Source organism: Papio anubis, chromosome 1 (genome assembly GCF_008728515.1).
Source record: "Papio anubis isolate 15944 chromosome 1, Panubis1.0, whole genome shotgun sequence".
Lineage (NCBI taxonomy): Eukaryota > Metazoa > Chordata > Mammalia > Primates > Cercopithecidae > Papio > Papio anubis.
Window position 1 is genome coordinate 113,607,274 of NC_044976.1, and position 144,179 is coordinate 113,751,452.

At 42.1% G+C, this 144,179-nt stretch overlaps 1 protein-coding gene and 1 long non-coding RNA gene across 3 annotated transcripts; one reads left to right on the forward strand and one right to left on the reverse strand.

Moving 5' to 3' along the window:
- Positions 1 to 7,186: 7,186 nt before the first annotated feature.
- On the reverse strand, positions 7,187 to 59,198 carry NGF (nerve growth factor). 2 transcript variants are annotated; one of them, XM_017946100.3, is made up of 3 exons: positions 59,124 to 59,198; positions 14,901 to 15,024; positions 7,187 to 8,076 (listed from the first exon to the last, which is right to left on the reverse strand). In XM_017946100.3, the coding sequence occupies exon 3, from the start codon at positions 8,062 to 8,064 to the stop codon at positions 7,339 to 7,341; it is 726 nt and encodes a 241-aa protein (XP_017801589.1). In that variant the 5' UTR covers positions 8,065 to 8,076; positions 14,901 to 15,024; positions 59,124 to 59,198; the 3' UTR covers positions 7,187 to 7,338. The 2 variants fall into 2 exon arrangements, with proteins under 2 accessions (XP_017801589.1, XP_021778234.1); XM_021922542.2 differs by lacking the exon at positions 59,124 to 59,198 and having other exon boundaries at positions 14,901 to 25,356.
- Positions 59,199 to 107,543: 48,345 nt separating this feature from the next.
- Positions 107,544 to 122,556, forward strand: LOC108584449. Its single transcript, XR_001899532.3, has 2 exons — positions 107,544 to 109,739; positions 122,120 to 122,556. It is a non-coding gene; the product is annotated as an uncharacterized LOC108584449 (long non-coding RNA).
- The last annotated feature ends 21,623 nt before the right edge of the window (positions 122,557 to 144,179 follow it).

The window sequence follows — 144,179 nt, forward strand, 5'->3', positions numbered from 1 at the left end:
AGGAAAAACTCTGCCTCAGGTCTCCATTGCGGTGCTTTGCTTGCCACCATGTCTTTTTTCTACGAATGGGACCAAGGCTGGTGCTGTGTGGCAGGTGCCTTGCTCTTTCTGCCTCTCTGTCAAATATACCTTCAAGGCCTGACACACACCCTCTCCTTCCTACCCGTGTCTCCACCTCCAGCTTCCTTTTGGGATAGGTTCCTACCTTCTTAGGACTTGGTTGTCATCCACACCACGTTTTCCCCAGCATGATGTTAGTCAGGTGGGCCTCTTTCTGACTTCTCCTTACCAAAGGCAGAGGTTGGATTCCCATTGGTGGAGCTCAAGCCAGGACTGCTCTGTCTAAGGCCAGTTGGCCTGAGAACCAAAGAAATGAGCCTTGTCAGAGTTCCTAAGCAAGAACAGGTCAAGACCACTGGGGAGCCATGTGTGGTGTAGGACCTCGCTGTGCGGTCCCCAGAGCAGCGCTGTGTATGTCACCTGGGGGTTTGTTAGACATGCAGGATCTTAGTCCCCCATCCATCACCTACTGAATCAGACCTGATTCACGTGAACCTGAAAGTTTGAGAAACACTTCCATAGAGAACTCAAGGCAGGATTAGGGTTAGGGGTGCACAGCCAGCTGAGAGTTTGGAACTCAGTAGGTTTGAGACAGGAGTGGGAGCAAGTCATCAATAAGTAGGTGGAGGCCAAGATATGTGTGGGGGTGGGCCGGGTGATTGCTGCCTACACCAGAGGGAGTTGGGGGCTACCTGTATGTGCTGTGGATATGTGGTCTCTGGGTATATCCAGACTGAAAGTTGAAAGTAACACCCAATCCTCTATTCAATCTCCAACTGTGATGTAAGGGCCCGGAGGACAGGGGCCCCATCTTACTCCTCTGTCTACTCTGGGCTTAGCATGGCACCTTGCACATCACAGATGTGCAGTCAGTGTCTACCGAACTGAATAAGGTCCCTTTGGCCTTACCTGTCCATCACACAGCTTGGGGTGATTATAGTGGAGTCACCATTGATTCTATACTTCCTGCCGAGTCTCCTGGTGACATAATGACATTTTGATATTTTCTTCAGGAAAAAAGCACACTGCTGGATTACATAGGGTCCAGCATCACAACCCTTGAGAGTCCAAGCAATACTCTAAAAGACCCAGGCCTCTGCCTCAGTGACAACTCATCAACGTGCCATTTCTGCAAAAAGGAAAATGGACCTGCTGTTTCTTGCTGTTATTTTCTGAAAAGTCAGTGCCCAGATGCCAAGCCTAGAACCTTGCTGTGCACTCAGGAAACCATTATTGCCAGCCTCTACAGACCCTCAGGAATGAGCTCTGCTTGCAACAGCCTTCTCCTGGCAAGAGTTAATACTAAGGTGCAGCTGAAGGAATGTGAAGACTGGAAAGCCAGCTTGGGGGATTGCTATTGCAATCAGAAGACAGCCCAAGTCAGAGTTCCAAAGCCCTTTGAAGGTATGCCAGCTAAGACACATGTTTCCAATTATCATATGCAATCTCGAGACAGTGTGCAAGTTGCACTTTCATTATGTCAAAGTGAAAGGAACGGTGGGGGTGAGATAAAGGGGGAGAGGCTGCTAAGCTGGAGACTGCACTTAGCTGTGGCACCAAACGTTAGCCAAGGCGCCTGGCTGGCCTCTCCAACCCAAGTCTCCCCCTGGAGCCAGGGGTGCACGGTACCTACTCTGAGAGCCTTTTTTTTCTTCTTGCTTTGGGGATCGAGGAAACCCAACTGATACGGCTGGAGGAGGCCCCATCTTCAGGAAGATATTTGACCAGCTCTTTGGTGTTTGGTCTTAACAGAGACAAGATTTTGTGAAAACCATATGGGGACTTTAACTGCGTTTTCCTACAGGATGTCACAGGATTATTCTCTGAATTTTTCTAAGGTCTGGAATTGCAGGAGAAGCTAACTCCTTTGCCAATTGTAGCTCAGAACGAAGTGAAAGAATAGACAGAGACTCTCACTTCTATTAGCGATCTCTCTCCCATTGAGGCTGGGCAGCCTCTTGGTTGGATTTTACCCTGTTCTTAATTCTGGAGTAAGTCTCAGCATAGGACAATAATTTCACTCAACTTATTTTCCATGTGCAGTTTGAAGTTGTTTCCTCCAGGAAGTCTTTCCTGGCTTACTCTTTCCATTGGGCTACTTCTTATTACAGTAGTCATCATTTAGAATGCTTATTGGATGGATTTGTATGTTACACTGTGTTTTTAAGTCAGTGTGTGGGTGCATGTGAGTGTAGAACGAGCACTTCCTGGCTGCTTCTCAGCTTCCAGGGATTATTCACACATACACACACACATATGCATACACTCTATCCTTGTGTGTGTACGTTTGTATATTGTGTCTATATTTGTTCATATATGTGTATATAGCTGTGTGTACTGTGTATTTACATATGTTTCAATATACAGTGATTTATGTACCAAACATTGAATCAAATGCCTTACAATACAATGAAGTAGGTTCTCTTATTATTACCTACATTTTACATATAAGGAAACTGCAGTGCAGAGAGAGAAGTAATTTGTCCAGTGTCACTCAGCCAAGCCATGGGTGAGGCCAAGCTTTATCCCTGATGGTCTGATCTTGCTCTTGACACCAGCCTCTGAAAACTACCCAGATGCCTCACATGCCTCAGGGAGGACCCTGTTTTCAACTGAGACCATTAACGCATGTATGGCTGACACAAGGTAGGTGCAGGGGATAGGAGGAGACAGGGTGGGGATGCTGGGGATAGAGAAAAAGATGGAAACTAAGTTCTGTCTTCCCTTCCTTAAGACATTGATTGCCTGCCACATGCAAGAGTGGGTCCAGGTGCTGAAGAAACACAGATGTGCTGCATCCTTGACTTTAAGGAGCAGCCCTGGGTTGGAGGGATTCTCTGCAGGCTGCTGTGGTAGAGGGAAGATTTGCACAACTTACTCTTGGCCCTGGGCCCCCTGAGCCATCTTCACACACCCAGGTGAACTTTGGGAAGGTCAGAGCTTTTCAGTTGCAAACCCAAGTGAATTAGAGCAAAACAGATCCCACGTGCTTGACACGTGGAAACTTTCAAAGCCAATGGTTTATAAACTTGCCAAGGGCTGGGGGAGTAAACACATCCCAGAGAACAGTGGAGCACTTCTCTGGCATTGATACACATAAGCAGAAAGCACAGCCTTCCCCGCCGCTTGCCTTAAGATAGTCTTCAGTCTTAGAACCCAGAGGCTTGCTCAGAGCTAATCCACATAAAGTGCTTAGTGTGGTGCCTGGCACATACCAAGCTCCTAATAAATGCTAAGGTCACTATTAGCATTGCTTGTCACAGAATAAACCTAGGATACATCTATAAAACTGTCCATAAGCTTCCTTGCCTTGTGGAAAGTTGTTCCACTCTATTCTAACATGCTTTTAGGGGTTCTCAGCTAATCTACTTTTCAAAACGAAAATTTATTATACACTTCGTAAGTGTTAGCTAGTTTTGTATATTTATATATATTATTTCATTAAATTATCTCTCAGCCCTCTGAGAAAAGCACTATTATCATCCATATTTCACAGGTGAAGAAATCATCAGAGTTTCCATATGTCAATTGTCAGAGATGTTAAGCAACTTGCTTAAGGTTACACAGCCTTAGCAGAAATACTTGTTTGAATCCAAAGCCTACCACTATGCTGGGATCACTAGAATCCAGGTGGCCTACCTGAACTCGGATTCAGGCATCTGAAGCTGAATAGCTGCTGTTCTTGCTTTTACCCTCCTGGTAAAAGCAGGCTATGCCTTATCTATCTATCTATCTATCTATCTATCTATCTATCTATCTATCTATCTATAATGGCCTGGCTATGCCACATCTATATTCCATGATGTCCACTGACCAGAGGGTTTCCCTTCTCCAGTCCATACATGTGCCAATAAACAAATTATTCAGTGAGCACCAACATGGCTGCTTCTCTCCTATAATCAACACAGGAATTGTTAAGTTTGGAATAAATTACTTTGCCTAACACTTGTATAGGACTTGACTGTTTGCTTTCAAATACTTGGTTTTGCTTCTTGCTCACAACTCTGGGATATAGGAATGATTATTTTCATTTCACAGCTGCAAGAACTGAGCTCAAAGAGGAACTGTTGCTTGCCAAAGTTTCACAGATAGAAATGGGGGAGCTGGGGCCAGAACCCAGCTCTGCTGACACCAAGCCCAGAGTTTGTACCATGACACTGGCCTGCTCCCTCGGCACTGGGTTTGGCTGGTGACCTCGACTCTGAGCACCCGTTGCCTCCCACTATTCCGTTCAGGCCTGTGCAAGAAAGACTTCCAGGCCCCTGGGTTCTCCATAGCCCACACTTCCACTCGGTTCCGCTTCTCTTGCCCAGCTGTCTCTCCTCCAAGGAGCAGACAGGAGACCCGGGTGCCCTTTTGTCCTCTACTCTAGCTCTGGGCGGATCCTCCTCCCATGATGTGAATGATGCTGAGGAGAAAGTGGTAAGGCTTTTAGGAGGAACACTGCTGTTTCACGGAAATGAAAATAGCTGCTGCGTTGTTGCTGAAACTCTGTCCCCATGGTGGGCTTTCTATTAGCAGGGAAGGGGGTCAGGCTGGGGAGGCTGGCGCTCTGGATGGGGGAGGGCGTCAGAGGGACAACTGAGTGTACCCCAGAGCCAGGCACCCCGCGGTCTCCCAGGCCGGGGCTTGAGCCTTGCTAGCAGGGCGGACAGCCAGGGCGGGTGCTAGTTTTCTTGAGCATGGTGGAGGATGCCTTCCACCAAAGGAAGCTGCCGAGGGGAGACGGATCTGCTCTCACCTTTTGGGCTTTTGGGGAACCCAGGCAGAAAAATCTCAGTGAGGCACGGGAAAGAAACTTTTGCAAAATGTGCCGCTGCCGCTCCTCAGCAGAGGATAGTGGGCGGTTTGAAGCTGTTTTCTCCAAGTGTTCAAGTGGCTGGGGCCCTGGCGACCCGGGTCAGCCTCTCTGGGACAGCACGGGTGGGTCTGAAAGCCAGAGCTCCCCCGCGTGTGGGAGCAGAGCCCAAGCTGCGGAAACCACCGGGCGCTGGGTTGTTTTTGGAAGGCTCCGACACTGATCAGCCAAACTGATATCCCTTATATTGTGTGAAAACATTGGCTCCCAGGCTGGAACTCCAGCGTTTCCGCCTAGAGCAGATTTTGCCTTTGGGTAGGTGGTGGTGTTCCTGGGGTGAGGGGCCCTCCTCTTACCGGACACCCAGGAGAGCAACCTACATGAAAGTGAGGGCCTCAGCCTCCGGGCTCCCTCAGAGGGTCCTCCCTCTTGGCGGCCCAGGGGAGCCAAAGACATTTTTTAGATGTCCCAATGTCTTACAGTGCAGCGGGCAGCACTCCAGGACCCTCTTTGTTGGTGTAGCTGCTCACAAGCCCACCTTCCTGATGGGGAGCTTCCTGAAGGCCTCCCTCTCCATTCCTCTCTCCCCACATCCCAGGTCCAAAGTCCAGTTCTAAGACAAAGAAAGGCACCCAGAAATTGTTTGTAGGGGCACCTAGGATAGGTGAGGCCACTGGCATTGGACCCCAGTAAAAAGTCACAGACATAGATCACTGGGAGGGCTCCCTCCCGAGCCCTGTATCTCACCGAGAATCTCAGCACAGAATGTTCTAGCTGGTGTTTCTTGAACATAAATCTTTATTCCAACTGCAGTAGCTTTGACAGAAAAAAGCAGGGCACATTTCATCATGCTTCGACCCTAATCAAATGGTTCTCATGCCAAAGCTCCCTACAGTTCTAATTTGCCCTATTTGGATGGGGTTGGGGGTGGGGCAGGACAGCGAGAGTTACAGAGGGAATGAATAAGACCATTTGCTCTTTTCTCGGATGGACAATTTGGGCCTGTTCTCTTGAAAACCAGTGTAGGCATTTCATCCTCGGGGGGAGACAGGACGGCTAGGAGGGGAAAATGTCTGTCTTACTACAACTGCTCTGTCTGGGGCAAAATTGAGGCTTCAGGGAAAATACAAAATGAAAGTTGCAGGGGAAGGGGGTTGTGTGAGGCTAGGTGGAACGAACCCTGGAGTCCCTCTGTGACCTTCACTCCTGTCTAAGATGCTCTGGATGGAATCAGTGTTGATGAACACATTCACAAAGCCCCACGAGAACCACCCAGGTTGCTAACTTTCCTGGAGGCTGGAGAGTGCTGGTAAAGATGAGAGATCACACCTTCCTCCTCCTGCTGCTCTGTCCTCCCCTCCCCTTCCTCACACCCCTCTCTGGCCTTCTCTTTGTCCTGCTTGTTTCATTTCCCCTGTTGGGGAGAAGCAGAAAGCCGTTGTTCCCTGCCGGCCCACCTGTCCTCCACATCTCCTGGTTTATATGGTTCTCACTCCATTTACTTAGTCTTTCTGCCCCACCCACTTCTCTGCAGGTCTCACGGCCCCAGTCACCTTTGGTCACTTATGGAAATCATCCAATTAAGAATAAAAAAGTTTTCAGAAGTTCTTTCCCATCTCTGGCTTCCTTGGCTGTGGGCCAATGTTGGGGCCCCTGGAAGTTGCTACTGTGGCTGTTAGTAGGTTGTAAGAGTGTCAGAGGCACTAATGTTTTCTTGGGGTAATGAAGTCTTTCTGCAGGAGGCTGCTGAGGGATAAACCGAGGAGTGGCCATGAGTACTAAGGCCAGCTGAACATGAAACCAGATCTACTTTGACAGGCCTCATGAGATTACTCTGTTACAACTCTTCCAGACAGCACATCTTCCCCTACAAATGAGCAGCGCACAGATCTTTGGTGCAAGCCTCGTCCTATCTATCGAGTGCCCCCAGAACTGAGACTGTGCCTCTGAGGCCAGGGCAGCCCCGTGCCCAGTGGTGATCTGCCTCCTGATGAGGCTCCACTAACTTCCCCAAGGGAGGAGACCAGAGCCCATGCTTCCAGGCGGTGGGCAGGTAATCCAATGATTAGGTAGCTTTGGCTCTGGAATGTAGAACAAAATTGCAATCCAGCAGGCTTCCTTTGCTAATCATGCCTGACTTATTCTAATATCTGAAACCAGTTAGCCTTTCCTGAAGTTGCAGCACTGGCTAGGGGTGGGGTAAGGGTTACAGGTGGGCCTTAGAAGGAGCCAGGGAGTACTTTGGACAATTCGGACAATTCCCCCTGCATCTTCCTGAGACTTGCAGATGATTTTACTGAGAAAAATAACCAGTGTCAGCACACAGGATGCTTCCAAAAATTTAATAAATAATGATTCTTTAAAACTGTATAAACTATAAATTACCATGCAGTCCTTATAATTTAAAATAATTTACAGGTTGAGGTAGGGAGGGGCCCAGGAGAGTGTGGAAGGGGCAGGGGAGGGAGTGTGTCGGCAGGTCAGGCTCTTCTCACAGCCTTCCTGCTGAGCACACACACACAGGCCGTGTCGATCCGGATAAATCGCCAGGCAGCCTGCTTGCCATCCATGGTCAGCGCCTTGACAAAGGTGTGAGTCGTGGTACAATATGAGTTCCAATGCTTTGAGTCAATGCCCCGGCACCCGCTGTCAACGGGATTTGGGTCCCGGCACTTGGTCTCAAAAAAGTACTGTTTGAATACACTGTTGTTAATGTTCACCTCTCCCAACACCATCACCTCCTTGCCCTTGATGTCTGTGGCGGTGGTCTTATCCCCAACCCACACGCTGACACTGTCACACACCGAGAACTCGCCCCTGTGGAAGATAGGGTGGGACGATGACCGCTTGCTCCTGTGAGTCCTGTTGAAGGGGGCAGCACCACCGACCTCAAAGTCCAGATCCTGAGTGTCTGCAGCTTCAGGTGGGGGCTGAGTGCTAAACAGCACACGGGGTGAACGGAGTCGCCGCTTTTTAAACAGCCTGGGGTCCACAGTAATGTTGCGGGTCTGCCCTGCCACTCGTGCAGCTATCGCCACTGCCGGGGTGCTGCGGACTCTGCGAAGGGCCGTGTCAAGGGAATGCTGAAGTTTAGTCCAGTGGGCTTGGGGGATGGTGTGTCCTGCAGGGACATTGCTCTCTGAGTGTGGTTCTGCCTGTATGCCGATCAGAAAAGCTGTGATCAGAGTGTAGAACAACATGGACATTACGCTATGCACCTGGAATGAAAAAGAAATGAGGGTGACTCCATGGAGTACTAAATGCAGTCAAAAGGCAGTTTCTGGGTCCCTCGGAGTTGACCTCCCACGGGGATCACAAAGAGATTTCATTCAAACTGGGGCATTTCTGAGAGGGAAAGGGTGTGCTAGCAATGGTTACACCGGGACAACAGGCATAAGCCAGGCTGACTCAGGCAGTATGGATGTGTGGTCTCCCCATCCAGGCTTCTCCAGGAAGGGACAGAGCCCCTGGAATTTTGCCCAGTAGTTCAGTATGAGCTTGGAAATATCAAACAGAATCCTTTGAGTTCTCTGACGCTTAAGGAGGCTGAGGGAGGTGGTAAGTGTCCATGTGTGTACCAGGGAGGCCGGTGGGGAGAGTTTGACACCTCTCCCTGGCACTTGTGCCTTTATGTGATGGTGCTGTCCTGCTCAGCAGTTCTGAATCCTCTGGGAAGGCACTGGGGAGATCTGCTGGGGACATGTCTTGAAGCCTCAGCACTGGGTACCCCCTTTCAGACAGTGCACTGGCTCAGCTCTAAGATCTGGTGACTCGGAGCCCTTGTTATGAATTCACAAAGCATCATGTTTGGCAAAAACCTTGTGGCTCTGGGACCAACTTAGTCCAGGCACCTCTTCAGACACTACCCCACATATATAACTGTGGACCACATAATAGTTCCTCTTTGTGTAATGTTTTTAAAATGTTGTCACTTCTATCTTCTCATGAGTCTGTGAGTTCGATTAGGATTTATCATATTTATTTCACATATAAGGAAACTGATTCACAGAAAATGAACTAACACTAAAGCATTGAAGTCATAAATGAAAACTGAACCAGAAATAGAATCCAAAGTTGACCCCTTACTAAGCCAGTCTGTCCTTCCATCCACCCTTCCTTCTTTTCTCCCTGCCTTTCTCTTTCACTCTTAAACATGTCTTTTCTTTTTATTATTTGTTCTTATGTGACTATAGATCAAATGGTATGGATCTATCTGTCCCCAAGAGGACTCTATACTGCACTGCAGTTACCCCACAAATAATCCCCCCACTTGGTCAAGTAGTTGTAGAATTAGTTCTCCTAGAGGGCCTCTCACTGGCCTCTGTGGCTCTCCTGTGCATACTTGTAGATGTGTAGCAAACATCAGCTCCTCTGTAAAGCTTCCACAGATCTTCTTGGTTGGATTAGAAATATCTCCTGTAAGAGTGTTCTGCAAACTTCCAATTCTATCCTTTCTCCCATCTCTCCTTCCCACTCTCATGGATCATTCTACTTCCTTTCCACACAGATACCACCTAGTCCTCGAAGCCTTTTCAGACCACTCTAACCAAAAATGATATCTTTCCATTCTGCACTTCAGAATAGCATAATTGTATGTGCATATGTGTGTGTGCATGTATGTGTGTGTGTGTGGTGTGTTCTCTTCTACTAAATCAGTGCAATGACAAGAATTCTGCATTGGGTCTGGGGGTTAGAAAACCTTGTTTGGATTCCTACTCCACTACTTGTTAGCAGAAGAAACCCATTTAATTTCCCAGAGCCTTAGTGTTCTCATTGATCGGAGGTGGGCAAGAAACACTATTTCCCAGAGTCATTGTTAGGATGAAGTAGGTTCTCACAAAATTTGTGTAAATTATGAGTTATTTCCGTCTGCTTGTGTCAAGGACTTTGTCTTTTGTGTTTTCTACTGCTGGGTTTACCTCTCTCAGACCTCCTTCAAAGCCATTTTTATTGTCTCACCGTGACTGTGAGGTACTGGAGGGTGGAGCTGTGTCTCATCCACTTGTGTATCTGGGCACTCCATCCCTTGTATTCCACAACAGTTTGTGCATAACCCTATCACCTCTCCTAGGGTTGTGGGTAATCATTGACTTGTCTGTCTCCCTGAGAGTGCTTTGGAAGCTGCACATTTTGCACTTCAATATTTCCAGGGCCAGTTGCCGTGTCTGGCATGTAGTAGGTACTCAAAAATTAAGGAGAATGAATGAAAGAATGAATGGGAGTGGCAAGAGAAGCTCACCATCTGCCTTCTTTCCATCACAGTGCGTGGTTTCTTTTGGCCTTTGTGCATATGGCTACACACTGCTTTTTTAATCTGTTTTAAGGCAACGCATTCTTCTCCTCCATACTGTGCTTTTATTCAGCTGGAAATAGACAGCTCTTTGGTGAGATACCAAGAAGGAAATCACCAAATTCTTTTCTCTTTGGTTTCTTTGAAGAATGCTTCTGTTTGCTCCAATTCTCCAGCTGACCATGCAAAGCAGGCAATGGCATATCTGGGGTTTTGACCATTACCAGATCTGTTGGCTAATGGTCTTGCAGATAAATGTCTGGACAACTCTTAGAGGACTGAATATTCAGTTGGCAGCAAATCTAAACCCTTTACTTTTGCTCCTTTTCATGTTTCATTTCTTTGTTCTTCTCAGTACATAATATCTCTTATTAGATAGATTAAAGGAGAAGAAAGAAAACTGAAATTCATCCCCTTATATCCAAATCAGTAACACTTGTTAGAATTTTGAGGGGAAAATGAAAATAACTAAATAAAAAGGTTTTGATGGACATAAGGGACATACTTCTCCCTATTCCCCATTACCCGAAGTTCCCACTTCATTCATGGTCTCCCCTTTGGTGGGCTCATCCTCTTCTAAGGAGCCCATTGAAATTTCTGTGCAATCGACTCCCATACCTGGATCTCTAATCAACTAGTCTTTTGAAGCTAGTTCTGCCTTCCAGCTTCTTGAAGGCAATTCTCCATAGATACTGGCATTGTAAATGCAAGACATCTAAAACGAAAATCTCCATACTCATAATCCTAATTAGGACCATCTTCTCCCCATCTTCCTTCTCTGCATACAACAGCAACAGACCCATTTTGGATCATTTGATTATTAGTTTCACAGCTACCATCTCTTTTGATCCTCTCTCCTCATCTCCCTAAACATGCTTCTTCACAGTTTCCTTTTTCTGTTACTGGAACCATCATTCATTCATCCATTAGCTCTATACCTCTGCTTATCCCTCTGCTTTTTCATCCCTGACCTCCATCCAGCCTTTTTGGTTTTGTTTTGGTAGCATTCTCTCGAAACTGTATTTTCCCTTCCATTCTCATCTCTGGGCCCCTAGTTCAGGTCATGGGAACAGTTTCCCACCTGACGTCCTGTACCCTCATCTCTCTTCTTCCAATGCCTTCTATCCCTGGCTGCCCCATTTAGCTTCTTAAAATCTGCTCTGATTCATATCACCCTGCTCAAAGGAACTGGTGCCAAGTCCCTTGTCTATAAGTCAGTAGGGACCGCTCTGCCTGGCAATGGGATTCTGCCTCCTTCTACTCCCCTCACATAGTTTGCATTCCGGGCGCACAAAACTCCTGGGGGCAGTTCCTGCTTGGGCTTCCCCACCACTGCCCTTTTTCAGACTCTTCCCTTCCAGGTATGCTCCCCTACCCTCCCAGGGCCTTTTCTGCTCTCCACCTCTGCTGGTGGAATCCTCCTGTTGTCCTTCAACAACTTCAATGCTGCCTCCCCTGGGGAGCTTTTTCTAATTCCAAGACAAACTACCTTCTCTATCTCTCTCTCTCTCTGTCTCTTTTTTGTTTTGTTTTGTTTTGTTTTTGAGGTGGAGTCTCACTCTGTTGCCCAGGCTGAAGTGCACTGGTTCGATCTCGGCTAGCTGCAGCCTCCGCCTCCCAGGTTCAAACAAGTCTCCTGCCTCAGCCTCCTGAGTAGCTGGGACTACAGGCACACGCCACCACACCTGGCTAATTTTTGTATTTTTTTGTAGAGGTGGGGTTTCACCATGTTGGCCAGGATGGTCTTGATCTCTGACCTCGTGATCTGCCTCCCTCGGCCTCCCAAAGGGTCGGGATTACTGGCGTGAGCCACCACGCCTGGCTCCTTCTCTATCTCTTAAAGCCTTCCCTTTATATTCTCTTAGGGCAGTTGTATTCTCTTATCCTCCCTTCTAGAGGACAAACTCCCTGTAGGCAGCAAAGTGTCCTACTCATCTTTGTTGCCTCCAGGTGACCTAGAACTCCCAGGTAACTCCACCTCTAAGAACCTGTGAGTACCTAGACAAGTCTCCTGCCTCCAGTGTTCCTTAATTCTCCATCTGTGTGATGATGTTTAAGGTATCTTCCAACTAGTATATTCTTTCATTTTAGGCACTTACGAAGTTTTCTACTCTGCCTTGCATCTGCTGGTTTGACTGAACTGACTTCACAAAGTTCCTAAACTCTAACACTACCTTTCCACTCACAGTCAAGATACCAAATGGTATCACATTTAATCACAATGGAGATTTGTATCACAGGCAGATTGTTTCATTAAGACTTGAATATGTCTCAAATATATCTCTCATTTAGATTTTAGGTTTAAAGTTTTAAAAATATATATATTTAATTCACTCATGAGAGTGTGTTCCTATAAACTTTTAAGTTTTTAAACAAAAACTCTCTTTTAAAAAATGATCAGTAGATAAAAGAAAAATTGAGTGCATTCTCTATTCTAGTGATATAATGCACCGTTTAGAAAAGAACATTCTTTTTATTTTTGATGTGAACCAGAGGAGAAGTTTTATTTATTTATTTTTTTAAAACACCCTTTGAAGCCTTTCTCCTGAACAGATGACAGCCTTCTGTGTGGCTTTACTAAGCAGAACTCTGCAAGCTGAATGATCAGATGGGGAGGATGCAATTAGGGGCTCACATGAACGAACATGTTCTATTTAATGTGAGAATGCTCTTTAATTGTCTTCCTCCTACCTAGAATGGAAGATCCATGACTAAGAGTGGGGTGGCCCATCGGGATGCCTTTACAACCAGCCACTGATGGGGTGCCCCCCTGTCTTGCCCTCTTCTGAACCAGCGGTACATTCTGTGGATTTCCAGTGGTTCACACACTCCAGTAATAGGATACATTTCTTGCACTAGGTGAATGATCTTCAAAGATTCTGGCCTCACCTGAATAGGTGATGGAGCTGCTGGACAGAGCTAAGCAACTGGCCCAAATATTTGTGGTTAGGAGGGCTGACAGCACTGGGAGGCTTGGCAACCGTGCCTGGGGAGATGTGTTGTAGAAGGGAGTGAGAGAATTCCTGCCTTGGAGAGAGCCATGCCAAGAGCTGCCAGCGATTCTTGGGCTAGAGATGGTATACGTGAACCCGGGTCACTAACAGTTGGCGAGAGATGAAATTCTTGTGGCCAAGGAAATCCAGCCTCCTCCTCCTCCATCTCATTCGCCACATTCTGAGAGTGGGTCAAGGGTCGTTTCTTGTTTTACGCTTGACCTTCACTCTAAATGTTAACTGGCTGCTGTCTTCAGTTGTAAAGGCTCGAATGCCCTTGGGGGTCGGAGTGAGAGGAATTCTGTGACTTCTCATTTCCCCAGCAAGGTACTTCAGAGGTGTCCTGGGCTGGGCTGAACAGAGAGAGGCATCGACAGAGTAAAATCCAGAGCCTCCGTTAGTATCTCCCAGACAGGATTTATTGGGAGGAGGCATGGCTTGGAAGGTACATCAGAGATTCAAGTCCAGAGGCTCTCAAACTTCAGGGCATCAGAATCACCTGGAGAGTTTGTTACACTACAGACTGCTGTGCCCCATCTCCAGAACGCTCGATTCTGTAGCTCTGGTAGGAGGACACCAAGAATCTACATTTCTAATAAGTTTCCAGATGATGCTGATGCAGTTGGTCTGGGGACCACATTTTGAGAGCCACAAGTCTAGCCTAATTCTTTAACTTTGTAGAAGACGAAAATGAGCCTTGGAGAGGCTAAGTGACTTGGGCTTTTGCAGCCAGTGAGTGGCAGAGCCAGTCTGTGGACACCTGACTTGAGCTCAGCCTTGCTATCTTTTAGAGGAGAGAGGCCTGAAGCCGTATGCACACTGTAACTGATAGGTGCTGGGGTGAGTTTACTCATCCCCCAACATCGAAATGAAAATTCCATTCAACAGATTTTAAGTTTTACCTTCCTGATGCCACAAATGCAGATATTAGGGAATATTTAGATATTGAATTGTTTCATATCTGCTTTGTTGGATTTCTGGGCACCATATAGACTTTATCCAAAAGCTCTTAAAATGCCCATGATAGAAATATGCAACCAGAAAGCACTAGCAGGTACCGGCACCTGTGGGGTCATTGGGTTCTTGGAGGGCAGGTGTGCTGGATACATGAATGGGAACCAAATCAACTGATCTGAATTCTTAGAGACATACCTTGACATGAATGAGCTGAGATAGTAATAATTATTATTTATTGGGTATAATTTTCTAATTAACCATTACACAAACCTGGGAGGTTGGCCATATCATTCCTATTTTAACAATGAGAAGCCAGAGATGTAGTAAGATTAAGTAATTGCATCACAGGTACACGCCAAACAGAAATGGAACTCAGAGCCAGACCTCCTGTGTACAGATCTGGAACTCTTCCACACCCCTCCACTCCACTAGCCAAGGGCACAAAAAGTGGCTGTGAACCTTCCATTTCACACGCTCCCTGCTCAGTCGGACCAGAGAGTTGTGTGGAGGGTCTGATTGACACTGGCTATTCGAGGTCCTGTGTTTGGTGACTCTAGACCCTTGATGCAGCTCAGACTCCTGATATGTCCCTAGGGGCCATGGGGCCAACCTGAGGGCACAAAAGATTTCCTCTCCTGGGCTAGGCAGGCTGCATTTGCTGCATCACTGAGAGCTTCTCCAGGCCCTTGCTGCTCAGCAGTTCAATCTGACTTGCCCTCTCAGGTTCTGTCACTTGGGACCCATGCTTCTGGCAGCTGCAGAGGCAGGACCTTGGCAAGGCCAAGGCCCCTTAGGCACTTACCTCAGTGTGGCCAGGATAGAAAGCTGCTCCCTTGGTAAAACTGTTATTGGGTCCGGACGCTGAGCTGAGCTTGGGTCCAGCATGCCATCCAGCCCCTTGGACTGCACGACCACTGACCAAAACTCTGTGGAGGGGGAGAGCTGGCATTAGACTGGTACCTCACCACATTCCCTGTGCCCTACACAGTGGGGAGGCATGTGCCAATAGGACAAATTCCATTTCCTTGAGTTCTGGGATTTTACCAGCATCAAGGCCCAGGAAGGAGCTAGAATTTGGCTACCAAAATTTACCGGGGCCTGGCCTCTCATGGTCCTGTAGTGGCACTTGCCTCTCACTTTTGCGCCATACCTTTTCGTTTCAGCCTGGACACCATCCATGGCTGATCTTGCACCTAGTGCAGGTGTTTCTAGACACATGCCACAGTCTTGCCCCAGCAGATCCCTAATCTGGAATCAAAATGGAAATTGTTCAGTACCTGACACGTGCAGACGTAGTAGATCCAACTCTGAACCAGCCTAAAATACATTATACAGATGCAAAATCTCTGACAATCCAGGGCAAGTTGGTGCTTTGATAAAAATGCAGATGAGTAATGGTGACGAATAAGACAGACTGACCATTTGAGAGAGAGCATGGAGCTCTCACAGAAGAAGACAGGAATCTCAGAGTACCACATGAAAAGCAGGTTTTAGAATTGGAAGCTATGGAGCTGATACAATTTTAAAAAATCAATTTTAGGCTGTAGTTTCTAGAAACAATGTAAGCTTTCTATTCTCCTCTCACCTCTATTACCTAATCTATGTAGGCACTTCATTCATTCACAATATTTTCTGGGCACCGACTCTGTGCCAAGCACTGTTTTTGGTGTCGAGCAGCAGTAAATAAGACAAACAAGGCCTCTGCTCTCAGGGGGCTTACAGTCTTGTGTAAATAAGCAAGATATCTCCAGATTCGTTATATGCCATGAAGGCAATTACAGGGTCTGATGATAGAGGGAAACTGCAGGAGGTATCGAGGGGCCACTGTAGACGGGACCTTCAGCGAGGAGTCCTCTGAGGAGACGGCCTTCAGGCTGAGACCTGGAGGACGAGAAGGAATGAGGGAGAGAACATTCCAGGCAGCAGGAACAAGTGCAAAGGCCCTGAGATAGAAACAAGACAAAGGTTCTGAGCATGAAGGAATGAGACCTAGAAAATGAGCTGGAGAGCCAGAAAGAGCCAGGTCTACAGAGACACAGCACGGAGTTATGGTTTTATCCTCAGGACATTAGGAAGGGAGTGGAGGGCTTTGAACAGGAGGGTGATATTTATGGGTAAATGAATGAATGTCTATGACAGAATTTGTTGTAGGGTGGAGAAGCCCTCCCAATAAAGTTCTAGAATGACATCTTAACCTTGCTGTCCATATTCTCTTTTCAACTCCAAAAAATTCCCCTCCCTGTGGTATCTTTGTCCAGTGTGGATCCCTACCACATATCTTCATCCAACTCCGTCTCAGCTTGTGCTATGAAAGCAAATGTCAGAGAAGCCACCATGGCTCCCCAAACTCCAACCACGAAGAGGAGCTGGAGAACAGGGGAGGTAGCAAGGGCCTCTGAAGTGGTCTTCAAGCCACTAGAAATCATGAAATTAAGCCCTGGGATGTCTCCATTCTTCTTCCTTTCCCATCCTGCTCAAAATAGTCTTCTTGTCCCAGAAAGAACCAGAAAAATCTTTCAATACTCAATTGGGGTTGAAGGCTAGTGATGAAAATGCGTACTCAGACACTCTTTAAAAGGTTACATTCTGTGACGAAGAACATTTTCATGCTCTCCCAGAGTTGGACCTAGCATGGGAGAGGCAGAATGGCATGTCCCCAGGGTAAGAGGTGGACATTATCTGGTCCCATTAGTCATGGGAAGACGGTTTCATCTAGTCCATAAACCCTTCATCTGGGTGTTTGGCTAAACCTGAAAGGTTGCAGGCTGGAACCCATACACCTGCATTCTGATTCAGTTCACTCTGAGCTTTCTCCTCTATAGAAGGAGATTCAGTTCATCTCTGAGCTTTCTCCTCTATAGGATGAGAAGCTGGCACAGATGAGAGCTAAGGTCCCCTTTGGCTGTGATCATCTGAGATTCCATGACTTTGAATGTTTTCCAGGCTGCATTGCTACTAGATGCTTAAGTAGTGCTTTCTCTCACCCCAAAATTGGGATTCATTTATTTCATTGATTAAACACTTAAACTTGCAGGTCCTGTGCTGGCCACTGTGTTAGGTGTCAGGTGCTAGGGATGCAAAGAAGAATAAGACATAATACTTAACTTCCTAGAGCAAGTAATCTAGAGATAGGAAAAGGCACGCATATAAACAAACATTTAAAGTACAGTGCGGTAAGTATGATGTATATGTGACATGATATGGAAACACAGTGGAAGGAGAAATTGGTTTTATCTGGCCAGACTGGTTAGAGACATATTCATAGAGGAGATAACATCTGAGCAGGGTTCTTAAGGATGAATAAGAGCTCATTAGGGAAGAAGGGAAGGAAAGGTCCCAGAGTTCAAGAACTGGGCGGAGGTCCACCATGGCATTGCAAGAGTAGGGGAGAGGAGAGGAGTATAGAATGGGCCTTACACATCAGAAGGTGCTAAGAGACTTGTAGTACCCTTCTGGGGCCTGCCTACTGAAATTCTTCCTATAGGACACAAAAAGCCTCCGCTTTTAATCAGTAGAGCAACCAGAGAAGGAATAGTGACTTTCTCTGGAAATATTCTGGATATTCTACTACAAGCTAGGATGGCCTCCAATCTGGATGACTAGAAGAAGAGGGACATTTGGTTTAAATAAAAAATTCCACAATTCCTAGGAAGATCTGCATTCTTAGGGTGTCTACTGTAAGCCAACCACAATAGATTCCCTGGCCCTGTATCTGCAATTTCTGGACCAAGTCACCTTGGTGCATGCCAGGGTCAGGGTCTCCTGCCAATCTCATCTGGATATCTGATTGCTATATTTGAAATTGTGTCCAGCATTTCCTATGCCTTTGGCCTTGTCTTATTCTGTGTTGATATAAGCAGTTTATTACTGCAGAGAGAAATTCTCTGTCCACAATAATGAAACTCTAAAAGATTTTTGTAGATATTGTTGTCATTGTTTTTAGTCTCATGCTAATGAAGGTTGAGGCTCTAAAATTAAATCCAATTTAAATATTACAAATTTCTAATGCAAGGCATTGGGACAAACAACCCAAATACATATCTATTTTTAAAACCCTGTCTGTTTTCATAGAGTAATCACTTAAACAGAAATCAGCTCTCACACTTTTGATAAATGCATGGAAATAAATCTCAGCTCATTTCAGGATCATATTCTGTTCCTTCTTACAGGGCACAAAGGAATCCTAATAAAGTCTGGTGTACCTCTTCTAGAGCTTGTCCTGTCCTGGGTTTTATGCTTTGAAGCAGTGGTTCTCAAAGTGTGGTTCCATAGTAGTATTGTAGTAATATCTTAGAACACGTTAGAAATGCGAATTCTTGGGTTTTACCACAAACCTACTGAATCAGAAACTCTGGGAATGAAACACAGAAATCTGTGGTTTAACCAACCCTGCAGGTGATTCTGATAGTCACATAAGTTTAAGAACCATTGCTTTAGGGCTTCCACCTTGTTCCTCCTCATGGGGTAAAGGATCCAGTGCAAAGATGAAGCACCAACCCAGAGCCAGTCCACTCTGTAGACCACCCGCTTGAATGTAACTTTCCATATAACAGTCAAAGGTATGTTGTGGGCTTCTTCCCTCTTCTGGACCATACTCCTAGGACTTATCTCAGAACCCAATGTCCAACCAACCCTGAGCCTGGTAGAGCTAGGGGAGAGAGGGCTCTTCTTAAGACCCCTGAGGTTAATCGATAATATTTTGGTCAATTTCAGTCATGAAACTTAGATTAATGGCAAACTGTCCAAAATCCAATCAATATATAGTTTAAGGAAACTGTGCCTCTGCTGATCGTTTGTCAGGGACTAATGGGCCTTAGCCGCAGCTATTGAAACCCGTTAACTCTGTCAATCTCCATCCCCTTAATCCTTCCACACTCAGATTTTGTGGGACATTCTATCTATCTCACTGGCTCCCCGTTTCTACTGTCCCTGAATCCTCTATAGCAGTGGTTCTCAACTTTGTCTGTAGTTTGGAATCTCCTGGGCAGCTTTTTGCACTCCTGCTGCCTGTGTCTCACCTTCAGAGATTCTGGTTTCATTGACCTGGAGTGCTGCCTGGGCCTCGGGAATTTGTAAAGCTCCCTAAGTGATCCCAATATAAAGCCAGGGCTGGGAACCCCTGCTGCATAGGATGAATGGGAAGTTTGGAATTGTCTTTGATAAGCTAGTAATTGTGAGACATTATCAAGAAATTAATATATCTCAGAAAACATAAAGTTCAGGTGTGGTCACATTATAAGCCACAAGAAGGTCTGAGAATATAGTTGACAAACTCTCCGGGGAATGTTGTCCCCGTCTCTCCTGCCTGACCGATGCCCAATTGTCTAGATGTAACTGACATTTGTGAATTGGAAGCTTTTTTATTTGTTTTACTCCTTTCATGCCACTTAAAATCTTCTCTAGTGATGCCTATTATTGACCATTATTAAGGCCATTACCAAGCACATCAAATCATGTCAAAATGGCCAAAGTTGATTTTTTTCCCCCAAAAGAGCTCTCAGTCAGCAAACTTCATGGTTGTATTCCATACTAGAAAAGATTTCAGATTCCTTTTCCCATTGTGGACAGACTCCAAGTAAGGACTAACAGAGAGAGGGGAGGATTAAGGGGAATAGTTACAGCCTATAGCAATCGCACCAACAATCATTCTTATACCCTCAACAACATGTCCTTCATCTAAGACATTCCTAGTGAGTATCCCTACTCACCGAGCTCTCCTGGGCAGAAACTAGGAGAAAGGGGGCTGCAGTCGCCCTGACATCTTTAATGTAGTGCAAGCTGCTCTTGGGACTAGCCATTGCTTTGGAGCACATGGGAGGAGTGGTCCCAGAGGTCTTTTTGGCCAGGTGTCCCCAAATCTTTGGTATTCAAAATTTTAGCACATGGTCCTTGGACTTAATAATAGTCCAACCCACTATTTGGTAATAGCCAAATTGATCACTGCATCAAAGATGCCAGGGCAGCTTCAGCCCCCTTGCTGCTAGTTTCCACCAAGGAGAGCTCTGTGCGTAGGGAAACTCACTAGGAATGTCTTACATTAAGGACATGTTGTTGAGGAAATAAGAATAATTGTTGATGTGACTGCTGTGATCTTCCTGGCTGTAGCCATTCCCCTCAATTCTCCCCTCCCTCTGTTAGTCCTTACCCTGAGTCTGTCCACAATGGGAAAAGGAATTTGAAATCTTTTCTAGTATGAAATATAATATGAGGTTTGCTGAGAAGGAGCTCTTTTTTGAGGGAAAAATTAACTTTGGCCATTTTAAGATGATTTGATGTGTTTTAACTATCCAGTGGTTTTGGCACATCCAATAGGAAATTAATACCAAGGACTTAGGAAGACATTAAGGTTCGGTGAAATTGCTGTTCTTTTTGATGAAAAGTTTCAATGCTGACAATTCTAAAGTGCCCTGGCACATTTTCCTGAAAGAAAAATGGTCCTATGGCTCTTTGGGAAATTTGTGGGTAAATTACAAAACCCTTTCTAGCACTTCCCCGGAGAGTGAGACAGCTGTAGGTAGGAAGAAGTTGTGGTTGGCTGACCTCAGCTTCAGAATCAAAGGGCACTTGCTATGAATGAGAGTGGCCTTCTATTGTGTGTGGCGAAACACAATCCGCATGTTTACCTGACTGGAGGAATTCATGAGCTGTGTAACATCCCACACCCCAGGGAGGTTTTTGAAGTGTGGGTAATTACAACAACATTATTGTGGTAGAAGATAAGACATCTAAACACACAGCAGCCTTCCGTTACAGAGTTGAGGGCAGAATATTTTTGCAAGAATGTATGGCTAAATAATAGTCCTTGTAGTATAGCCCATCAGCTTAGTAATACTAGTAATATATCTATAATCTATATTTGAGTGCCAAAAACAATCCAATAATTTTTCAAACTTTTCTGAGATCCTAAGAAAACATCTCCTTTGTTCCAACTGGCTAATCCTTAAACCACACACAAAAAACTTCATTTCAGTGATGCTTTTGTCCTTTCCCTGGTCCGTTGTTCCCATACTTGGGACTAATAGCAGACAGTGGTACTGGGAGCAACGACTCTCAGGTTGGTTGCAGTCAAGGTTCGCATATAATCATAACAGCACCTATGGAGTCTCCAGGCTACTGCAGACCTTGAATGACCACCTAGGATTGAACACACGAAGGAAAGCAAAACGGTGCCAGTGAATGTTAACTCAGATCCAAGCCCTTTATTCTACTTGCTTTATAGGATTAAATGTCCTCGGCTCTTCTTGAGCTAGCCTTTTCCTCTCAGTGTGTGGTATGTTTTCTAAGCAATAGGTCAAGAAATGTTACAACACAGAAGTCTATAATGAGATTCAGATGTAACTTCAGAAATTAAGACAAGGTAAAGATTCATAGCCCTGAAAAAGACCAGGAACTATACTGGCTTAACTGACACATGGGATTCCGGTGCTTTAAAAAAGGCAGGCAGTCCGTCCTTCAATTAAGGAGGGATAAGGGATGAGTCATGGCACTTGAATGTAAGGATTCAAGTAAAATGCCACCCTTACTCATTAAAGTGTCCATTAGATGAGGCCATTTCTGTTTGAGCAGCTGGACTTCAGTTTCACTGCAAAAATCGCTGCACCTCAACCAACCTGCATCCAAGAAAACATGGATCACAAGCAGTCAGCACCAAACACATCCCAAGGGAAACTGAGTCCGAGGACACATCAGATACCGTCCCACTCCACACCACTCTGGAGTGACAGCTGCCATCGTGTCTTGAGCTCCCTTGCTCTTCTGCACTGACATTTCCTGGCTTGTCTGCTGACTTCACATCCAGAAAATCTGACTCAAGGCATGAAAGAGATAACTCAGCCCAGCTTTGCCCAGGCATGCAGTACATGCAAATCCTAGGTAACCTGAGGCGAAGATAAGAGCTGGAAATGAAGAATTTACTTCCATGTGTGTGTTTGTCAGGGGGCTTTAGCTACTTCCTGTGCATGGCTTTAACTATCTTAGTCCCATATGGGCTCCTATTATACAGTAACACATATGACTTATGGGGAATGCTGGAATACCATCAGGGTGGTTACCTCTAATGAAGGGCTATTTGACAGGGATTTTTGAGCTTAGGTTAAGGAGTTTCATCTAGCTCTTTCATTATCTCGGGAGGAAAGGTCAGGAGAGATGAAAACCTGCTGTCCTTTCTAAAGTCACTTGCTTCTCATATAATTATATTTCAGAATATTCCCAGTCTTCTAGTGCTTCTTCTTTTAAGATTTATTTGATAATGACAACATGAACAAAATAAAAACTCTGCATTGGGGAAATTTACTCCGGAGCTAACGAGAGACCCACAGAGAGCATCTGTCTCTAGAGACCCTGAACATTGTGGGTAATTAGAAATTCCAGAGATGAGAGCAGACAGTTTTCCTTCTCAATCACCACACTTCTCAATCTTCAGCAAGAGACTTAACCTCTCTGCCCCTCAACATCTTCTCTCAAAAATCAGAACAATTATACCCTCCATATTGGGTTATTGAGAGGGTTAAATTGAATAAGCATTTAGCCCAGTGCCTGACACCTAGTTGGTGCTACATAAATATCAGCTACTCTTATTAATATCATTAAAGACATTTGGCCAGAATCAGGCAGCTAGTTAGTGGCAGATCTGGGTGCAGAAGAGAAAGTGATGCCTCCTGTTCATCCCATGCCCCCATCTGGCCCTCTCTGGCAGGAAGAAATCACCACTTTGTGTCCCAGTTGTGATTGGAATGGCTGGCCATGCACATGCTCAGTGGAACCGAGCAATTGTAGACTGCTCAGCCTGCAGCTGCCGGGCGATTATCTGCAATCATTTGCCAACAAAGATGCTGAGTAACAAACTGAAACATTTGTTTTTGAAATGATCCATTTTCTTCAGCCATGTCGCAGTCAGAGGGAGGAAGCTGCTCCAGCTATGGCTGTGTTCATCGGAGCGCTGCGATGTTTAGCTGTCACTAAAACTTGCCAGGCACTGTAAAGTTAATAGCATCTTTTCTTAAGTAATTGCTGCCTTGCAGGAAAAGTGAATCACAAGGAGAATACAACATGGAAGATATCCTCATGATCACATTTATACTTGGTTATCCAGGGATTTGGGACAAGTTTAGGCATCTGCTGGATTAACTTCTTGAGGTCTTAAGTGTATTTCTATCTGTGGGGCTGTCCCAGTGTAGGCACTTAATGAATGTTTATTGAACGGAATTGAAGACTCTTCCCACAGCTGCGCCAGTTTATTCAACCCAAGTAAATCATTATTTCATGTTATACTGGGAAATAACAAGTGGTCCCAATTCACCTTCTTGGATAACTGGGCGAGCCTCCCTTTTACTTTGGCTATTTAGTGTTTTATTTAAGAAGGAGAGTGCCACATTGGTGGCCTGACAGGTGGGCCTCAGAGGAACTAAGAATCTAAGACCCTCGTTCCACCTTCTTTATGAGCCCTAAAAGTGTACACAGGTGTTGTGCAAAACAAACACCCTCCTTACTTCCAGCTTGTTCATTTTTCTTGTCTAGAATTTCCTTGGAGAAGGCTATGCTCCAACCCAGCCGCTGGTTATGTTGTGCAATCCACTGGGATGGCAATCACCTCATTGTTTAGTTACAACCCATGAAAAGATGAAAAAAAGAAAGAAAAAAACACAGTACACATACAGAATGAGGGTGGAGACTGCATGATGATAATGAAAACCATTTGTTAGCATTTCACTTCTTTGTGAATCAGCCGAGTTTCTGGCACCAGGCCTCTGTCTGTAAAGGAAGCTGCACCTCAAAGGCCCTCCAGGGACTCTTTCTGCCTTGTCTGGTCTAGAGAGTGTCGCCTTTTGTCCCCAGGAAGGTGGGCGCTAGACTGACTGCCCCAGCTCCCTCTGCACTGCAGCCACCAGGACTGGCTCCAGCTCTCACCTTTTGTCCCAGGGCCAGGTACCTATCCTGTGTGGTTGCACACTGGTGGTTACTTTTAAGCTCTGCCTAAACCACAGTTTGGTCTCATGCGTGTGAGGATGCTTTTCCCCTTTGTCATCTCCCTGTATTGTGTCCCCTCATCTGTGTCCAGCACTTTCAGCCCTGCTTTCTTTTTGGCTATTTCAACTTTTCCTTCTTTCCACAGACCTGATTCCTGTATTCTCAAAATAAGGATTCAAACTTTGGAGGAATAAAAAGCAAAAATAAATTAAAATTTAATAAATAAAACAAAAAACCTCAACAAACAAACACCGAAAATTTCACAACCAGTAGAACACTGTGTATCTGCCTGAGCATGTATGTTTTGCCTGCATTGTCCCAAACAGAAGAATAACTTCAAAAGGCACATATGATGGTTATGGGCAGAGACCAGTACCAATGCTCTTTGTGCACCTGTATTCATTAAGTCCCAGGACCTAAGTGCTTTCCCTCTCTGCCCACTTCTGAAATCTATCACAGCATTTAGATAGGTCAAGTATAGAATTTAGATCCACAAAGCATGGCAGCATTATCTTCAACAACCACCACCACCCCTACCACCATCACTGCCTCCACTTCTTCCATTACCATCACTACTATCACCTCCTCCAACACCATCATCACCACTACTTTCTCCATCACCATCACCACTATCACCTCCTCCATCATTATCACCACCACCATCTTCCCCAACACTTCCTCACCACCAACATCCTATCGCCACCACCAGCACTACCACTTCCAACATTTTGCCATGATTACCACCCCCACCATCAACACTGCCATTAATATTACTACCATCGTCACCATCCCCATCACCTCTAAAGGGCTGAAGAACTTTGGAGTCATGGAAGTTTGACCAGTGTTCTCCAAGACCTCCTCATAGGCCATAAGTAGAATCACCAGAGGCAGAAGATAGCTGAGCCTTGAGGTCATTTAGTCTCTTCCAGAGTAATTAAATGAATTGTGTAGGTCCATATAACCTCCAACTGACTGGTGAATAGAGTTAGATCTAGAAATCAATATTCCTGATTCTCCATAAATTTCATTATACTATTTTCTAGCACTCATTCTGGGGCTGTTTTTTCCTTTCTTTCTCCTGAGATTTTTCTTTTCTTTTGTCAGCTTTGTATTTCCAATAATGTTGGTTATAACATTTTTCAGTTTAGACCTTGATAAATCTTAGAATTATCTCAAAAGAGCAATACCTGTAATGGTCACAAGAACATTTATATATAGACATGTGCACATACACACACAAGTATTTTTTACTTCTTCAAGATGTAGTTTTGCTGTGTCACCCAGGCTGGACTGCAGTGGCATGATCTCGGTTCACTGCAACCTCCGCCTCCTGGGTTCAAGCAATTCTCCTGCCTCAGCCTCCCAAGTAGCTGGGATTACAGGAGTACACCACCACGCCTGGCTGATTTTTTCTTTTTCTTTTTTTGTATTTTTAGTGGAGATGAGGTTTCACCATGTTGACCAGGCTGGTCTCGAACTGCTAACCTCAGGTGATCTGCCCACCTCAGCCTCCCAAAGTGCTGGGGTTACAGACACGAGCCACTGCGCCTGGCCATATTTTTAAAAGCAGGTAAGGGATTATGTATGTTGGTCCTCCAAAATGAGAAAGGCTCTTCCATTTGCCTGATGCAATCTATTAAAGGTAGGTACACAATTTTTGCAGACCATGTTGAGTTTTTCCATTTCTTGACATCTGAAGACAAGTGGACTTTGTGCTTAGGCCTCTAAAAGAAGGGAACACCCTCTCTGACCTCTCCTCTCAGCCTTCGGAAGGAGACACTCCTCTGGCTAGTCCAATTCCATGACAGCAACGACTCCCACTTCTAAGAGAGGCGTTCTGGGAGTTAAAGGCCAGGCCCTGAGCATGGCTGTCTCCTGTCCCTTCCACCCCAGCAGGAGAAGTGGCAGGACAGCTGTCTGAGGAGGAGGCCTAGACAGCTTCTTTTTTCCTCAGTCACTGGTTCAGACTAAATGGGGAGCTCCTAGTGACTGCTGGGTCACTAGGGTGAGTATGCCAAAATTGTGAGTTTGAGTTTGGGTTTGTAGGAAGAAAAGGCAGGGATAGGATAGAAATCCCCAAGAGTCTTCTTTGGCCTACAGCTTAGGCTGTATTAGAAGTATTAATAAGGATAGAATGACCTATATTTTATATGTGAAATTAAATGTAATATAATATTATGTGTTAAAATATGTTAATTACTCCATTAGCATAAACTGTGGGTTAGAAATGAATACAACTAATACCACTAAAAATCAATAACATGTATTATGTATTATGTACCAGACACTATACTAAGCACTTTATATATATTTATTTCCTTTTAAAATACTCATTAAAAATCTTTTGAGGTTAGTATTTGACAGATAAGGAAACTCTGTCAAACTTCATTTGACAGATGAGGAAACTTCACCTCAGTAATACAGTGGGGAAGTAGAAGGTCACACTGTTGAGTGGGTGGCATGATGGACAATAGCCCAGGTCCCTTGCTCTGTGGTTCACTCCTTTTTAATCCTACTCTGCACTGTTCACAACACTGATCAATTCAAGGGAGCAAGAGTTCTGTCCTCTGGGTTTTGTTCTGAGTGTCGATTTCCGCTTCCATGATACGGATAATGTATAGGTGGGATTCTGTGCATCTTCTATGCTTGAATATACCTAATTGCTTTTAAAAAATTAGCACACACTTTTGAGTTTGTAAAATACCTTGGCTTCTCTACTTATCTGTCATGACATTCTCTTTGTTTATACCCTTGAGGGAGCCCATACCCCATACTCTCTCCTCACTGAAGTAATCTAACCAACGAGGAACAGATTTTGGAAGGACCCACTAATCTGATAGAAATGTAGCAATGAAAGATAGATATTTAGACATGTGAAGTTGTTCCTTACTGAGAAATTTATAGAAATAGAATGTGGCTATTCCATTTAATTTTATGTATTTTGGATAAGACTTACTCTTAATTCTGAGACTGTGAAGAAAAACTGCAGGCAAGACAGAAACTACTCACTCTGGGCTGAGGATGTGATTCTCTTGGTTGGCTTTTTGGGTGTGAAGACCAAGCCAGAGGCTGATGGAGCCAAGTGGAGACTGTTAATATTTCCATTCATGGACATGCAATAGCAAACCATCTCATACATTTACAGGAAAGCATCAAATATAATATCTTTGTTGAGCTTAATCAAAACCAGAGTAAAATTCCAGTCGACAAGAATAGAAACTTACCCTAATGATTTCATTTTTAGTCCAAAACATACAGTGTTTTCTCTGCTTGGTCTGTTTGTCACTTTCTAAAACAAGAAATTACCAAGCAAAGACTTTGGTTTGAGGGACGAGTGGAAAGCAATAAACATTGAGCAGAAATGCAAAGAGATCGAATGTCAAGAGTCCTTGGTGGATGAACATTCAGAAGTGGATTCAATTTGTGAATTGTTGACTTTATTTCCCAGAATTCATGTGAGTTGCTCAATCAGGATTCAATTGTCCAGGCTTCATGCTCTCAGCAGTGAGTGCTTCATATAACAGAAGTAAATCATAAGGCAAAAAAAGAGGAGGCTGAGTTACCATCAGCGGTATGTTGTTTGTTTGTTTGTTTTAGGCAAGACATTTGCTTTCATTGTTAGCAGGTGAAATGGCCTTTTTCTAGAATAATAAAAATCTCGCACTACAAAAAACATAACCAGAAGAGAAAGAACCATCTTCTGATTTGCCATAGTGAGTTCAGTCGATAGCTTAATATTAGGAATTACGTTGCTATGTATACAGCAAATTGGTGGTTTTCATTACAAGCACTGGGTGAAACTCTGGAAGTTGCTCTAGCCCACCAGCCCATTGCCCCTAGAAACTCTCTTTAAAAGAGATAAAGCCACCATCTTCTTTTAGCTTCTCAAGAATAGTGAGTATGATGGTGCAAATTAGAGGAAGGCTCTTCATCAGTGAACAATGGCTGTCACCTACAGGGTAACAGTGACATTTTGGCAGGCACATCAGAAGAGCACAACATGGCCATTAATTATGCAGTTTGGTCCTGTCACCACTGGGCACTATGGGATATCTGACAATGTTGGTACTGATGATTGGTGGCCCTGGCCCTGGTGCTGGATCTGCTGATTCCAGTTAGGAGCCATCCTGGGGCTAAGCCCAGGTCAGGGACAGAGGGAGAAATGGCTGTCTCATTTCCCATCATCCTGGAGCTTGTTGAATGTGGTGGCATGAATGGATGAATCCTGAACAGATGGAATGAGATCACCCCAACACCTATAGGCACTGGAACAAACTAAGTGAGCTGGGATTTGTCTTACCCTTAGGAAACCTGATGTTATTGTAGAGGAAAACTGAAATAGTAGAAAGAGAACATTGGCACTATAGTGGGACGCAATTGAGAGAGGAGGGGAGTAAGAGAATGAGAGCAAAGAGTAAATGAGAAGAAGGGGAAGCAGGAAAGTAACAGAGGGGAGTGGAGAAAGCAAAGGAGGGTGTGGAGGGAGATCCAAAGGGCTAAGGAGCAATGCCAGCAAGAGAGAGAGAAGCTGAGAGAAAGATCAGAGAGACAGAGACTGAGGAAAGACTTTGAAGATAATCTCAACCTCAGCTCTGGTGAGGAGGAAGAAATCACTGCACAAATCACAAGCAGACTTACAGTACTCAGCTTGTGCTGGTGAGATGTGATTCCTGAATTTCCCTAGAGAAAAAGTCCAAGGAATAGGTAATCATAGCCATTTTATAATAAGCAACAACTCTACCGAAAGAACCCAAATTTCATTGAACCGGCTTCTGGTAATCTTACAAGATTATGCATGATGGTGTTTCAGTTTAGAGTCTATTAGAATATGATTTCTGCTGGAAAAATTTCAAATATAAGCCCAAACCCAATGATAACATTGCCTTGGCAGAATGAAACAGTGATTTCATCTCATAGGTTAGGATAAGGCCATATCCAAGGGCTCACAGCATCTTCAACACAAAAGTCCTTCATTGCAGGGCCACTGGGCTGGGCGTGCCAGACTGTCTCTTAAAATAAATGAGATTATATGACCTCACCATTATCAGATTCAGAGAAAATGCCTTGGAAAAGAAACTGTGAGTAGAAAGGACACAAGGACAACATCAAGGGAATTGGGGTTTCCCATTGATGCTTGGATCCAGCTGGAGTTAGTTACAGTATAAACTTTGTTTAATCACATCCTCTGTCATTAATAAAACCCCAAACCAAATACAGAGATAGATGATGATGTACTTGGATTTCACATTGAGTTTGCATCATGCTTTACCAGGTGCCATCCATAAATCTGGGATGCAGGCTGCTGGAGCTGGGGCCGCAGAGAGGCTGTCTCAGGGATGTGCTTCCACCATTGCTCTGTGCCACTGCCATGCCCCTGTCACTGCTGTGCAGTTGGTCAGTGAACAGGCTGATGAAGGCTATAGGCTTTGCCCAAGACCCACAGTCATTCTCTTCCCAGAGTGGCAGGTGTTAAAGACAAACCTGGAAGGTGAGGCACCTGAAAAACCACACCATAACAAAAATGGGTTGGATGAAGTACGGATGTTAGAACTTCAGGAAGGCTTTCACAGGGAGTCTGAGAAGAGCTGATCTCCATCATTCCAGGAAACACAACGGGCAGAACTGGAAGAGAGGCAAGTGCTACTTCAACATGAGGTTTCTAAAGATATTCAACTAAAGAAATGGGCTGCCAGTTGTGGTGGAATTCCCTGTTATGAGCAGTGTCCAATTCAGTATGAATGACTGTCATGGCCTTTTGTTATAAGAGCATTAAACTTGTGTAGATTCAGTTATGTGTAGATTCAGTTATATGTAATCAGAAAAAAATTAAAAGAAGGAGAGAAAAAGGAAGCAATGAAAGAGGTAAAGAAGAAAGGAAGGAATGGAGGAAAGAAGACAGAAAGTGAGAGAAAGAAAGAGTGAAAATGATGAACCACTTAAAAAGTAAGGGTGATTCTTAGTGTCATTCCACAAATGACTATGTGAGGCTGAGATTTGAATATACCATTCTTCAGTCAGAGTTGCCTCCCATTCAACTTTCATTCTGCATGATATTGGTGTTAAAGATTGGTGTTTTAAAAAAAAATATAGCCCCTTGTAAGCCAACTACTTTGTCTTGTGCTCAACCCAAGAAAGAGCAACTAGTTCTCACTGGAGGAGTAACTAGCTGGTTGAACTTATTGAGAGACACTAATGGTTCTCCAACACGGCTCCTTCCTCAGGGATTTTCAAAGGTAAAGTCGGTTACAGTTCAAAGGCCTTTCAGACATTGATTTTAGAATGCAGTCCCTGTATGTGATCAGTTAGGCTCCATTTAACAGGAATGCTAGACAGTCCTATTGGCAAGGAGGGAAGATAAGTGATCTTTACCAGAATGAGTGGAGAAGGCTACTGGGATACCTGAAGCAATCAGGTAGCCTTTGAGCCATTCTTTGCACTCTAATAAGACCCCTTTGTTATGCCTTACAGCAGTCATACCTGCTCATTTAGGAAGCCAGGACTTGATAATATTATAATAAAACTAATTTTAGATAGATGCATATATTAAAGACAGACACAGGGGAATAAAGACTAGAAGGAAATACAATATGTGTTGGCAGTAGTTGAATTACGAGATTATGGGTGATTTTTGTTTTATTCTTTATACTGTTCTATATTTTGTAAATATTTTGAAATAAACTATGAATAGCTTTTTAAATAATTATTATACTTTAAATTCTGGGATACATATGCAGAATGGCAGTTTTGTTATCTAGGTATACACATGCCATGGTGGTTTGCTGCACTCGTCAATCTGTCACCTACGTTAAGCATTTCTCCTAATGCTATCCCTCCCCTAGCCCCCGACTCCCCGAAAGGTCCCGGTGTGTGATGCTCCCCTCCCTGTGTCCATGTGTCCTCCTTGTTCAACTCCCACTTATGAGTGAGAACATCAGTGACAGACTAAATAAAGAAAATGTGGCACATATACACCATGGAATACTATGCACCCATAAGAAAGGATGAGTTCATGTTCCTTTGCAGGGACATGGATGAAGCTGGAAACCATCATTCTAGGCAAACTATGAATAGCTTTTGTAAACAGAATCATGTATTTTAAAATAATTTGACAATATTATACTTAAAACTGTAGAAATGCCCATAGTTTTTAACCTACTAATCTTACTTTTGAGGTTTTATCCTAAGAAAACGTCCTAAGAGGGAAAAAGCTATATTTACGACTTTTTTCCTGCTACTAAATGATTTATAATTGCAAAGTCAGAAATCAAGTGTTCCTCAAAAAGATAATTAATTAGTTGCTTTATGGAAAATCTTCTGCAAGAATTTCTATGCAGTCATCAAATGTGAAAACTGTGAAGACAGTAAGAATCAGGGACAATGCTGTGATCTAGTACAGTTTGGGGGCAAAACAGGTTGAGAAGAATATGTGTGAAATTGTTGCAGCCAAGGGAAAACACATGTGTGTGGGAACCAGGCCTGGAAGTAAATATGTAAAATGAAAACAGTTGTATTGAGTGCTACAACTTTGGGTGATCTCCTTCTTCTCTTTCCCATTTTCCAAATGACTGGTAATGTTATTATAATGCCTTTATAATGAACATAAGGTCCATAAGCCCTTCCATGTGTCCTTTCTATAAATCCTTCAGGTTTAGAACTATACCAGATACATTTCCATGTTACTGTTCCCACCATGGTGCCAAGCCTGGGCCTTTTCAGGGGCAATGGCTCCAGTCAGTGTTGCTGAGAAAGAAACCTGGTCTATTGGATGGCTTGGGGGTGTCGGTAAGAAACATGGTCAACCTGTGAGCAGCCCCTGTGTTTGGTCAAGTTACAGTCTTACTATGTTGGACAGAGAATAAGAAGCTGATAAATTAGTCCAATGTGTGTGGACATATTCCCTGTAATTGGAAGTTCTTAGGCATGAAATATTAAGGGTTGAGAACTCAGATTCTCCTTTATTTATTGTTGACTTAGGCTGTTCTGTTCTCCAAAGCTCGCATAAGGTTTGTATATATGACAGCTTTTGATTATTTGTGCCATGGAAAGAAAAATAGGGAAGAATCCACCAAGCATATATGTTGGTTGTGTTTATCCCAGGCACTGGGGCAAGGGGTGTGGGGTGTGGGGAAGGGGTCATGGGAGGAGTAACAGGCGGAGTGGGGGGAGGAGGAAGGGGAACACAAATATTTAATACGTGCCTGGTACTTGCCAGGCATTACACTAGAAGCTTTTCAGTGTATAGCTCACTTATGCTTGAGACCACATGCAAAGTAGGTACTCTATTTTGGGCAAACAAGTGAATTGAGATTCTGAGAGGCTAGATAACTTGTCCCAAGCCATGCAGGCTAGAAAGAAGACAGATTTATCTAGTTCCAAAGCACAATAAGCATTGATTTTCATTCTCTGGGAACATACTAACCGATACTCCACTAAATTGAAAATTCACTTACCATTAGTCTTAAAACTGACTTTAGTCACCAGGGGTTCTTTTATCATCAGTGGCTCTCAACCAGGAGAGGCTTCTCCCACTCCCACTCCTCCCACAAGGGACATTTGGCAATGTCTAGAGCCATCTTTGGTAAGGGAGTAGGAGGGGTGCTACTGGCATCCAGTGGGTAGAGGCTAAGGATGATGCACACTTGCCATAATGCACACGTCTGCCTCCCACAGCACAGAATCGTCTGGCCCAATATGCCAGTAGTACAGAGGTTGGGAAATCCTGCTGTATCAGAATAAAGCCTAATGTAATTTATTCTCACTAAATTCACTTCCTTGTTCACTTATGAAATTAAATTTCTGTGGCTCTGAAGAATTCTCAAATACATAAAGCATCAGAGGTGATGTTTGTTTACTGAATATACTATTAGGAGCCACTCATCATATGTAAATCAAATAAATGTGCATAAGGTCTGGATGACAACGCCAAGTTTAAATCTGAAATTTATGAAGGGAAGTTACAGTGAAATTGCCAGCAAGAAATTAACAACTCCCCAAGTGTTACCAATTGTGGCTAACCCTGATCTGTATTAAATTCTACAATGAATAGCTAAATGTTCACTTGATTTCCAGGATTCCCATATGTAAAATCAGAACTTGACTGTTCTCTGATTACAAGGTCAAATCACTAAATTTTAAGTTAACACTTAAGTTGTGTCCATAAGTAGCGAGTAAATTGCTTTAGTTTGCTGTTGCTTGTCTATTTGGTGGGGCAGCATGCATTAATTTTGTGACTTTTGTGGCATTAAGACATCTCTTGGTAAACTAGAGCTAATGAATTATTCAATGCTTTTGTGGTTCACCGTAATTTTGTAGGCTCAAGATTGTACCAGTATTTGAAAAGGACTCTTAGAACTGCAAAATTGAAAAAGACTCAAGTGATTATCTAGTTTAGTCCTCAATCAGTCAATCAACCAGTATTCACTGGATGACCTACTACATGTCCAGTCCCATGCCAGGTACCACAGAGAATACTAGACAAGTATAAGGCATGAGCTTTGCTTTTAAGTAATGAACAATATAGCGGAAGAGACATGACAAAGGCACAGGAAATATTTAGTGAACAACTTGGGATATAAATTGTGCTGTACATACTGTCAGCAATGAAGGGGTTCACAGAAGCCTGTATCACATGAAAATGCTGATATTTATGTACATTTTTGTCTTTTGCTTAACCTTGACAGATACCAGAGTTGCTGGATCTGAGCACTTTCTTTTTATTTGCCTTGGGGTCTAGGTAGAGAGCCTGGCCCGTACAAGCCAACTAACAAAATGTCTACTTAATAGGTGAATGAATGATCCCAATAGGAAATAGACCTTAATCTTGACCTTGAAGTCACAGAAATGTTTAAACCAGTGTTTCTCAACCCTGGAATGTCAAAAGGGGTTAGTAAAAAGAAGGTTCCATGGTCAAACATATTTGGGAACTATTGGATTAGAAACAGCTTTCTTTACTCAGAGCTCTCCATATGCATTGGGAATCTCTAAGATTTCATTTGAGGTCATACTTATTTCACCATGGAAACATTTTTTACTGAGGATTTGGTAACATTTATTTGAATCAATGTACCAAAAATTTATTGAGAATAATCTAAACCATCCAAAGGAAATGGCATTTTGAGTTGACCAAAACTGTGGTTTGGGAATTTTCTAGAGAGAGGAAAAAGAAAGTTCTGTCCCTCTAAGCTAGTTCTGTGTGAAGAAAAGACCTGAATACTTTTGATGTCTCACGTAGTAGCTTTCATAAGTGGCCGTTTTTGCAGTTCTGGTTTAGAGAGTACTGCTTTGGTCTGTTGTAATGGTTTGAGCCTTGGATGCACGTCTTTGGAAAACTTTGGATGAGTCTTTCTTAATATTCCCAAGGGGTTTGTACTTTATTTTTTAAATGTCTTTTGCCTTGAACTGCTCAATTGGGCTTGATGAATTCTCAGCAGGCTGCTGGCCCAGACCCTTAGATGAACTGGGACAGCTGCTGTTTGTTTTTCTGTAAATCCGCACTTGCTTTAATTTTGGAGGGTTTCCTGGCATAGTTTACAATGACAAGGATCACTTATGGGCAACAACCCACTAAAAAGGTAAAAGCGAAATACTCATCATATTAAGTTTCTTTATTAAAAGCTTTTTCTTTTTTACTTTAATAAATCTTTGAAATGCATAATTGTTTGTTTGTTTTCTGATCAGCTTTTGAAACAAATCTTCCGGATACTAAAGAGTTTTTAGTAAAAGGCAAAGCAGTTTAAAAATAATTGATAGTGACCTGGGGAGTTGAGTAACATTCTATTGCCATGAGGATAAAATATAAGCAGACAGTGACATATTTTGCAAATTATTTCTATTTAAACATTTGAGCCTGAGGAAACAGTTGAGGGCAGAGCTAAATCCATTTTTGCAAGTAGCTTTGATTTGAAGATAAATTTGTAAAATAATTCCTAGTACATTGTGTCATGTTCTAGCCCCACTTATAACCCTGAAATTTGTACAACTTGGCTGCACCTGAACTCCTTCCAAAGAAGCTAGTTATTAAAAAGACCACATTATAGCACAGCCTATACCAGGACTTCAGGGTGCGGGTCCTGGGGGTGGCATGGTGGAAGACCCCAGTCCATTACCTTAAACAAATGGACATGATTCCAAAGTCAAGGAACAAAGTGGTTTGATTCTGTAGAAGTGTAGCAGGAACAAACAGGAGCAAAAATCTTGGTGTGTCTGACTCGCTGTAGTTTGTCTACATGGTTCTGTGGCCGACACATGGCATACCCTTCCCCTCCAAGACGGACTCTGTGACCTCGTGGCTTGGATCCAATCAACCCTTTTGTTACTCTCCCCAGAGCTTGGCTTTGCATGTTCAGGCCTGGCAAAGGGTTGCTGCTAACAGCTCTGACTGGGACTGCACCTCCCTGTTTTCCCCATCACACAAAGCTCTATTTGTGTAGCTCCTTCTTCCCAGAGCTGCTGCCTAAGTTCTAATGAAACATTGGGACTATCTCTCAGAAAAATTAACAAACCCTTTGGGCATGCTTCTTGTAGATGATATGAACTGGATTTAAGTCACAAAATCTGTGGCTAGTGCTTGGTAATTGCTCAACTTAATTCAACACACACATAATGAGCACCTGTTTTGTGCAGGTGCACCATGCCTGGAACTGCAGGAATTACAGGTGAAGAAGACCAGTCTAGTAGGGGGAATAGATAAGCACACAAACAACTAAGCTAAAATACAGAATGAAAGTTTATTGTTGACTTGCTTGTTTAGCAACTAGATATTGAGCAACTATTATGCACCAAAACACTATTCTAGATACTGGGGATATAGTCGTGAACAGAACAGAAAAATTCTTGCTCTCAGGGAGCTTAAATTCTCGTAGAGGTGGACAGAAGACAAATAACAAATTACTAGGAAATTGTCCGTTGGTGATAAGTTCTGGAAGAAATAAAGCACAGTAAGTGTTTTGGAATTATAAGTTGAAGCGCTAGTTTGGTCAGGAAAGGTCTTTCTGATGAGGCAATGTTTACAAAGAGACCTGAATGAAGTGTGGGAGAAAGCTATGCAGAAATGTGGGAAGGACATTTGAGGCAGAGTGTATGGTCAGTGTGAGGTCCTGAGGCAAGAACCTGCTTGGCTGAAAACAGCAAACCTGCCCCTGTGGCTGGGGCAGAGTGTTAGGAGATGACAGCTGAGGGGCAACTGGAACTAGCTTTTGTAGGGCTTTATGGACCCTGGGGAGTTTGGACTTTATTTCTAAGGAGATGGGAAGTGATTAGAAGATTTTTAGCAGAAAACAATATGACTGGATATATTTTAAGAGGAGCACTCTGGCAGAGCACACACAATGGGGACCAAGAAAAGAAACTGGAAAATCAGTTAAGGCAGTTCCTGCAATTATCCAGGTGGGAGGTGATGGTCTGGGGCCTCATGGCAACGTAAGGGAGGAGAGAAGACAATGTAAGTGGGATACATTGGAGGAATAGGGACAAAAGGACTTCCTGATGGACTGTGATGTGCAGGAGTGAGGAAACAGGGGGATCGAGGATGATTCCAAGCTTTTTGGCACCCAGCTGAAAGGACGTGAGATTTACTGAGATGGAGAACACTGAAGCAGGAGCAGGATTGAAGGCAGAATCAAGAGTTTAGGTTTGAAAGTGTCAAATCTGAGATACCTATGTACTGAGATAGCTATATTTGAGATACCTTTTATTGGACATACACATGGAAAATTGGAATAGGCAGTTGATATAGACATGTAGAGTTAGGGGAGAAGTCAAAAGCTATAAATGTAGGTTTGGTAAATATGTAGCATTGGGACTTGTCTGGCATAGGGAGTCTGGAGAATGAACTCGCTGAGGTTCATTACGTGATTCGACTTCTGACTCATTCTCCTGTCGAGGAAGTTAAACAAATTTCCCCTTTCTAAGACCCCCTCTTCCCCTGCTGTAACTTTCCTTGTCAGTCTCTTGAACCTTCCTGAAGGGATTCTGTCTTAGTTGACTTCCTGTCTCTTAGATTGTCAAGTATACACCTGGCACATCAGCAGATTAAGCAAACCATTCATCATGTACCTACTATGCATCCAGGGCTGTGCTATGCACTGTGCGATATCGCAGTGTAGTAAAAGGCACTAGCAGGAGTCAATGTCATTATATATCATTATATATTAACCAGAGAGCCCATCTGTCGAAGTGAAAAAAGGAGCGGTCAAGGCCCTAGAGTCTTGTCTTTGCTGCTCTGTGACATGGGGAAGTCATCACCCATCTGGGCTCAATCTCACTATCTGTTAAATGACCCAGACTGGTTATCTCTAAGTTCTTTCTAGTCCTAAACTCCTGCCACACCAAATTAAGCATTCATTACCTCTAGGGCTGGCTGAGAAGAGATCTAAGAGCCAATGCAGGCTGGAGGACTTGAGTGGGGGCCCTGGATATTTGTTTCTCACTCACATCTATTCAGAAAATAAGCCAATTGATATCTCCTTGTTGATTGTCCACTTGTTTTCTTGCAGAAATTGGTGTCATCTTTAAAAGAAAAATGAAAATTATATAGCTAATGATAGCTACAATTTCTTATATATCTTGTATAGTCAGGTATTGTGGTAAATATTTTAAATGGATGATCTCACTTAATGCTCATAATAGCCCTATGAATAGAGCTGTTTAATTTTTGCACAGAGGAGGAAAGTGAAGCTATATATATATGTTTGCCTATGTAAATATCCAAAATCAACCAACAAACTCACTCTAACTTAATGTTTTACTCAGATTACAGTTTTAACCTAGAAATTCTCAAAGAAATTCAATATAATTTAGATTAAACTTAAAATTCAGACCAATTGAAATAGTTGATTATCTAGAATTTTAAGGTAAAATTTTCTTAAAGGATATTGCATATTAAAAACAATTTCTAAACAATCTCAGAATTTGTTTCTGACAAGTTGAATACTATTTGGGAATTGGGTGTAATTTTCTAAAAAAAGTATGTACAAGTCCATATATGCCATGCTGCTTTTTAATTTCAATTCCCTCCTACTCAGAGATAATGAATGTTAATATTTAGGGTACATCCTTCCAGAATTGTCCATTGTATTCAAATTTTCATACTACTTTAGCAATCTAGGAGTGCTATATTTCACAAGGGCCTGGCCCCTTAGAGTGGATGTATGGAGAAGAGAAGGACTTTCTCTTACCCAGTTGGTAAAAAAAAAAATGCAGTTTTGCATGGTGGAGAGGGGATGGAGTCATGGCTCTTGTAATTTTCCAATGTGATGGCACTTGCGTGGAGCCACCATCTGTTTGCAGGGCAGCTCGAGTGTTGTGCATCTGATTTCAATAAGCTGGGCGAGCAGTTCCATCCTACAGTGCATTAGCAGGCAGGCACATCTGCTCCGTTTCCATGCTCCAGAAGCCAACGGAAAGTTAGTCTCAAGGAGCCCGTGGTCTAGCTTGACAACAGAAGAGAGTAGTTGCTGTTGGACGCTCTCCAATCCCTATGGAGGTCAGATTTTGACCCAGAGCCTTTTGGAGCTTGAAAGCCAGGCTGGTATTGTTCTTTATCATTAGTTGTGTTGTCTCAATTAGGAAAAAGAAATCTATGAAGTCTGGATGCAGAATTCTCAAGTCTGGAATTCCTCCCACACATGGAAAACAAGACTCAGTCAAGGAAACAATGCCACTGTGTTTGTCACCCACGTATTTGGGGATCTGACCACAGAGAATAATTTGCTCTTTATCAGAGTGCTCTTCACCTGGGATTGATAAGAAGTTGCAGCCAAGCTACAGTCAGGAGACCTTAGTCAAGTGACTGGCAGCAAAGCAAACACCGTGCTCACTGTGTAACTCGAAATGCATTCCTGCCACTGGCAGGAGTCCCGTGTTTACTGTAACATTTGGAAAATTATCAGCAATAAGATGTTTTATTGAACAATGTTTAGACAATGAGCATAATAACATAAACAAGTTAATTATTTCAATGTTAATAAGGAAAACATCCCTTCATCTTCAGACCACAAGCATTTCAGTGTAGTAAAATGATAGCCCCAGGCTGGCTCTCGGTGACTTGTAAAGTGGCTAATATTGGTGTTCACCTTTCCCTGTTCCGAAGGCTGCCCCCTCCACTGGGACGCCACTGTATATGCTCTCTCTCCTTTTCTGGCATTTCTATTCTCTCTTGGGGCCTCCCTTCCATGGCCTGCAGGGGCTCCCAGAATGGGGGCTGCAGCTAGGCCCTGAGTAAGCTTTGTGTGAATTAGAAGAAATGTCCCGTTCTCAGGTAGAGGCCGCTCCTTGCCAGGGGCATGGTTTGGTGAGCTGAGCCCCTACTCATCCCCTTAGCTAGATGCCCTAGACAGGACACAACCTGCACAGCTTTAATGGTGACTCTGCCCACAGTCCCTCTACCGAGAACTGGACAGTGCTTCCCCTCCAGGCTTTCTCACTGACTCTCACTGTCTGGGCCAGGACCCTCAAATTATACTTTGCCAGTGGTGGGGACAGGGTCAGTGGACAATCCCAGGCTCCAAGGCAGTCTCAGGAAAAGGAGTAGCATGTGAGCTGTGCCGATGGGCCAGAGCATAGGGCAAAGGAGGAAGCAAGACCTGGGAGGGGGCAAAGCTTCTCTGCAAAGCAGCCAAGGGCCATCTTCATGTCCACCTACTTTCCAACAGTCTGTCTGCTCACCCTGCACCAGCCTCCACCCCTATATACTCTGTGATCTCCAACCATCCTCTCTTCTTTGTTGTTAGAGCCTTCAAATAGCAACTTTCTGCATCACCACATCCCTACCTCCCTGGCAGCCCACCTGCTGGTCCCTACTCTCCCAACAGTACGCCCTTCCGAGAGCCTTTCCCCTCAGCCCACTCCTACCTGCTCCCCGCTCCCAAAGATGCAGCTGACAAGCAGAATGAATTCAAGACTAGCCATCAATAGCTGGCAATGCCACCTGGGTCACTTCTCATTCTTGCTTTTGGGTGGAAGCCTCCTGGAGACACACTGTCAGTCCAAGTGTCACTTACAGCAGGGCTACGACCAGATGCTGTTGAATGGCTTCATGAGACTCTCCAGATTCATACTCTGCACATTCCTGCCTGGCTCTCACTAGAGTCCTGGCAGGGAGACACACAGGTCATATCCAGCATTTAAGTTTGACTAAAGGTCAAGATAGTAAATGGTTGAGCTCCACAATGCAGGGGGTGTCTTCTCCAGCATGGGCCAAGAATGGGAGTCACTCACTCCCTTCCAGAGCCGAGAGATGACCAGAGGGAAGGGAATTCTGCCCATCCAGGATGCCTGGTTTCTTTTCTTAACCAGACCCGGTGACTGGCCTTCTTCAAGATTCTCCATCTCATAGCCCTGTCTAGCTGCTTCCTTTGCACCCTGCATCACTGCAGACACTGTTGCTCTCCACATTCTGTCGGCACTGCAGACACACACCCACAAACACATGCTTACACACACAAGCACACACACATGTGTACATGTACTCACAGACACATACTCATGTACATACCTGTACACACACGGTTTGGAAACAAAGACACTGCTACTGCAAAACCCCCACCTCTGGGATTGCCGCTCACCCTTGCTTCCTAACAGACTTAGTAAGAACTCAAAACTCACCTTTTCTTCTGGCAAATTTCTTTGGAGAAGTGGAATCGTAGTGGGGGTACAAGGGTGGTAGCATCAGTTGTTTTTAAAACTTGACCAAATCATACATAGTATGAACTCTAACCCCTACTCACCTGGTATTTCTGGTGCCTAGAAACAAACAAAAAATGGCAGCAGTACCATCTCCTAAACCACGCCCTCAGCTGGGCACCCAGCCCTGGTTCTTGTGCCCCCGACAGCCTGAGTTCTTCCTTATATTAAGGAAGAACAATGTCAGCCTAGCAGCCTCAGCCAGGCCCTGAATTCCTGAGGGGTCAAAGCCTGACTTGAGATCTGCCTGGCCAAGTGTCTTATACAGCACTAAGCAGGCGTGGGTGGTTGATAAATATCATTAGATGGCAAGGGGGTGGCGAAGACCACAAGAACAGGCTCTTTCTTAGCTGCCTGGTATTAACTTGCTGGGATGTTCTGGATCCTGGGAGAAGCCAGATGGCCCAGGGTCTGAAATAAACAGCCCCAAGGTCCAAGTCACTTGTTGACAATGCCTTTCTGAGAACAGGCATTTGGTAGAGTTTTTGCAGGAGCAGGACCAGGCCTATGGTGGCTTAAAGGGCAGTGTTTGTGTCGCCCTCAGCCTGAAAACAGGTAGAATACAATAGTCCCTCTTTATCTGCAGGGGATATGTTCAAAGACCCCCAGTATAAATAGTGCCAAATCCTATAAACACTATGTTTTTTCCCCAAACCTACATAACCTGTGATAAAATTTATACCTTAGGCACAGTAAGAGATAAACAACAGTGACAATAAAATAGAACAATTATGAGAAAATTCCAGCATCCCTACTCTTCTGCTTTGGGGCCATTATCAAGCAAAATAAGGTCTACTTGAATACCAGCACTGCCATACTGAAACAGTCCATCTGACAACCAAACCAGCGACTCAGTGGGTAATGAGTGACAGCCAATCTGACAACCAAACAGGCTACTAAGTGACTAAGAGGCAGGTAGCCTAGAGAGCAGACAAAGGGATGATTCACGTTCCGGGCAGAAAAGAGTGGGATGGCGCAATATATCATTACACTGTTCAGAATGATGCACAATTTAAAACATAAACTGTTTATTTCTGGAATTTACCACTTAATATTTTCGGACCACAAATGATCCCAGGTAACTGAAACCTTCGAAAGCGAAACCACAACTAAGCAGGCACCACTGTATATGAAGCCCATGAAGTGTTGGTAAAAAATGGCTCTACAAAGCAGAGGTGGGTGGAAGCCCTAACTTGGAGCATCTGCTGCTTTCTGCCATGCGATTATCCCCATTTTGGCCAATTCCAGGTTAGCAGTGTGGCCTCACTGGGAGTGGAGTTGGGAAGAGAAGCTTATGGTGGAGCAGGGGTGAGCCTGTGTGAGCTGGCTTCAGCCCGCCACTGTGTGAGACATTTTCCTGGAGGACTTCTCTTTATCTTTGGAGCATCCTTCTTCTCCTTTTCCTGCCCACTTTTCAGACCTCAGATGAGTCATGCCTTCTTCCAAGAAGCCTGCTCTGCTCACTAAGATGCAGCATGGACCAGCACGTGGAACTCTCCTTCATGACACTTAGCAGGTGGAAATGGCCATTTCTTTGCATGCCAACTGATTATCTTCCTGGCTAGTCTGTAAGACCCTTCAGGAGGGAGAGAATTATGTATGGTTTTTTTCTACCATTGTATCACCAGTGGTACATTGTATCACCAGGAGCACAGCTCCTGGTACAATGTTGGTGCTTCATAAATAGTTGATGAAAGAATGGAAGGAAGAAATTAACTGAGCCCTGGGCTGGGTGGGCTGTTACTAACACTGTGATTTGTAATCAAGGAACTTCACCCACCAGCTTTTTGGGGTTTTTTTTCCTTCTTTTTTGCATTTATTATAAATGAAAGGACTGAATTATTTCTCATTATTCTTTCAACACTAGGATTTTATGGATTTTTGAGTCTGAAAGGACTGTGGTTCTTTAATGTTTGCAGTTGCCTCAGAAATGGCTCCACTTTTGCATGATGTGTGTGTGAGGTGTGTGTGTGTGTGTCATAGCCAAGGGTAGATGGTAGAGCATGCAGGAGGGGAGAAGAAACCTTATAATGAAATGTTTTCATTACCTTTTCACGTCCAAGGCCACAGGGCCATAAAAGAATCTGCATGACAGCCAGCCCAGTAGTATTAGATTCATCCCAGTGATTCTTTTTCCAAAAGGCTAACGTCTTCCTTGTAATTAAAACCGAAATAAGAAGCACCAAACAGATGGCAAGCCCCTTATGGGCAGGTGTAAATCTTAAGTGTTCTTACAGCCCCCAAAAGCCCAGAGCAGTGCATGCACACAGTGAGGACACAGCCATACTTGCTGCATAATTAGCTTAAGATAGACATGGCCCTTGCAGTAAGAGTTCATCCTAACTACCAATTTTGGTGGACCCAAAATGTTTCTCCATTTTTCTGTTTGCTTAGGAACACGGACAAAATATCCTCAAGGCATTTTATAAAGTTTTGGTACCTTTGATCATAAATGAGACAACCCTACAATTTACTTCTCCCCAAGTCCAAGGACACTAGAGAAACCTTGTCTCTGGAATTTCTTTTCTGTCCCTGCCCAGCACTTTCTGGCAGGGCCCATGGCAAAAGCTAAGTCTGGGCGCCTTGCCCTTTGCTGGTGCTGAATAAATTCCTTTCGGGGGTACAGATCCCTTGCTTTCATGACCATCCCAGGAATGAAGGGTGACAGCCAGGTGGGACCAACTCCAGGCCCATGGTAAGAAAGGAAAGGGGCTATTCACTTTCTGTGCATAGCATGACATTGCCTTTACATGTGACAAAGCCACATGGAGGCTACAAGGAGTGGGCCCTAGAAATCTGTGGGAGTGATTTTTGGAGGCTATAAATGCCCTGTGACACTAAGAGACCTTTGGGGTGGAGGCTGCACTGTTCCCCCCTAAACTGTGAAATAGTGCCTTAGGAACCCAGGTTGGACTTTTCTAAATAGTGGCTTGACCAGCGTAAATAGGTGACAGAGGAGCTAGCAAGGGAAGACTGGTTGTGATAACAACAGTTCTAAATTTTTTGAGGCTCGTGTGCCTGGAGCTATGTTAACCATTTTATAAGCATTGCCATATTTAATAATTATAGCAACATTATTATTACCCCCATTTTGCAGCTGGCTTAATGGGGTTTAGCCCACAAATGAGTGGTCAGTCACCATGATGCCATGGCAACGACCTTCTGCATTCCTTGCACAGGGATTTCCTCCCCATGTTTTAGGCTCCACTCTCCTGCCCTCTCACTTTACAAAGACCTCAAGCTCCAAAACATTTCCATGAGTCATTGACTGATGTCTGAAATCTTACTTTCCAAGATTTTAATAATATAATGAGGGTAGCTGCCATTTGTTGAACAGCTTTTATGTGCCAAGCACAGTGCTAAGTGCTACATGTGTTCTCTTCTTACAATCACTACTTTATAAGGGAGTATTATTATTATTTTGGTTTTACAGTTCAGGAAGCTGAGAATCAGAGGGAGTTTATACAAGCTATTGCAAGTCACATTGTTAGCAGGAAGGAAGGAACCGGGTCAGGCTTTTGCTTGTTCCATTGTTGCTGAGTGGGGTTTATTAACTTTCTAACTGAGAGAACATGACAGCTGCTTAGAATCTGCCCCTGGGATGAGTATGGGTCTAAGCCTTCATCAGCCCTGTATTTCTTAGTAGGAATGAAGGTCCAGAAATCATGTTTCAATGGAGCAGAAGTTTGAGAGTATCAAATCTGTGTCTACCAAGAAGAGGACCTAACGATGGAAGGGGATCCCAAAGACCAGTTGGCAGATGGGTTTTGTGAATGAAAAGACAAAGTGGCCTGTCAGCAGCAATCTGAGGAAGCAGGAGGAGATGGTCAGCACAGGCTGTTTTATGACTTTTGAGGCTGTGGGACAGGCAAAGCACACAGTGCCCAGGCAGCTATGAGACTACGTCTGTGGGAAAATCCATATTTCTACGGACTGAGTCAGGCTAAATTAAACATGAGAGTAATTTGACACATCTGAATTTCATCACCATTATATCACTCTGTAGACCTTGTAAATTTTCATAATGACATTTTTGTTAGGTTGGAGTAAGCTGTCTGCATCTTAGGTGTGTTACTTTAAAACTACATTAACAGACTAATAAAATGAGGTGTTGGCCAGCTAATCACATGTAGTCATCTCCTTAGAAGGATCCAGGCAGCAAAATGAACCAGAGTTATGAGTAAGTGTCCTGAGGTGGCCCTGAGGGCACAGACCCTGACCATACCCTTTCTCTTGGAGACAATACCAGGATGGCCAGAGCTGTGTACATGCCACCAGGCATCCCTCTCCCGTGGGAGACTCTGTGATCTGCAAACCCCAGAATTTGTATAACCTGGAACCCTGGGACCTTGGAAATATGATCTATGACCTGCCCTGCTCACTTCATCTCCCTTAAGAACTGGACATCAATATCATTATTTTGAGATGGCACAGGGGCTTACCTGGATGGAAGTGAACACCCACCCATCACCTGGCATTGCTAAGCACTGTTACATGTGGTGTTACTGTCATGACTTTCTGAAACTGAAGAACAAGATCAATGTTTGATGATGGGCCAGAGCATTTGAAATCAAGACTGTTCTGGAATTAACTGTGTTTGTCATAATGTCATGTTTCTCGTGTGGTACAAGCTTTATATGGGTCACTAAGTCTAAACAGGACTCTGTCTTTGCCAGGCTACATGAAAGGTTTGATTTTGTCCCTTATCTGCTTTCCATTTCATAGCTTCCTCAATTGACTCCCCACCCCAGGATGAGCCAACCCAGAGATTTTCCTCCGGAGCTGTCTGCTTGTCCTTCCCTGGCCCCTCCCTTCCCTCTATACTGGGCTCCATTCCTGACCTGAGCCAACCTGAGCTTCGGCTTCTCTTTCCTGGACCTGCTTCTCTCATACTCACTTTCTTTCCTGATTCCTCTCTTCCATCAGAGCCTGGACCCCTGAGCCCTACAGCTTGGGTCTCTGTCCTATCACGGGTTAAAATCCACAGCTGTCTCTAACCTACAAGAAGGCTATGCTGGGTGCATATATGCTTGAGAGGAAGCCCTTCTCCATTTTAGGGCCAGCTCATCTGGAGAGATGGTGTACTCCGGAAACTCACAGGGTAGCCCATGGCAGGTCTCCTCCGGAAAGCATTCCGTGAAATGCTAGATCCTGCTGATCTCTTCTCCTAACCTTCTGTCATAGGCCATGTCTGTGCTATCCTTGTCAGTTATTTGCTGAATTACTCATTTGACAAAGACTTATAGAGCTCCTACTATGTGATGAATGGATCCCTTGATGAACACAGCAAAGTTCCTGCCCTCAATCTTATGTTCTTGTGGAGGAGACAGATAGTAAAATAAGAAAACAAATCATAAAATTAAGTATTAAAAAATAAGTAAGGCAGGGTGGGAGAATAGAATGGCAGGGCTTGGTGGGGGTAGGATAGATATTTTAGATTAGGATGATCAAGAGGTGATAGCAGAACTAAATGTTGATCAGAAGCTAACCATGTGAAGATCTGTGGGTAGGAGTGTCCCAAATAGAGCAAACAGCGAGTACAAAGTCCCCAAGATAATAACAAGTTAGGCATGTTGAAGACATTGCAAAAAGGTCAGTATGGTCACCACACAACCACAAGGGGAGGAGCGATTAAGATGCTGGAGATGGTCAGGGTCCAGATCGCATAAGGCAGGTTTCCTCCACCCCAGAACTATCAACATTTTGAGTCACATGATTTTTTTTTGTTGCAGGTGCTTGTCCTGTGCATGTTGTTTTGCTGCACCCCTGGCCTCTACTCACTGGCTGCCAGTAACACCCCTCAAGCCTCCACCACCCTCTTTATGACCACCAGAAATGAGGTGGTCACAGATATTGCCAAATATCCCCTAGGAGAAAAATCACCCCCGTTTAAGAACCACTAAAAAAAGCCATGGCAAGATAATTTTATTCTACATATAATGGAAATCCATGGGAGGCTCAGAGCTGGGAAATACCATTGCAATTTACATTTTTAAAGGGTACTCTGGCTGCTATTGGCCTAAAAGAAAAACGACAACAGAGGCAGGAGATGCAGGAAGAGGTCTAGGTGAGAGGCAACCCTGGCCCAGATTAAGGAGGCAGCAGTGGGACTGTAAGAAGTGGTTGGATTCTGACTACATTTTGAGGGTGAAGCCAACAAACTTGCTGGTGAATTGGATATAAAAGGTGGGAGGGAAGGCAGAATCAAGGATGGTTTCTAGATTATTCTGTGGGAATAATTATGTCATTATCTAAAGCAAAGACGACTAGGAGAAAAGTAGTTTGGGGATAAAAAGAAATTCTAAATTTGAGATGTCCTTTAGACATCCAAGTGGACATGCCAGTAGAATATAAGAGTCTGGGGCCCAGGGGAGAGGTCCAGACTGGAAATGAACATCCGGAAGTCATAGACCGTAGCTCATGCCTGGGGAGGATGAGATCATCCAGGAAGAGGGCGATCTAGAAAGGAAAGCTAAGCTCCAGGGCACTCCATATTTAGAGGTCCAGAGAATAAGGACAAGCCAGCAAAGAGGCCAGGGAGGAGGACTAATGAGGGAGAAGGGACATTAGGAGAAGAGACAGGGACATGTGTATCCCCGAGGCGTCCTGGCACTGTTGTCACATCTGCCTTAGACTGAGTAGTTGGGGAGCTCCTCAGGCACTCGTTTGTGTTCAATGGTGGTGGCAATGGTACTATATCCAAGTTTTAGACAATCAAATGATTGAGCAAAAGCCACCTTGGTTAATCTTTAGGAAATAAGTGCTACTGATCCCACTTTACAGCTGAACAAAGTGAAAATCAGAGCAGTATAGCAACTTGCTTTCCATCACATGCATTTTAAGCACGACTCCTGGGACTAGAACCCTGGAAAGCCTGTTTCCACACTCATGATTTTTCTGTGGTGCTCTTGGCCTCTGCCTCACAAGGTTCTGCTCAATGCCTGGCACAGGCCTCCATTCTGACCATGGCAGGAATACCTCATCTCTGCCCAGGTTTATGTGAGTGCATCTACATCTGCTACTGCGTTTGGAATGGACCAGCAGGAGCCAGAACTGCTCAATACCAAAGCAAGTGACTGTCAAGATCCCTCATGCAACTAAGACCAGAGCCAGCACTAGCACCTGGAGTTTCACACTCCTGGTCCAGGTTTTCCCATCTTACCTTCTGTGTCTACAACCAAGTTGTTTCCCCATCCATCAACCATATCCAATGCAACAGCTCTAACAGATATGCAGGGGAAGTAGCATTATTCTCATTTTTCAGATTAAGAAACAGAGGCTCAGAGAGGTTCTGTAATTTGCCTAAATGATACCACTAGTAAGATTCTGAATCAGGAATAAATTCCTCATCTCTTAAAGCTAGGTATTAGTGAATTGAAATAATCTACCCCTGACTTAGCCATTTGTTTTTATTTCTTACATAATAACTTTCCCAAACCACAAAAGAAAGAAGATACAAACAGATTTTTCTAGACACCAGTATTGCCGGTCAGAATTCTGTAATAGGTTCATAGTCATTTAAGAAGTCAAAATGACTGGAAGATGAATATTTTGTGCACTGTGTCAACTTAAAATTATTATTTTTTGGCTTAATCATAAAGACGCTTTAAAAAGAACCTTTGAAACATATTTGTGTTGCTTTATTAAGCTCTCTGCTTTCTGACATCTCCTGCTCTTTTTTGGAAAAGTTCAAAAACAACAGCACTTGAAAACCCCACCCCCAAAATATTTTCTTTCATTTCCAAGACACAGAGATGCTGACACATGGGCATGAAATCTGAAGTCAGCCTTTGGAGTCTGACCTCTTCAAAATAGAAAATGAAAACATTTCTAGTGTTCACACTTTCCCTGTGAAAACACAAACACAACACTCTTGAACCCAGGTGAAAAGAAAGGTAATTCATTTCATGAGTAAGAAACATTCTTAGTGGCATGTCATTTCAGGGGCAATTGATTCCATTTGTCATTTCAAGTTTCAGAAAGGATGGAAATACACTCCCCACCTCCGCCTTTTGAGCACAATAAAAGTAAGTCAGCATTTGCTTTTTCCTTTAAAAACAGGTGCAACAGCAATGAATTTAAACATCTCTCTGCTGGCTTGTTTGCAGTCCACTCCAGCTCCCTGGTGCTTGGCTCAATATCATCCACCTGCTTGGGAGGTGGGGGCAGGGCATGATGTGACAAATGTCTCTCTTCTGCCATAAATGTTATTTAAAAGGTGCAACTGGCTTGGTGACATTCATTTTACAGGCAATAGTAGAATGAGCGGTGGAGAGAAGAGGATACACTTAAAGAGATGAAAATTATCTCTAGAAGCAGGTCTCTTTTCTTGCCTTCTGTCCCACTATCTTGCAAACCTCAAATAGAGATATCTTAGCCGCCTAAAAAGCAGTATTAAATCTTTAGTTTGGACAGGAATTCAGCATTTGAGAGGAGATGTCACTAATAATCCTCTATGAGTACTAGTGGTGAAAATGGGGCCCAGTGGGAGGGCATTTTACTAGGAGAGAGTTGGAATGAGCCCTGGGGGAACAAGGGTGAATACAGAATGGGGGCAGGCTAAGCCTACGTGAGAACTAAGAGGTAGGCAGTTTGTCATCACTGATCTGTTCTCAGAGGCTACATTAGCCAGGCTCTCAAGAAAATTGGGACATGTCACCTTTGTGGCCCTAAGGTAGAATCTTGGTGTAGGTCACTCTTTCACGTGCCCTCCACTGGGAACCAAAGGTCTGAGGCCAGTGACAGATTGCTCATTGGGTTGAGGGCTGGAGTTAGGATCAGGGTTTACCTGAAGGTGTCAGCTCCAACATTCACATTAAGAGCCTTTAAACTGTTTATACCACGGGAGAAATGTAAACCTTCCGCATTGTGGCAGCCTGGAGCCTCACTCAGGAGAAAATGCCAGACTCTCTGCTCTGGGCGGAAACTTCTTTAGAATTTTGACAATATCAACATTTTAATGGTATCTTAGCCCTGTTGTTCTTATAAAAATATACTAAAGGGGAAGGATATGATTTTGTGGGAACAGAAGCTCCTTCCAAAGTCACTGAACCCACACTAGGACCAAAGCGTTTATTCCAGCGGCAAGGCCAGGAAAGGCCATGCTACTCCCTGTCAGTGCCCAGTGACAGAGAGGAGGATGTCCTGTGCCCCTTGGACAATTACTGTTATGGTCATGCTTGGGGAAAAGAATCACAGAACGATGGCTTTGCAAGCATGAAATGGGAGAAAGACAGTGCAGAATGTAGGGCCAAAGACAAGATATGATTATTGTTGCTTCTTTGCTGTGTTTGCTAGAGAAAAAGCAAACCTTAGGTATAAAAACATTGTCAATAGTTCTGATGAGGTTGAGTAGTTACAAAGAAGATAAGAAAGAGGGAGGAGGAAGAGGTAGAAAAGGAAAAGAAGAGGAGAAGGAAGTAGAAAGAGGAAGAGGGGAAGGGAAAAGAAGAGGAAGAGGAAGAGGAAGAGAAGGAGAGGAAGAAGAGAAGGAGGAGGAACAGGCAAGGGGAAGGCAGATAATGACAGCAGCTCTCACTTACTGAGGGCGTCCTTGGTGGCAGTCACAGAACCTGGTACTTCATACATCTTTGTCATTTAATGTACACAACAGCTGTACAAGAATTACAGCTGAGGACACCTTACAGATGAGGACACTGATGCTTAGAGAAAGTTACCCAAGATCACACAACTGCAAATCACAGACTTGGGACTTAACCCCAAGCTTGCCTGGCTTCAGAGGCATCCACTGTTCGGAATCATGCTGTTGTCTATGCCAGTGGCTTTCACACTTTTTTTGACTATGACTTATAGTAAAAAAAACACATTTTCTATTATGAGCCAGTTTGCATATATATGTATATGTACATATATACAGTATAACTAAAACAAAAGTGTCATAAACATTTTCTCTTGCTATATGCAATGCATATTAATTTTTGAAAATGTTACTCTATTCTCCTTCATTTTTTTTCCCTAATGAGAGTTGCACACTAAGTTGATTGCGTAACCTGATGATGGGTCTCAACCTGTATTTTGTTTTCTTTCCTCCCTCCCTCCCTCCCTCCCTCCCTTCCTTCCTTCCTTCCTTCCTTCCCTCCCTCCTTTCTTTTCTTTCTTTCCTTCCTTCCTTCTTTCCCTTTCTTTCTTTCTTTCCTCCTTCCTTCCTTCCTTCCTCCCCCCTCCCCTACCCTTCCCTCCATCTCTCTCTCTCTCTCTCTTTCTTTCTTTCCTTCTTTCCTTCTTTCTTTCTCGAGGCAGGGTCTCACTTATGTTGCCCAGGCTACAGTGTACTTGTATGATCATGGCTCACTGCAGTCTCAACCTTCTGGGTTCAAGTGATTCTCCCACCTGAACCCACCTTGTAGATAGGACTACAAGTGTATGTCACCACGCCTGGCTAATTTTTTTATTTTTATTTTTGTAGACACGGGGTCTCACTATGTTGCTCAGGATGACCTTAAACTCCTGGTCTCAAGTGATCTTCCCGCCTCAGCCCCCCAAGTGCTGGGCATGGGCCACACACCCGGCCTTCAACTTGTGAAAACATTTTCTTTTCTCTGCTCTATGGCAGTTGATTAGAAGTGTCCTTGAACTCCTGCTTGATCTTGGTGGATGCTGCGCGGCATCTCGCTCCTGAGGCATGCAGCTAATTGTATACTCTGGACCATCCCTCTGGCAAGAGGACATCATTAATAAAATATTTCAGAAATTACAAATATCTGACAAAGCCATTTGCTTGGAAAAGAGTCAGTCCAGGAAACCATCCAGAATATATAATCACTGATCTCAGGCACTGACTGCTAATATTTTAGGCAATTGATGTATGCTTTAGCAAAAGAAACTATTTTCTCTGATTTCAGAACCTAAAGAACTCATCTGTTCTGAAAGGCTACACACAGTCGCCATCTAACAATAAATGGTAAAAGAAAAGAAACATGCAAGGTGTTGTGGGGACTCTATCAATCCACCCTCCAAAGTAGTGCTGTCTTTCTCAATTTGGGGTGAATACAACCAGGATCTGAAATTAGATTGCTTTTCAGAGGAGCATGTACATCTCCACCCTGGTTTAGGATTTCAGGAATGATTTTGTTTCAGCAGCTAGGGGCAGTGGCAGGGTTGGCTGAATCACATTTAGGTCACGGAAAGTGAAGTCTGATCAGGTGGCTCAGCTCGAGTCAGCCCTGATGGGCTGTGGACGTGGTGACTTCACTCCAAGCAATGTGCACACTAATTGAGAAAACATGTTCTTGTGATGGCCTCATGCAAAAATCCAGATTTACGAATTTTTTTTTTATTCCTAAGAATTCCTTAAATATTTGCCGTGCGTGTCTATACAGCCTCCTGGAGCACTTCTCCTCCTTACTGAGTAGGGTTGTGTTTTTCTGCTGTGGCCCAGGTCAGGGTTTTAAAGGTTGGGATTCTGACAAAGGGCAAGTGGGCAAGCAGCCACAGGCCTCAGGGAGAAGCAAGAAGAGGGCAGGAGAGGAGAAAAATAACCCAGACCTCCTGTGCTTTTCCTGGGGCAGAAAACGCAATTCGAAATCCTTGAAAAGCAATTGTCTGCAATGCTCAATGAGGGGGTCCTCATCGGGAAGGGGGCCTCAGCTTACTGGACATTGGCTACATTCCGGACTCAGCAGTAACAACTTTCCAGTACTCTTTCCTTTCCCCTTCAAAATTGCCCTCAAAAATCAGTCGGCATCATGATTCCCTTTTACAGATGAAGAAACTGAGGCTTATAGGGGTGAAGTTATGTGCTCACAGAGCTAATGAGAAGTGAACTTGGACCTAAATCCAGTTCTATCTGACTACGTGCCAGGACTCCTGTAAAATCCTACCTGCCTATGGGACAACCCCTCACTCCCCTCCGAGAAGCCTCCCTGAAAAAGTCTTCTTGACATCTAGACCCCTTCCCTCTTGGAGGTCATATAGTCACGGAATTCGTACTTCTACTAGTTCCAGTTTTGATACTGCTTGCAATTGCTCCGTGTGTTAATTTAGATAAGAAGATAAAAAAGCCTGCAGACAAGTTTTGTTTGGTCTGTACTGATGTGTGGAAAGGGAAGAAATTTCAAAGTTTTGGCTTTTCAATCTCAAAGTTTTGGCTTTTCTTGAAAAGTTCTTGAAAATATCTGGCAATATTGGACCTACAATCCTTTAGAGCCATGGTTGGCCTGTCCCTTAACAATGAGGCATAGCCTCTCTGGTTTTTCACAGCCCCAGCAATCTCTGGCCTCAGCTCATTTATATTCTCTGATGAGCCACTAAGCCTTTTAGTCATGACTCCTGAGCAAGCTCCTTGGGGCAGGATCATGATTTATATTTATTTTGAGTCCCCACAGTGCCCAGTGTCCCAGAGAGCATATTAATAAGAACGCTAATTGAGAGAAGGAAATCTATCCAGTACCCTGATATATGGTGGGCCCCCTCCCCTGTGGGGCGAGGACTATCTTCCCGTTTAACCACGGGTTCTATGTAATTCAGCAACAGCTGCTTAACCCTTGGCTCTTGGTCTGGGAGAGCACACATGCCCCACTGCCATAGCAAAATTCACTTTCTCTTTCTTTCCTTGTAAACTTGAAGAATTCCTAAGACACTTAAAATCCTAAAGACACAGAGGAGTTGTTATGTGGAGTAAGGAAGCAAAACACTCTTAAAGCTGCCAGCAAAAATGGTCATTCTCAAGAAATGCCTTATTTAGAGAGTATTGCATAACATTTCTGAAATAAAAGTCTGAGGAGAAGTTTGCCTCTGAAAGAAAATTACAGGAGAACCTCCGTTGAGTCTTCTCTTACCCAGCCATTATGAGGTGAAGATAATTCGCAAGATGAAATGTTTGGTTAAAATTCTATCAAAATGAGAATGTTAATTACAGAAGGTTAAAGTATCAGTGAGTAAATTCTTAGACAAGTCTTCAATGCAACCAAAAAGATTTCTCCTCCCAATGCAGAAAAGCTTTATATGCACAGATACATAAAAAAGTACAAAAAAGATGTTATCCTACCTGAAATTAAAAAAAAAAAAAACAACCATGCAGTGGAGGCTCCCCTCAGATCAGCCCTTCCAAGGGAGAAGGGGAGGGGAGGAAGCTCATATTCATTGGTCGAACTTCTTTTTCTGAAAGTGTTCTCCATAATCCAAAGGGAGCCTGTCCCGCTTGGCATCTCCCATACACAATGGGGGTTCAATACACAGTTATCCATAGTGATGAGGCAGTACCTCAATCTGTTGACCTCTTAGCCAGGTCTGCTCAGATCCAAAAATGGGTTGGCATTTCACTAGACTGAGTAAGTGAGACATGCAAGTCACTCTATTACTAATGAGGGTTGTAATCCATCTGTACTGATGAAGAACTGAAGACAGGACAGTCTCCTCCACCCCCTAACGTGGGCAAGGGCTGAGCTCTTGAGACCATCCTCTCTGGGCTCACTTAGCAACCGCACACAGAGGGGAGGTGACCTGTACCACCAACTCTGACTACTGAAGGAACAGCCAAAGGAGATGGGAAAATCAGCCCATCTGTACTGATAGCAAATACTTCGTGGTTATTGGGAAACTATTTCTGTAGTAGTGGATTGAAACTGCCCAATGTGGAAGGGCTTCTGTGTGACACTTGGGTGGTTCATTCCCACTGACTTCATAGCCAGCTTCTTTCATTTGCAGGGCTCTCCACCTGCAGAAGGCACCACAGGCGGTGCCAAAAGTGCCAAAACATCTCAATCTGCTTAGCCTAGTGGTGGATTTTCAGGGAAATCCTGACTGTCTGACTCTGACTAATAGTACTACTAATTAAAAAAAAAAAAAAAAAAAAAGGACTTCCAGCACGTGAATGCGTTGGCTACAGTCTTAGGCAATTCAAAAGCATTGTTGCCAGTTCCACCTGACAGATTTCATCATCAGATCAACCTCATTTGGGGAGGGAGCTCCTTAAGACTCTCTCTTTCTCTCTTTCTCTTTCCCTCCCTCCTTCCCTCACTTCCTTCCCCCCTTCCTTCCTTCCTTCCTTCCTTCCTCCCTTCCTCCCTCCCTCCTTCTCTCTCTTTCTTTTTTTGTTTCTTTCTTTTATTTTGCTCATTTGAAATCAGTGCCAAGCTCTGCAGTTCATTTTCACTCCTACTTGTAATGAGTTGGGCATGAGTAGAAAGCACGTGTTCCTGTGATACCCTCCTGTCCTCTGAAGACATTATTCATTTTAACCCTATGTACTATAAATAAACTAATAGTTCTATTTTCTGTCCCCCAATGAGACCTTGAGGCAGAGGTGAGAATAACGAGCTATTCTACTTGAGAATAAACTCAGTGCCACAAGCACCATCCAACGAGTGTAGTGTTGCTAGCCTTTTTTTCAATGAAATGTCACATTATCAATTCTCATTTATTTTCGCAGCTTGGGCACAGTTGTATTAATTTGATGTCAACATGCACTCATGTTGTATTAAGTGCGGTCAGTGCTGGGGGCTTCTGCTTCAGGGAAGGAACCTCCTGGTGCCAGAGTGTGATCCACTTAGCAAAGGAGGGAAGGATTTCCTCCCAGTGCTACAGACTCCACAGGCAGGCAGTCTGCCTGTGTTTTTAATAACATATGGCAGAGAAGGAAGCTGCCATGCTCTAATAGCACCTGTCCCTTCACCTTACTCTTTCTGGTTTTCTTTTCCCATGGGTCATTTGTAGTCCACTTCACTCACAAAAGGCAAAGGATAACACCTGGTGGGACTACAGCACTGAGGACCCTGCCGATGGTGGCCTAGAGTCTGATTTGCTGGCTCCTGGAGGATGAAGCCCAGGGATTGACTTCTGAAGCCCCAATTTGATGATTAACCACAGAAACCCCAACAATAGGGCCCTTGTTGGTAATTTCCAAAAGACTTCTCAACTGGGAGCAACATTATCTTTGAATACACTTAGCCCTCTATGAGGGGCATTTGGGGTTGTCACAATGACTTCTGACATTTAGGAGGTGAGGCAGGGATTCTAAACTATCTGCACTGTGCAGATTGGTCACACTTAACCAAGAATTGTCCCAAAATGCTGACAGCTCCATTCAGAAACAATATTAATCCATACACTTGCCTAGTGAGTTGGGAAAGTGAGGCCTGAGAAGTTTAGCGACTTGCTCAAGGTCACAAAGCTACTTCCCTTCCCTTCTCCCAAGTGAGGAAACTATAACAGCAAGTTTACCCGAAATATAGGAGAAGAAAATCAAGGGATCATCCTAACATTTTAATCTGATTCCTACTGTGTCATAGTCTGAGGCCTCAAAAGCATGTAAAGTAGCCCAGAGAGGAGCAATGAAAACATCACCAACCACCAGAAAGTCTTCTCTATTGCATGTTTTCATTCTTCAGGTCTTCGCTAAACTTTGTGGCTGAAGGTTTATTCTCCTTGGCTCAAATAGTGACATTTCCATGCTTCTGCACACCCTAATAAAAGACCGAGGACCCCAAAGCCTCAATTTCTCCATTCACATATCAGCCTCAGGATCATCCTGGTCTGACTGCTATTTGGAGTTAGGATCTTAACTGTTTCCCCATTGTTATCAAATGAGGTCTCATGGGAATGGATTGGGGAAGGGTCTTTCATCCTCATTTATTTACCCGATGCCAGCGGACACTGTTTGCTCAAAATGGTCCACCACAGAATTGATTTCTCGGAACTGGCTAAGCCTAAGAGCTGATGTTTTGTGAGATCAGAGGTGCTAGTCAAAGAAACACACAGGAACTCTTTCTGTCTCACAGAAAGGTGTTTTCTGGGAGCATGGGTTGTTTGCACACAGATATCCGGAGATTTTACGCAAGACCTCAGCAAACCTTCCATTGCTTCCTGAGAGCAGAGAATTTGCTGCCAGCAAAGGTCTCTAAGGCTTGTTTTAGACTCTGAAGTCCATGAAAGTTCTTACTGGGAAAAGGTAAATGGCTGGGTCTCTGGTCCTGGGTCTGGCACTGACATCTGCTTGGGGATCTGGGCCTTGGCCCTGCTCCATGCCCGGTAGAGAAGAGCAGTGGCTGAATCTCTGTGTAGTTTCCCTGCTGCTCTGATGCAGGGTGCTGCAGTAAAGCACTCTATGAATGAGCAGCAGGAGTGCTCAGCACTCTTTAAAAAGTAAAGTTGTGTGACTTTTTTCATCAGTTTAATCTCGGTAATGATGAGAAACTTCCCTCGGGCTCCAGCCCTGCCCTGCCCTACCCTACTCTCCCTGCTGATGTCGGCAGCCAGGGCCCCCTTCTTGTCCAAGGCACGGATTTCTCCCTGAAAGAGAATGAGAGTGTGAAGCCTCATCCCTTGCTCCCACTGGCCCTTGGGGCAGGGGAGTTGTGGGGTGGGCAATAGGAGAAGGCAAGAACCCCATTCCTTGGCAAGGGTTAAAAGTAGGGAAAGAGCCACCAACACTAGGATGACTGCCCTGAGTGGGCCCAGTTCATTTCTCTGATGGGCCTGGGCTGCTGTTGGAAATGCAGTGGTGCCAGCAGCTGGTTCTAAAATCCTCTGAGGTGCTCCTATACTTCTGTCAAATTAGTGTTCTCATGCCCCAGTGATCTTGGCTTCCCATTTTTGGTGCTTCTTTTTTCCCTTTACCTGCATAAAGATGTTGGGGAAAGAGTGGGGTAGGAGTTTGGCAACATGTGGCATTAACCCTATCCCCCTTCAACAAGAGGAATGTTCACTTTTTGTGTGAGTCAATTCCAGCTAGGCCAGTCTCAGCCCCCAGACCTGCCCATCTCCTCTGACCCTCTGGGAACATTGCCCATCATGAATTAACATTTGGGTTGCTCAGGCTGACATATGACTTATTCAACAAAAGAGACCCATCAGGTTTGATATAGCCTTTCTTCTGTGACTCTGCAGAGGGAGAAAGTTTCAGGCATTCAGGAGGAAACTGTAAACACAGGGTAAGAAGGGCTGGCAGGGGCCAATTGCTGCTGCCCTTCTGCACTGCCTAGAGAAGGGGAAAGATTCCCCTCCAGTAGACTTAACTGACAGCTTCAAGAGTTTGAAGACCCTGGAGAGAAGTTACCGATGGGGCCTCCACTGTCATTTCTGCATTTGCAGAGTGCAGCTGGCTGTGCATGGGTTGGGGAGGAGGGGACTGGCACTGGCAGTGGGTGTGCCCAGAGGATGGAGCCAGGACAATTAATCAAGTGCCTTTTCTACAGGATTTCCATTGGCCTTGGATGACAGATGGGGCAGAGGCACCCAGGAGAGCACTATTTTGGTTTCCAGCTGGGAACGTGCACTAAGTTTTCCTTAATACCCACAGCACCCAAAAGGCTTTGCTGTAATACACTTTAATGCATGAAACACTCATAAATTATCCTTCGAACTGTTACAACTTCCAACCTGGAACAACTTGGAAAAACCAGCCTAGCAAGCAGGCTCTTTTATAATCTCTCAAATCACAACAGAAGAAAAAGTTCAAGCACGAAACACCTTCCTTAAGAATCTCGGAGTTTTTTTTTTTTTTTTTTTTTTTTTTTTTTTTTAAGAAGGAGGTCTGTAATTAGAGGGAGCTAAGCTGCTTGTTTCTGCTGGCTCAAAGTTGCAGCTCCCTGACCCCCGAGTCCTCTCTTCCTCCCCTAGATCCTCCTCTCCTGAACCCAAGGCGCTGCCCGCCCCAACCTTCCACGCCCGCTTCTCCCACACCTGGCAGCAGACAGCTGGAGATGAAGCGTGTGACCCAAGTGGCACGGCTGAACCTTGGCGACCTCGACCTGAGGTTGTCCAACGCGGCTCCGTGGAGGGCCCCGGTACGCCGGACGGACCCTGGCATTGGCTCGCAGACTTCCTGGGTTAACCCCCGGAGCCCTCAGTCACGACTCCCAGCCCTTCCGAGACGCGCTGAGGGAACTGCCCTAGGTCTAGCGCGCCCCGTTCCGCTCGTCCCCCTACCTGGGAGCAGCGCAGCACTTTCCTGACTCGGCGCTCACCTCAGCCAGCGCGCTCTGCGCTCCCCCCGCGGTGCTGGCCGCCACTCCTCCCGCCCCGGCGCGCCAGCTGCCGGCGCATCCCTCTCGGTGCCCATTCGCTCTCCCTCACTTGCGCGTTATCCACTTCTAGCCCTCGAGCTAGACCCTGCCATGGCCGTGGGCTTCTGCAGGCGCCAAGGCTGCTCCCTGGACCGCCGGCCATCCCGGGACTAGGAACTCCACGACGAGAACGAACGCTGTTCCCGCGGTCCGACTCGTCCTCCCGCGAGGGTCCCGCGACCCCACACCCACTCGGGACATTTCTCAGGGCTGCTCTTGGGTCCGCGGGAGCCTCGGGGGTAACCAGAGAGCTCGCCAGACCGGTATCCTTGCATACTCTCCCGCGAAGCCCAGCCACCCCGGCCCGCGCCCGCGCTGCGCCCCTCTCGGGATCGGCTCGGGGCAGCCTGACTCACCGCTGCGCTCCCCTCCGGCTCCCAGCGCTCTCTGCTGTGCCGGAGCGCCGAGCTGCTCTCACACAGGCTTCTTGAATTCTTAGCCCCTCCTCCCGTACTCCTGAGTCACACGCTCCAAATCCTGGCCCCCATCCCTCCCCTCCCCACCACCAGCCCCGCACCTGCTGTGGCGGGGTGGTGGTGCCTGGCTGGAGGGGGTCCTGAGGACTAGAGACGGATCGCTCCTGGAGGGCTGGCCAGACCCAGCCAGAGAAGGACTTTAAACTTCCAGAGGTCAAAGGGAAACCCACTGGGGTCTGAGGGGCCGCGCGCGCAAAGCCGGGAGGAGGATTTTCTGGGGCACCGGCGGGGGTCGTTGGGCCGACCGGTTGGGGCTAAGCGGAGTTGCTCGCAGCTTCCCTCACCTCTCCGCCCTGCCCCCGCGCATTGCCCTTCTCCAGTGCTTCCCTGGTCTGCCCGGCGTCGCCCTCAGTGCCCCAGGCATTGGCTGCTCCCCGCGCCGTCTAAGGGAGCTTTTCTTCGTGGCACCTTTCCTCACCCCAGGATAGGTGAGCACCCAGGGGGAGCTCCGCGAGGGGCAGGTGCCCAAGCTCCTCTGACAAGGGAAGGCGGCTGCAGAACCAGTTAGAAGGCCCCCAGGCACTGGCGAGTCCAGCGTAAGGACAAGGGGCAGAGGACTTCAGGAGTCAGGAGGAGCTAGACCAGGGACCTTAACTTAAGGCCCTGGGTTCCAGGAACTTCCCGGAGTCCCTGGCCCCTCTGAAAGGGTAGGTTGATTTGCGCGACTGTGTGCAATGCTAATATTCTTTTCTGGGCTGAAGGTCTGCAGCTTTCATCAGTTTTGCAACGGGCCTGTGACCCCTAGACTGACATAGCCAGCAAACCTTCTGCTTAGGCCCTCTCTCCACACTCCAGGCCCCACACAAATCCTTCCTGACCCTTCAAGATTTCTTGAGTTCCCTGGATTCAGCCTGACAGGGGAGCTTGCCTGACTTTCCCCTGCCCCTCTGCCAGGGCTGTTCCCACCCCAGCATAAAATTAGCAAGGGAGAAATACCCCTGAAGTCAAATTTGTCACCAAATGTGCATCATTAATTGTAGCATTCCAGGGGATTCACAGCTCTTTGGAAATTTACAGCCCCATTCCCTCCTGTGTTGAGCTTGTCTGTGTCTTCACTTCTTCCTTTAGCAAAGGTGGGTTGGACCGCTACCCCGTGTGGATGCCACAGAGGATAAGTGGGTGTGGGGAGAGTAACAGGAAGGGAAGGTGAGGCACAGAATCTCTCTATTGCTGGTGACACTAGCCAGTGCAACTCAGCAGAAGGGCACCCTCTGGGGAGCTGGGATTTAGTGAAGCAGATGATTCCTGTCCTAAGTCCTGAGGTGGTCCTTTACTCCCAATGGATGGCACTTGAGCCAGATGACGCCCTGACTAGGCATTTCCAACTCCCTTGGCTCAGATTAGTCTTAAAGTCTTACTTCTTTCTATTTTCACGTTTGCTCCCATAAGAAAGTTCATTCCATTTATACGTGCTCTGAGAAGGACGAAGAAGGCAAAAAGCCCTACAATTGGAAGTCGGCCTTAGCTTTGGTGTGACCTCGTTGTTTCCCAGCCTTAGGCTTGTCCACTTCTAACTTGTTCAGATACAGGCTGGTGTATGAACACACTTTGGAAGTGAGGGCAAGAGGCCAGGGAACACTGTGAATGGCCCTTTCTACAAAAGTAGTATCATAGTCGGGGTGATCCATTAGGAAATTTATCATCGTCAATTAAACAAAAGAATTTCCAGACAACAGGATGAATTCATCCATCAATCATGTCATGTATAAACTTGCTTGGAAAGCACTAGCCCCAAGCCTTACGTAATAGCTGCCTGAGAATTTGGGTATGAAATTAAACTTTTAGAATAACAGAGAATTTGATTGTTGAATGCAGAGCTTTTGTATGTGTTCTTGTGGCATCATTCAGAAGGACAAAAGGATTTGGGGCACTTGTGGTTCTTTTTCATGTGGTATGTAAGGGGGAAATTTTTAAGTGATGTAAGCAGAGTGTAAGTTTGCTTATATGCTCCATCCTCATCCCATAAGTTGTTGGTCATATTCTTATTGCACACGTTGGTTTAATAAGAGCTCCTTTCTGCCCCTAACTACCTCTGTTTCTGTCACTGGACTTCAAGGATCTTGAGTAAATAAGAATGTGTAAACAACAAACACAAAAAAACTACAAAGATTGTTGACTGAGAGCCTACCATATGCCAGGCACTGTGTGCTGGCAGTGGTACCTGCTCTCAGAGAGCTTATGTTCTAGTGGGGGCTTGATTATTAGTCCCTGACCATGTTTATCACAGTTTCCCTAGGTCCTAGCATAGGACCTGGCCTGTAGTAGGTGCTCAGTTGATACTTGTTGAATCCAACAACGGTCAGAGTCACTTGTGACTGTCAGACAACCCACCAACACTGGATTGGTTTCCAGCAGGTTCCAGATCAGCCTGCCTTTGGCACAGAGACCACAGCCAGGTGCCTTTTCCCCTGCCTCTTCCACTTTCAAGAAGGTTCCAGCAGAAATGTCCTTCTCTTGGGTCATTGAGAGAAGGACTTCTAGGCCTGGACCAGCTACATTCACAGGAATGAAAAACAGCTGAGAGGGCAGCGGCCAGAGGAATGGTGCAGACAAGCAGAGGATAAGAATGTTTTTCTGTACTAGATTTTCTCGAAAGAGCTTTGAAACCAGGGTATCAAAATAACCAGCAGCTGATGCATTTGCTGACTTGGAGGAGAGATTGTGGCGTGTACAGTAATTGTTGTTATTTCTGAAGATCTAGAAGCCTGCAGCCATTGAGTGCCTCATCAACAGCAACAGTCAGCTAGCACAAACCCCTGGCCTCTCCCTTGCTTCATTCCAGGAGGCCAGGACAAAGTGCATGTGCTATTTAAAACACCAGCAGGCTCAGCAGAGATCTGCCAGCAAGGATGGAATCACTGGATCTGCTCTTTCTTCACGTGAAACACAGAAATATTGTCCCAGTTGCTGGAGGAAGTGATAGCTTCCGTTTAAAGATTTTTTTTCCTCTTCCTTGTAATCAGAGTGAAGAAGAACTTCAGAAGAGGATATGTTTCATAATGCTTAGTGAGATGACATGGCCACAGAATCACAGAAATGATCAATCCAGCCACCTTATTTATGGATTAAGGAACAAGGGCTCAGGAAGGAAAAAGGCTCAGCCAAATACACGTGGCCAGTGTCAGGCTTTTTGACTTCTAAGCAAGCCTTCTTTCTACTACACTCCCTGAAAGAGGCTGGGAGAAAAACTGACCAACTCAGGCTACAGTAAAAAGCTGGTAAAGGAGCTAAAGTAGGCCAGGGTGCAGAGAGGGCCAGTGGTGCCCCTTTCATCTCTGGGCCATCCCTGCCTACTCCTGTGTCCTGCTGCTGGCTTTTGCTGTTTCTCCTTGAGATCTCCAGTTCCTCCATCTATACTAGTTCCCTCGCTTTTGCTTGTGAACATTCACTTGCCTTTTCTCTCTTAAAGAAACTGCTAGCCCAAACTCTGGATTTCTCAACTTCCATTCACTATCAAATTCCTCAGCAAACTGATCTATACCCATCATTTCCTTGCCCCCTCCCCCAAACTTTCTGCAACATAGTTCCCATCTTCCTCCCCTTCCTTTCCTTTCTCCCTACTGAACTGATGATTTTTTTTTTTCTTAAAGGTCATTAGTTGCAAGAAAACCACCACCACCAACACAATCTCAGCAGCATTTATCTAGTGCTTGCCTTATTTCAAATACTGGGCAAGGCACTTTTCCTAGTCTTATTAATTGGTCCCGTTCATTTGTAGATAAAAAAGATGATTAAAAAAAAAGAAATAATATAGATAATAGACTCAAGGATAAACTATTAAGAGCCCACCTCCTGTTTGCTTCAAAGTGCTATTTGCAAATGGAAAAATAAATTAGCTGCTAAAAACATTAAAAAAAAAAAAAAGATGAAACTCTGAGAGGTAAGTCACTTTCCAGGTCTCATAGCTAGCCAAATGGCTGAGCAGAGAATTGAACCCAATCCCTTGCTGTTAAATGCCATGCCTCCTCCTCCTTTCAACCAAGCTCAGCTGGCTTTGCCAGTCCTAGTCCGCTCTATTCATGACCTCCTTTGTCTACCACTTTCCTTTCAGAACCCCTGTGACTGCACTATCCTGGCTTACTAGCCACCTCTGATCTCTTCATCTTCCGTCTGCACTCATGGGCCTCCCACAGCTCAGTCCTGGGGCTTTACATTCTCCTCCACTCTTGTTCTTCCAGGTGTTTTTTCTCCTAATTTTATAACTCCAAGCATAGTTTCAACTCTGGCCTCTCCTTTAATCACCAACACTTGGAGTGTTATATGCAAAGCACTACCTAGGTTCTTGTTTCAGCGAACACGCACAGGCCCTGGCAAGGACTGTGTTTCTGTCTTTCCTCTGACTCTCAGCCCCTCCATCCAAAGCCCTTGCTCTTAACTCAGCCAGGCAGGTGCCCCCCAGATCCCCTTCTTGAAAGGTCAGGAAATCCATGTGGGCCCAGGACAGTTCAGCTCTTTTCCTGCTGCCCAGGAAAGTCACCAGTTTGGAACTGGCAAGATTTAGCCCATCTGTCCTCTTAGGTGGTGTGTCCTTAGGAGAAAGATTGACCCTCCTTGAGCCGTAATAATCATAATTACTTTTCATTATATGGAGTGAATATGTTAAACAATTTTCAAGCACCCGCTATGTGCCAGCCCCATTCTAGGTGCTGGGGATTCAGCAAATGAACAAAACAGCCTATAAACACATAGAACTTTATTTTTAATTTTTTAAAATAATTTCAACTTTATTTTAGATTCAGGGGGCACATGTGCAGGTTTGTTGCAGGGGTATATTGCCTGATGCTGAGGTTTGGGATATGATTGATCTCATCACCTAGATAGTGAGCATAGTCCCAACAGTTAGTTTTTCAACCCTTGCCCCACTTCCTTCCTCCCTGCTCTAGTAGTACCCAGTAGACACATGAAATTTAAATTCTATTAATTTGCTTCACCTATTTAATAAATGTGCATTATTTAATGTACATTATATGCCAGGACCATAAAAGTCAGTTGTGATTTTGGTGAGGTTGATCTGCACAGGACAGGTGAGTGAGACAGATGCAGAGACAGGCAGTGCCAACCGAGTCAATGATCTCCTTAGGTACCTGCAAGGAGAGTCAGGTGAGCCCTCTGGGGATTGGATCCTTTCCTCTGCTCTCCCGATTCAAACAGCTGTGAGCCTCCACCTTTTCAGACTGGTCTGACTCCAGTCTCCACAAGAACCACTGGTGACCCTGTGGCTTTCACTGGTGCTTTCTTCAGAGTCCCCTGAGGCTCTCTTACTCCTCTTCCACTGGGGCAAACCCTCAGGGTCCCTCACAAGCCTACAGCCAAGGCAAGTGTGCCTCCATCTGGGTCTTCACTATACAGTCCTCCCTGGCCCTGGAGTTGGTACATTCCTATTGGGGCCACCCCAGAGATACCTCTGGGGCAGGATTCCCCAGTGATCAAGTTTGCCTGCATAGCATCACAGCTGCTCCTTCCTGTCATGTGGTATCATGTTGACAAGTAAGATTTTGTGGTGCTGAGGCAGGCAAGAACCCCGCACTTTCATTTGTGATGCTCCTATGCAAGAGTCTGGGATAAATGAACTCTGCCACATCCTGGGTAGATCTCTGTCCCCTCAATGGTGACACTGAGCTCATTGCATTTATTAAAATCCTATCCTGGGGCAGAATCTGTGTTAGGTACAAGGAAACAAAGATCAAGAAGAAATGATTACTGCTGTATAGGAACCTACTATCCAATGGGGCACCAGGCACATAAACTGATAAGAAATCTGTAAGAGAGGATCTAGAAGCTGGGGAGATGGGAAATTCAACCAACTTAGGCCTTTGCCTTTGTTGTTATCCCATTGCACTTTGCATAAATTCCATATTCTTGAAGAGACTTACGAAGTTCTGTGTCATCTGGCTCCTCCAGCCCCCCTTCATCCTCCTTTCTTGCTACTTTCTTTTCTTTGCTCTAGCCTCTGCCATGGTGAATTTATTTCAGTTCATTTCACAAGCAGCGCCAGCCCCACAGGTCCTATATGATGTTTTCAGTGCTTCAAAAACTTTTAGCTTTCCCCCAACTCCTTCCACCCATCCATTTTCTCTTCCTTTGAAACTCAGCTCTGAGAATCTTCAATGACATTTCTAGTCAGGTGTTTTCCCTGATTCCCCAAGTTAAGACTGAGTGTCCTTTCTAGGTGCTTCTGCAGCCCTCCATATTGCACAAAACACATGCTCAATAAATCATTTAAAATAAGATATTACCTGAGTTAAGCTTTGAAGCATGAGTAGGAGCCAGGAGAAGAATGCTGGGAAGAGCATCATTTGAGACAGAGAGAACACTTTGAACTAAGGTGTGCAAGTGTGAGACAGCATGTTGCATGCAGGAAACTGCAGCTGATTCAGAACTGGTGGGACATGACGTGGTAGGAGATACTGCTGGATCGGTCACTGGGAAGGTCGAGGAAGGCATGGATAATGAAGGGTGAAATCAAATGCAGAGAGACCACCTGGGGCCACTAGTCATAGTCAGGGTGACAGTGATGGCAGCAGGCTGATTCATGCCCTGGGAGCTAAGCCTGCAGAGCAGAGATTCAAACAAAACTTAGGGTATAAATTCATCAGGGAGTGGGGAATGGCTGGATGCAGGGGTAGGGTGAGGAAAGGGTCTCCTGGGTGCCCTCTGGAATCCTGATTTGCCTGAACAGGTAAATGATGATGCTGGCTATGGAGATAGAGCATCCAGAGGTGGGGCCTATGTGGTGGCCTGGGAAGCAGGGGTCTTCAATTTAAGATTTTGCTGGGCCCATGGAATACTCAAGGACGTATGTACAACATATGGAGTTTGCAGATCAGGAATGATGTTGAGGCTAGCTGTTTCTGCACACTGCACACAGGCTGAAGGCAACCAGTATCATCATCTCAGAGTCTCCACTGAGAACTTAGCCCCCCATGAAGCTACACTCTCACTGGCCACCATGTTGGCACCATGCCAACTATGAGGCATCTCCCAGAGGCCAGAACCCAGGGAAACAGATCACTCACTCCAGTGTTCCCTGGTTCCCTCCTACCTGTTTATTTCTATAATACTCATTCTCTACCTTGAGGTGCACGCCAAAGTGTGAGAGCAGTTGGGAACCCTGGCAGATGACCACCTTGCCTTTCCCATTTCCTTCTTCCTCTTCTCCTCTCTGGGCTGAACAAGAGTGTTTTTTTCTTCTCTTCTCAACCAGAACTCCTCTTACATCACATCCTGAGCTCCCTCTACCATAATAGCTTATAGTAAAACTCTGTGATCAAGCTCTCCAAGTCTTTATAATCTGTGAGAGCTTAAGAAATTCAGCATCCCTCGCCCTTTTTTTCTTTCACAAGAATGACTGACTTTCAAAACCACTGTCTTGCTGTGAAATGTCTTGCTAAAGATGTATATGGACAGTTTCCCTTTGCATTCCAGCTGCAGCAGTCCCAAGGGTACTCTGTGAAAATCATATGCCCCTGGCAGAATCGGGGGGGAATCACACAACTGGCAAATGTGAAAGAGAATACCTATGCATTCCTTATCACATTTGTACAATAGATAACAATCTGCTATCCCCTCTAAACTATAAAATTTTCAGGAACCTTAAACTTCTAGTACCCATCATAATACCTGGAATATAATAGGTTTTCAACAAATGCATTTCATATGGATAAATAAATTAAGCTCAGAGGGTTTAATAATCATCTTGAACAAAACTAGCAAATAGCTAACCTAGTCTGTTGGTCTGTGATATAGACTGGATATTTGTCACCTCAAAATCTCATGTTGAAATTTGATCCCCAATGTTGGAGATGGGTCTTGGTGGGAGGTGTTTGAGTCATGAGGACAGATTCCTCATGGCTGGCCCTGTGCTGTCCTCATGGTAATGAGTGATGCCTCACTATTAGTTTCCATGAGCTCTGATTGTTTGAAAGAGTCTGGTACCACCCTCCCCTCTCTCTTGCATCTTTCCTATCCCCATGTGATGCCAGCCCCCCTTCACCTTCTGCCATGAGTGGAAGCTTCCTGAGGTCCTCACCAGAAGCAAATCCTGGTTCTGTGCTCCCTGTGCATCTTGCAAAATCATAAGCCTAATACATTTCTTTTATTTATAAATTATCCAGCCTTGGATATTCCCTTATAGCAACACAAATGGTCTAAGACAGTCTGCAAAACTCATGCTCTCAGTACCATACCTTACAGACTAATATTTGGGAAAATTCTTAAAGAACCAAATCAATTTTTATCAGCATGGTGGAAGCTAAGAAGACTCTCTGTATCACTCAGATGTGATGGTTGATTTAACTCCTCCATGACCTTTAGCTGTGCCCCTTCAGCCTTGCTCAGTCCAGAGCTGTATTACTCTTATGTAAGCAGCAGTTTTGGACCACTGGGGAGTTCCTGGGACCCCTCTCAGGTACTGAAGATGTGCCTCCGTCATGTGGAATTGCAGGTTGAGCTGCTACATAGCCAATGGGAAACATGCATCACCCCTTATTTGACAAAGGTTTGCTTTGAGCAGGACTTCAACTTCTGCCAAATTCTGAGTCTGGCAAAAATTGCCTTGCTCTAGGGGACCTTAGGTCATCTTCAGGTCTCAATCCTACTCTCAGTAAATGGCCTAGAATACTCACTGGCTTTGAGATGAAACCACTGGAGTCCACTGGTTCTTGCAGGAGTATTTGCATTTCAGTGGGCAGCAGAGCTAACAGAAAAGATGGAGGAGATAGTTTGTACATTGAGTGAAGAAGATATTTGGAAGAATACAAGGTCAATGGGCAGGCCCTGACATCATTTTGCATAGGTTTTAAGATTGCTCACAGACAGGCTGTATTGACTTCCATGAATTATGCTCTATCTCGTCTCTGGGCGTTTGAAACACGCTCCTTCCTCTTCCTGGGACATTTTCTCTGCTCTGTGTTTCCTTCATTAAGCCAACCCCACCTCATTTCTGAGGTCTCAGTGCAAATGTGACTTTCTTACTGCCCAAGTCTGGGTTAGGTGTCCTCCTCTGTGACCTCATCATCCCCTCTGACTGGGTCTCCACAACACTCTGCAGTCTACACACTATATTACAAAGGCCTACCTGCTTGTTTGTCCCCCTTTGCCTCCCCACCTCCTTTACAAGCTACTGTCTGGGGTGGCAGGGGCCGTGGCATCCCCAGCACCTAACACCATGACTGCATGCAGTAGGTATTCCATTCTTAATTGCTGCCTAACAATATGTTCACATGCACACTCTTAGATTCTTTATTTGCCTTTCTGTGGATAATCATACTTTCTTAGGACACACCTTTCCCCAAGAGAAGCAAAACAAAACAAAAGCCTAGGCTTTAGAACCATAAGATTTGAGTTCCTAATTCCAGCCCCTTCGCTCATTGAGTCCAATGCTTGTAAATGAAAATGACACCTGCCTGTAAGGCACATGAGAGGGTCTGTGTAGGGGGTACACAGCCCAGACTTGAGTGCCTCTCCTCTTCCACCACAGCTCCAGCACACATGCTCCACGCATACAGCCCCCCAGCTCCAAGCAAACAGCCCCCCAGCACACACACACAGGCACACGTGCCTTTTCATGGGCTGAGCCTGATGGGATTATAGCAGTATTTGGGCAGACTAAGGGACGCTTGAGTGATTGTCACAAGGTTAAAGAAAGAGAGACTGCCAGATGCTTGGGAAAAACAGAAGGCGAGGATTCAGACCAGAACTCCTTCTTCAGGCTCCCAGCTCCTCTGGGCTGTGGGAAGTCCTCAGGCTGTCTTGTCTCCCTCATTTTTTAAGCCTGCAGAGTGCAGAGCTCTTTTTCTTAGGTTGGAGATTCATTTATCTGCATTCTAATTTTAAAAGTTCCCCACGTGCAGCGATGACTTTGATCTTCAGCAGGAGTTTATTTCTTCCTATTAGCATCACATTATACGATCTCTGACAGATTAATCACAGCTATTGTTGGACTGTTTATTCTAAACACTGTATAACTTTACTTTCAAAATGTTATTTTAATTAAGAAGGAAGTGCATTAGGGGAAGGCATTTTCCTGACAGACAGGCTTCTCTGGCCCCACCGAGCAAGCGTATGCCCTGTGCTGCCTACAATGGCAACGTCTCCAGCAACGAGCTCAAGTCCCAGGGAGCATGTGGGAGCTGGGGTTTTCTGCTGTCACAGGAGGACTGTGAATAACTTGAATTATATGTGTGTATATTGACTGTGAAGCTGAATTATATATTTTGCCAAAATTTTTTTCTTCATTGTCTTTTTAAAAAATAGCATGCCCTTGTACCATGTAGCCTAAAGAATGTAGCTGGAGTTTGATAGAAGGATTTAAAAGGCAGAGTTGGGCCTGTGGCCTTTGAGGTTTCTTTATCCTACATGTGAGTCCAGCCTGCATCAGCTACTTCCTACCTTTATGACCTTGGGCAAGTTACTTAACCTCTCTGAGCAGCGGATTCCATAGAGGAGGAAGAACTCTGCTAAGGATGTGGATGGAGAGGTTTAACCGTGACAGTGCAGGTAAGGGACTTTGGAATGTTTCTTGGCATATGGTGAGTGCTCAGTCAGGGGGTCCTTTGATTCCACAGATGCATTTCCTTTTGCTCAGACCAAGCTAGGGACAATGAAGGGGAGAAGCAGACTTCGCCAACTTGACAGTTTTGCAGAGGGCCCACCCTGGTTTGGAAAGGGTAACCACTTTGAAGCCGCAGAATCTAGAAACACATTTCAACCTCACCATTTACCCTCAAGTTCTGGACCCAGAGCCAGCAACCAAGCTGGTTGGAGCAACAAGTTCATTTTTTAAAAAAGAAAAACATTTTGTGGTGAGGGAAAAAATGCTTGCACAAGAGGCCCAAGGAGAAAAGCTCTTATGTGTGACGTAGTTCCACTGGACAGAGATGAAATAAATGGCTACTTTGCCACCAAGGCCACAGGACGGGGCAAAGCCTTGATTTAAACACTTCATCTGATGTGTACTTTGGTATAGATAAATCCCAAATCAGTTGTTTGGTATCGATGCTAATAGCACACTGTCAGACCTGATTGACCTGATTAAGATGACAAGGAGGCCTCCTCAGTCTCCCTTGGAAATAAGTAAGTCTATGTTATGGTGGAGGAGCAGCTGGAGGTGAAGAACTCCTATCCCGGAAATGGAACGTAGAAACCAGAAGCCTCTGACAAAAAGCTGCAGAAATGGAAGAAGAAAAATAATAATAATAATCTAAAGCATCTATAGGATAAAACCACCATTCCCACTTGGAATCCTGTATTAGTTCAAGAGATAACCACAGTTCCTTTGTGGTGCTGGAATTTTGTCATTTCAAATATTGAGCCCTTTGGCATAGAGTATTCAGCCTTTCTTTTTTGTCTCTGCATCAGCAGAACTGAACTGAGTATAGTACTTGGAAGAATTTGTCTTCAAATATAGTCATTAAATTGAATGGAGTAAAATTATTCCAAGAAATGGGCCATTGTTTGGGATCATTCGTTGTAGAGAAATATTTGTTGTGATGGGACTTAAACCATGTTCTTTAATAACAGCTGGGATCCGTTAAGGTGGAATAAAGATATATATGGAGGTAAAAGCTAAAGAAAGCACATATGGCATTGTCGTTAATGGAATTTAGAATGCAGTTAATATATGAAACAGGTCGCGTGTCCAGAAACAGCACACAATGTCACACTGTTCCAAATGTAGCTTTAGTGATCTTTCCACCACACTGCTCGCACATATGCAGGGAAAGACAAAATTGGTTTGCATTGGAAGAAAGGGAGGTTTACCCTGCACATCAAGTGCAGCATTTGCAGATCTCTCAATAGAGAAATGAGGCACAGAGCATGCCTTTTTATGGGGACATTTCTTTTCCAATGAATTTGTTTTCATTGGAAACATCCTGTCTTAGTTAACATTTTTATAGGCTCTGATATACTTTTTGGCACTTTTATGTAATGCGGATATTCATTTAAACTTCAGAAAGAAAAGTTAACACAATTTCAGTTTATTCTACACATTTTTCCAATACTAGGGCCTGGTAAACATTATAAGCTGTCCCTTATAATGTCAGCTGCCGATGGCTCTGAGGAGTGCTATTTGGCCTCTAACGCTGTGACTGTCTTTTGTAGCATTTTCCTCTTCAGGTTATTCTTTGCCTTCTTCTTAGAAGAAGAGATTCAGGTCTAAACTCCTTGTTGCCTCTCACCACTCTGTCACCCCTGGGAAATCTCCAATCACTAACTATAAAAAGCCGGTTTGGCTTCCCTAGACCTCAGAGCAGGTCTACAACAATAGTCTCTAAAAATGGGCATTGTCCAAGGTTTGCAAAAAGCCAGAAAAGGGTTCCAATGTTAATGGTTTCAAATAGCTGTTTTAAAAGGTACAACTCATAATAAAAATCTAATAAAAATTATAGTCAGGCATCTCACAAATTTAAAGTATGACATAGAAGTGCATAATACAAATGATTCTAGTTAGTGTGCTAGGATACATTGTGCTAGGATACGAAGAGATGTGTTGGCACTGTCTGTTTTTAGCTGTGCCCGACCCATGGGGAGCAGCTGAAAGAATGCTTTGCAAGAAGAATGGCACAAAGCTGGCAGGGCGAGAAGACACCAAACAAGACAAAGTGAAGAAGGGACCTGAATGTGTTCCATGCTTTGTAGGTGTCAAACACACAAACACAGAGAAAGAGAGAGCGAGAGAGAGAGCGCAGGATGTATTTTTTTAGTTTCTTTTAATACTTTTTCTTCTCAGGTTTGGTATTTGGATCAGGACCAATGAAGTCAAGGTTAGTGTGATGGAAGTAATGGCAACCTTAAGGGAAGATATTTGCTAAGACCTGCTCAGGATGGGTCTATACGAAACAGTGAAGAAGGTAACACTCCTTTTAAATGTCTCTCCTCTCCTCCCTGCATCCCCTCCAAGGCCTATGCACACCTAGGAGCATCCCCTGTCCAGACTGGACATGAGGCAGGAGGGAAAGCACTGCGCTAGCAGTCGGGAATCTTTGGATATCAACTCGACCCATTTTTGTATCAACTCGACTCATTTTCTACATGAACCTGGGCAAGATCATTTATCTCCCTGGACCCCAGTTTCTTCAGATAAAATGAGTGGCTTGGACTATACCATGTGATTTCAAGGGTTTCTTTGAATTGAAAGTTGCTAAAATAAATTGATCCACAATAAGCCAACCTCTATTGTGAGTCTGTTCATTTTGACATAAACTGTTGTTAAGGGCAATGTTTATTTGAGAGGAATAACTTCTTTGCCTGCCAAATAAGGAACAGGGTTTGGGGTTTGTTTTTTTAAGGGGTGTGTGTGTGTGTGTGTGTGTGTGTGTGTGTGTGTGTATAGCAGGTGGTTTGGGGGCTTGAGAGCATTTTTATCCTTCTCGTTGTCCACACTGAAAAACTTGAGGTTATCTTTGAGTTTTCTTTTCCACCTAATATCTGATTCATTTGCAAATCCTAGTGGTTCCACTAAAATATCTAGAATATGATTGCCTCTCATTGCCTCCCGTGTTACTATGATCCAATACACCATCCTTTCATCTCTCACCTAGATTATAGCAATACTCTCTTAACTGCTCTCTGCATCCAACTTTTGTCTCCTTTCAGTCTATTCTGAACACCAGCTCCAGCCAGATTGACCCTGCTAAAACTTCTCTTCCCAAAACCCTCCCTTGGACTCTGCATCAGTCAGTTTGAGCTAGATTATGTTCAGGTGATAAGCAACATCAACATCTCAGTGACTTAACCCAACAAAGTTTACTTCTCATTCAAACCACATGTCCCATCAAGTAGAGCAGAAGGGCTCTGTTCATCACAGTCCCTCAGGAACTGAGCCTGAAGGAGACTCCCGAAGTCACTGAAAGCAGCGACACTGACAGGGTAGTTCACACAATGGTTCTTAAAGCTTCTGCCTGAAGTGACCACATCTCCTCCACTCTCATTTTGTTGACTAAGGAAGTCATATGGCCATGTATAGCTTCAAAGGGATGAAAAGGGGCAATCCTATCATGTGGCCAGAGGGGAGGAATGGAAATGTTTGGCCAAAAGCATAATGGCAACCAGTTTCCCATCTTGTTCAGAGGATAGCCCACATCACCCTCCTCAGGGTCCTCCAGGATCCTGCATGGTGTGCCCCACCCCCAAACCCCATTACCTGTCTGATCCTACCTCATTCTATCTTCCCTCTCCTTCCACTTCCACTCCTTCAACACTCCAGGCATGCTGCCCTCGGGGTCTTTGCACTCGCTATCTACTCTGGAATGCCCTTCCCCAAGACACCTGCAATGCTCTTCCCTAAGCACTCTAGAATGCTCTTCCCCATGACATCTTACCCAGGATGTTTCCCCCAAGACGTCCCTCACTTCTTCCAAGTCTTTGCTCAAGTGCACCCTTCATATTGAGGATTTTCCCAGCCACTGTAATGAAAAATACACACCCCACTCTCCCCATCACACCCCAGCACTCCTTATCCTGCTTCTCTGCCTTATGTTTTTTCTCCTGAACTTATCATCATGTAATACAATGCATAAGCAACTCATTTATTTTGTGGCAGTGTAGTTGTTTGAAGACTGAGCTCTGTATTACTTACAGAGGTTACATCCATGGCTCCTTCACTTCCTAGCTAGCTCCCTTGAGGAAATTACCTAGCTTCTCTGTGCCCCAGTTTCCTTGTCAGTTAAGAGGGTTAGTAATAGCACCTACCTCACAGACTGGTGGTGAAGGTGAAATATGTGAAGCAGGCAGAGCAGGCACACAGTAATAGCATTTTCTATTATTATTTGTTGTATGACTTGCTGCTCTGGGATGGAAGCTCCATAGGGAAGTAATATTTGTCCTATTTCAGCCCCAAACTGCAGAGCAATGTCTAACACACAATAGGCACGGCAGAAATATTTATTGCATAAAAGTGTGACTGCTTGAATGACTAGTGCATCCGGCAAGCTGCCTTGCACTCACTCTCCTCTGGCCCCTTCATGACCCTCCAGGTCTCTGGGCCTCAGCTTGGGTCGGACTGCAGAGGGGCTGGCTCCTCCCACCCAGCCAGACTGCCTATGCTCAGGTTCCCTGAAGCACCTGCCTCCGTCACTGAGGGGACTTCCCTAGATGTGATGATGTGTGATGGGTGACTTGGGCTCATGTTCTCAGGAAGCATCCTGATGCACTTTGAATCTGAGTATAAATGGATCCCAGAGTGCAGATAAAACCTGAGTGGCTCCGGGTCATCAGAAAGTCAGCCCTGATGCGGAGCAGAGTGTACTGCCTTGAACCCTGCAGTCTGCTCCCATGGTGCCGGGTTTGCCTGTTCGTTTTGAAAAATGGCCACTTGCTATTGTCACGATTTCTCCGTCTCCTGTGGGGAGTGCTAAGGACCCAGCAGCGGTCCCTGGGCCAGGCTCATAGTAGTTGCTCAATAAGAGTTTGCTAAATGACTGAGCCAATGGATTCTGAAACCCATTGAGTAGAAGCCAAACCCATTGAGAAGTACACCCTCTCTGGTATATTGGGGGGAATTTTAATCCCTCGAAATATGGGACATTACAAAGAGAGCTATCAGAGTCAAAAGTTTTCCTTGTAATTGGACAAATTAACTTAACAGCACAAATTGAACTATCTTAGTGGAGGGCATCTGGATTTCTGGGATGTTGTAGTGCTTTCTGGTCCAACATATCAGACCTTCACAGGTGGGTCATCTGCCTGAGGGAGCTCAGGGTGAAGTCAGCAATTTCCTGGTCTGTCCCATCAAGGATGCCCAGGAGCTTTCTATGGTGGAACTGGCTTAGGGTTACAAAGCAAAGTGTAGACGCTGAGAGAAAATTCCTGGCAGTGAGGACACTGAGAATGTTTCGTGTTCCTAAATATGTTACATATGGCAGTCTTTAAGGTGTATAGCAGTGAGGGGAGGCCCGGGGAGAGTATCAGGTACTGTAATTCTTAGTTCTGGACTTGATTCTGTTTGCCAACATCTGATTCTGTGCAAGGCCCTTGGGGAATCCCTTTCCTGTTTGTTGCTTCTCTTAACCTTTGGGCCTTAAGTGGAAAAGGTCCATGGGATGGGAGCTGTTCACAGATGACACGAGCTAAGAAGCGAGAATCAGGGGGTTGCTTTCTGTTTTACCTTGGGACTTGGCATTTGTCAGCCAATTTGCTTACTCCACCAGTGCCTGCCTTGCAGGTTACTTGCTGGGAGCTCTCCGCCCCCGCGCTACCCCATCCCTGTTGGGTCCCCTTTCTCTTACTGGGAAAACAGAGAGAGCTGTGCTTGTGACTTGTCTGTGGCTTAGCCCCAGGGCCAATGGTGAAGCAGGTAAAGCTTACCTGTGCTCATTGCTCTCTGTGGCTTCCCAACTCTGTTGCTTCTTCAAACCCTATGTAGCCTTAAACTGAAACTGTGTAGCCCAAGGAAGTTTTTTATGTTTTTGTGTGTGTCAATTTCTTCATCTGTAAAAAGATATTAATAAAACATGCATTTCTATAAAGTTGTTTGGAGGATTAAATGAGATGGTTCCCATAATGAATGCGTGATATCATCAATGTTGCCTCTCAGGAGAGGTTCTGATATCACTGCTTTACATGTTAGTGGCTTTAAACCAGCATTTCCCAAGAACAGCTGCCTTTAGCAGAGTGACCCCCATGGAAGGAGGCTTGGCATCAGGATAGCAGTTCAGGAAGGTGCTCCCTGGGTTTGAGGCTCCAGTGCCCCTGGAAACCACATTAAACGGAGAGTTACCTGCTCCTTCTAGGAACGACCCTCTCTGCTTTCTTCCTGAGAGAGGTTGCAGGCAATGATGAAATAAGGTCTGACAAGCACTTGTAAGTCCTTTGCAATCTGCTCTCCCTCCTTTTTCTCTTGAAAAAAGACTTACGGTACAGAAGCCAAAAATATGTCTTTTTGCCATTTTGCTTTTAGAATTTTATATCATTATCATATTCATATATCCTAGAGCTTTGCTGCTGGAAGAGGCTGTTTTTAAAAAGAGTGTCATGCATTCCCCTGGCCGAAGGAAACCTCTGAGTTCCCAGCTTATTTGAGAGAAAATTACTAATCAGCACAACTTTAGTTTGTGCTGATTGAATATCAGCTTTTATCAACAGTTCAAACAGAATTTCCAAATCAACAAATCAGCACAGTCGACAATATATGCCTAGTTTGGCATCTGTCCTTGTGACACCACCTCTCTGGATTAGATTCTGCTGGTGAAATCTGTTTAACTTAGCCAGACTGCTGTGCTAATTGGTACCACTGAGATGTTCAGAAGTCTGAACTTTGATCTGATGGAAATAGACATTATTGAAACAGAATTTTGTTTGTTGGCTCCGGGAGTATTGGCTCCTGGAGTCTTTCTGCTGTCAAGTTGCCGAAGGGCCATTTGTTTATGAAATTTGTTGTCTGGGGAGGAATAAGTTCTGGGGAAGTGCATTTAAAGATTTATTCCCTCAAGGGCGGACTCATATGGAAAAAGACTATTGAGGAAAAAAAAACCTTTTAAGCTTCTTCTGCAGGTACTACTTTTCCATATCCAGTGGGTAGTGGATCTCTCTCTCTCTCTCTCTCTCTCTCTCTGTGTGTGTGTGTGTGTGCGTGTGTGTGTAAGGATACCAAGAGGCTCCACTTTACAAAAAACCAGTAAGCCACAACTCAAACATGCAGAGAAAATAGGGAGATTTTTCACATATCAGAGATGCATTTTGCAATGCCCCTTTCAGTACCCCAGATTTGAAAAAAGAATCACGAATTCAATTTACGCACAGTATTTTAGGAATACAGGCACAGTGTAAAGTGAGGCACACCTGTACATTATTTAATAAGAAAGCATTTCTCTAGGATAAACAACCTTTTTACAGAGTCCCATGTTCTGGGTTTTGAAGCTTGAGCTACATAAGGTATGAATTTTCATCTCTACAAATTTCCCCTTTTAACTTACGATTCAGTTTAAAGTATTTTAAGGCTCAATAACAAACTCAGTTACAAGATTATTGGGAAAAGTCAGTTTTTTTATTCGTCAATGTTGCTCTATTTATTTTCTGGTGTTGATCTGTTTATTTGCTGTATCACGCTTTTCTTAGTCCTGAGGGTTTCTTTTTGAGATCTGGCCCGGCCCCCACCCAGCCTCTGCTAAGCCACTTGGTAGTCTGTGCTCTTTGTGTCTTCAGCACCCTCGCCATGTCCCTTGATGAGCTGGTGGCCTCACCTTATTCTGGGTTCTTTGAGTGATGCTCCAACCACAAGTCAGGGGTGACACCTGTGGCCTAGGCCTAAGGCAATCAGCACATCACGTTCCCTGGCTACAGAGCTTGGTTCAGGAGTGGGCATGTGGCCCCAACAGGGCCAGTGAGATGCAATGAGATTCTGCTGGGAATTCTGAAACAGAAGGAGAGACCTCAACCTAGGCTCTCCTTCCAACTTGAACCTGAGGCAATGTAAGCTGGAGCTGCTTGGGTTGCACTGAGGTATGAGCTTTACTTGACAATGAAGCCTTGGGTGAGTAAGCAGAGCTGAGATACGGGGGACAAATTAACAAGGTGATAAGGACAGCTTTGATTCCTCCCTCTAGCCAGCCGTGCCTGAAGCTGGACATATGTCTTAGTCTGTGGGCATTGCTATAACAAAATACCATAGACTGGGTGGCTTAAACCACAGACAATTATTTCTCACAGTTCTGAAGACTGGGAAGTCCAAGATCAGGGTGCCAGCATGGTTGGCTTCTGGTGAGGGCCCTCTTCCTGGCTTGCAGATGGCAGCCTACTTACTACATCTTCACATTGCCCAGAGAAGAGACAGAGAGAAAGTTTCGGTCCTTCTTATAACAACACTAATCCCACCATGAGTGCCCCACCTTCACCTATACCTAATCATATCCCAAAGTCCCCACCTCCAAATACCATCACAATGGGGGCTTCAATATTTGATTTTGAGGGGCATACAAACATTTAGACTTGTAAGTTATATGGACTCATAAATTAATGTTTGGCTTTAGACTAATTAGGCTGAGTTCTTTGTCACTAGTAGCTGAGCCTTAACTAATAGAGAAACGCATCTTGGAGACCAGCATGTTTGAGTCCCGCATGTTAAGAGTTTCCATTTTTCCAGGATTAAAGTTTTTTCTTCTCCTCTACCCCATTTTTCTTTCCTTCCTCCTGAGCACAGGTGTGTCCCACATTGGAACATTCTGAATCAGAGTTTTGAGTCTTAAGTTGCTTTGTATACCTGCTTCCTGGATGGAAGGTAACTCAGCCAATTACGATAATAGAAAGGCTATGAAAAGGTTTAGACTAAACCCTGTTTTCATTTTCCTACAGGTTTTCCTACACCGTGACTTCCACAGTAAATCTTTATATACTTATAATAAATATAAGTTTATTTGGTACCATAAATGATTCCATAGAATCAGTCTCATAAAGGCCACGATTACCTGCTATTCTTCAAACGGTCAGGAATTAAAAATTTAGGCAAGCAGAAGTGGTTTGATGATCTAGAATGTGGCAATGGATAGCCATGTTTTTTGCCAAAATATTCCAACTTTGCAAGATTGTTTTTATGTGTTGGTTGAGAGTTAAAATCATGATGACCACTCGGCTGGCTGTTTCTCTGCAGGACTGGAGTCACTGGCAGATATTGCAGATCTTGTTTCCAAAGTGGATGGGGAACTTGGGAAGCCTCCAACATTGGATTTAGTGTGAGCTAATATGAAAATACAGCAAGTGGTGAAAGAAAATGGGTTTTGAAGTCAGTAGACTTGCATTCCAGTCCCATCCTAACTGTGCAGAAACTTGGGCAAGTCACTTTACTTCACTAAATTTTAATTTTTTTCATCTGTAAATTGGGAATAATAATTCTTACTCTATAAAGCTGCTGTAAGTTGTTTTTTGTTTGTTTGTTTGTTTTGTTTTTGTTTTTGTTTTTTGAGATAGGGTCTCGTTCTGTTGCCCAGGCTGGAATGCAGTGGCACAATCTCAGCTCACCACAACCTCTGCCTCCCAGGTTCAAGCATTTCTCCTGCCTCAGCCTCCCAAGTAGCTGGGATTACAGGCATGCACCACCACACCTGGCTAATTTTTGTATTTTTAGTAGCGATGTGATTTCACCATGTTGGACAGGATGGTCTCAAACTCCCAACCTCAAGTGATCTGCCTTCCTCGGCCTCCCAAAGTGCTGGGATTACAGGTGTGAGCCACTGCACCTGGCCCTGCTATGAGGATTTTAATGTTCATAAAATAGTGCCTGACAAATTAACACTCAACAGTTTTCTTCCTCCCTCTGCCATATACACTGGGACAAACAATGGCCTAGAAATCAGGAGACCCTGTTCAAGCCCTGGCTTTATTCCTGATCACAATGATACTAAGTAAATTTGTCCTTTTTTTCCATTGTGGTAGCAGAAACAACATCATTGTCACTGTTTTATAGATGAGGAAAATAAGGTTTAAAGACTTAGACAAGGCTTCTCACTAGTAAGTGGAATTGGAAATTGAATCCATCTTGAAAATTCAGGCAAATTCCATTCATCTACCCACCCACCCATTCATCCCTTTATTCAGCAAGTATTTATATATGAGTATGTACTCTGGACCAGGCAACATATTAAGTGCTTAGGTTGCAACAATGAACAAAATAATCCCTGTCCTCATGGAGTGTAATGGTCCTCAGAGTTTTTCCTTTTTAACTTGCAGAGTAATTATCAGGTCCAAAAAAGAGAAGAAATGTGAAAGTGCTTTGTCAAGTATAAAGCACAGTCAAATATAAACTACCTTAGTGAAATAAAGCTTGAAGACAAGATTAAAGAAAAAAGAATGAAAAGGAACGAGCAAAGCCTCCAAGAAATATGCGACTGTGTGAGAAGATCAAACCTACATTTGATTGGTGTACCTGAAAGTGACGGGGAGAATGGAACCAAGTTGGAAAACACTTTTCAGGATATTTTCCAGGAGAACTTCGCCAACCTATCCACACAGGCCAACATTCAAATTCAGGAAATACAGAGAACACCACAAAGATACTCCTTGAAAAGAACAACACCAAGACACATAATCATCAGATTCACTATGGTTGAAATGAAGGCAAAAATGTTAAGGGCAGCCAGAAAGAAAGGCTGGGTTACCCACAAAGGGAAGCCCATCAGACTAACAGTGGATCTCTCTGCAGAAACTCTACAAGCCAGAAGAGAGTGGGGGTCAATATTCAACATTCTTAAAGAAAAGCATTTTCAACCAAGAATTTCATATCCAGCCAAACTAAGCTTCATGAGCAAAGGAGAAATAAAATCCTTTACAGAGAAGCGAATGCTGAGAGATTTTGTCACCACCAGGCCTGCTTTACAAGAGCTCCTGAAGGAAGCACTAAATATGGAAAGGAAAAACCATTACCAGCCACTGCAAAAATATGCCAAATCATAAAGGCCATCAACACTATGAAGACACTGCATCAACTAATGGGCAAAATAACCAGCTAGCATCATAATGACAGGATCAAATTCACATGTAACAATATTAACCTTAAATGTAAATGGACTAAATGCCCCAATTAAAAGACACAGACTGACAAATTGGATAAAGAGTCAAGACCCATCAGTGTGCTGTATTCAGGAGAACCATCTCACGTGCAAAGACACACATAGGCTCAAAATAAAGGGATGGAGGAATATTTACCAAGCAAATGGAAAGCAAAAAAACCAGGGGTTGCAATCCTAGTCTCTGATAAAACAGACTTGAAACCAATAATGATCAAAAAAGACAAAGAAGGCCATTACATAATGGTAAAGGGATCAATGCAACGAGAAGAGCTAACTATCCTAAATATACATGCACCCAATACAGGAGCACCCAGATTCATAAAACAAGTTCTTAGACACCTACAAAGAGACTTAGACTTTCACACAATAATAGTGGGAGATTTTAACACCCCACTGTCAATATCAGTTCAATGAGACAGAAAATGTACCAGGATATTCAGGACTTGAACTCAGCTCTGGATCACGTGGACCTAATAGACATTTGCAGAACTCTCCACCCCAAGTCAACAGAATATACATTCTTCTCAGCACCACATAGCACTTATTCTAAAATTTGCCACATAATTGGAAGTAAAACACTCCTCAGCAAATGCAAAGGGATGGAAATCATGACAAACAGTCTCTCAGAACACAGTGCAATCAAATTAGAACTCAGGATTAAGAAACTCACTCAAAGCCACACAACTGCATGGAAACTGAACAACTTGCTTCTGAATGACTACTGGGTAAATAATGAAATTAATACAGAAATAAATAAGTTCTTTCAAACCAATGAGAACAAACACACAACACACCAGAATCTCTGGGACATAGCTAAAGCAGTGTTTAGAGGGAAATTGATAGCACTAAATGCCCACAGGAGAAAGTGGGAAAGATCTAACATCAACGCCCTAACATCACAATTAAAAGAACTAGCGATACAAGAGCAAACAAATTCCAAAGCTAGCAGACAACGAGAAATAACTAAGATTAGAGCAGAACTGAAGGAGATAGAGACACAAAAACCCTTCAAAAAATCAATGAATCCAGAAGCTCATTTTTAAAAAAAGATTAACAAAATATTATTCTCTTTTCAAATATATTGATAGCATGGCCCATACAATGAGGTTCCACCTAATGCTGATTTGAAATGGAGAAAACACTTAACACACTGGTGAAGAGGATTAAGGAAGTTTAACAGTCTCAGTTCAAAGCTTCAAGCTCTGAAAGACATCAGGGCCTGAACCCAGATGTGGCCACAGGCAACTATAAAGAGGTTCCTGCATCTAAACTCCAGTGCCTGAGGCCATGTTCTGGGCTGTGCTTCTCCTGCAGTGTCTGTCTTGGTGACTGGCAGCAGCTCTCACCTTGCAGCCTGGCCTTCAGACAGATGCCTTCTTTGGACCGTCTGCTGGTCCTTGTTTCTGACATCTGCCCTGTTCCTGGCTCTCAAATGCTTGGCTCTATTCCCATGCCCAGCTCCAGCACCTAACTATTCCTAAATATTAGGAAGAAAACCCAATTGTGAGAAAGTTGCATTAAAAAGCAGCACCTTCTAACTGGCCACTGCTCATTTCGTTGGCATTTGATTGACCACCATTGGGCTGCCGGTCCGTGGAGAGGGGTCCTGGAATTTAGCACATCTGTTCTGTTTGGAGAACACCAAGGAGTGATAGAAATTCTGGGATAAGCTTTGGGATGAGAGAACCACACAGGGTATGGCCTCAGGCTGGCTGGGATGGGGTTCTGGGTCGCTTGGGTTTTGGGATTAAGCCCATGTTCTGTAGAATCTCACATGAGCTGTTAAATCCGTCAGGTTTTTTGTGTTTCTAACAAGTGGACTTCCTCAATGCTCTCCGAGCTCTCCTCAGGACTGTGTGCCCTCTACTCTATACCTGGCCTTCCAGCAGGCACCGAAAAGCCCAGTGAGCTTCTCTCTGAGCGGAGGAGAACGGCACAGGTGCTGATGTTACTGCTCCCTGCAGGTATGGCGGGCCCAGAGCCCCAGGGGCCGTGTCCCTTTTGAAGTGAGCTCCATGAACATGGCACCAGAGGGAGTGTGGGTGGCTGCTCTGTTCCTAGCAGGGCTGAGGTTGGGCCCTTCAGAGCCACAGCCGGGCCAGCTGCTGCTGGGCTTCCCAGCATGTCACATGCTGGGGTCGCCAGCAGAGCACACTGCTCCCTCCATCCTGCCTTCAGGCCACCAACCCAGGGGCTCTTCCAAGTTGGTTGAAATCACATCACCCCAGGCGCCTGCATGTAGTGTGACTCCTGGTGCTGCACAAAAGTCCTCAACTGGAACCTGTGCAAGACTTTTAATATATGGCTGGGAAAAAGAAAAATGAACGTTCCCAGTATTTTTCCCATTCCCATTCCCTCTTCTACCAAGAAGATTTTAAATGAAGGGGGGTGGGGGGGAGCTTCATACCAGAGGCAAGTTTGCAGTGAGAATCTCTGAGTCTATTTTTGTCCAGTACCATCTGGACACAAATCAAGAATCTAATTTTTCCCACTACTTTCTCTTTTTTTTCCCCCCCTTTGTACTTTAGCTGACTCTGAGAGCACGAAGCCTGAAACCAAGTCTGGACCACAGAATTCCATTAAAACATAAAGAATAAACAGAAAGAAAATGTCACTGAGTTCCATGAAGTATTTCCCCCACCTACAGTGCCCACGGCAGCCGGGGCCCTGAACCCCTCCTTCAGGACCTTCCAGATGCACCAGAAAGTGCAGGGAGGCTGGGTGCTAGGCACAGTGGCTGGCCCCTCCTGTTGCCACTTTGTACCTGGAGCTGTGGCTACAGTGTGCTCTGAGCCCTGGGGCAGGGATCTAAAGTGGACCCATGTGACAGTCATTAGCCAACCTTCAGTAAGTGCCAACAGGCTGCCAGTGGGAAGAGGTCGGTCTGTGAGACCTGGAAACCCTGTCAGCTTAGCAACTTCACCAAAGTGACAGAGACCCTTGAGGCAGGCCTGAAATACCAACCAGTTCCTTCCCTGTCTTGGACTATTTCCCTTTTTCCTTCATGGCCAATGCCCCTGGTCAGCCACAACTTGAGATATTAATGCAGTGGATTTTCTTAACATTATACTAGTGGGATTTGAGTGGATGGGTAGATTTCCTTTAAAGTCATTCGTGTCAGAGGACTTTGGCTTGGAAATAAAGTATCTGAAGTTCTAGGCCCGATCTTCTGTATAAAAATGAACGGATTTATTCAGGAGCCTGAATTTTGGAAACTTAGCTCTAAGTTCTGTTGGTTCACCTAACATAACCAAAGATGAATGTGGGGGCTTTGTTTCTTGTGTTTTTAATTAGTTTTATTTTTATCGGTACATAATAGATGTACAAGTTTTTGGAGTACGCGTGATAGTTTCATACATTTGCATAATTTGTAAAGATAAAATCAGTGTAATTGGGATATCTATCACCTTAAATATTTGTCCTTTCTGTAGCTAGAAACATTCCAATTATTATCTTCCAGTTATTTTGAAATACAAAATAGACGATTGTAAGCTAGAATCACCCAATTGATCTGGATTTTTCGGTTGTTTTTAGGAAGATGTGGGTCTGAAGAAGCAAGGACTGGCAAGTCTGATCCCCTACTCTGATTCTCATTGCTGAATGTCTGGGTCTTCCTTGTGCACCTGCTGGGATGGGAGACTGCTCGCAGCATACCTGGCCTATGACATGCCTACCTCTCTGGGGCGGATCTTGGATGGGAAGCCTGCTTCTGCGAGAGTAAAGAATATGATGGAGCTCCTCATCCAATGGAGCTCCTCATCCGGGAAGAGGCAAAGAGCCAGCTGGAAGCCTGGTGGGCCTCTGCTGCCAGAAGGACAGATGCATCAAGTCAGGTTTATGGGAGAAGTTTTCCCAGACCACTATGTCCAAACTTCTGTCCATCCTGCTATAACCTCTCCAGTTAGATGGATGAAAACCAGACCAGTCCAGCCATGGACCAGAGCTGCACAGATAAGAACCCAAAGAAGAAACAAATGGTGTAGCATTAAGTATTTCTTTCCACTTGAGCAGAAAAATCAGTGACTAAGGGAACTGGAGGAGTGTGGTCTTTGAATGAGACTTGATGTAATGAGATAGCAAGTGGATGTGGACACTTGCTCAGAGCTTTGTTAGAATACCTCATGGCTTACTGGACCTAGGACCTTCTCGATATAGAAATGACCATAAAAAGAAAGCAGACAGATTCCCATGAAGAGAAAGTGACCTCTCCTCTGAATTCCATGCTTGGAAAAGTACTTATTTAAAGGAAGGAAAAAAGTCTCCACAGCAAAACCTGGCTTGTTTAGATAACTTGGCCTAGGAACATGGCGGAAGCTGAACCCAAGAACATGCGTGCACAGTGCAACTTCTGAGTGGGAGTCGGTTGTCTCTTCTGAGTTCCCTGGACCTGAGAGTGTGACACTGAGACCAGGAGTGTGGAGAAATCTATCTCGTATTTATGATATGTAGTGGGATCTTGACTGAGCATTTCAACCCATCCTGTAGAAAAGAGTGCTGAATCATGGGGAGTCACCCTTCTAGACTACAGACAGCCTGAGTGGGTTCATTGGAACCAGCCAAGGTGGCCACAGGGCCAGCTTGGGTCTCCACTAGAAAGGGCAGGTGAGGGGTGCAGGAGGTGGCACATTCACAGAACAGGATGATCAGAAGCAGAGAGTTACTCTAAGATACGAGCACCAGATGGGGAAATTTAGCAGAGTGGACTGTAGAGTCACCTGGAAGGAAAAATAGAAGAGGATTTTATATTACAGCTGCTGTCAATGGTTCTAACCTTGAAGAAATCTATAGGTAAAAATATTATGAAATTACATATACCCTTTGTTTTCACTTCATTTTTAATTTTGCTTACTCTGATTGCTAGCTTTTCAATTTATATTTAAACAGCAGTTATCAGGTTTTTATTAAGATAGAAGAAAACTTTCCTTATAGACTCTATTTAGTTTTTTATTTTGAAATTTTGTTAAACTTATAGAAAAATTTACAAAAATAGTACAGAGAGTTCCTGTGTATCCTTCAACTAGCTTTCCCTAGTGTTACTGTCATACTTAACAATAATACACTGATCATAAATAAGAAATGAACATTTATACAACACTATGGGCCAAACTACAGATGTTATTCTGCTAGTGTCCTTTTTCTGGCTCAGGATCCAATTCAGGATATCAAATTGCCTTTAGTTATCATGATTCCCTAGTCTCTTCCAATCTGTAATTGTCCCAAATCTTTTCTTGACAACTTCAACATATATTTTTAAAACTTTTTATTTTGAGATAACTTTAAATTCACATGCAGTTGTAGGAAATAATACAGAGAGATCCCTATATTCCTCACCTAGTTTCCCCCATTGGTAACATCTCACATAATTGTGGCATAATATCATAACTTGGAAATTCACATTGATGAGGAACATGGATCTTCTTCAGATTTCCCCAGTTTCACATGGACCTGTGTGTATCAGTGTGTGTGCACGTGTATGTGTCTGATTGTATAAGTTCTGTTCAGTTTCATCACATGTGTAGATTCATGTGGCCACCACTAGAGAACAGTTCTATCACAAGGACCCCCACTGCTACCCTTCTATAGCTACTTCCCTTTATCCCCAGCTCCCAATCCCTGGCAGCCATTAATTTGTTCTCTATCTCTATGGTTTTGTCATTTCAAGAATATCATATAGATAGAGTTATACAATGTATAATCTCTTGAGATTGGCTTTTTTTCATTCAGCCTAATTTTCTTGAGATCCATCCAAGTTGTTGCATTGGTCAATAATTCATTTATTTTTCTTGCTGAGTGGTACTCCATGGTTTAATGGACCAGTTTGTTTAGGCAATCAATTGTCGAAGGACATTTGCACAACCTCAGTTCTTTTGAAGTCAGTTTTTGTAGAATGTCTTTTGATTTGAGTTGGTCTGATGTTTTCACATATTTAGATCATGGCAATGCATTATCATCATGAATACCATGAAAGGGCTGTGCCCTTCTGAGATCATCCTATCAAGGAGTACATGAAGTCAATATGTCTCATTACTGGTGATATTAACTTTAATAGATTGGTTAATTGGTATCTGCCAGGTTTTCTTCTTCTGTGAAGTTACTATTTTTCCTTTGTAAGTAATAAATATCTTGGAGGAAACTGCTTTCTTTAAGGGAACTTTGACAAATGTGGAGGGTGTATTCTTAGCTTTCCTAGTTTATCTTGACCCACCAGCCTGTGGCTTTCTGGGTCACTTTGTCCAAAGAGCCAGAGCTTGTCATGAGGTATCAGTGATTAGAGTAGGAGGCATTATCCAAGAGGAAACTAAACACTGTATGCTTCTTAGAACACGTTCTTCAATGTCAAACCTTGATTGAAAAAAAAAACAGCCCAGCTGGAAATGCTAGCACTGTGGTGAGGACACACTTTTCAATAATTTCCTCTGGTGGGTTGTGCACCTGCTTAGGTAGCAAAAAACTTGTCCCTTTAGAAGTAGATGCAACTAAAAGTGTGCAGTGGATGGCTGTGACTCAGACCTCTGAAGGGAGCAAGGTTGGCCAGTCACCTGCCTAGATGGGGATCCATCTGCTCTGTGTCTCCTGTTATAATGGAGGAGGGGTCCCTCTCTTACTTGAGAACAACTCCCCCCATTCCCCACCAATGCTTTGGCTCCTGTCCTCTTCCTCATTTATGGGATCTTTATGCTCTCAGTTTTACCACCATTCTCTGTTACAATCTATTATCCATCACGGCTTGAACTACAGATAGTTAAACATACTTAAATCTTTCCAGTCTAAAAAGTTACAAGGAATATAAATAAAGTAAGTGAGTAAGGAAATCAGTAAGGAAGTGCCCTGAAAATTCCAAGGGGCCCAAAACTCCAAGGACATTTCCACCCCACCTATAAATGAGTGGCTCAATGGCCATGTGACCTGGTTTTGACCAAAGTGATGGCAAGATAGGTTTGCTGTGAATGTTTCCTCTTGCTCTCAAATGAGAGACACATGGATTGGTTTAATCTTTTTCTCCAAGCGGACAGGAACGAGGAATGACATAGTCCTGACCTCCACATCAGCCATCCTACAACCACGATATGAACCAGGTTAAGGATGAAACGGGCATGTGGATGTTGAAATGGAGAGATGGAAAACATCTAGGCTTTCCTACATGTTAATCTTGGAAAAACAGGATATAGCATGGTTTCAGGTAGACCTAGTTTGTTCTAGCTCTTGCTCGTACTAACAAAGTACTTCATCTCTCTCATCTTCAACTTCCCTGTAAGATGAGAATAACAATAGTGAGAAGAATTAACATTTGAAGAGGTCTAATTGTGTGCTAGGCACTGTTCTAACTCACTATGTCCATTCATTAAATAGTCACATGACCCTAATTAGATGAACACTGTTATTGTCCATGTTTTAGAGATAGGAGAGAAAAGGCTTAGAGAGGTTGGTTCTAGCACAAAGTCACAAAGCTAGTAAAAAACGAAGCCAAAATTCCAAACAGATCTTGGAGTTCTATCCAACTCCCAGCTCTTACTACTTATTTGGAAGGAGGTAAAATTTGAGTCTGAGCCCTTACTATCTAGCACAAGGCCAGCAAATGGTAGGTGATTAATAAATGTTTGTTGAACAAATATGAATTCTTCATATACTTTTTGCCAGCATAGAAATTGGGATTTTCCTTTTGTGAGCAGAGAAATGCTGAGAGCTGATTGGGAAGAACAAGAACTCTGACTGCAGGCAAGTTGTGACTTTCAGGTGTAGAGACTTAATGTCACCAAGCCACCAGTTAGGAGCCTGTTCCATGTCCCTGGAAACCCAAGCTGTGTTTAGGCCAACAAGCTAGGAAAGTCTAAACAGATCTGTAGTACATGGGGCTCTGGTTTTTTTGTTTGTTTGTTTTTGACGGAGTCTTGCTCTGTCACCCAGGCTGGAGTGCAGTGGCACGATCTCAGCTCACTGCAACCTCTGCCTCCCAAGTTCAAGTGATTCTCCTGCCTCAGCCTCTTGTGTAGCTGGGATTACAGTTGCATGCCACCACGCCTGGCTAAGTTTTTGTATTTTTAGTAGAGATGGGATTTCACCGCATTAGCCAGGATGGTCTCCATCTCCTGACCTTGTGATCCTCCTGCCTTGGCCGCCCAAAGTGCTGAGATTAGAGGCATGAGTCACTGTGCCTAGCCACATGGGACTCTCTTTACACTCATAGGGAGGGTTTATGCAGTACCATAGTACTTTTACACACTGTACCAGCAGAAGGAGACTCCATCAAGATGGCAAAAGCGCATTCTTATTGTGAGGAACTCCTTCACAGTATTATGATGGTCTCCAAAAGAGGAAAGGTAGAGTAAACATTATTTGAGTTTAGCACTTGATAATTTATGGGTTTAGAGTGTCAGAACATTAGAGACAACCTTGTAATGCTCAGCACAACTTGACCATACAATTTTTTAAATTCTTGATTATAAATGTCTTATATTAGATAAAGCAATTAAACTAGTGCTGATGAAGCCATGGTGGAGATGGCCATGGGAGGAGTAGGCCTAATTTTCATGAATGGATCTTGTGAGGAGCACTAGAAGATGCTGGAACCCTTGTCATGGCCCAGGGTTATTGTAGTTGATGCTATAGTCATTCTATTTGAATGATACACCAAGACCCAATCCCCTTCCTTTGGTTCTCCCTGGACAAGAGTCTTGGCAGAGACTCACAGACATCTAAACTTTGGTCCAGGGGGAGTCATTAACACGTCATTTGTCACCCATCACATCTATCCCTAAAGGGAGAGTGCAAGGACTATGAAAATATCCTGTCCTGGGATTAGGGAAATAGGCAGTTGGAGCCATTTCCTTCCTTGTCTGCTGACCTAGGAGAGAGATTCCTTTTCCTATTTATGTTCTGGTTTTAAGAAATGACTAATTTGATCAGACTGTGTTCATGGGTAAGAGACAATAAGAAGATGCTGTCTTTAAATTCTTTGAATAATTTAATATTCAATCTTAATAGATCTTCCATTATGAAGGACGAAGTAGACAAAAGTTAACTACAAGACTTCTGCCTGCATTCTTGGAAAAGACATGCCAGCAATTAGATGCTGGTGGTGAAGGACTCTTTCCACAAGTTATGGGATTGCTGTCATTGTTCTTCATACAACACAGGACTTGATGTTGTTTTAACAGTTTTTGTCTGAAAACTATCTTGATTTTGTATTTTGCCTGTATTGTCCTCTTTTAATCATTCAACCTGGCTGGGAATCAGCAATTTCTGTGTTTCAAAGCTTTCATCCAACTGCTTGACTTAATCAATTTTAACACCTTTGCTTCTTTCACTTTGATCTTTGAATTAGCTTCCCAGAGATACTCTAAAGGATTTATGATTAAAACTTCTTTCTGGGTAAAAGATTATTATTAATAGTATTTAATTTTAATGTTTCCCATGTTTGCTATCTGCCCTCTTTTGCTTCACAAGTTTAGCATAACTTTTTCCCTTATTCTCACATGTCTAAAACATCTATCCCATCATCAATGGTAAGGTTAGTTTGTTTTGCTTATTTTTCCCCAACATGTGCAGATCTGGAGAAATGCTATATAACTTCAAAGATAATGCTATTATCATCACATTCACAGTGACATAAGAAAGCTGATGACGGTAACTGCTAGAGTAGGTCTATTATCTGTTTCTCACTAAATCTTTACCTGGCTCTTCTTAGATAAGCTATTAGACATGGGCTTTGGGTCACACAGGTCTTGATCCAAATCCTGGCTGCACTACTTACTAGCTTTGTGGCCTTGGGGAGTCTTTTAAGTGCCCTCTATTGGTCCAGGTAGGCCAGCTTATGCTGCAGTAAAAAACAATCTCACAATTTCAATGGATTAAAACAAGAAAGGTTTATTTCTTGCTTAGGCAAAGTCTGATACAGGTCTGGGCAGCTCTCCAGCACAGCTGTTCTCCTCATGATGGCTCAGCATTAACCCTCCATGTCTACACTGGTTTCCTGGATCACCATGGCACAAGAAAGGTTAAGTGGAGAATTAAGCATCAACAACTAAATGTTCCTATCCAGGAAAAACAACATTACTTCTGCTTCCTTTTCACTGGACAGAATTCATATGACCACAACTAATTTCCATATGGCAGAGCATAGCTACTTCCATGTGCACAGAAAGAAGACAGAAGTGGATACCAATGAAAAATTATAATGCTGCGTTCTATAACCCTCATTTTCCTCATCAATAAAATGAGGATAATACCTACCGCAAAGGGTTATTATGTCAAGTCAATAAGAAAATGTATGTTAAATGCTTAGAATTAAAACTGCAAACACTCAGATAATTGGGAGTTTTTATTATATGTATGTTAAAATGTAATAGCATGGACATAATGTTACTTTATTTTGTATGAAGGGAAACCAAAAGACATGGTATTAAGAGCTCTACATGGTATTTCCGATAAAAGCACCATCATCTACAACTGCTATTCGAGCCACTTGAGTGCAAGATATAACTCAATGCATCATTCAAAGAAAGAATGAGAAGGACATACATCAAAATATTAGCAATGGTTAGCTCTAGTTGTGAAGTTGTAAAAAATCTAGTTTACTTCTTTATAAATTTTATTTTTTTCTGGCTTTTCTACCATGAGTATGTATTATTAAGAATAATAGATTATTACATACCAGGCTCCCATTTTAATTCCCACAATATTTTGTGATTTTGATGTTATCCCAATTTTACACTTAAGGAACCTGGGGCACAGAGAAGATAAGTAACTTGCCCAAGTAATGAATGATAGAGTCAGGATTTGTATATTAATCATAAAAAATAAATATTTTAATAGCACATTATATTTATGACCCCAATATTAAGTGCACAATATGTGCCAGTCACTGTATAAGAGCCTATGGGAGATACCAAGATGGACCTTATCGTATCATTGGGGAGGTAAGCAACGTATATACACAAAAAAGTTTATGATGCAAGTCCGTACATCAGAGACAATCATTCAAAGACGGAGACATGGTCTTCATACTCAGGACCTGGCATAGAACAGCTGCTGGATACTAATTTGCTGAATGAATAAATGATTAAATCGAATTTCAGAGCATCTAATTTTACTGATGAGAAGATGAAAGTCCAGAGAGGTTTCTTGGCTTGCTAGAATTGCACAGCTCTTTAGTGGGTGGACTGAGAGAGCCTGTTAGTCTCCTGCTGTCTTCTACCAGCTTCTCTAGGGGAGAGAGGACCTTTGGGATGGAGCAGTCTAAGTAAACTTCTGCTTTGCCATGTCAGACTTGATTTTGTCACCCTGATTCACTCTGCATCACCAGGGCCTGAAATGTCTCTTCTCAAGATGATCCATGGCCTCCATGTTGCCTCACACATGAGCACTTCTCAGTCTGCATGGTACTTGACCTTTCAGCGACATTCAACACAGTGACCACTTCCTCCTTCTTGAAATACTTTCTCCTCTAGGCTTCTGTGACAGCACAATGACCCGTTTCTCTCTTTTTTCATTGTTCATTCTGTCTGGTCTCCTCCGCTGACTTCTTTTCTAGCTGACCACTAAATAGTTGAGCTCCTCAGGGATTAATCTACTCTACCAACACACTTTACTTAATTCCAACCAGTCCAGCCATTCAACTGTCATCTTTTATGCAAATGAGTTGGAAATCTATATCTTTTCCCTCAGATCTGGATTCATGTATCTAAATGCTTACCTGGCATTTTCACTTGAATGCCTAATATGCATCTCAAATTAGTTTCAAAACCCAAACCTATTTTCCCCCACTGTTCTACATTTCAATAAATGACATCAGAAATCTCCCAGTTGGTCAAGATAATAACCTAGGAATTATTATTTTGTGATCCCTTCCTTAAATTGTAACATCCAATCCACCAATAATTCCTCTTTTCTGCCTCCAAAATATGTTCCCAAATTTATTTGCACCATTTCTTTCCCACCTCCTCATTGTAATTCTTGCTTGGATAACTTCAATAACCCCTAAATGGCTACCTGCTTCGTTTGTTGCCCATATTCATTCTCCTCATAACAAAGAGAATGATCTTTTAACTGTGTAAATTAGATTTAATCCCATTTCATTTAAAATACCATCCAGCTTCTTATGTGGAAAATCTAGCATTTGCCAGTTTCTCTGACTCTCCACACTCTTCCTTCCCCAATAGCCTATTTCCTATTTCCAATCATCCTGAGCTCCTTCCTGTTGCAGTGTCTTTTCACATGCTCTCCCTCTAGAGACAGGACCAAATGTGTGCCTTTCTTCCCAGTTCTGAATTCAGTAATGTCATGTATGTTAGTGCCTGGAAATTGACTGTTGTAATTTTACACCATGAAAATCAGCAAACCTACAAATCGAGGCTTGCTTTCTTCTCTTTTGAGAGTGAGTTAATCAGGACCCCACTGCTCTTCCTCCAGCTTAACTCAAATGTTACTTTTTCAGTGAGGGTTTCTTTGACTACTGTACATGCAAATGCTATCCCCTCCCACCTCTAGTCAATGTCTAGTCTAGTCATTACTTTGCTAACCTCCTTTATAACACACTATCAAAATTATCCATGTTTGCTTACTTGATTGTCTCATCCACTAAAATGTGAGCTTTGTGAAGGCAGGGAAAATCTCTGTTTTGTTCGCTGCTATATTTACCATTCACCTAGAACAGTGCCTGGCGCATAGTAGGTGCTCAATAAACACGGTTTGAGATTTGAATAATCAATCCCTGTCTTGCTTCCACCAATTATCCTCATACTGACCCTGGTCTGCTCCCTCTGAGTTCCCCCTCAACTATTCTTTTCAAGCTCACTACTCAACCCTAGAGTCTTCTTTCTCCAATGTCATCATTGCTCATCCCACAGAGCATACAGAGCTCATTGGCTGGCTGCCCTCACCTACCTACATCTATGCACACCATACTATCTCCCTTTCTTCCCACCCTAGAAAATGGTTTCAGCATTCATTAACCACCTGCCGTACAGAGATAAGTACCATACTTCCCTTGTTATCAAGGATATGATGGGCTGATGAGGAACAGAGGTCTCTCTTTTTTCCTTTTGAGCCTTCCTCCTACCTCCTGTTTATTCTCGGGTCTTGTTCTTACCTAATTATCTTCTTCTATTCTGTAATTCCAAATTATTTTGTTCTCAAATGACTACTTTCTCCCCAGCCTATAACCCTGTGCATATCAAGCCTGTCTTACAAACAAGCAAAGAAATTCCCTGACCTCCTCCCGTGTTCAGCCTCTGTCCTCTGTCCCTCAACGGTCAACCTTTGCAAGAATCATCAATACATGCCGTCTCCACTTGCTTACCTCCTAGCCTTTCCTCTGGCCACTGAAATCAGGCTTCTCCTGCTACATCTTGACAGAAACTTCTTCTAATACGAAGCCCATGAGGTTATTTCTTGTCCGAGAAAGTGGCAGAACTTATTTATATTCAGGCAGTTTCACGCTAGAATTTCATCTCCTTATTCAATACGCCTTATTGCATCCCTTTCATTTTCACCCAACACTGTCTCCCTAAGCAATCTACTCATGGTCTTGATTTTAATTTCACTTATTATCCTAATTATTCTAAAATCCGTATTGTCAAGGTAACCCTTTCTCCTAATGTCAGCTAACCTACTAAGGTGGAAATCTATTCCACTTATGTACAATTTAGACACAACATATCCTGCCAAACAACTTCTTCTATTACATTATCCCACTCTTAATTTATTCATTCACTTAACCAGCATCTATTGAGTATTTACTAACCACCCTGTCTCATCAGTAAGTAATAGGAATATGAAGGTAAATAAAAAAGAGTTAGTCCTTGCCACCAAAGAACCTAAAATCTAATTGGCACAAAAATATATACAAATACATGATTACAATGCAACATATTAGTTGCTGTAACAAGCATGAGTATAGTTTGCTATTGAAGCACTTAGGAGGGACATCTAATCCACTTGTGATTGGATTGTTAGTTTGTAGGTCAAGAAAGTGTTGTTTTGATCTAGCATAATTTGAGTAAACCATTTGATAAAATTTCTCTTATATATTTTTGAATAAGACAGATATTTAGCCAGAGATGAGTGGCTGAAGGACCATTAATGGGGTGAGTTGATTAATAAATTGATACAAACTTAAGAGGGATATGAATCTTTGATACCAGATCAAGGAGCTCCATATTGAGTCCAGCATTATGCAATGTTTTCATCTATGGCTTAAATGAAGACATAAAGGCTATGTTTTTCAGCTTTTCAGATGAAACCAAGCTTGAAGGAAAAACTAGTGTTTGTTGATAGAACTGGCAAAAATAACTCTGGACAAATAGGAAGAAAGAAGCAAGATGAGATTTAATTGCAAAGTCTTACATTTTAGATTCAGTATTCAAATAGACAAACACTAGCTGTAATAAATATTACTTAACTACATATGAAAAATGTATTTGAAGTGTAAGTTAGTTATATAAGAATTAAAGAAGAAAGGGGGAGGTGTGCCTTTCTCTGTATTACTACATTGCTCAGGCCACACAGGAGTTTCAGGAGCTACTTCAAAGGGGAAAATTGACAAATTGATATGGGTTCAGATGCAGTTATCAGGATAGTGAGGAACTCCTTAAGGAAATGATAAATCTTCATTTGAAGAAGACAAAAGAGAAGATGTGAGAAGACTCCTCTGTACTTATTCTGTGTAGGTCCAAAGGGCACTACAAATAGGTGGAAGTTAGATGAAGGAAATCTTTGGCTCAATTAAAGGAAGCATTTTCTAATAATTGGAGATAAGTGACAATGAAATGGGCTGCCTTTTTGAAGAGCTGAATGTTTTAACACTGAAAGTTGCAAGCAGAGGCTGGAGAATGTTGGGTGCCTGGTTCAGCTGGTAGTCAGGCTTAATAATATCTAAATGCCCTTCTAGACCTCCACATATCTTTGGCTCCTCTGGGAGGACCTGAAAAGAGGAAGGAGAGTCACAAACAACATAGTCTGCTAACAGTGAAGGACAGACTTTGCATACATGTACCTTGGAAGATGGATGTTCTTTGTTCAACCATCTGTGCACACAATTAGCAGCCACTATCTGCGGTGTTATCTTTAAATACAAAACACACCACATGGATAAAATGTGCACAAATACATTTCTGCTTAAGTAGTGAACCAATAAAATAAATGACCGTGAATTAGAATGCCTAAATATATATTTATATGTTTAAATAAGAGACCAGTTCAATTTCAACTCAAGAACACTTTTATAACCCACTGTGAAAGATGGGGTGATTTAAAAAAATTGGTCTTTGTGAAGAGAAGAAGGAAATTAGATACATAGCGCACTATTTAAACAACATCAAGGCTATGATTCAAGAAAACAAAAGGCAGGAAATACGAAGTTGAGGTGTGATGTGTTCTCCTTCATTCCAGCTGCTATGTCCATTCACAGAGACAGCTGAAAAGAAAATTGGAACACTATGTAGGCACAGTTTTAAAATATATTTACTTAAGAGAAAACATGGCAAAGATCTTTCATTCTATTTATGGGAGAAGGGATTAAACACTGACTCATCAGAGTGTCTTAAAAACATTTTACAAGTTCAGAAAAATTTGCTAATTCCTGTTTTACTTACCATGTGTAAATCAGCTGTGTTATTCAGAGACAGATTTTCTAGAAATTGATTGAGTTAAGTGAATCTGTTCAATTTCTCCTGATTTCTAAGGGATTGTATCAAAATACAGTATTTGGATCTAGTCCTGTTGAAAGGCCATATAGATAGAGCAGAAATTTGAAAGAGAAAACAAAACCTGCAGAGAGCATAAAATGCAGGCACAATGCTACCCCTTCTTTTCAGCACTGGTCAAAAGAGAAGGACGTGATAAAGGGATGGGCATATTTGTCTGTTGCCCACTGGATGATGGTATTCTGCTGTAGGATGATGGTTTTCTATTGTGGCTCAAGATTTTGCTATTACCGATGTGACCTGAAATCCCTGTCTTTCTTAACAAAGGGATGAGGGGCATGTTTTTAGAAGCCGTGGACAGAAATAGCATGGAAGAATAAGAACATGATAGATTTGAAAAGAAAACAAATCAAGAGTCCTGAAACATATGTAGGGATAAGGCCTGAAACAAGGACAAAGAAAGTTTTGGTTTTTTTTTTAATTAAAACAAAACAAAACAAAAAACAAAAAAGAATGCTGTTAACCTGGAAGGACACATGCATCAAGCTGTCCAGTCCTAGGAATTAATTTGCCTTGGTCTATCCACAGCCTCCATGGGATCCATCAAGCCTCCTTAGCATGATGTTCAAGACCACTCTCAAGCCGTCCCAGCCAGCGTTTGATGCTCCTTTCCCTCATCCTGCCAGTCCTATCCTACACAACAGTCAAACTGGACTATGCACGCTTCCAGCCTTTCTTATGTTGCCAACTCTGCCTAGGATGTCCTTCCATCCTCTTCTATCCAACATTTTGTCCTGAGGACCATCTCAAATGCCACAAAACCATCTCTTCTGTCTGCCCCAAGTCCAGGCAGCACATTGCTTTATTGTTACTTAATTCCTTATTGTCTTCACATGGAAAACTATACACTCTTGGAGGACAGGAAGCATGTCTTAGATTATTTGCTCATGCTTATCATATTGTATTTGTTTTAGTATCTTCAAGTTACTAGAGTGCCTGTTGTATAGAAGGAGTGTACCATGCACTTTAGATGAGTAAATGGAAGATAATGATAACTGAGTTTACTATTCTTTGTAGCACCTAGTTACAAGTAAAACATTGATATTATGTTAAATGGTTTTTGTGTCAAATCATTAAAGCAAGTTTCATAAGACAACAGTTTCTTTTTTTTAATTTCAATAAGTTTTGGGGGAACAGGTGGTGTTTAGTTACATGAGCAAGTTTTTTAGTGGTGATTTCTGAGATCTTGGTGCACCCATCACCTGAGCAGTGTACACTGTATCTAATGTGAAGTCTTTTATCCCTCACCAGCCTCCCACCCTTTCCCCTGAGTCCCTAAAGTTCAATGTATCATTCTTATGCCTTTGCATTCTCATAGCTTAGCTCCCACTTATGAGTGAGAACATACGATATTTTGTTTTCCATTCCTGAGTTCCTTCACTTAGAATAATGGTCTCCATCCAGGTTTCTGCAAATGCCATTATTTCATTCCTTTTTATGGCTGAGTAGTAGTCCATGGTGTGTGTGTGTGTGTGTGTGTGTGTGTGTGTATGTGTGTGTGTGTGTGTGTGTATATATATATATATATACACACACCACAATTTATTTATCCACTTGTTGATTGATGGGCACTTGGGTGGGTTCCATATTTTTGCAAGTGTGCTGCTATAAACATGGGTGTGCAAGTATCTTTTTCATATAATGACTTCTTTTCCTCTGGGTACACACCTAGTAGTGGATTATAGGATCAAATGGTAGTTCTTTCAGGTCTTTAAGAAACCTGACCTGTTTTCCATAGTAGTTGCATTAGTTTACATTCCCACCAACAGTATAAAGGTGTTCCCTTTTCACCACATCCATGCCAACATCTATTAGTTTTTGATTTTTAAATTAAGGCCACTCTTGCAGAAGTAAGGTGGTATCACATTGTGGTTTTGATTTGCATTTCGCTGATCATTAGTGATGTTGAGGATGTTTTCATATGCTTGTTAACCACTTGTACATCTTCTTTTGAGAATTGTCTATTCATATGCTTAGCCCATTTTTGATGGGATTGTTTGTTTCTTGATGATTTGTTTGAGTTCTTTGTAGATTCTGGATATTAGTCCTTTGTTTAAGACAATACTTTCTAGACTTTACTTTTTTAAGTATCAATATGTCCATTGAAATAATATGTTATAAGCTTTAAAAAAATGAACCCTTGGGAGGAGTAGGGGAAAATTTAGTAACATTACAGTGCCATGAGGAAGCATTCTAAGAGGGTATACAATGCTGTGGATGCAGAGGTGCACCCCACTTCAAGAGAGATCCCCACTTTGAGGGAAGAACTTCTCCTCAGCCACATGATGTAGTCATCAGGCAGTCTCTAGCTGTCAGCAACTCAGGGCTGCCTCAGCAGCAGAGTTTCCCTGCTAAAGGTCATGCCCTTCCTAGGACAACCTTCAGCTGCTCATTAAGTGAGGCGGGAATATGAAAGCTCTGTTATTTCAGTCACCCTGGTCTGGTGTGCTCTGCTGGGCCATATTTGCTCCAGAGTTCTTCATTGGGTTGATCAAGATTTGTTGGGTCTACAGTGTGGCTTGAGTTCTCCCTCTGCCCAATCCTGCTTTCTCTCCCTTCCTTTCATAGGTGTTAGCTCCCCAAATTCTGCCTCAGTAGCTACTTTCAGAAAGGACAACCTATAACACATAGGAAGACCTGAATTGTCTTTTCCGGGTTGGCCAGGGGAGAATTAAGTCAGGGAGTCTCAATTTAGGCTTAAATGTTCTAACCATTTGTGTCTGGGGTCATACTCACACAAGCTTATATTGCAAAGGATCTGAATATTAGTAATGTATCATTGTGTAGCACAGTCAAATAGAAATAAGTGTTAGGGCAGCATTTCTTTTTTCTTAGTAGGAAAGCATTCAATATTTTTCTGTTTTCATTGTTAGGTGTATTATAGGCTGCAGGCTTTTCCTATATGCCTTTTATCAGATTGAGGACAATCCCTTTTATTCCTATGCTGCTAAAAACTTTTATCATGAAGGGGTGTGGAATTTTATCAAATGCTTTTTCTGCATCTATTGAGATAGTGATAGAGTTTTTTTCTATTTTGGTCTGTTAATATGATGAGAGTTACACTAATGATTTCTGAATGCTAAGTCAAACTGACATTGCTGGGATAGAACTAACTTGGTCTTAATTTCTTATCTATTTTATACATTGCTAGATTGGATTTGCTAAAATTTTTGTTAAGAATTTTGACATCTATATTCAAGCAGTATATTGATCTATATAGTTTTATTCTTTTGTAATGTCTTTGTCTCTTTTTAGTATCAGAGTAATGCTAGCCTCAGAAAGTGAGTTAGAAATTCCTCTGCCTCCCAGGTTCAAGCAACTCTCTTGTCTCAGCCTCCTGAGTAGCTGGGATACAGGCACCCGCCACCATGCCCAGCTAATTTTTGTATTTTTAGTAGAGATGGGTTTTCACCGTGTTGGCCATGCTGGTCTGAAACTCCTGACCTGAGGTGATCAGTCCGCCTCGGCCTCCCGAAGTGCTGGGATGACAGTTGTGAGCTACTGCTCCTGGCCAGTTTTAATACTTTTTAAAATGTTTGGCAGACTTTATCAGTGAAATCATCTGGACCTAGAAACCTCTTTGTGAAAAAGCTTTGAACTATAAATTTAATTTATTTTTAAAACTTTCGTTACTATTTTTATATAATGAGTTATTCAAATTATCTATCTTCTTGAGTAAGCTTTGGTATTGTGTTTTTTCTTTCAATAAATTTTTACAGTTCATCTAAGTTGTCAAATTTATTGGTATCAAGTTGTTTGTAATATTCTTTTATAATCCTTTCAACGTCTTCAGGATATATACTGATGTCTCTCTTTCAGATATATATTGATATCTCTCTTTCATTCTTGAAATTAGTAATTTGTGTTTTCTTTTTCTCTTTTCTGATAAATCTGGCTACAGTAAAGTGACCAATGATCCCAGTTTACTCAGGACTGAGAGGCTTCCTGAAATGTGAAATGTTTGATATTAACACTGAGAAAGTCTCAGGCAAGTCATAATGAATTTGTTAACTAAAACTACAGGCTTATCAATTTTACTGATGTGTTCAAATAACCAACTGTTGGTTTCATAGCTTTTTCTGTTATTACTTGTCCATTTTTTATTTTATTGGTTTCTGCATTTACGTTATCAGCATCCTTCAATTTACTTCAAATTTAATTTACTTTTATTTTTCTTGCTTTTTAAGGTAGAAGTTTAGATAATTGATTTAAGACCCTTTCCCCACTCATATAATCATGTAATGTTGTAAATTACCCTCTAAGCATTGATTTAGCTGAATCCCAGAAATTTTGATATGTTGAGTTTTCATTTTCACTCAGTTCAAAATATTTTCTAATTTCCCTTGTGATTTCTCATTTGACCCATGGTTTATTTTTACTTCTATGGTTTAATTTCCCAATGTTTGGGGATTTCCCAGCTAACTTTCTGTTATTAATTTCTGGTTTGATTCTGCTTCAGTAAAGAATGTACTTTGTATAATTCCAGTTCTCTTGAATTTATTAAGACCTATTTAAGTGTACAGAGTACAATCTAGCTGAATATTCCATGTGTACTTGAATATAATGTCTACTCTGCTCTAGTTGGGTGATATGTTCTATAAATGTTGATTAGGTTGGTTGACCAATAGTATTGGTCAAGTCTTCTGTATCCTTAGTGATTCTTTTGTCTTCTTGTTCTATAAATAACTGAGAGAAGAATATTGAAATTTCCAATTAAGATTATGGATGTCTATTTTGACTTTCAGTTTTATCAGTTTTTACTTTAAAAAATTGTTATCAGGTGCATATATATTTAAGATTGCATGTTTGCTTGATCAATTAATCGCTTTATCATTATGAAATGTTCCTCTTCATACCTGAAACAATTCCTTTTTCTGACATTCTTGTATTGACTGCACACTCTTTATTTTTTATTGTTTGTATAGTATACTTTTTCTCATTCTTTTACTTTTAATTTATCAGTGTGTTTATACTACAGTAAGTATTTCATGGATGATTTTGATAGTTGGATTTTTCTTTTTTAAAGTCAAATCTGACAATCTCTCCATTTTAATTGGAGTGCTTAGATCAGTTATATTTAAAATAATTAGTGATATAGTGATAACCTAACATCTTATAATTCGTTTTCTATTTTCCCCACCAGCCCTTTATTTTAAAACTTTATTAAGTTTTTGTTTATGATTTATGTTTTTTCCACTATTGGAAAGGCACAGGTTTTAGCTATACCTATTGGTTTCATTACTTTACTGGTTGCTCTAAGGTTTACCATACACATTTGTGGCTTATTTTAGTCAAGCAGTATTATACCCTTCATGTACATTATTTAATAGTGTTATACCCTTCATGTATACTATATTTAAAAAAACTATTATTTAATAGTGTTATACCCTTCATGTATATTACCATTATTTACTTCCCTTTTACCTCTTTTCTTTATGCTATTGTTGTCCTACTTTTCATTTTTACATACTTTATAAACATTACAATACATTATTGATGTTTTTATCATACTTTAAGTTTTAGGATACATGTGCGCAATGTGCAGGTTTGTTACGTAGGTATACATGTGCCATGTTGGTTTGCTGTACCCATCAACTTGTCACTTTCATTAGGTATTTCTCCTAATGCTATCCCTCCTCCAGCTTCCCACCCCTAACAGGCCCCGGTGTATGATGTTCCCTGCCCTCTGTCCAAGTGTTCTTACTGTTCAATTCCCACCTATGAGTGAGAATATGCAGTGTTTGGTTTTCTGTCCTTGTGATAGTTTGCTGAGAATGATGGTTTCCAGTTTCATCTGTGTCCCTGCAAAGGACATGAACTCATCCTTTTTATGGCTGCATAGTATTCCATGGTGTATATGTGCCACATTTTCTTAATCCAGTCTATCATTGATGGACATTTGGGTTGGTTCCAATTGTTTGCTGTTGTGAATAGTGCCACAGTAGACATACGTGTGCATGTGTCTTTACAGTAGCATGATTTATAATCCTTTGGGTATATACACCGTAATGAGATCTGTGGGTCAAATGGTAGAAATACCATTGACCAGAAATGGTTCTAGATGCTTGAGGAATTGCCATACTGTCTTCCACAATGGTTGAACTAATTTACACTCCCATAAACAGTGTAAAAGCGTTCCTATTTCTCCACATCTGCTCCAGCATCTGTTGTTAAAGAGTCAGCATCTGACTCTTTAATGATTGCCATTCTAACTGGTGTGAGAAAATAGCTCATTGTGGTTTTGATTTGCATTTCTCTGATGACCAGTAATGATGAGCATTTTTTCATGTGTCTGTTGGCTGCATAAATGTCTTCTTTTGAGAAATGTCTGTTCATATCCTTTGCCCACTTTTTGATGGGATTGTTTGTTTTCTTCTTGTAAATTTATTTAGGTTCTTTGTAGATTCTGCATATTAGCTCTTTGTCAGATGGGTAGATTGCAAAAATTTTCTCCCATTCTATAGGTTACCTGTTCACTCTGATGGTAGTTTCTTTTGCCATGCAGAAACTCTTTAGTTTAATTAGATCCCATTTATCTATTTTGGCTTTTGTTGCCATTGCTTTTGGTGTTTTGGTCATAAAGTCCTTGCCGATGCCTATGTCCTGAATGGTATTGCCTAGATTTTCTTTTAGGGTTTTTATGGTTTTAGGACTAACAGTTAAGTCTTTAATCCATCTTGAATCAATTTTTGTATAAGGTGTAAGGAAGGGATCCAGTTTTAGCTTTCTACATATGGATAGCCAGTTTTCCCAGCACCATTTCTTAAATAGGGAATCCTTTCCCCATTTCATGTTTTTGTCAGGTTTGTCAAAGATCAGATGGTTGTAGATGTGTGGTGTTATTTCTGAGGCCTCTGTTATGTTCTATTGGTCTATATATCTGTTTGGGTACCAGTACCATCCTGTTTTGGTTACTGTAGCCTTGTAGTATAGTTTGAAATCAGGTAATGTGATTTGTTCTTTTTGCTTAGGATTGTCTTGGCAATGCAGGCTCTTGTTTGTTTCCATATGAACTTTAAAGTAATTTTTCCAATTCTGTGAAGAAAGTCATTGGTAGCTTGATGAGGATAGCATTGAATCGATAAATTACCTGGGGAGTATGGCCATTTTCATGATATTAATTATTCCTATCCATGAGCATGGAAAATTCTTCTATTTGTTTGTGTCCTCTTTTATTTCGTTGAGCAGTGGTTTGCAGTTCTCGTTGAAGAGGTCCTTCACATCCCTTGTAAGTTGCAGTCCTAGGTATGTTACTCTCTTTGTCGCAATTGTGAATGGGAGTTCGCTCATGATTTGGCTCTCTGTTTGTCTGTTATTGGTGTATAGGAATGCTTGTGATTTTTGCACATTGATTTTGTATCCTGAGACTTTGCTGAAGTTGCTTATCAGCTTAAGGAGATTTTGGACTGAGATGATGGGGTTTTCTAAATAGACAATCATGTCATCTGCAAACAGGGACAATTTGACTTCCTCTTTTCCTAATTGAATACCCTTTATTTATTTCTCTTGCCTGATTGCCCTGACCAGAACTTCCAACACTATGTTGAATACGAATAGTGAGAGAGGTCATCCTTGTGTTGTGCCAGTTTTCAAAGGGAATGCTTCCAGTTTTTGCACATTCAGTATGATATTGGCTGTGGGTTTGTCATAAGTCATTCTTACTATTTTGAGATGTGTTCCATCAATACCTAGTTTATTGAGAGTTTTTAGCATGAAGGGCTGTTGAATTTGTCAAAGGCCTTTTCTGCATCTATTGAGATAATCATGTGGTTTTTGTCATTGGTTCTGTCTATGTGATGGATTACTTTTATTGATTTGCAAATGTTGAACCAGACTTGCATCCCAGGGATGAAGCTCTCTTGAACATGGTGGATAAGCTTTTTGATATGCTGCTGGATTTGGTTTGCCAGTATTTTTTGAGGATTTTCACATCAATATTCTTTGGGGATATTGGTTTAAAATTCTCTTTTTTTGTTGTGTTTCTGCCAGACTTTGGTATCAGGATGATGCTGGCCTCATAAAATGAGTTAGGGAAGATTCCCTCTTTTTCTATTGATTGGAATAGTCTCAGAAGGAAAGGTACCAACTCTCTTTGTACCTCTGGCAGAATTTGGCTGCGAATCAATCTGGTCCTGGACTTTTTTTGGTTGGTAGGCTATTAATTATTGCCTCGATTTCAGAGCCTGTTATTGGTCCCTTCACAGATTCAACTTCTTCCTGGTTTAGTCTTGGAAGTGTGCGTGTGTCCAGGAATATATCCATTTTGTTTTTATAGTATTCCCTGATGGTAGTTTGTATTTCTGTGGGATCAGTGGTGATATCCTCTTTATCATTTTTTATTGTGACTATTTGATTCTTCTGTTTTCTTCTTTATGAGTCTTGCTAGTGGTCTATCAGTTTTGTTGATTTTTTCAAAAGACCAGCCCCTGGATTCATTGATTTTTTTGAAGGGTTTTTTCTGTCTCTATCTCCTTCAGTTCTGCTCTGATCTTAGTTATTTCTTGCCTTCTGCTAGCTTTTGAATTTGTTTGCTCTTGCATCTCTAGTTCTTTTAATTGTGATATTAGGGTTCAACTTTAGATCTTTACTGCTTCCTCTTGTGGGCATTTAGCGCTATAAATTTCCCTCTACACACTGCTTTAAATATGTCCCAGAGATTCTGGTACGTTGTGTCTTTGTTCTCATTGGTTTCAAAGAATATCTTTATTTCTGCCTTAATTTCATTATTTACCCAGTAGTCAATCAGGAGCAGGTGTTCAGTTTCTGTGTAGTTGTGCGGTTTTGAGTGAGTTTCTTAATCCTGAGTTCTAATTTGATTGCTGTGTGGTCTGAGAGACAGTTTGTTGTAATTTCTGTTCTTTTACATTTGCTGAGGAGTGGCTTTACTTCCAATTATGTGGTCAATTTTAGAATATGTGTTATATGGTGCTGAGAAGAATGTATTGTGTTGATTTGGGATAGAGAGTTCTGTAGACGTCTATTAAGTCCACTTGGTGCAGAGCTGAGTTCAAGTCCTATATATCCTTGTTAACCTTCTGTCTCGTTGATCTAATATTGACAGTGGATGTTAAAATTTCCCATTATTATTGTGTGGGAGTCTAAGTCTCGTTGTAGGTCTTTCAAGACCTGCTTTATGAATCTGGGTGCTCCTGTATTGGGTGCATATATATTTAGGATAGTTAGCTCTTCTTGTTGAATTGATCCCTTTACCATTATGTAATGGCCCTCTTTGTCTCTTTTGAACTTTGTTGATTTAAAAATCTGTTTTATCAGAAACTAGGATTACAACCCCTACTTTTTTTTTTTTTTTTTTTTGCTTTCCACTTGCTTTTAGGTCTTCCCTTTATTTTGAGCCTATGTGTGTCTCTGCATGTTGGCTGGGTCTCCTGAATACAGCACACTGATGGGTCTTGACTCTTTACCCAGTTTGCCAGTCCATGTCTTTTAATTGGGGCATTTAGCCCATTTACATTTAAGGTTAATATTGTTATGTGTGAATTTGTTCCAATCATTATGATGTTAGCTGGTTATTTTGCCCATTAATTGAGGCAGTTTGTTTATAGTGTTGATGGTCTTTACATTTTGGCATGTTTGTGCTGTGGCTGGTACCAGTTGTTTCTTTCCATGTTTAGTGCTTCCTTCCTAAGCTCTTGTAAGGCAGGTCTGGTGGTGACAAAATCTCTCAACACTTGCCTGTCTGCAAAGGATTTTATTTCTTCTTCACTTATGAAACTTAGTTTGGCTGTATATGAAATTCTTGATTGAAAATTCTTTTCTTTAAGAATGTTGAATGTTGGCCCCCACTCTCTTCTGGCTTGTAGGGTTTCTGCAGAGAGATCCACTGTTAGTCTGATGGGCTTCCCTTTGTGGGTAACCTGACCTTTCTCTCTGGCTGCCCTTAACATTTTTTCCTTCATTTCAACTTTGGTGAATCTGACAATCATGTGTCTTGGGGTTGCTCTCCTTGAGGAGTATCTTTATGGCATTCTCTCTATTTCCTAAATTTGAATGTTGGACTGCATGGATAGGTTGGGAATGTTCTCCTGGATAACATCCTGAAAAGTGTTTTCCAACTTGGTTCCATTCTCCCTGTCACTTTCAGGTACACCAATCAAACATAGATTTGGTCTTTTCACATAGTCCCATATTCTTGCAGGCTTTGTTCACTTCTTTTTACTCTTTTTTCTCTAAACTTGTCTTCTTGCTTTATTTCATTAATTTGATCTTCAATCACTGATATCCTTTCTTCCACTTGATCAAATCAGCTATTGAAGCTTGTGCATGCATCACGAAGTTCTCATGCCATGGTTTTCAGCTTCATCAGATCTTTTAAGGTCTTCTCTACACTGTTTTTTCAGTTAGCCATTCGTCTACCCTTTTTTCAAGGTTTTTAGCTTCCTTGCAATGGGTTAGAACGTGCTCCTTTAGCTCGGAGAAGTTTGTTATTACCAGCCTTCTGAAGCCTACTTCTGTCAACTCTTCAAAGTCATTCTCCATCCAGCATTGTTCCTTTGCTGGTAAGGAGCTGCGATCTTTTGGAAGAGAAAAGGCGTGCTCTGGTTTTTAGAATTTTTCAGCTTTTCTGCTCTGGTTTCTCCCCATCTTTGTGATTTTATCTACTTTGGTCTTTGATGTTGGTGACCTACAGATGGGGTTTTGGTGTGGATGTCCTTTTTGTTGATATTGATGTTTTATTAGTTTTTCTGTTTATTAGTTTTCCTTCTGTTTCCTTCTGTTTCCTTTCTGTTTATTAGTTTTCCTTCTAACAGTCAGGTACCTCAGCTCCTGGTCTGTTGGCATTTGCTGGAGGTTCAGTCTAGACCCTGTTTGCCTGGGGATCACCAGTGGAGGCTGCAGAACAGCAAATATTGCTGCCTGATCCTTCCTCTGGAAGCTTCATCCCAGAGGGACACCCACCTGTATGAGGTGTCTGTCAGCCCCTACTGCAAGATGTCTCCCAGTTAGGCTACACGGGGTTCAGGAACCCACTTGAGGTGGCAGTCTGTCTGTTCTCAGAGCTCAAATGTTGTGCTGGGAGAACCACTGCTCTCTTCAGAGCTGTCAGACAGGGAAATTTGAGTCTGCAGAAGTTTCTGCTGCCTTTTGTTCAGCTATGCTCTGCCCACAGAGGTGGAGTCTGTAGAGGCAGTAGGTCTTGCTGAGCTGTGGTGGGCTCTGTCCAGTTTAAGCTTCCCAGTTGCTTTGTTTGCCTACTTAAACCTCAGCAATGGCAGACACCCCTCCCTCCTCCCAGCTGCAGCCTCACAGGTCAATCTCAGACTGCTGGGCTAGCAGTGAGCAAGGCTCTGTGGGCGTGGGACCCATCCAGCCAGGCATGGGAGAGAATCTCCTGGTCTACCAGTTGCTAAGACCATAGGCAAAGCACAGTACTTGGGCGGAGTGTCCAGTTTTCCCAGGTACAGTCTGTCACGGTTTCCCTTGGCTCCGAAAGGGAAATCCCCTGACCCCTTGCACTTCCTGGGTGAGGCGACATCCCACGCTGCTTTGGCTTGCCCTCTGTGGGTTGCACCCACTGTCCAACCAGCCCCAGTGAGATGGACCAGGTGCCTCAATTGGAAATGCAGAAGTCACCTGTCTTCTGCATCAATCATGCTGGGAACTGCAGACCGGGGCTGTTCCCATTCTGCCATCTTGGAATGGAAGCTCCAGGACCAACACATTATTGATTTTGTTTTAAATCATCCATTGTCTCTTAAATGGATTTTAAAAATCAGAAAATTGTCTGCACATTAAACAGGTGAAATCTTTATTCCTTCAGTCCCTAGCAAAGTGCATGTTTATAAGAGTTGCTTTAGTGTCTTTCCTGTTAATTTCATTAACACTGTTTTTTCTAATTCTGTGTCTACTAGTTGACTTTTGACCTAGTCATGGGTCATTTTATTTCACTTTTTTGTATCTTAGCAATATTAGAGTAGATGCTAGATACAGTGAATTTTATATTGTTTAGTGCTGGATTTTGTTGTATTTTAAACAGTGTTGAATTTTTGTTGGCAGGCAATTCAAAGATTGGTTGATTACTTTGGACTGTTTCTATCATGGAAAGGGTAGTGTTCTGTCCTTACTGCAATAGACACTTAAAATGAATATAGATTTGTCTTCCCTGATTGCAATGATTCTGCCAACACTATCATCCATGGACTTACAGAATGCCTCATCCACCGTCATGTTATTCTACACAGCATTGCTTTTGACCAGGAAGCTCACTTCACAGCTAAAGAAGTGCAGCAGTGGGCACATGCTCATGGAATTTACTGGTGTTACTATGTTCCTAGCATCCTGAAGCAACTGGCTTGATATAATAAAGAAATGGCCTTTTGAAGACTCAGTTACAGTGCCAGTGAGGCGGCAATATTTTACAGAGCTGGAGCAAGGTTCTGCAGAAGCTGTATATGATCTGAATCAACATCCAATATATGGTACTATTTCTCTGATAGCCAGAACTCACAGATTCATGATCAAGGGATGGAAATGGGATTGGCACCACTTACTGTTACCACTAGTGAACCACTAGCAAAACTTTTACTTCCTGTTCCTACAACCTTACGCTCTTCTGTCCCAGAAGTCATAGCTTCAGAATGAGGAATGCTTCTACCAGTAAACAGAACAATGATTCCATTAAACAGGAAGTTAAGACTACCACCTGGCCACTTTGGGCTCTTCATTCCTCTGAGTAAACAACCCAAGAGGGAAGTTATGGTTTTGGCTGGGGTTATTACTCCGGACTACCCAGGGGAAACTGGACTACTATTCCACAATGGAGTTAAGGAGGAGTATTCTAGAATAGAGGAGAACCTTTAGGGTATCTCTTAGTATTACCATGCCCTGTGATTAAGGTCAATGGAAAACTATGACAGCCTAATCCAGGCAGGACTATGAATAGCTCATACTCTCAGTAATTGAAGGTTTATGTTACCCCATCAGGTGAAGAATCATACCCAACTGAGGTGCTTGCTAGAGGTAAAGAAAATACAAAATGGGTAGTAGAAGAAGGTAGTTGTAAATACCAGCTACAACCACTTAACCAGTTACAGAAATGAGGATTACAATTGTCATGAATATTTCCTCTTTATTGTGTTAGAAATACATTTTGTGTGTATATATACATATGTTAGGCAAATATCTTTCTTTTCTTTATTGTCTTATTTCCTTATGATGTGACATAAGACATATTGACTTTGTATCAGTATTTAAGCATTATTAATTTTATATTTTAGTATTTAAGCTACAGGATATCAGGAGAAAACTAAACACCACTCAAGGACTACTTCCTCTTCTAGGTAAGGAATTAGTGCATTTTTGGCAGTATGAAAAATAATTGTAACATGTTACATAAAATGATTAATGTTATGTTATTATCTTATCTGAATATTGAATATGCTTTAAGTAGATGCTGGTGCCAAGTTGACAAGGGGCTGCCTTGTGATGATTTATTTTCTGTCAACTTGACTGGGTTAAGGGATACCTAGATAGCTGGTAAAACATCGCTTCTGGGTATATCTGTGAGGTTATTTCCAGAACAGATTAGCATTTCAATCAATGGACTGAGTAAAGAAGATCTGAGCTCCCAATGTGGGCAGGCATTATTCAATGTGTTGAAGTCATAGACAGAAAAAATTGCAGAGGAGGGGAAAATTCACTCTCTCTTTTAGAGCTGGAATGACCATCTTCTGCCCTGAGATGTGAGAGAGGTTTAGGTTCTTGGGCCTTCAGATTGTGGGGCTTACACCAGCATCCCCACTACTCTCTGGTCCTCAGGCTTTGGCCTCGAATGGAGAGTTACATAATTATCTTACCTGGTTCTTAGGCCTTTGGATTCATAATAAATTACACCACTGACTTTTCTGGCTCTACAGCTTGAAGATGCCATATCATAGGACTTCTTGGCCTCCACAATCACATGGGCCAATTCCCATAACGAATCTCCTCTTATATATTTATATCCTCTGAATCCTGTGCTCTGGAGATCCCTGACTCATACCTTTAAGTTTTGTTACAGTAGCACCCATTTTTAATACCAATGCGTATATAAATTAATGTTTGATCAGAGAAATAATAGCACTTGATTGATATAGAATATGTCATTTATTACAGAGATTTGACCTAATGCAAATTGATCCAGCTAAAGAGGTTTGCTCCCTTCATTTTTGCAAGTTACCCACAACTACTGAATAATAAACCTAAGAACAACTTCAGTGTTTGGTGGCCTGTGGCTAGGCTAGGCAGCCATCTCTCTGCTTTGATATGAGCATTCTGCTTCTGGCTTATCTGTCTGAAACTGCATAGTGCTCTTTGAGAGCACCTTACTGCCAGAGGTGTCACTTGGAGACAGTTTGTTTTAAATATAGAAGAGTCATTTCTGACATTGATGTTAGTTACATTTTAAGCCCCTGACTATTTAATATTACATTAGAGGTAGTAATCAATGTAAATAAGAGAAAGCAATTAGAGGCAGAAGAATTGGAAAGAAATAAGTAAAAGTATCTTTAATTTTAGGTAACATGATTATACATTTGGAAAATATAAAAGAATCAATGGAAAGCTATTAAAATAATAAAATAATTTAGTAAGTAGAAAGTTTAAAAACTTACATGAAATCAAAAGCAAATATATATATACACAAAAACCAAAGGCATAATGAAAGAGGAGAATGCATTTATGATAACAAATGAGAATATAAAATACTTTGGCATAAAAGCAACAAGAAATGCCCAAAACCTATAAGAGAAAAACTATAAACTTCTCCTGAATGATATAAAAGTAGACCTGAACAGTAAAGACATACCATGTTTTTGTCTAGAGAGACTCATATTTGTAAAGATGTCAGTTCTAAGTTCGTGTATACATACAATGCAATCCTAATAAAATGTAACCAGATTGTTTTCTGAACATAGACAATTTGATTATAAAGTTCAGTGGGAAAATAAATAAGTATGGAAAAGAAGAGTATTGAGTTGGTCTTGCCATACTTGACACTAAAATGTACTGGAAAGCCTTTATAATTAAAACAGTTTGATGTTAGTGTGTGAATAGACAGACAAACTAATAGAACAAATGAAAAAAATCTCAAAATAGATTCAATTGCATATGGATATTTACAATACAATCAGGGAAGCATCTCAAATCAGTGGGAGAAAAGGTCAACTTCTTAAAAAGTGATGTTAGAATAATAATTGGATAACCACATGGAAAAAATAAAATTGAATGGAATCCCTCACATTGTACACCAAGATAAATTCCAAATGCATCATACAAATAAAAGGACCAAAAGAATACATAGTTGAATTCCTCTATAATCTAAAAGCAGTGAAAACTTAATTCAAATCTGATTAAGGAAAAAGATGGAAAGTGTGATATTTAAGAAATTTAAATTTTATATGGAAAATACATCATAAGTAAAAAGAGATAAGGTAAAATAGGAAAAATATTTGCAACTTATATTTATAATAATATAAAGAGTTTATACAAATGCAGAAGAAAAAATCCAACAATCATATAGAACAATGAGCTAGAAATATAGACCATTGACCAAAACGGTACAAATAACTCTTAAATTATGAGGATATGCTCAACCCTAAACATAATAAGAAAATTTAAATTTAACCATGCTATCAGATTGGCAAAAATTCAAGTTTAATAACAAATTCTGCTGGCAATTCTATGGGGAAGTGGGCACTCATAAATTTCTAGTGTATCTACAAAAGGTTGAATCCCTGTGGAGGATAGCTTGACATCATCAAGTAAAATTATTTGTGCATTTACCCTTTGTCTTTACCATCTGCTTGTAGTTATCTGTCCCAAAGATACAACTATAAAACTATGAAAAGATATATCCACAAAGCAATTCATTATAACACTAGTAGTAATAGCAAAGACTGAAAACAACCCAAATATCCATTGCTAAAGAACTGGTTGAATAAACCATGCTGACCATAAGTGGAACCCTAGGCACCTGTATAAAGGAATGAGGACTCTCCATATACTACCATACTACTTTGGAGTGATCGCCAGAATATATTGTTAAGTAAAGAAAGGCATGGTGAAGAAAAGTATGTATAATATTTTACCTTTCACAAAGATGAAATACATATACACACACATACATATATGTTTATATTTAATGCTTTGAAGTATAAACCATAACTTTTTAAAATTTTGGTTACTGGATGGGAATAAGGAATGGATAGAGAAGTTAGAATTGTTTGAAGTTATGCTCTGTGTAAACTTAAGTTCAAAACCTTGTAAATATTTTAAATATTATAAACATGAATTAAATTTTCAAAAGCAATGTCTAATGATGTGCCTCCATTTGAGCACATAAATACACAGAAAGAAACCATATTCCAGGTGACTTTAAAGCACAGTCATGTGCCTATACCCCAAAGCAAAAAAGAAACTAATAAAAAACTTTAAAAATTAGATTATTTTCAGTAAGCTATGATGGTAATATTGTTATACTAAGACTATATTCATAATAAGGGATAAAGCAAATTAACAATAACGTGGTATCGTTGAGAAAAAGATTTTTGCTGTGGGAGAAATGCAAGAGGAAAGAGCAATAAGAATGAGTAGAAACCTTGTAGTCTCGAAGTTGAACTGGAGGTATGTATTAGTCCGTTTTCATGCTGTTGATAAAGGCATACCTGAGACTGGGAAGAAAAAAGGTTTTATTGGACTTACAGTTCCACAGGGCTGGGGAGGCCTCAGAATCATGGTGGAGGGGAAAGGCACTTCTTATATGGTGGTGGAAAGAGAAAATGAGAAATATGTAAAAGTGGAAACCCCTGATAAACCCATCAGATCTCATGAGACTTATTCACTATCACGAGAATAGCATGGGAAAGACTGGCCCCCATGATTCAATTACCTCCCACTGGGTCCCTTCCACAACATGTGGGAATTCTGGAAGATACAATTCAAGTTGAGATTTTGGTGGGGGCAAAACCAAACCATATCATTCTGCCCTGGCCCCTCCCAAATCTCATGTCCTCACATTTCAAAACTAGTCATGCCTTCCCAACAGTCCCAACAAAGTCTTAACTCATTTCAGCATTAACTCAGAAGTCCACAGTCCAATGTCTCATCTGAGACAAAACAAGTCCCTTCTGCCTATGAGCCTGTAAAATCAATAGCAAGTTAGTTACTTCTTAGATACAATGGGGTACAGGCATTGGGTAAAAACAGCCATTCCAAATGGGAGAAATTAGCCAAAACAAAGGGGCTACAGGCCCCATGCAAGTCCGAAATCCAGCAGGGCAGTCAAATCTTAAAGTTCCAAAATGATCTGTTTGACTCCATGTCTTGCATCTGGGTCACGCTGAGCCAAGAGGTGGGTTCCCATGGTCTTGGGCAGCTCTGCCCCTGTGGGTTTGCAGGGTACAGCCTCCCTCCTAGCTGCCATCATGGACTGGCATTGAGTGTCTGTGGGTTTTCCAGGTGCATGGTGCAAGCTGTCAGTGGACCTGCTATTCTGGGGTCTGGAGGATGGTGGCCCTCTTCTCACAGTTCCACTAGGCAGTACCCCAGTAGGAACTCTGTGTTAGGGCTCTGACCTCATATTTCCCCTCCACACTGCCCTAGCAGAGGTTCTTCATGAGCACCCTGCCCCTACAGCAAACTTCCGCCTGGTTATCCAGGTGTTTCCATACATCTTCTGAAATCTAGGCAGAGGTTCCCAAACCTCAATTCTTGATTTCTGTGCACCTGCAGGCTCAACACCACGTGGAAACTGCCAAGGCTTGGGGTTTGCACCCTCTAAAGCCACAGCCTGAGCCATACCTTGGCCCCTATTAGTCACAGCTGGAGCAGCTGGGATGCAGGAACCAAGTCCCTAGGCTGCACACAGCACGGGGACCCTGGGCTCCACCCATAAAGCCATTCTTTCTTCCTATGCCTCCAGGCCTGTGATGAGAAGGGCTGCCACAAAGACCTCTGACATGCCCTGGAAACATTTTCCCCATTGTATTGGGGATTAACATTCAGCTCCTTTTGACTTATGCAAATTTCTGCAGCAGGGTTAAATTTCTTCTCAGAAAATGGGGTTTTCTTTTCTATTACATTGTCAGGCTGCAAATTTTTCAAACTTTTATGCTCTGCTTCCCTTATAAAATGAAATGCCTTTAACAGCACCCAAGTCACTTCTTGAATGCTTTGCTTTTTATAAATTTCTTCTGCCAGATACCTGAAATCCTCTCTTTCAAGTTTAAAGTTCCACAAATCTCTAGGGCAGGGAAAAATGCCACCAGTCTCTGCTGAAACATAACAAGAGTCACCTTTGCTCCAGTTCCCACAAGTTTCTCATCTCCATCTGAGACCACCTCAGCCTGGATCTTATTGTTCATATCACTATCAGCATTTTTGTCAAAGCCATTCAACAAGTCTCTAGGAAGTTCCAAACTTTCTCCCATTTTCCTGTCTTCTTCTGAGCCCTCCAGACTGTTCCAACCTCTGCCTGTTACCCAGTTCCGAAGTCGCTTCCACATTTTCAGGTATCTTTTTAGCAACACCCAAATCCCAGTACCCATTTACTGTATTAGTTTGTTTTCACACTGCTGAGAAAGACATAACAAAGACTGGGAAGTAAAAGGGGTTTAATTGGCCTCACAGTTCCACATTGCTGGGGAGGTCTCAGAATCATGGCAGGAGGCAAAAGGTGCTTCTTACATGGCAGTGGCAAGAGAAAATGGGAAAGAAGCAAAAGTGGAAACACCTGATAAACCAATCAGATCTCATGAGACTTATTCACTAGGACGATAATAGCACTGGAACGACCAGCCCCCTGATTCAATTACCTCCTACTGAGTCCCTCCCACAGCACTTGGGAATTCTGGAAAATACAGTTCAAGTTGAAATTTTGGTAAGGGCACAGCCAAATCACATCAAGGTGTCTGGGTAAATTCATGATTTTTCTAGCTCACCAAAAATACCTAGAGGCAATGAGCAGCTCAATAACAATGAGCTCCCCTAGGGCCAAAATGATTATCTCTAAATACTGTTTCCAACCAAAAGAAACCAGGGCTTCTTGGATAAATAAATGGCTGATTCAAGGTGTGGGGTAGGAAGTGTACAAAATGAGTCTGAAAAATCTTATCATACCAAAATCCACAAGTACCCATCAGCAACTACTAGTAGAAATGGCTTGGAGCCAATTAAATAGTCTCCCTTTGGGTGAAGGGGAACAATCAAAGCATCAATACAGATAATAACCACAATAGAATAAAATACATCAAATGTGTCAAATCCATGCATATGTAATAATAGGTAAAATTATTTTTCATTGATTCCCTCTAAAGGATATTAGAAGACCTACTTAATATTTTTAAAACTGGAAAGTAAAAGAAAACAATCAAGTGTTTATTCTGCCATTCCTAAACAAAACTGTAGCTTAAGTTAAATAAATAATAGATGAGGAAAAGTTTGCCTTTTACAAGTATTTCTGTTAATACTTGAAGAAATGATGGAATTAGAATTTCATGAATTTGCAAAACCTAATGAAATAATGCATCTAGGCAACAATCATCAATGATCAAAAACAGGAGACAATCAGACATCTTGTACCTCCTGGTGGAAACACAGCACCTTCTATACAGTATTTTTTAAAAAATATTAATCTAATCAAGCTTCCAGATCTAACTACCATTTGAAGGACACACAGAGAACAAAGTAACATGTTAACAAAAACCATGAAGATGCAATAGACTATGGGAAACTGTAAGTTAAACAATGTGGTTTTACAACAGTAACAAAGTGCAATTTAAAAAAAAAAAAAAGCAATGGGAAAGGAGCATTTTTAACATATATTAAAAGAAATTCAAGAGACATATTAATCAATTGAAAGTGCTGGCTTTATTTAGATGCCATTTCAAACTTCCAACTTAGAAAAAGTTTAAAAATAAAAAGAAACATGTATAGAACATCAAAGGACATTTGATAATATTAAGGAACTATGCTGGGTGTGTTTGTGATGATGGTATTGTGATTGTGTTTAATAAGGAATCCTTGTCTTTAGGAAGTATATACTAAATTATACAGATGAAATTTTTAAAACATACAATAAAATCAGAGCATAAAGTAAAAATATTTTATAGATAAAAATTATCCTAGAAAAATCCTTTAAATTGTCCAAAAAGTACAGAAAAAGTCTATCATCTTTAAAAAATCCAATGGTTTTACCTTTACTCTTGGAACAAATGAGTGTTTCTATGTTCCAGACGAAATAGATGGCATATATTTAGGAGCCAAATTGCATAGAAATGTGTATTGTTAAATTCTGAAATCATAAGCAGTGAGGGCATATAGTTGAATTTATAAAAGTTAAATGTGCATCTGATAGGACCCTACCGTCGCAAATGCTAAACAAGGCATTCTACCCTGGCACAGTAGCATATAACTCACGACATACAACAAAGTACTTGTGGCAGGAGGGTGGTAAGTGGGAGGGAGAGGGAGTGGTTCAGGCACTTGACCTGCAAGCTCCAGGCCAGGCAATTAGAGGACCTACTTAATATTTTTAAAACTGGGAAGTAAAAGAAAACAATCAAGGGTGAGAGGCAACATTTGACATCCAGGGCAGAGAGCATGAACGAGTATCAGCTCGGGCCATCCTGTTGAGTAAAGACATCTATTCATTCACTCATGCACTCATTTTTAAAACTTTTACGGAACACTGTGTGCTAGACACTAGTGTACATGATGAGGATACAAAGATGAACACATGATCCCTTTTCTCTCCTTGCTCACAGTCAAGTGTGGAGAAGAGATAAGTGGATTAGTGATTGCACTGCAACTTAATGAGTACAGATATGTACACATTATATGATGGCATACTCTACATTATACACATCCACACCTGTGTAGGCTTCCAAGAGGAGGTGATGGTCAAGGTAAGCTTTGGAGCGTGAATAGAAACCAATACAGAGGAGAGTTGGGGACAGAGGGAAAAATGAGTATATATTTGAGAGTCTGCACACAGAGAGGCCAAAGGTAATCTGGGAAAAGCAACATCTGAGAAATGCAAACAACTTGCTGTCCAGGAAAAAGATAATAGATTTGGGTCCTAAGAGAAATTTCAGTCCTGGGTATTCAAGAGAAAGTAGGAACCCCAGTCCTGATAGTAGGTTCTCAGATCAGAGCAATGTCAAAGTCCAGTTATCTAAACTAGGGTTTAGGGCAGGGGAACACTGGCAGAGGCCTCACCTGCACTGCATATGGAACCAGAGCTGCTCTCCTCCTTCATTCAACAAATATTTTCTGGGTAGCTACTCTGTGTCAGGAACTGTGCTAAGTGTTGGGAATATAAAAGCGAAGGTCGTCCCTGCCTTCGGCTTGAATACCTCTTGCTGCCTGCCATCGGTCATAAAAGCAGATGGCAGGATGAGCTTACTGAGTCTTACTATAGGTCTGATTCTGTTGCCCATGCTAAAAGTATTAAGCACTTGGTATTAAGAGCTTGTGGTTATGGATCAAGTGGATCAGCTTGGGGAAAAGTCAGGGTTCAGAGTGGAAGCCCAAAGCTGGCAAGGCCCACCAGAAAGGGATGGGAAAAACTAGAACCTATTGAATTCCTATTTTCACGCTGACTTTTGTGCCCAACTTGTGACTGACACAAGTAGGCTCTGGTTCGTTTATTGTTAACCATGGATACAAGCAGTTCTGGTGATCTGGGCTTTCTGTCAGCCTGCTACATGGATGAACAAGTCACTGGTGGAAGAGGCTTGTGCCCAAAGGCGTTGAGGTTGTGTTTAGAACCAAAAGCTTCCCTTCTCCTTTCTCTCACTTCTTTTTGGATTCTAGTCTATCCAGTGGTGGGAGTCTCTACCACCAAGGTTAAAATTGTGGCATTGCTCAGGACTAAGGGTTGGCCTCAGGTATGTGAATGCTTGCTATATCTTGATGATTTCCCAGTTTCCCAGCCCTGCAGAATGTCCTGAGGAACATGAAGACAGGAACTTTTTCTGATCTACCCTCTCTCTTCTCCTCTACAGTGGCCTGAAAGTTTGTGTTCCCCCAAAATTCCTGTGTTGAAATCCTAACCCCCAAGGTGATCGTGTTAGGAGGTGGGGCCTTTGGAGAGTGATTGATTAGGTCATGAAGGTGGAGTCCTCATGATTGGGATTTGTGACCTTGTAAGAGACCCCAGAGAGCTAGCTAACCCCTTCCACTATGTAAGGACATAGCAAGAAGGTGCCATCTCTGAACCAGGAAATTGGCCCTCACCAGACATTGAATATGCTGCTGTCTTGATCTTGGACTTCTCAGCCTCCAAAACTGTGAGCAATAAATTTCTGTTGTTTATAAGCTACTCAGTCTATGGTGGTTTGTTATAGAAGCCCAAATGAACTAGGACATCATCTATAATATCAAAAGTCTAATGAATTTTCAAAATCACCTCTTCCATGGAACATTTCATAATAACCATCTGTTTATCATTTAATCATCCTTCCATCTATCCATCCATCCACTCACTTATTCAACAAATATTTATTAAGTATCCACTATGTGGTAAACCTTGATCCCTACTGCAAGGAGCTTAACCCCTCCAGCCTACAGGGATCTCTTTTTCTGACCTGCTGTAGTTCTCTTTGGATAGTTAGTCCCCCGTTACCTCCTACTGTGACTCAACTTTTCAAAGATTTATGACTTGTCTCCCAGTACAATTATAAGCACAGCCTACGACTGTGTCTGATATTGTTCTGATATCTATCACAGGGCAAGGGCAGCATCCTGGACTTGATTGAATGCACAGACAGTGTTCAATCCATGCTTTTGAATGAATGCATGCAGGCACAAATATCTGCCCAGGTAGGAGTGGAAGGTTCCGTTGGTGATTGTACTGGGACTTTGAGACACTGACTCACCCCCTTCCCTAGCAGGTCTGCACTGGCCTGTGGATGGGGACTGAGAAATGAGGTGCTTTGCACAACAATAAGAACTGAGAACAAGGAACACAGAGTTATATAAAAACTTAAAAAAAAAAAAAAAAAAGTGAAACCTGGCACAGTGGCTCATGCCTGTAATCCCAGAACTTTGGGAGGCAGAGGTGAGAGGATTGTTTGCATCCAGGAATTCAAGGCCAGCCTGGGCAACATAATGAGACTCCTGTCTCTACAAAAAATAAACATAAAATATTAGCTGGTCATGGTGGTGCATACCTGTAGTCATAGGCACTCAGGAGGCTGAGCTAGGAGGATCACTTGAGCCTGAGAGGCTGAGGCTGCAGTGAGCTGTGATCATGCCACTGCACTCAGCCTGGGCAACAGAGAGAGACCCTCTCTAGAAAAAGGTGAAATCTGACTCTGAACATCCTTATTGAGGATCAGTGACTGTAGCTGTTTTGTCAGAGTGCCATAGGGGCAGGTGACATCCTGCCATGTCATCAGGCTCTTACGGCAATCTGATTGGTTCTAGACCAGAAACTCTCATATGACTACAAGCTGAGGCAGGGGAAAAAGGGTGGGGTGTCTTAGTCTTGGTTATCAAAACCATCAAACTTGTCTGTCTTGCAGTGCTATAGAATCTCAGGTCTTGGGCACCATTTCTCACTTGTGAATTTCTGTGCCTCTAAACTGTAATAAAGGCTGGTTTTTAGCAAATCCCAAGTAGAATAAGTTGGGATGCCCCAGCCTTTAATTCACTCTTCCTCCCCTCTTTTCACCTTAGCAGCAACCCCTTTTTTAGCCATGGTGCCAGCAGTCTGACAAAAGAATCTGATAAATTTATTTGTACTGCGGTATAAAAGACACCTGCAGGGATGGCTATATTTAGGATGAAACTTTATAATAGAGAAATGAGAATCTACCAGTAGAAGCTCAGGTATCATCACTTGGCAGTAGACATGTAAGAAACATTTAGGGAAAACATAAAGTGCCTCTAAAATTACACTAATTGTCAATGAATGGGTATGTTTGATCTTCCATCCCTCCTTACCCTTGATATCAGGCAGCTCATCCTAACCTCAAATCTTTTTAAAAATCAACCCCTTAATTTTTACTATTGAGAAGAGGTGAGTAATATACAAAGGGCACAATTTCAGATACTTCTTTTTCCCAAATGCTTCTGTTTCTAGAGTGTGATCACATGGGTCTTTAACAGAATTGGCTAGAAATGCTGAGGTTGTCAAATTTCAAAACAGAGTTACTTTTGCTGACTTAAAAGATGAACACATGTCATAAAATCAGGAGCTGTTCAGTTATCTGGTGGATTTAGGGTCATTCTAACTGTCTACATTGATAATCAAGGCAGCAAAGTTGTCACAGTATGATTTATACTCATTGGCTGCCAGGATAATTCTGAGCTTATGAGGGGAGTGGTCAATTCTATGAGGACTAGAAATCAGAAAATACTTCTTGATTTGAACTCCTGACCCTGGAAAAGGGCCACTTTTCCCATGAAGTGTTTCCTGACTTCCAATTAACGACTCCCCTCTTTGGGACTCTCAACAAAGCCCCTTCTGCTAGCCTGTGAATAATCCCTTAGGCAGGGATTGGGTCATGTATATTTGTGTCCCTCATGCTTACAAAATATCGGCACAAATGGAATACAGCAAAATGTTTGTGAATGAATAAATTCAGCCTCATTCATTCTGGTAGGTTATCACATCCTTTGTGGATTGAATATAAGTCACAGAAACTTTGACTAAAATCACTGTTATGTCTTCACTGGTCTCACCCACTTAAGGTGCTGGATTACAGGTATGTATAGAGCAAGCTTAAGGGTAGGGACAAGAGTACGCTATCAATTTCAGTTTCCCAGATTACAGGTCAGACAAAGGATCCAGTGTATTTTGACACGCTTGGTTTGCCCAAGAGTCGATCAGAGCTCCAGGAACCTGTAGGGGAACACTCCAGATGCATTTATTTTAGTATTTATCAAGGTAGATAACTCAAATTTAAAGTTGAAGTATTCTGTGCTGTGATTATGCAGAAACCTGGGGCTATACTTTATCTTATTCAAAATAATAGAATTCACTAGCATTGAGATAGTTCCAGTCAAGCAAGGATATTAAAACACCTTCTCCTGCCAAACACAACACACAGCATGAACTTAGAGCCAATATGCTAGGACACTGAAAACAAACATGGGCAGGCAGACAGACAGCAATGTACACTGTATATAGCATAGATCAGCTTGGATAACGTGAGTTATCCAAGCCCTCTACATCTCAGCCAAGTGGGAGAATGTTACAGGATGCTTTTGCCACTTAATCAAATAGGTGGGGGTGCCCATCCTTTCAAGCCATGGACCTGGCCCTTCTTTACTGAGCAGAGCTCAAATCCACTGAAAGCTACTCCTGTCCCACCAAGTGACCTTTGGCCTCAGAGTAGCCAGCTCCTCTGGAATGATCTGAAAGTTGCTCTGGCTGGCCCCCGTCTATGGGAAATTCCTTTCCATCAGTCTCAGACTCAGTTTATAGTTGGACTGGCTGTGGTGACGCAGGGGGAGGTAGTGATGGCCACTCCTTTCTCTTCTTGAGTGAAAGAGGAAAGTTGCTGAGAGGGAAGAAAGAGACTCCACTCTGAATAAAAAGGATCTGAGGCTGCTTTGAGTTGCGACCAGAGCCACCATTAATGGGTTCTTCTCTGTGCCAGGCACTTTACATCCCCATTTCACTTTATGCTTTAAAGAACTGTGTAAGCTAAGTATTATTATTTCCATTCTGCAGATGAGGAGACAGATTCAGAGGCACTAAACAGCCCACCCTACTTATTCAGCTGCTAAGAGGCTAACTTCTGACATCACCGCTTAGCCTACTGCATGGTGCTGTCCCATCTCACTGAGTGCTGTGTTCCAGAGGAAATCTCCCTCCAGACTCAGCTCCTCCATGCCCTCAGGACAATTGAGAAGAGAAGAGATACTCCCTGGGCCACCGCTGGCATGGGAAGAAGCCCAGCTCCCGAGCTTGGAGTTCTAGAGGATGACTTCATTCTCCATCTTCATTCCTCTGTTGCACAGCGGGACTTGGCTTAAGATGATGGGAACAGATGATAAGGCTGACCTACCAGCCCTTAGAGCCTGCGATCCTGATAGGGGCTGCCTTCTACACACTCAGAACTCCGCTGGAACCAATCTTGTTAAAACATAAAATTTGTTTACCTAACATAAATTGTTATAACAGGTTTTTTCTTTACAGCAACATATCCTTCACTGTGCTAGGGAAGAAAGGGCTTATAATGGCCATCCTAGGCTCTTAGATATTTTCTGAGGAACTACTTAGTAACTGAAGGAACAATAGCATCGTAAAATTAGTCTGTTAACAGTAGCAGCAGTATTAAATGAACCTTAATCTCATATTTATCCTGGTACAACATCATTTAAACAATATAGAAAGAACCATGCTAGTCACCAGGGCCAGACAAGGACTTAGATAATAAACTATTTCCAAATTCTTATTTCTGCCTTTCACTGGAACTTTTCTATCCTAATTATCCATATACTTTAGCTGATATTTGATGGTATGAGTGGGTTTTTATTTCAATATCCTCAATGTATTCCCACTAGGAAACTATTTTTACTATTTTCTGTAATTGGACTGTTAAAATTTCCTATGTAAGAAAATTAGCATTTTTCCCATAGTTTTAAAAAAAGGCAAACCCTGTTTTTAATAGGAGACCTCGAAGAAGACACTTAACTTGTGCTTCTGATTTATTATGACTTTTTCTGGCTCATTTTAAAAATACCCATTACTGAAAGGCCTCTAGTATATGTCAATGTTAAAAAAGTGGTATTAGTTGTAGTTATTTTTATTCTTATATCTCATTCCAGTTAAATTATATATCTAAATAGAATTAAATTATGTAAGAAATTATTAAAATAGTTAAATTTCAGAAGCTAAAATATAAAATCATCATGAAAGAGAAAAGCCAAATAAATAGTGTCAGAGAATCCTTAAGCCCCAGAGCCTGCCCTGTAGGTCAAGAAGCAAGAGGGGAAATGAGCTATGAGAATTCTCTAAAGACGTCCCTTTGCCTTCCTCAAAAAGCCAGTGGGAGCAGGTGACCCATGGACCTTTAGAGCCCTGGGATGCTGTGCCCAAAGTAAGGATCAACTTGATATCATGGTCTGAGATGCTCAATAAATATTTGTTTATTTTATTTAGAGAGCTGGGACCTACAATGCTCAGATTCTGAATAATAAACATCTTGCCTTAGAGCAACAGTTTGAATTGCCCTTGTATTTAGCAAAGGAAATGCAGCCTTTAGAGTGCAAGCTAATGTGATGGAGACAGTTGGTAATTAGACCACTTTGAAATAGTTCTTGTTACACAGAGCTCTTATTTTGACGCAAATCAATGCATCACTCTTACCCTTTAAACTCTCCCCATTTCCTATCAGACAAAATCACAGCATGACCTTTAACAGATTCTCAGTCTGAAATTCCCTCTTCCTTGCTTGGCTGTTCTCTGTTGTGTGGCCACTCTCAGTTATAATAATGTATTGATGTTGGCTCCCAGAATAGTGACTATTTCACAGACCATTGTAACCAAAGAATTACAGACATCCCTTGAAGATATTGCAAGTTCAGTTCCAGACCATCATAATAAAGTAAATATCACAATAAAGTGAGCCACACATTTTTTTTTGTTTCTCAGTGCATTTAAAAGTTATGTTTACACTGTGCGGTAGTCTATTAAGTGTTCAATAACATCATGTCTAAGAGGAGTCATAATTTTTTGCTGGTGAAGGGTCTTGCCTCTATGTTAATAGCTGTTGACTAATCAGGGTGGTGAGTGCTGAAGGTTAGAATGGCTATGGCAATTTCTTAAAAGAAGACAACAATAAAGTTTGCACCATCTATTGACTCTTCCTTTCATGAAAGATGCCTCTGTACTATGCAATGTTATTTGATGGCATTTTACCCACAGTAGAACTTCTTTCAAAATTGGACTTAGACCTCTTAAACCCTGCCACTGCCTCATCAACTAGGTTTATGTAAAATTATAAATCCTTTTGATGTCACTGAAGATGTTCACAGCATCTTCACCAGGAGTAGGTTCCATCTCAAAAAACTACTTTCTTTGCTAATCCATAACAAGCAATTGCTCATCTGTTCAAGTTTGATCATGAGATTGCAGCAATTCAGTCTCATTTTCAGGTTCTACTTTAATTCTAGTTCTCTTACTATTTGTACCACATCTGCAGTTACTTCCTCCACCGAAGTCTTGAATTCCTCAAAGTCAACCATGAAGGTTGGAATCAACTTCTTCCAAACTCCTGTTAACGTTGATACTTTCACCTCCTCTTATGAATCACAAATATACTGTGTCATGCGTGTCCATGTGAAGAGACCACCAAACAGGCTTTGTGCGAGCAATAAAGCTTTTTTAATCACCTGGGTGTAGGCGGGCTGAGTCTGAAAAGAGAGTCAGCGAAGGGAGATAAGAGTGGGGCCGTTTTATAGGATTTGGGTAGGTAAAGGAAAATTAGAGTCAAAGAGGGGTTGTTCTCTGGTGGGCAGGAGTGGGAGTCACAAGGTGCTCAGTGGGGGAACTTTTTGAGCCAGGATGAGCCAGGAAAAGGAATTTCACAAGATAATGTCATCCTTTAAGGCAAAGACCGGCCATTTTCACTTCTTTTGTGGTGGAATGTCATCAGTTAAGGCAGGGCAGGGCATTTTCACTTCTTTTGTGGTTCTTCAGTTACTTCAGGCCATCTGGGCTTATAGGTGCAAGTCACAGGGGATGCGATGGCTTGGCTTGGGCTCAGAGGCCTGACATACTTCATGGCATCTATAATGGTGAATCCTTTCCATAAGGTTTTGAATTGAGTTTGCTCATCTCCATCAGAGCAATTACTATCTATGGCAGCTATAGCCTTACAAAATTTATTTGTTAAATAATAAGTCTTGAAGGCCATATTTATTTTTTGATCCATGGGCTACAGAATGAATTCTGTGTTAACAGGCATCAAAACAATATGAATTGGCTTGTACATCTCCATCAGAGCTCTTGGGTGACCAGGTGCATTGACAATGAGCAGTAATATTTTGAAAAGATCCTTTTTTCTGAGCAGTAGGTCTCAACAGTGGGATTAAAATATTCAGTAAACCATGCTGTAAACAGATGTGCTGTCATCCAGGCTTTCTTCTTCCATTTCTAGAGCACAGGCAGAGCATATTTAGCGTAATTCTTAAGGGACCCAGGACTTTTGGAATGGTAAATAAGCATTGGCTTCAACTTAAAGTCACTGCTGCTGCCCCTAACAAGACAGTGATCCTGTCCTTTGAAGCCAGGAGTTGACTTCTCCTCTCTAGCTATGAAAGCCCTAGATGGCATCTTCTTCCAGTATAAGGCTATTTCATCTACACTGAAAATCTGTAGTTTAGTGTAGGCAACTTCACTAGTTGTCTTAGCTAGACCTTCTGGATCACTTGCTGTAGCCTTTATATAAGCCCTTGCTCCTAAATCATTTTACACTTTCATGTTATAGCAACAACTTATTTCCTTAAACCTCATGAATCAACCTCTCCTACTTCTGACTTTTCTTGTACAACTTCCTCACCTCTCTCAGTCTTTACAGAATTGAAGAAAGTTACAGCTTGCTCTGGATTTGGCTTTGGCTTAAGGGAATGTTGTTGCTGGTTTAATCTTCCATCCAGACCACTAACACTTTCTCCATATCAGAAATGAGGCTGTTTTGCTTTCTTATTCATGTGTTCACTGAAGTGGCACTTTTAATTTCCTTCAAGAACTTTCCCTTTGCATTCACAACTCGATTGTTTGGTGGAAGAGGTCTAGTTTTCCGCCTATTTTGGCTTTCAACATATTTCCTCACTAAGCTTAATCACTTTTAGCTTTTGATTTAAAATGAGAGACACAAGACTCTCTCACTTGAACACTTAGAAGCCATTGTAAGGTTATTAACTGGCCTAATTTTAATATTATTCTGTCTCAGAGAACAGGGGCGTCCACTGAGAGATGGGAGAATGACTGGTTGGTAGAACAGTCAGAACACACACATTTATCAATTAAGGTTGCTGTCTTATATGGGCACCTCAAAGCAATTACAAAAGTAACGTCAAAGGTCACTGATCACAGATCATTATAAAGGATATTATAATAATTAAAAAGCTTGAAATATTGCAAGAATTACCAAAATGTGTCACAGATACATAAGTGAGCGTGTGCTGTTAGAAAAATGGCTCCAATAGACTTGTTTGATGCAGGGTTGCCACAAACCTTCAACTTGCAAAAATGCAGTATCTAAAACAAAGCATAATAAAATGAGGTATGTCTCTATTTGAAACAACTCTTTCTTGAAAGGAGTTCAGTTGGAAAACCTTCGTCCTGATTTGGAACACGTAGTCCTGGAAGGAGACTGTTACATTGAGTCCTGGGAATCATGTAGGCCATTAAGACTCATTGCTAGGGCCCCAGATGACCTGTTTGAGGGAGTATTTTTCCCAGTCCACCCCACTACCATGCATGCCACACACAAGTGTGTGCATACACATTGCACACACATATGCTTAGAATGCAGCCAAAGTTGTTCACCCTTTGCCAAAAATACTTGCCTCTTACCTTCTTTTGCTGCCTTTCTGTCCAGTCAACCAACACCTACTCATCTTTCTACATTCAAGCTCAAGAAATGTTTGCTCTATAAACCCTTCCCTGGCCTCCACCATCCCCATGCTGGACCTAGCTAGTACTGGCTGTCAAAAGCTGCTTGTGTGCATCTCTTCCCATGTCCTTGTTAGTAATTTCACTTTGGTATCTTGAAATTGACCATGAAAGGAGCATTTATTCCAAGGAAATCAGCAAATGCTACAAATCAGTGCTTTTTCTTTCCCCGAAGAGCTAGTTTTCACACATTTGCCAGCATCCTACTGGATGCAACCCAGTGTTTGACTTTACAGAGAGAGAAAACCCTCTATGGTAGTGGACCAAGGATTCTAACATGAACTGGAATTCACTGCTAGGGTCACTGTGTGCTTCCTTCAAGTCTCAAATAGCTCAAATAAGGACTTTCTCTCCTTTTCTCTCTTCTCTGGTCTTTTCTATTAATTCCAGTCCTCTATTTCTATATTCAACTGTGGGGCCTTTAAGTTTGAGGGCAACAGCTTCTGTTTGGACAACACTGAGGAGAGGAAATGCTTCCTAGAAAAGATGCATTTTGAGGGAGCAAATGGGACAAGCAGACGGTGAAGAAAGACAAAATGGTAGGCTGGGAGGAGTGGCTAGGAGAAAGCGTTGGAGTAGATTGTTGGAAGCTCTGCAGAGCCAAGGTAAGAAAAAGCAAATATCTGATGCTTTTACCTCTCTGTAGCTAACAGTCCTAACCCACACAAAGACTATCTCATCTTTCAAGATGGAGGGTACCTAGTCTGTATTCTGTTATTAGCTTTGCTTCCTTAGCTAAGGGAAGGACTGGGACCAGGACTGAGTCTTGTGTGTTGTGGGGAGAGGCAGGCAGCTGTCAAAGAGGTGCCAGCTAAGCTGTCTGGGAGCTAAGCCATAATTAAGTGATAGGACAAATGTCAAATTTCAACAAGTGAAGCTCAGGAGAATTATCCGGATATGTTTATATCCCACATGAAAACACAGTACTAATCCCTACACAGGGAGTTGATAACAGATACCAGGAACTTACTGAGATTCTCTAACTAAGGAGTTTAAAGCCAAGCTAACACCATTTGAAAGGTGTTGAAAGTTGGGACTTTTATCAAAATTACTTTATTTAAGATACACAAATTATTGCCAAGTGAACTCTGAGAAGATTTCTCTGAAACCACCAGGTAAAAAAAAAAGGAAAGAGGGACCAAAAACAAGTAAAATTTTGAAATAGCTGAAGATTTATCATTTGCGATGCTAGATCTCAAATGAATTCGACATTAGGGTGGGACAGTGATAGTCACTGGGGTTGGTATTTCTAATAAAAGTGAAATTATGTGAGCAATCCATGGCCCTTAGTAGTATTTATTTTTCAAAGCTCAGATAGTTGTTTATATATTTTCCTGTATTCCATGTTCCTAAAGCCAATTAGTCATGAAGTGGTGTCTCCCCACTGTCTTGTTTTGCAGCATGTTTGCCTTCAGTCTGATAGTTGGTGTTCTGGCCCTGGGGAGGAGGTCAGGGGACAATCTACTTCCCAGAATTAGGTTTAAAAATGTTTTTCTTCCCCCTTGGTCTGTGGCTATCATTAGCAGAGCCAACGACATGATTATGTTTTTGAGAAATGCATTCCTTTCTACCCAAACCGGTGCTACCTATTAAATGTCATTCTCAGCCTTGAAGGAGAGGCCCAAGACATTAAGAGTTCTTGACTGGGGCTCTCGGGAAAAGAGAGAAGTCCCAGTGGCTGTCCTTGAGAAGCAGAACTGGAGAATTTCGGCCAGTCTTTTGGGTGCCCGAGCCTCCCCATCTCTTCACCCGGTGAAAGCAGCCCTCCAAAAACAACTCATGGAGTCAGCAGCCAGTTCCCTCTGCTTGCAATCAGATGATCCCAGGCCACTGGCCCTCAGTGTGTCTAAGGCCTTTATCTCTATGAGCTATTTCTAATACGTTCTTTCTGCACTCAGCCTGCAACCGCAAATGGGTATTATTAAAAACAGAGAAGAGAAGCAGATAAGAAACTTAATATGCCAATTAAAATACCAAGCAGAAACCAGAAGAACCCATTCTCAGACTCACAATTCCCCAGATACAGATAGCCCCAAAGGAACTCAGGCTAAGAGAGCAAAGGAACATCTTGTAGTAATCTCAGAGCCAGGCGCTTACTTGGAGCTGAGATATTTACTTCCTGGTTTGGGAGACGTTTTGCACTAGGTTATTTGGGATTCTCAACTCCCACTTATTGCTAGCTCTATAAATGCTTGTGAATATTCGTAAATAAAAATAGCTACCAGTTACTAAGTCCTTATTTGGACCACAGACTGTTAGTGCTTTATATATATTATTTTATTTTATTTTCATAAGAATGTTATAAGACAATCATTAATATTCCCATTTTACAGATGAAGAAATTAAAAGTTAAACCATTGAGAATAATGTATTAATTTATTTATGCCGGGTATTCTGGTAACAGCTTTGCACAAATGGCTTCATTTTTCTTTATTGACAATGCTTACTGAGTGCCAAGTACTGTTCTAAGAGCTTTGCACATACTAACTTAATTACTCCTCCCAATAGACCTATGAGGTAGGTGCCATAATTATCTCCATTTTTCAGATGGGGAAGCTGAGGCATAAAAGTTAAGAACTGGCCCATGGTAAGTAGCAGAGCCAGGAATTGAACCCAAGCATCTGGTGCCAGAATTCATGCATCTGAACCGCTTGGCTGTGCTGTCTTTCATAATTTTTGCCCTATCAGGTGCCCTATACCTATTTTCAGACAAGAATATTTACCCAAAAATCCACAGCCAGTAGAGCAGACTTTTGAAGCCAGGTCTCTGGGATCCCCAAGGCCTTGTTCAAGCACTCTGCTATCTATCCATATCACGTTTTCCATTAGGCTCAATAAGGTTCATATAATTCAGCCTCATCAACTGGGTTACAATGCTTTGGAGTTACTAAAAGTTTTATTTACTATCTTTTCACTAAAGGACTCTGCTCCTAGTATGTGGTAAGTAAATGTTCTTGGCTAATTGTGGACATTAATAAGATGCTCTTAGTGAGGGGACAGATGTGCACGCATGGTCAAGTGGCCATTGAGATACTTCTTTTGGATCTTATCCAAATCATAACATTATAGAAATCTTTGCAAAATAAGACTTGTGTAAGTGCAAAGAACATTGTGCCAGATTCTTCTTATCCATATTATTTTATTATTGTATGTTATACATTGCAGCTTATATGTTGTTTTTTAATATTGTATATATAGACTTATACATATATATAATATATTGATAGACACACACACCAAAACAATATTTTATATATAATATGTATAACATTATATAATATGTAATATATAGTGTATAATGGGAAATATATGCACAGCTACATCTTTCGAACTTACTTTGAACTGTCTGGTTCAAAGTGCATGTGAACTTCTCTGAAATTCTCTCCTGAAAATTTTAGTAAAGCAATGTTCATGTAAGGAGCTAAACACAAGTAGAATGCTTAGTTTTACCTAAGGGATGGTTTAAATATACACAGTTTTTGTAAAGCAGAGAATATGTTAGAACATAAAAATGAGTTCAGAAAGATAATTTCTACAAGGCGATTCCCACCTCCTGGTATTCATGCCTTTGTGTGCTCCCCTCCGCTTGAGTGTGGGCTGGACTTATTGACTCACTTCTAAGGAACAGAATATAACAGAAGTGACAGATGTCACTTTCAATTTCAGGTTATAAAAAGACTGTGGCTTCCATCTTGGGTGCCTTCTCTCCCTCTCTTAATTACTCACTCTGGGGGGAGCCAGCCGCTACGTTGTGAGGTGCTCTATGGAGAGGGTCACATGTCAAAAAATTTATGTCTTCAGCACACAGCCAATGAGAAGCTGAGGCCTGCCAACAGCACATGCATGAGCTTGGAAGAGGATCCTCCCTGAGTTGAGCTTTGAGATAGATGAGGCAGCATCAGCCAACACTTTGTTTGAAGACTTGTGGGAAACCCTGAGTTCAAAGCACCCAGCTAAGTCACACCCAATTCCTGACTCATAGAAATTGTGCAACAATAAATGTTTGTTGTTTTAAGCAACTAAGTCTTGGTAGTAATTTGTTTAGCAGTCATGGATAATCAATAAAGCAAAGGAAAAGAAAGCACAGGCTTGGGAGTCACGCAGACCTTGGCTAAAGCCTAACTTGACTAAATCAACTGTGCAACAATAGATAGTTTATTTAACCTCTCTGAGCTTCCATTTCCTCAACTACAAAATGGGGATAACAGTAATCCTTGCAGAACTATTATTGTTATTAAATCAAATAACATATAGTAAGTGACTAGTGAAAGGCTTGAAATATATTGGGTCTAATCTGAGATTTACCTTTCCTCTCCCTTCATATTCCCATTAACCCCTTCTTACATTTGTCACCCTTTCTTGGGGATAGGTATTTGAAATGATAGTGAGGGTGGAAGATTTCAAAAACCAGTGGTGCTCAAGGAGACAGGATACAACAGAATTTTAAAAATAGAGGAGAAATTACTTGATCTAGAGGTGGGGAGAGAAGGAAGACGTACAGTAAAGGAAGAGAAGTCAACCCTAAAGATCCCCTTCTTGCCAACATGTTTGTTTTTCTAATTTCATTGCAGAGAGTGAATGTGTATGTGTGTGTGTATGTGTGTGTGTGTGTGTGTGTGTGTGTGTTAGTTACTTTTCCCCCACAAAAATGGATATTCCCAGAACGATGAATGAAAGATGGTCTTAATTTGATATGATTTTCCTCATAGTAATAAACACATTGTTTTCTACCGACTGTTTCTAAAGCTAACTAATTTTACTTCTTTTTCAAGGAGGAATAAAACCAAAGGAAAGGGCCCCAAGAAGGCTCAGCAATCTTGGGCAGTTTTTGCGGGATGTGCAGAAGCCCCAGGCTCCCAGCTGAGAGCAGGATCTAACATTGGAAATAAAACAAAAGCATTTACGAAAGTCAAGAAACTTAGGGCTAGGTAGTGAGGTGCCCTTATTTTACAGATTAGAAAACTGAGAGCTGTAAAATCTCTCAAGGCTGGAAAGGCAGTTGAAGAATGGGTGAACCTCCCCTGAGGGAAGGGCACTTGGATTCTTTTCTTTCTGTGGATGTGAAGAATGTTTACCTAGCCCAGGAAGGATTTACTGGAAGAGACTGGTTTGAGTTGTGAATTGAAAAACTGATGTGAAGAGATAAGATGAGGAACACCCCAGGACAGCAGAGCCCAAATGGGACCATTCAAGGGCCATTTGTAGCCAATGAAAAATGGAAGGCAGATGGAGGAAGAAGAAGAGGAGGAGGAGGAGGAGGGAGGAAAAGAAGAAAGAGGAGGAGAATGAGGAGAAAAAGGCAGAGAAGGAGAAGGAGGACATGAGAGAATTAAGTTTAAACTCCAAGTGGACAACGGTAAGAAAGTCAGTGGAAATGTTTCATGTGAAAAATCAAAGAAAAGAAGGGTAAGACCAAGAAAAGAGCTAAGTTTGCCAGCATGAGGAAGGTAAGGGGTTTACAGCAGAAGAAAAAGGAGGCTGCAGAGGATTATAAGGCCAGTTAACATTTGCTGGCACTTACCACAAGCCAGGCACTCTTATAAGGCATAGTGTTTACATTCGTATTTATTTGTTTGATTCTCATGACAGATCTATGAGGCTAACAGCAGTCAGATAGTTTCAGGTTCCAAGAATTGGTGAAAATCATGGTTATGAGAAATACAGAATCAATATGTCAATTAAAGAAGAAAAATGTTGTGTTCAAAGCCAGATAGGGTTGAGTTCAAATCCTGGCTCCAACACATCCGCCCAGATATGCCTAGTAGGGTTCATTCAGGAAAACAGCTTAAACTTCCTAAGACCCAATTTCCTTATGTGGAAATAGGGTTAATGATAATGCCTACTCCACAGAGTCACTGTGAAACCAAGGTGACACAGAACATGCATAACGCCTGGCATGGTGACCGACATGTGTGAGTATTAAACAGTAGCCACAAGTATTGCTGTTGTTGTTTATGGTAACAATGTCTTAATGTCTATTGTTGGTGAGTTGCTGGCATCTTAAGAAAATACAAATGCAGAGTCCTATATTCATCTTAATTGCAAGTTAGTTTACAGTGTGGCATAATCTGAAGAGCATGGGAAAGGGAATGAGGAGAACCACGTTTTAGTCCCCCTCTGACGTCCACTTGCATGTGACCTTGAACTTAGGTATCAATATCTCTGAGATTACAGGAGAGGGAGAAATGATCTCTAAAATTACTTCTAGTTTAAAAAATGTGGCAGGGCATGATGACTCATGCCTGTAATCCCAGCACTCTGGGAGGCCGAGGCGGGTGGATTGCCGGAGGTCAGGAGTTAGAGACCAGTCTGGCCAACATGGTGAAACCCCGTCTCTACTAAAAACACAAAAAAATTAGCCAGCTGTGGTGGCATGCGCCTGTAACCCCAGCCACTCGGGAGGCTGAGGCAGGGGAATTGCTTGAACCAGGGGGGCGGAGCTTGCAGTGAGCCGAGATGGCACCACTGCACACCAGCCTGGGCAACAGAGTGAGACTCCATTTAAAAAAAAAAAAAAGCCTATTCTGTAAGTTGTCTGTCCACTCTGTCAGTAGTTCCCTTTGTTGTGCAGAAGCTGTTTAGTTTAATTAGATCCCATTTGTCAACTTTTGCTTTTGTTGCAATTGCTTTTGGTGTCTTTGTTATGAAATCTTTGCTGGTTCCTATGTCCAGAATGGTATTGCCTAGATTGTCTTCCAGGGTTTTTACAGTTTCAAGTTTTACATTTAAGTGTTTAATCCATCTTGAGTTGATTTTTCAATGTGGTGTAAGAACGTGGTCCAGTGCATATGGCTAACCAGTTTTTCTAGCACTATTTTTCATAATAAGACTATTAAAAATATCAACTCCTTGAACTACACGCCTTCACAACTTTGTAAAAAAATCTAAATCAAAATGAAATAAATACATCTCCTCAAAAAACCAAAAACATGAAAACCTAATGGGTGAAAAAGTTGAACCTTTAGTTGACCGTGCAGGCAGAACTTAGATGAGGCTGAAAGCGGATATAGAAGTAAGACTGTGTAAACTTCATACGCTATCATAAGAATTTTAATCTTTATTCTGAGACCTGTGGCAAATCTGTGACATAATTTAGGCAAAAATGTGACACAATCAGATTTGTATTTTGTTTATTTTTATTTTTATTTGAGACAGAGTCTCGCTCTGTCACCCAAGCTGGAGTGCAGGGGTGTGATCTCGGCTCACTGCAAGCTGCGCCTCCTGGGTTCATGCCATTCTCCTGCCTCAGCCTCCCGAGTAGCTGGGGCTACTGGCACTAACCACCATGGACAGCTAATTTTTTTGTATTTTTAGTAGAGACAGGGTTTCACCACATTAGCCAGGATGTTCTCAATCTCCTGACCTCATGATCTGCCTGCCTCGGCCTCCCAAAGTGCTGGGATTAAAGGCGTGAGCCACCGTGCCCAGTCCAGATTTGTATTTTGAAAATAACAATGTGACTCCCCTATGAGACTAGGAACTCCATGAGAAGAAGGAGCAGAACAGTTACTGTAACCCTAGCACCTAGAGGCTAGGCATAATAGAAAACAACTTTCATAAGTAACTGATGAGTGAAAGAATTGATGATGGATGGAAGACCATGTCCTTCCCCCATCTCAGTTTCCTCATCTGTGTAATGGGGAGAACAAACCTGCTTATTTCCTTGTCTGTCCTCTTTTTGATCTACTGTCAGGAATGTTGGGTAGACAAATGATGTAATAAATATAAAATAACTTGGGTACTTCAGGAAGTACCATTCTTTAAAAGGGTGGCAGCAAACATATTCTAGTAAATTAAGGAATAGCACATCTGTAGACTAAATTAAATATGAGTATCTGCTCTAGTTTCTGATGACAGAAGAATCCTGAATGAAATAGGAAGGGATGGGAAGCCCACCTCAAGACACGAAAGTCTGTGAAGACTTGATTGCTGAAATTGTGTTTCCGTTTGTGATTAGAGATATTTAGAGTGAAATCAGTATCTTCTTTTGAGAAGCACATTATGAATGCAGCCTAGTCAATATGTCAGAGTGTGTGTGTGTGTGTGTGTGCATGTGAGATATATATATATATTGCATTTTTATAATGTTAGTTTAGTTTGTAAAAAAAAAATTATGTGAGCAGCAGGAGTTTGTCATGAGCAATAAAATTTTTCATGTGGATTCTTTCCCATTCTTTTCAGGGGAATTTCTCAGAATTTTTCCACAACTGTTTCAGACTCTAGAGAGTCCTGAGTGTTGGTTTTTTCCCAGCCATTGCTGTTTTCTTCCCCTTTGCCACAGCACTGGGAGAGATAGACAGGCCATTCCTGGAGTACTGTTTGTTGATTAAATGAGAACTTTTGGCATCAGTGGTCTTTTGCAGCTTGGCAGGTCTGGAATAATTGGGGGAAACATTCCTATCCCATATTATTAGTGACTCTGAATTCAGATGATTACAGAACAGAAAAGTTCACAGAAATATTGGCATTCCTCTGGGAGATTACTGTGGAAAGGACCAGTCTCTTACCTGGGAGGCCAGGGATTTACCATGAGGTGCAGTTTGAGGTATGTCAGAGGCCTCCTTTGCCTTACTCCATCTCACTGTGGAAGATGGACAGTTTTCATCAAGTGAGTTAGCACTCTGCCTTTGTGGCCCCCAAATATTCTCACTTTGCTTTGACACTGCAAGACACTCAAGAATTGAGCAGTTGATTGACTGCAATAGCTCTAGCCTCTCTCTCAGTCTGTCTCATTCTGCCTCACAAATATAAGAAAAATTTTCTCATGCATCAAGTAGAAACAAAATTTCATCAGTGTTTTTACCTAATTTGCAAAGAAACAGAAGAAGTGCAAGACTTATAAACTATAAAACATAATTGAAAGAAATTAGAGAAGCCTTAAATAAATGGAAAGCCATCCCATGCTCATGGTCAGAAGTTTTAATATTGTTGATATGGCAATACTCCCCACACTGATGTACAGATTCAACATAATCCCTATCAAAATCCTAGCTGCCTTTTTTGGTGTGCAAGAGTTACCAAGCTGATCCTAAAATTTATAGGGATATCAAGGAACATAGAATAACCAAAACAATCTTGAAAAAGAACAAAGTTGGAGGACTCACACTTCCCAATCTCAAAACTTACTATAGTGCGGTAGTAATTAAGACAGAGTGATCTGGTATAAGAATGGATAAATAGATTAGTGGAACCGAATTGATAGTCTAGAAATAAATCCTATGTTTATGATCAATTGATTTTCAGCAAAGAGACAATTCAATGAGGAAAGAATCATCTTCAACTAATGAAGCTCTGACAACTGGATATTCACATGCAAATGGATAAAGTTGGATCCCTACCTCAAACCATATATAAAAACTCACTAGAAATGGATCACAGACCTAAATGTAAGAGTGAAAACACTAAAACCCTTGGGAAAAAAAATAGGCATATCTTTGTGACTTTGGATTATACAATGGTCTTACACATGACATCCAAAACACAAGCATACACACACACAAAATTACATTGGGTTTCATCAAAAATTAAAAACTTTTGTGCTTCAAAGGACACCATCAAGAAAGTAAAAGACACCCAAAGAATAGAAAAATATATATATTTACAAATCATATAACTAGTAAGAGACCTGTTCTAGAATATGTGAAAAACATTTATGATTCAATAAATAATCTAATTAAGGAAATGAACTTGAATAGAAGTTTATCCAAAGAAGAAATGCAAATGGTCAATAAACTCATAAAAAGATACCCAGCATCATCAGTCATTAAAATAATATAAATTAAAACCACAATGTGATACCACTTTACACCCACTAGGATGGTACAACAAAAAAGACAGACAATCCAAGTATTGACTATCATGAAGAGAAAGTGGAACTCCCATACATTGCCTGTGGGTATCTAATCCAGCAATTCCACATTTAGGCAAATACCCATGAAAATGGAAAACATGTCAACACAAAAACTTGTACACAAATGTTTATATCAACATTATTCATTATACCCAAACAGTGGAAACAGCTCAAATGTCTATTATTTGATGAAGGGTTGAACAAAATTGTATATCCATTCAATGAATATATAATGCAGTATATCCATACAATAGAATATTATTCAGCCATAAAAAGGAATGAAGCACTAATACATAGATAGACCTTAAAAACATTATACTAAATGAAAAAAAGTCAGAAACAAGAGGCCACATATTCCTGATTTTATTTATGTTAAACGTCCTGAATGGCAAATTCATTGAAACAGAAAGTAGGTTAGTGGTTGCCAGGGGCTAGAGAGAGGAGGAAATGAAAAGTGACCACTAAAGGGTATGGAGTTTCTTTCAAGGAGAATAAATTGTTCTGGAATTAGGTAGTAGTGATGATTACAAAATTTTGTGAATATACTAAAAACCACTAAACTGTACACACTGATATTTTATGGTATCTAATTATATCTTAAATTTGTAAAGAACACCGTTTCAAAGACAGCTTGCTAGTAACAGCTAACATTTATTAAGTCCTTACTATGTCTGAGGCTAAAACTGATGTTGGCTAAACTCTGTGGAGCAGAATTTGTTACTGGGAAAAACTAAGGGAAAAATGGCATCTGTCAGACAAATTTACGTCTACAAATTTGACATAAGGAAGAAACCACAAAAAAATAAAAATGACAGAAGCTATAATCAGAAAAAATAAACCAAAACTAATTAGCAAATCAAATATTTATAAAATATTTAAATATTAATACTTTTAATAAAAATACTTTCAAAATACAAAATGAATTATGAAATTTTTGTAATAGCTTAAGAAACTGTCTTAATAGAGTTTTTAATGGAAAATACTTTTCTTATAAAAATTCATCAATGCTGCTATAATACTTACTTTGTATTGAAATCACCCTTGGAGCTAAAACAGCAAAGTCAAACTTATTGTGCCCACTAACTGGACCTGGCATGAGGGTCTTAAATTCCCACTGTTTTCATGCTCCAGGTTAAAGAATAGCGTGACACCTACTATTACGGGTTGTTAAAAAGAGACAGACTCACATATTGTCATTTATGAGATAATCACATTTCAATTCAAACTGTTTCTGTCAAAGAATTGGGACCTGAAAAGGTGAAGGCCAGACAGTTCAATGTCTAATAATGGGGATAGGAAAGATGCAATTTGGGGCATTATTTGGCTGAAGCATCTTAGTAGGAAATTTTGAATAGCCATAGGAAAGTTCCAAAACTAGAAAACTTATTTGTGCATAGGGGCTGGGCATGAATGTGAAAATGCTTAAGAAGAAAAATGGAGCAAATTAAAGGGAATCAAAAGACTCCAGAGAGAATCTTTGCCTGCTTTATATTTTACCTTTGCAATCAGTTCAATTTGACATGTCTAAATTCTTGATGCTCTGACGAGCATTTTCCAGGACCTAAGGAGTGTAGTAGCAGTTACCGTCTCCATTGTATTCAATCTCCTCTTTGTTTGTTCTTAGATGTCTTCCAGAAGCCAGCACACAAGTCAGTCCTAGACAGAAATCTGCCACCTGGTGCTGCCATGTAGGTATTCATTAACTTGCCCATGCAACACACATTTGTTGAGCACCTACTATGTGCCAGACCCAATGTCCACAAACAAATGAATACATACTAAGTATAAGATGATTGAGACACAGTCCATGCACTTAAAAAAGACAGGGCTCAGTAGAGGAAACAGACATGTAAACTGCTAATTGCAGGAAAATAAGATCAACGCAGGGATACAGCTAAGCCCAGGGTATCATGGGTGTATCAAGAAGAGGCACCAGACATGGCCTCATATAGAAAATCTAAAAGCCACTGTTGTCTTTCAGATACTTCCCAGATAGAGCTGTTTAAATTCTGAGATTGCAAGTTTATTTTAGCTAAACTTTTTATTTTGAGTTAATTTTCAACTAGTAGCAAATAATGTAGACAGTTATAGACTTATAATAATGTAAGATATAATATAGACAGAGCCCATGTACCCTTTACCTAGTTTTCCCCAATGGTGACATCCTGGAAATGACAGTACAATATCACAACCAAGATATTGACATTGATATACTCAAGATACAGAATATTTCCATCACCACAAGGTTCCCTCAGGTTGCCCTTTTATAGCCACATTCACTTCTTTCCCACTCCCACCCACTCCTTCACCCCTGAAACAACCCCATCTTTTCTCCATTACTGTAATTTTGTCATTTCAAGAATGTTATATAAATGAAATCATGTGGTATGTAACCTGTTTTGGCACTTTTTACTCAGCAAAGTTCTCTGGAGAGTCATCCAGTTTGTTGCATGTCTTAATAATTCATTTCTTTTTTTATTACTGAGTAGTAGTCTGTGGTACGGATGTACCAAAATTTGTTTAACCATTAACCTGTTGAAAGGTATCTGGGCTGTTTCCAGATTTTTACTATTACGAATGAAGCTTCTATGAAGATTTGTATACATGCTTTTGTGTGACAGTAAGTTTTCTTCTCTCTGAAGTAAATGCCCAGATTGCAATTGCCGGGCTATATGGTGGCTCATATTTAGTTTTCTAAGAAACTTCCAAACTGTTTTCCAGAGCAACTGTGCCATTTTACATATTCACCAGTAATGTTTAAGCCACCCAGTTTCTCTATATCCTCATCATCATTTGATGTTGTCATTATTTTTTATTTTAGCCATTTTGATAGGTGTATGGTGGTATCTCATTGTGGTTTTAATTTTCATTTCTCCAATAACTGATGATATTGAACAACTTTTCATGTGCTTTTTTGTCATCTGTATATCCTTTTCAGTGAAATATCTGTTCGTATATCTTGCTTATTTTCTAATTACATTTTTTTGTTTTTTACTATTAAATTTTGAGAATTCTTTATATATTCTAAGTTTTGAGAGTTCTTTATATATTCTAAGACACTAGTATTTTGTTGGATATGTGGTTTGCAAATATTTTTTCCCAGTCTGCAGCTCATCACTAATTCCCTCTACAGAGTAATTTGCAAAGAAAAGTTTTTTAATTTTGATAAAACCCATTTTATCAATTTTCTTGTATGGTTGATGTTTTTAGTGTCAAGTTTAAGAACTTGGCCCAGTTCCAAATCCCAAAGATTTTCTCTTTTTAAAAATAAAAGTTTCATAGTTTTGTGTTTTACATTTAAGAACCTGATACATTTTGAACTTACATTTGTGTAAGTTGTGAGACTTAGGTCAGAGTTCATTATTTTGCCCATGGATGACCAATTGCCCTGGCATTGTTTAAAAGGCTATCTTTTCTTTATTGGATTGCTTTTGCAACTTTGTCAAAAATCAGTTGGACATGTTAGTGTGGGTCTATTTCTGGGTTTTCTTTTCTCATCTGTCGATCTATGTGTCTAATCTCCTACTAACACTTCACAGCCTTGATTAGGCTAGCTATATAATAAGTCATAAAATTGCATAGATGGATTCCTTATATTTTATTCTTTTTAAAAATGGTTTTAGCTATCCCAGTTCCTTTGAATTTCAATATAAATTTTAGAATAATATTCTACCTATCTACAAAAATTCTGGCAGATAATTTGATATAAATTATATTAAATGTGTATATCAATTTTAGAAGAACTGACATCTTTACTAAGTTGAGTCATTCAATATGAACACTGTATGTCTCTCCATTTATTTAAATCTTCTTTGCTTTCTTTCCTCAGTGTTTTGTAGTTTTTAGCACACAAGTCCTGTACATGTTTTGGTAGACTTACACCTAAGTATTCCATTTTCTTGAGTAGCTGTACACGATAATGTATTTTTAATTCCAGTATCTACATGTTCACTGCGAGTATACAGAAATGCAGTTAATTTTTTAATGTTTATCTTGTAACCCGTGACCTTGCTGATCACGTTTACTGGCTCTAGGAGGTTTGCTTTGTTGATTCCCTAAGACTTTCCACATAGATAATCATGTTATCTGCAAGAGGGACAGTTTTCTTTCTTTTTTCTGATCTGCATGTCTTTTATTTCTTTTTCTTGCCTTTCACTGGCTAGAACTTCCAGCAATACGTTGCATAAAAACGATGAGAGAGGACAACCATGACTTGCTCTGGATCATAGAGGGCAAACATTCATTCTTTCTTCATTAAGATTAATGTTAACTATCAATTTTTTGTAAGTGCTCCTTATCAAAATACAGAAGTTCCTCTCTATTCCTAGTTTTCTCAGAGTTTTCATCATTAATAAGTGTTGAGTATTGTTGAATGCTTTTTCTCTATCAATTAAGATGCTCATGTGATTCTTCTTCGTCAGCTTATTAAGGTGAATTATGTTGATAGAGTTTCAGATAATGAACCAGCCTTGAATCCCTTAGACAAACCTTACTTGGTCATGGAGGATAATTTTTTATATATATATTGCTAAATTCTATTTGTTAACATTTTTCAAAGTTTTAGAGGTTAAAGATTTTTGCCTCTAAAATTCATGTGGTATATCGATCTTTTTTTTTTTGCACTGTCAGTGCCTGATTTTAGTATCATAGTAATACTAACTTTATAAAACACATTAAGAAGTATTTCCTCCTCTTCTATTTTCTGGAAGCCGTTTTGTAAAAGTGATTTGATTCTTTTTTAAACAGTTGGTAGAACTCTCTGGTAAAACCATCTGGTTCTGCAGAATCTTTTTTTGTAAAATTTCAAATTATGAATTGGCTTCCTTAGTAGTTATATATTTAATGTTGAGTGAGTTTTGGTGGTTTGTGCTTTTTGAGGAATTGGTCCATTTCACCTCAGTTGTGAGTACATCTGTAGAGATAGAGTTGTTTGTGATATTCCTTTATCATCCTGTGTGCAAGGTCTATAGTGATGCCCCCTGTTTTACTCCTAATATTAGAAGTCTGTGTCTTCTCTTTTTCTTTGTCAGTCCTGATAGAGGTTTGTCAATTTTATTCCTCTTTTCAAAGAACTAGGTCTTTATTTTGTTGACTACCTCTATTGATTTTCTGTTTTCAGTTTCATTAATATCTCTTCTTATCTTTATTATTTCCTGCCTTCACTTCACTTTCTTTGGGTTGTTTTGCTTTTCTTTTTCTAGATTCTTGATGCAGGAACTTAAACTATTTAGTTGAGACTTTTTAAATGTAATAGGTGGAGATGAAAGTGCCAGCTCCCTATTTAGCCCTCTCAGGCACCACCCCAACAGCAGGTGGGGGAAGCTGGGGTACCTCATTACATCCTAGAGAGGGTGGAAGCCTAGGCTCGCCACTTGATCTTTGCTGGTGTTGATGGGGTTGAGAACCAGATTTTCCTCTGCTATTTGATTGGAACAGAGCAGTTTCTGACTATAAGCTTTATTGTACCTTTCTAGGTTGCTCTTTTCCTGGTACTTTGGCTAGAGAGAGCAGGCTTTTGTTGGGGTTTTTTATGTCTGCACCGTTGGTGTTTCCCTGTTGCTGGCTTCTCCAGCATGCAGTCTGGGATATGTGAGGCAGAAAGAAAGCCCAGGCAACTCACCTCTGTGTCATTTTTTGGATCACAAGGTCCCTAGTCTGTCTGCGTCTTCTCTCACCCTTTTAGGGTCTTTTTTGTTGTTGTTTTACACATAATATCCAGGGTTTTTAGTTGGACCAAGCAAGAGGGATGGAGGAAAATACATTTATTCTCTTCCGAGAATCAGAAGTCTGATTCCAAAATTGTAACGTGACCAGCTTACTGAAGAGGTTGAATCAGAAAGCAAACTTTACATTCCTTTCATTGCTACCCATCAAATAGACTGTCAGATCCCCCTGCAGTGGATGATGTCATCAGCAGATCCTTGTGCTTTTCAGATCAGTTTCATGTGTGAACATTCTTCATTTTCAGGGATTAAATCCGAACTAAACCAAAACTTCAACTTACCCACTTCAAACGATTATTTTTTCTTTCTGCCCCATCAGGCTTGACCTCAGTTTGGCAACCTGCATAGAGGAGGACTTCACTTTCCTTTCTGTTTTTGTCTGTCTGCCCTCTAGCTCTCCGTCTATCGCTTCTTTTCCCTCCATGGTTGGGATCAAAAGAGGGGGAAATTAAAGGAAATAGGCAAAGTGTTTTGTTATGGACTGGAGCTGCTGGAATTAGACATGAGTGCACTCTGCCTGGAAGGTGCCCAGATGCTGGCTCTTGCTCTCAATTGTGAGTCCTTCTGAGACCGTGCTCTGGTGGGGACCACAGATGCTACAATTGTTTTTCTGACATAGGTCACGCAGTCTCTGGCTGGCAAACTCTGTCTCCTGGCAAGCCACTGCCAGCACCAAGTGGTTTGTGCTGGGGTTAATTTGCCCCAGCTGGGCAGACATATGGGCAGGATCCTCTCAAGACAATTCAAGACCAATCATCTTCTGCAGTATCTGTGCTAGCCCCAGGAGAAAGCAACCTTGCTCAGTCACTGTTGAAAGAATAGTTTGCCCAACCTCAGTGCTTTGTCCACTTTTGACTCTAATAAACGGCACTAGTGGCCTTCTCTCCTTTAGAATTTTCTGGAGGCAATTCAGGCACTCATGTATTTGCTCTACAAATTCCAAGGGACTCTTCCATCCTGCTCTGCTGTGGTCTTCCAGCAGCACCGGGGCAACAGAATCTCTGTATTGGTTTGAAAAAGGGGAAAGAAAGCACTTTCCCTGAACCCCCATGAGGCGGGAAAGCAAAACTCAGGACACTGATAAGTCATTTCAAGGAAATCTTTACTCCTCAGCATCATTGATCAAACTCCAGCCTTCTTCTATGTATAGGCTAGAGGTGGGTGGTGGGACAAGAACCATAGAACTATGGTTGAACCACCTCTTAGCAACATGGATGGCCTGGCAGTTTCTTTAGAAAGTGGAGTTGTCACCTCAGGAGCTCAGGTGTAACTCAGAAAACACAGGTAAAGTTCCATTTAAAACTCTGTCAGAGTAAGAATGAAACGTCACAGTCCAAAACATGCCCAAGTCTATGGCGTAGTGGTTTTGAGACACATGTCTATCTCCCAAATCACATTTATCTTCATGTGTAGTTTGAGTTTTAGGTTGACTCACAGCCCACCCAGTGACTAAGTCATGGCCTCATTATAACACAACTTTTTGTGCCCTGTGGAGAAGTGCATTTAGCACAGGCTAAATGCAACTGGATAGAGG

Bases quoted from the DNA above. Each gene is read 5' to 3' on its own strand.
- NGF (XM_021922542.2), bottom strand. From the start codon at position 15,047: ATGCCAGCTCTCCCCCTCCACAGAGTTTTGGTCAGTGGTCGTGCAGTC. The intron at 8,077-14,900 runs GTAAGTGCCTAA...TTTTCATTCCAG, and splicing joins TCTATCCTGGCCACACTGAG to GTGCATAGCGTAATGTCCAT.